The sequence below is a fragment of the Diadema setosum genome, chromosome 2 (genome assembly GCF_964275005.1).
Source record: "Diadema setosum chromosome 2, eeDiaSeto1, whole genome shotgun sequence".
Classification (NCBI taxonomy): domain Eukaryota; kingdom Metazoa; phylum Echinodermata; class Echinoidea; order Diadematoida; family Diadematidae; genus Diadema; species Diadema setosum.
This window is the reverse complement of record NC_092686.1, coordinates 36,819,812-36,930,509: the sequence shown is the minus strand read 5'-3', so window position 1 is coordinate 36,930,509 and position 110,698 is coordinate 36,819,812. Positions and strand designations below refer to the sequence as shown.

Below are 110,698 nucleotides of genomic sequence, written 5' to 3'. Positions count from 1 at the left end.
ATCAATTGATATGAATTTTTGATGATCCTTTCCATGACAACAATAATGTGTATACTATGATTTCTTTCAAAACAGCATAAATTTCTAAGAATAGGAGGTGGCTATCGTCATAGCTATGCTTACATCAAGCAAATCATGGATGCTATCGCCAAGGTAAGATACAAATATATTTTGCAAGTTATCTTATCTTATTGTTGTTTATCTTATTTACTTATCTAATCATGTTTTATATTTAGATTGACAATCGTAATGCAAATTACCTATAAAATGTTTGACATTATTAATATATCTTTACATCATCTATCGTTCAGTCTGATTTTATTCAGAAATGGGTAGTTGAATGCTTTTCAGTTGTAAACATTCGAATTATCTCACCTGAATAATAGTCTTGAGATGAAAGCGGATTAGGATGAGTTATAAACCGAGGTATCAGGAACTAAAATTCAGACTGGAGTAGGGTCTGCAGTTATAAGAGAAAAATGACTCCTTTCTCTGCAATGATTATGTGTAGGCAATGAGATGTGATTTATAAAAATAAACAATACCTAAATTAACTCTTCCCCCCCCCCCCCAGGAACAATACGACATCGCCCGTGTAGAATTCCTGAAGCAGGAGCAAATCAGGATTGAGGAGCAACGGAAGATTGAGCAAGAGAAAAGTAAGCCTATCAATTAATTTTTAGACCTGTCTCACAGCTTCCTTCCCTGTCTTGTGTCTAGTAAAGAGTGCCTGCCCCTAAGTTTTTTTTTCTTGTTTTTTTTAGTTTTTTTTTTTTTTTGGAGGGGGGAGCTTTGCGCCTTAATCATTTTTATGTACGTCGTATCTCGATGGCCTGTGTGGTAACATTGCTCATCTAAAAACAACAGAACACATATCATTAGTTCATAGTTTCTTAAATCGTAATATATTATTTCGTAACCAATGGTAACAGGTGGAGGCAGCCCAACACTCCAACGAAATTTAAAAAAAAAGTTTGTTAAAACAACAACAACAAACTTTTAGATATATATTTCATAGAATCTCTGATATCAGATCATCACTATTTATTCTGTTTGAATTTTAAAAAAAAAAGATAGATAAAGATGAAAGGATGTAAACCATCACGTGAAGTGACACGGACTATTACATACATAGCTGATGCGGGGTCTACAAATTCAATCATGGAATTTCTGGCCAGATGTATGTCCGATTATGTACATGATGACGGATCAATCACATTAAGGTGCCTAACACAGGAAGTGATTGTACTCTAGAGGAGCCCAAGCGACGTTACAATACAAACTTATTTGCAGAGAAGTGAGGAATACTTGAGTTTGAAATAATGCTTGGATTCAGAATCCTTGCCCCTGCATCATTTCCCTCATTTATGTAATTTCAAATATACAAAAAAAAAAAGACCTCGATGTCTTCCATCATTATTTGCAAAAGCAATTCAAGCATGATATATAGTTTCTTTTTTTACGTCAATAACAAGAGGTTGAATACAAAAAAGGTAACTCCACGTCGATAAGGTAGCCTTAAATGCCTCCATCCGTATTTATTTTTTACCCTCTCACCTGGTCCAGACAAGGTGAAGCGTCGGGTTAAGGTCTTCCTTCGCACCAAGAGCGGTAACGTGATCACCCGCTACCAGTTCTTCGACGAGGACGACTACCGGGAGATGAAGAGCGACAAGGCCTTGGCCAGGAAGATGCTCGGTCTCGACGACGCCGATTCGCTGGAAGACTTCGTCGCCTCCAAGGACGACTACATGCTGGACGAACACGGCGAGATGGTCAAAGGTCAGAAACACTGTGGAGGTTTTTATAGCCTTTTAAAATACTGTATACTCAACATAAAGCACTGAAACTATAACGTGATCCTCAGTGACAAGTTTTGGGTTTTTTTGTTTGTTTGTTTTTTTTTAACTCGAAGATTCCTTCGGGAAGAAGTTTTCAAAAAATCAGAACACTCATCATGATATGTGTTCAAGACACTACGAAGAGTTGGTGTATCTTTTTATCGTAATCTTTAAAAATCGTTTTCTTGACTTCCATTTTCGCAATTCATTTTCGGATATTTAAGGCGCTTCTAATTGAGGACATCTAATTGTTCTGATGGTTGATCTGATGGTTCTTATTGCACATTTATCAACATGATACCGAAAATACGTTTGAACAGATATGAAAAGAGAAACATGTCTTTGATCCCTATCTCCTTTTTTAAATGATAAAAAGCCGTCTTGACACAGTTTAATGTCTCGTAAATAGCATTAAACTAATCATACTTAACTTTTCCCCATTACGAGTGACATTCATAGTTCACTGATGATTTTCGAATCCATCTTGGATGCAGCAAAAAAGAAAAAGCGGAAGAAGAAGGGAAGACACAAAAGTCGGGATCGAGATGAAGAAACCGAAGAGGAGTCTGCAGACGAGGTGTTTGACAGCGATGGTGATCAAGATCGAAGGCGACATCGACGTGAAAAGAAAAGACGATCGAAACGACACAGGAGGTAAATGTCATAGCAAAGTTCTTTTGAATTCGTCTAATCAAAAAACAATCTAAGAAATCTTAAAAAAAGTATAGCATGTTAAAAGTAGCAATTAGTCCCAACGTGAAAACAGTTCAAGGTTGCAAAAACGATGTTGCCTTCAATATATTAATGATTTGTAGAGCTCTTCTATAAGAGTGATTTGTTTTTTGTTTTGTTTTGTTTTGTTTTTTGCCACAGTTTACGCGAGAAATTCATAGTGATGATGAGAAACGTTCCTCAAATTTCTGAGAACGATCTACAATTCGGTGTAATAGGTTGATGAGAAACACGTAAATTTTTGTGATGTTTCATTGTCTGCTTCACCAGGAGTCGAGAACGAAGCAGTGATGGTGTGTCCGAGAGCGGCGTTGGTGCCAGCATCGTCGGTGACGATCGCGATTCTCGCAGTGAGAAGTCTAAGAGACGCCGTCGTCGTCATCATCATGGTTCCGACGAGGGTAATGACGTGGACGATGACGTCGACGGGAGGAGATCCGTTCAGTCTTACATAAGTGAGAATGGAACGCACCACGAGGCGATCAGGCACAGGGAGAAGAAGAGACACAGACGACGAGATGACAGCCGCGAAGGTACAATCACTTGAGAAATTTATCAGTAGTGAAGGAATTACGAAGGATGACTCTGAACGATCGTTGTACACATGATTGAAATACTAAGAGTGGTGTCAGGTGATTTGTCACGTGACAGCTGTAGAGCGAAAAAACTTTCCATCGCAAGTATAAAGGATTACTGTTTTTGTTTAGTGTTCTTGCCCTGCAAAGAATTATATTGTCTATAGTCATGATCATTATATGCGCCTAACCATTACCTCTCAAGAAATTGTTTGATTGAAGGGTCCATCTTTCCCACTTTATTGTCTTCCTGGAAGATCGAAGTCGCCATCATCGAAGAAAACGGAGAGATGATGGCGAGAACGCTGAAGGTGGTGAGAGTCGCCTGTCCGATTCCGCAAGTGACGAAGGGGAGGATGGTCACGGCCACCATAGAGATCGACGTCGACATCGACACCGTAAGTATTTCCCTCTCATATGCATGACTAGGAGTAGCACATCCCAACGGTCAACAAAATAAAGAGTTGGTTTAACCTTCATCGCTATCTTGTAAGGAATTCAAGCTAATGCATAGAGGATCATAATATATGGTCAAATAGACTCCGAGCACGATTAGATTCTTCCTGTTTGATTTGTCTGAAAAATGATATAGAAATAATATAGAAATGATAATTCCACCCATCGTAGATAAGTATCTAGGTATATCTCATGACTTATGCACGCAATAATTGAACGTTACGCGTTTTCAAATGAGCAATTCAATACTTTCTAAATACAATGTACCGTGTAAAACCAGGAAATGACAGACGGCACGGCCGACGTCGAGACGTGAGCGGTGACGACGGGTCCGACGCTCGGGGCTACGATAGCAAAGACGACGCTGACAGCATTGATAGAGGTCATAGGACGAGGAGGGATAGACGGAGACATCGACGTCACGGCAGAAGCGATCACGACGGCGATGAAGACGGCGAACGTCGGAGGCACCGGCGTGGATCGATGAGTAGAAGAAGTCACAGAAATCATCGTGGTCGAGAGCGCAAGGACGATGACGGGTTAGTAATTGAATGTTCGATGTCAACGAACACAATAATATCTTTTGAATTGGATTGAAAATGATAGGACTGAAATTTCATTGAAAATGAGAGGAAGTGGATACCAAGAAGTTGCAGTGAAATTACTTTAATTTCATGTTGTTGTTGTTTGGGGTTTTTTGCCTTCTGATTGACTTTCAGCCGAAAAAACAACAACAAGATAATTGCGTCACACTTGTCATCAGGTCCAAGCTTATTTCATACCACATTTTTACCATTAGATTTTGTTGAAAACTTGATTTGAGCGTTTCCACGACCTGCAGTGATTTCACGATCTTATTTTTTTTTTAATGAGCTAATGAATTAATGATATCGTCAAGTTGTTAGACATGTAGGTAGCATACTCACGGCTAAATATTTGAACTCCTTGAAATTTCATATAATCTCTTAAAGCAGAAACATTCCAATGCATGGAGAAGACTCTGCATCATGTTTACTTTTCAAAGGAGGCCGTTGTAGTTGCAAATTGTCAACCAAACACTTGTTAGTATAATAAATTATACGTATGGTTTTTCCCTCAGCTCAAAGTTATGCGTGCTAATGTTCATAGGAAATCATACTTTTTTCTCTTGCCAGATCCTCGTCAGACTTCTCTGAAAGTGACGACGGACTTCGGCGAGGCGGTCATCGAGGGGGTCGTCGTCATGGGCATGATCGACGGAAATCCAAGAAGATTCGTAGCAGGGAGCACGGCAAGGGATCGGGTTCAGATGGTAAGAAGAAAAGAGTGCATTAATTTTCTAACGCCTTACAAAACAGTAGCATTAATTTGATATTACAGCAAGTCGGAAGCGTCCAAGATTAACGAAATTAATCCATATAAAATTCTGTTTTTCAAGATCCTGGTGTTGCAAGAGTGCTTATTATTTGCATGTATTCTGCTAGTGGAATAACGACGAAGAATTTTATACTGCTACCACTATACTGTTGCAATGCTGCTACTACTACTACTATTTACTATCACTACTGTTGCTATTAATACTATGACTACTAATGCTGCTACTACTACTACTACTATTACTACTTTTACTACTACTACTACTACTACTACTACTACTACTACTACTACTACCACTACTACTATACTACTACTACTGCTACTACTACCACTACTACTATACTGCTACTGCTGCTGCTGCTACTACTACTACTACTACTACTACTATTACTTCTACTACTACTACTATTGCTACAGCTAATACTACTAACGGGCTCTTAAGTAACTCACTGCTCTTAAAGCAACCAGCAATAGTAGTCAGCACCATTTACACACAGATTCCCTCATTTTAAAAGTCGCTCCGCGCCACCTGTTGACTGTTACGACCAATCCTTCTAATTCTATACTTCTACAGTTGTTACTATAACTACTGCCATTACTACTTCTACTACTACTACTACTACTACTACTACTACTACTACTACTACTCCTACTCTTACTACAACTACTACTACTATTACCGCTACTACAACTACTACTACTACAACAACTACTACTACTTCTACTACTACTACAATTACTACTTCTACTACTACTACTACCGCTATTGCTACATTTGCAACTACTACGAATGATGGATATTGTAGTTATTGATAGGAAAATAATGATAATTATTGCTATTATTTTCATTACTACAACTATTGTTATCTCTATTATCGTGTTACTAATAAAGATGATAATACTTTTTCTTTCCTGTGCTACCATCACTACCATCATTTAAACTCCAGTTACGGTTGCAACTGCATAATATGCTACAACTAACTGTATTTCCGTTTAGAGTAGTTTTTAGTTTAGTGACTCACGAAAAAGCATTATACTCATCAACTAGTTGTCATGCTAACTCGTGTTGTATAGAGATGACTGTTTCAGTTGCCACCAACTCACCAACTCTGTACTTTGCTGTGGCCGTTATTATAGCTTTTACCGTTTCTCAGATAACCAACGTATTTCAAGAAAATGTTACTGTTACTAATGCAATAGTTATTTCGCTTCATGACGCGGAGATAACCATTTAATATTTGTATGTATCGAGTTACAGCAACATTTGTTTCAAAACCAGAGACTTTCACACATTTTGCGATTTATTTTTAATTCAACCAGCACCTTAGTTAGGGAAGGACATGTTTAATGATGAAAGTAATAAAACATAAGGAAGTGAAATTCTATCGCTATCCATGCCGCGAACGTGAAGCTAAATCGAGTCGTAAAATGTGTGGTGGTCTCGGAAACTGTTGCTAACACAGTTGACAAATTTGTGGTAGGTCAATAACGTCATATCATGCCTTAATCACATTTCACAATCATTACTAACCCATTTTCTCACACGCTTTACAACCCATCGAAGTCGACGATGATAGTTCGTTGAGTCCCAAAGCAGGCAGACATCATCGACGGCACCGAGACCGCCATGGCGGTTCAACCAGCGACAGGGATAACAAACACAGTAGACATCGTCGGAGTCAGGAGAGCAGAGATCTTGGTGGAGATACAAAACAGAGAGGATCTCGACAGAAATTCGACATCAAGTTCGACAAACTTGACGACGGTATCGCGACAACTCGCTAATAACAATGATGATAATGATAATAATGTACCCGCAGTCAGTCATTCAAAACACACTTACATTTCCTGACGTGTTATTGATTTTTGATTGTAGAATGGCATGTAGTTAGTTTTGTTTGTGTTTACAATTTACTAATACAGTTATATATCTCTGTTGTGTGGAGCGTAACCTTGTTTGAGACCATTAGTTTAGCTAAGAATTAACCTAGCCCTGGCCTGTCTGACATTTTGAGTAAATTATGTGTCTTCATCAGTCATTGCACTTATGACTTATTTGAAACTTGCACTTGAAAAGAAAAAAGACGCAGTTTTGTAATCCTTCTCATGAAAAAAAAAGATGGTCTTATGTGACGAGAATACAGAAACGCATTAACAACACTGACATAGGAATGGAATATTTGCAGCGGTAATGACAAAAAGCCCCTTTATGCAGTTTCCAGTGTGGAAGCTCCATTCTTGTAGTCAATCTCTAGCTTTTTCGAACCCTAGTTCAAGGATAGTGAAGATCAAAATAATTTGTTCATCAATTCTGTTTTCCTTTGTTAGACAGTATTGTAGTTCTTTCAAAATGCCATGAACGAAACGGTAACGTTATGCAGTATTTTGCTCATGAAATCTGCAATTAATGTCTTAGCGCAAAAAAAAACAAACAAACGCTGTTCTACTTGGTAGAGCAAGACGATTTAAAATGAACTGGTGTATACCATATCAAGCTCTTGCACTCTTGACTTATTGCAACAACTATGACGCTTTTTTCATGTGATCAGATTACGACCTCGACAAAAAATCCAGAGGGCACCACCGAAGACATCGTGCCAGCATCGATGACGACGACGATGACCAGGATGACACATATAGGCGGCATCGGCGGCGATCGGAACGTCGACACGAAAGAAGGCGCGAGAGAGGGGGAGAAGGGCGATCCCGAAGCAGAAAGACGGGGTCACGTGACGGCTCGTCCAGCTACTCATCTGGGGAGGTACGATTTTTTTTTTCAAGAATTTATTATTTTTATATTCATTTCAGTTTAGCGAGTTTGTCAAATCAGCCAAAATGGTATCCAAATTGCCAAATTGCCTATAGATTAAAATGGTAATCTATTCTTAGATACCCCAGCAATATACTGTAGCTCTCATAATGTTTTCACGCATATTGAAAAAGTTGATATTAACATCCTCTCTCAGAGAGATGAAGTTCTTATACAATATTTTAAGCAAAAAAAAAAAAAGTAAGAAAATGAATATTCAGGAAAATGTGAAGGGCCAAATCGTGATATTTGTCACCTCTTGATCCGCGTGTGCACCTGGTGGTGTCTCCATCTCACTTAAGGAAGATTTTTTGCATTTAAACATTTGAAATGCAACAATTTCGTGCAGACCGTGGTGGATTATTTGCAAATATTTCAATCAATAACGTAACAAAATTAGTTAACATGTATTTAGAGACAATGTGAATGACTAGAGCGTATCATCTGTCACCTCTTGATCTGCTTGTGCGTCTTCACTGTGTCTCAGGATTTTGGAGGTGTACCGAACAGTTCGCGCGGAAGGTGCCAATTTGGTTTCAAAAAGTTCCGCGAGACATGAACAAAAAGGTTAAGAAGCCTTGTGACGAAGCCTTTCTTGCGTTGAAGAATTACGAGTTGCAGAATTATGCGAAACATAGGAGGGGACGGGTCTCCCCCCTCCCCCCCCCCCCCCCGGCCTTTCTTACGGTTAAGAGTAACCTTTTGTCAAGGCCCTCTCGCTGTATGGTGAAGAGAGCCGAGTGGGGTCGCGCTGGCGCGCTCGGCTGGGCTCGCTTCGCTCGCCCATTACAGCGAGAGGGTCTTGACAAAATGCTAGGTTAAGAGAGGAGCAACTTTAGCTTTGCTTCCTATGCGTTTAGTGTGTGGGTGAGGCGTGACCCTTGTTTTCTTACAGTTTGCGTCTTTGCCTGTCATGGCTTAATGCGGAGTGAATAGACTCGGGCAGAAAGCCTCGACATTATTAAACCGTTGTATTCTTAAGCAATCATGGCAATCCGTATAGAAATCCAGCGTGCGTTATCCATTGTCTACTATAGTCTTTTTAACGTCGATCCTCAACCACAGGCCTACTAGAAGAATTATGGTATTTGAGATCCTTTTCTTCGACGGGCAAGGTCTAGCAACAAGTGTATTGAAACTGTCGTCAGGTCTGGTCATCACTATTCACAACCTGCTGTATAAAACATCACAGTAACAATGGGATTGTGGTTTCATTATTTTGTAGCTATAACTTGTGGGCACTTGATCCGCACAATGAAGGGTTTGGTCTCACGCGCAGGTCTTTTTCATATCACGCAACATAATGTGGTTATGCTAGTTTGGACGCTGTCCTTTCTAGATTTTCGAGAAAGCGGCTGGCATGAAAAGGCTAGGCTACGCGGGAATCATTCATGCAGAACACCCAGGAGTCAATAAAAGAGATGCAACCCCCGGATGGTCGGGCGGAATTCTCCCTGGTGGCCGTCATGAGTGGACGCGCAGCACACGCCCCTCTCGCAACAGTGGACACAGCCATCACAGACCACACCCAACAACAGCTACCACACACCACCACCGCTATCACAATCCCGATCAAACTCCAACTGCGAAACCGCTGAAGGTTTAAGCGCAAAGAAGCTGCAGCCACCACACCCACACCCAGCAACAGTTACTACACACCACCACCACCACTATCAAAATCTCGATCAAACTCCAAAGAAGCTGCTGCCCCAACAAGTATAGGCAAGCTCAATGAAGCATGACACGATAAGCATGTGTAGCTCCATAAACACGCTGTACAAAGTATGAGCTTATATCCTCGAGGTTAAGGATCACCGTTTGAACGTAACTATAGATAGCAAAATGCATGACTTGGAGAACAATGTTAGAGCACACTTTTCACCATTCATATAGAGAAGTGTCACCACTTATCACGTCCATATTCAAATTCAGCACCCTCCAATAGGGGTAAAACCCATCATTTTCCTTCACCACGTAAAAAGAATCATGAAATACGAATTGTTGGTTCCATAACTCGAATAACTATAGGCAAAGTTAGAGCACACTTTTCACCATTCATAAAGAAAATATAGGCCTAGAGAAAATTAATGTCACCACTTATCACGTCACCACTTATCACGTCCATATTCAAATTCAGCGCCCTCCAATAGGGGTAAAACCCATCATTTTCCTTCACCACGTAAAAAGAATCATGAAGACATTTCAGATATTGACGACATTTCCCCGTCATTTTAATGGCCAGTTCGTCGGCAAACATGAACATCTGTGTATTTTTAAGGATGAAAAGCTGCACCATCCTGATTTGGATTTATTACCCTCGAAATAGTGTAAAAATCAACTTGTTTTGAAATTTCACCGTTTATAGAGTATTGACTTCCACTTCGATTTCATATATCCAGGATCGACAAGAAAGCGACGTTTGTAGCAAACACGATTTATCATGATAGATATGATGAGGTTTGCCAACTCAAAACGTTGTTATGAGGCAAATGTGTGCACTCCAATATCTCATGTTGATTATTTCAACCATTCTCATTCGGAGAGGGTGATTCCTTGTCTTGTATACATGATTGCAGTATCTATGATGATGAAAATAATGGTAAGTTACTCGTCACCCTAAACGATTTAGTGGGAAAAGGTTCAACGATATACATGTATTAGTACAATGTATGTGCCCTAAACTTTTAGACAAAAGGCTCATAATCATCAATGGATGATGATGAAATAGCTTGTATTTGTGATGCATTCGACAAAGTAATGTTTACATCTATGGGATTGTATACTGACAGTATGAAGAATTCTCAACTTTAAAAAAAAAATAAAAAAGATTCTATAATAACTTTTTAATGATGTCATTTCACGACACTCATTTACGAGTCTAGTTGCCGTGCTCTTACTGGAACTCGACTCATGTTTCATTATCTCTCCGCGATCAGTCGTCGTATGATTCGTCTTCAAGATCATCGTCAGGCACTAGGAGTGGTCGAGGACGGTCTCGCCGACGAGGGAGTCGGAGCAAATCGCGAGGTCGCAGTCGACGCTCGAGACGGAATCGTGGAGGCGATGGGTCGGACGACGAGGGGAGTGGGGAGAGCGGCTCATCGTCTGGCAGTAGCAGCTATAGTGGTATGTCAGCATTACTGGACGGGGATTTCGGTCAATGAAATGTGAAAAGGTTGTCTAAAGTAATTTATATGTTGAAGGTCCCATAGTCAAAGATGATTTTAGCCATGTTCCTCGACACACTAACAAAATTCATAATCACTTTATTTTCATCAACATTATGTTTTGGTTGTTCTGCTCTTTTGTGTGTGTATGATTTTTGGAGATCAGCAAAGCAAAACAGAAGGACTTCTTCATGTTACATCTCTGGTTCGTTTCTGACTATCAGGTGCATTGTGGTACCGTCATTACAGCCTAATGTGATAATCACTGAGATATATCATGAATGTCATGTATGTTTTTCGAGTTGTTCCCAATTATTTTGGTGTCATTTACGGACTGTCTGTTCACGTTTTAATGTATTTATTTCAGTAGCATACTACAGTCATGTCAGTGCATCGATTTGCGACATTAATCTTCTTGAAGAGCAAGGAAAAAATAAGATCAGAAAGAAAAAATAATATTTTCATACGTTCCCTTCAAGTAGTTTTATACCGGTGGTCAACATAGCAACAGTTACAATGAAAGCATTTTGGCTCCATTAGATGAAAAGAAAACTGTCACCTTAATCAGGATTGAAAGCCAGAACAGAAAGTGACGGACGACAGGTGAAATTCATTTCGCTTCAACTTTTAATTTCATGTTACTCTGTTCTGTTGTTTGATTGCACTATCATTCCGTCATTTTTGTTTTGCACCTGAAGGTTCTACCAGCTATGACAGCTCATATGACTCTTCAAGGTACGTAAATCAAGACTCGTAATGTGATGTTACTTTAGACTTACAAAGAATAGTTTGAAAATGTTTGTGTTATTGGAGAGTGACTGTGTACGACGCATTTGGGTTTCATTATGCTGCAATAGTTATTCACGCGAAGTTCCACCGTTTTAGTCGGTGAACTTGCTTTGTTTTCTTATCATTTCGATCAGTTAGTTGCAATATTTATTTTCTTGTGTGTGTGTATGTGTGTGTGCGTTTTTCAATGTGTCAAAGGCCTATAGCATACACCAACTTCATAGCAATGTGTTGATTATAATAAATGTAACAATTGCAGAATGATAAGGCGTAATTCGGCGTTACTCAGTCAATTTAATTCAATTTTCAAATCGGTATCATTTATTTTCATCCAACAACAAAGAGTCATCAACAAGGATCACCCAGTAATCTTCTTCATATCTGCTTGATCCTGTGGCTGTCATCTTAATCATATAAAAAGCTGCTCATCCTACTTAGCAATGGTCCTTTTCCTCTTTGGCTGTCGCCTTATCCTCCAGGTCTCACACTAGTTCCGACTCGGATCTATCGAGCTCGAATTCGGGCAGCGAATCCAGTGACGGCAGCCTGACCAGCTCGTCGTCGGAGGTCAGCGAAGTCAGCGACGTGAGCAGCATCGCCAGCGACGAGATATCTGAAGTCGGGAGCGAGCTCCAGGGCGAGGAGCGACTGCAGGCCATCCAGCAGAAGAAAGAGGAGATGAAGGAGGACAGGAAGGCCGAGAAGCAGCTGAAGAAGTTCCAGGACCGCAAGAAAGAGCGGGAAGACGCCCGACAGGAGAAGAGACTGGAGAGGGAGAAGAAGAAGAGGGAGAAGGAACGAATGAAGGAAGAGCGAGCGGAGCGACAGGAGGAGCGGCGAAGAGGGAAACAGCGTGATGGAGGAAGCGCCACCACGCGGCACGGAAAGGGCAGTGCGGGGGAGACCGAGTCGGAATCGGAAAGGAGCGGGAAATCTCGTCGCAATCGTCGGGAGAGGAAAAAAGAGAGGTCAGACAGGTCACGTGTCTTGTAAATTTCTATACAATCAAACTGTTAACCATTGCACTTTGATTTATGATTAAATCGTGTTCATTTTTCCTGCTGATAAGAGAGGTCATATTTTGCTACGTAGCAATTGATGAATTATAATGACATTTACAGCGTTGAAATTGGTGATGATTTCAGCCGAAAACAACTTCAAGAGTTACCCCTCCCCCATTCTCGAATCATCCTGTTGGATATTGTGGCAAACGATTACATGACCACCATATATATGGCATCTATACTACAGGAAAGCACAAGCATGTTTATTTTCATCACACATTCTTATCATTAGTTAATAAAGCAAAACCTACAAACAGCTCAACTGGCAGAAAAATTTGCCCCCACAAATACGAACGATGGTAATAATGTCAACTCTTTCTGTCTATTTCTCGCTTACAAACTTGCATACTCAATTTTGTTATTCTTTTTTTTGAACGGTTAAAGCAAAAGCTTCCCTGTAGTTTTTGCTAACTCACCTAAAAGCCATGGTCACCTAATTTTAATCTTATCATTATTTTGTTTTTATATTTTGCGTTGTCATGTGACAGAGATCGTCTCGTGAGTGCCGTCAGCAGTGTCGGGACCATCATGAGCGGCGAGATATCGCCGGTGGACAGTGCCCTCAGCGACGGAGAGAAGAAACGAGTGAAGGAGGAAAAGAAGGAGAAACTTAAGCAGCATAAACTGGAGGCGAAAAAGCAGGCGAAGGTCGAAGAGCACAAACAGGAGATGAAACTTAAACGGAAGGAGCAAGAGAGGAAGAGGTATTCACTGAGAACAATAATACCGCTTAAAAAATGATGCGGTCTTTTGAACAGCTTTCTGGCACGATCGCGTGTACTTGTATTATGAAATCACCTGAAAGAAACGACTTTTTATGATCAAAATGTGTATGGGAATGCTACAATAATAACTAATTTTTCGGAGTAGAAAAAAAAACCCAGGATGTAATGGACTTAAAAGTAACCCAACAGAAATCTGATTAGTGAGTGCCCACAAGAAAATGTGAAATATTACGAAAGATTTACCGAAGGTTATAATTCGTTGACCCATTGAGCAGCATTAGCAAATGGTTTGTGTGATCAGGAATAGTCCTTTTTGCTGCATAGGAGAGTGTCCACTCCTTGTTGGAATATTGCAAGGAACAGAGGTAGAAAAAAATAATACTAGCAGATAGCCATGCATTAATCACAAATTAAAGTGAACTTGCTTGTTACACAATATTCTTTGCTGTAGACAATCCTTCATGTGCGCATTTGCAATTGCCATAATGACTTGGACCTATATACTTGAGGAAGCCTCTTTATTTTAGGCATTGTTACCCCAGTATTGCCAGGAACCCATAATTTATCATGACTAGTAGTTAAGGAGGGGTAAGTGTGAAAAACATTTCATGCAGAGGTGTACTTCTAGGCATCTTCTGTTGCAAGTCCAGACCCTTGTCAAATCAATACCATAGTGTTCATGCAAAAAGAAGTCTCTGGCACAATTCGTGGAAGCGCTGTGGCATAGTGCATAAGATTCCTGACTTTCAATCGGAGGTCCCGAGTTCGAATCTCGTCAAGTCCCTGCGGTCCTTGGAAGAAGAAGATGTTTTTACCCACCATGTCCCTCTCAACCCAGATGTATAAATAAGTACCTGACAACGCTGTAGTGTAAAAATAATGGCAAGGCTCTTTGGCAGAGCAGTGGTGACACTGAAGAGGCTACCCTGCATGAAGAAAACCACTATTATTAATCATATGGGTAGATTACGCTACCAACAAAGGCAACAAGAAAAAAAAAAACACTTTGTTATACACATTGCAGTTTTTAAAAAGTAATTTCCTAGACACTCTTCTTCTATTCAGACTGAAAAAGGAGATTGCCCGGGAAATGGAGGAGATGAGTTCGGCCAGCAGCGCCAGCAGCGTTCACAGCAGCGACATCTCCGACGACGACGACGTCGAGGGCCTCGACGAGGCCACGAGGCTGAAGAGGAGAGCCAGCAAGAAGAGGAAAATGATGAGAGGGAAGCAGAAGTCGAAGAACATGATGAAAGCGATGGCCAAAGTGATGGAGAAAAGGTAAGTCTTGGTCGGCGTGACGGTTGGTTTATTGCGACTGGATCAGGAAACTATTACTTTATTAGCCCGATAGTCTTATGTGAAAGTGATAGAGGGAATTTGTACGACACAAATGTACTGTATATTCCTCATGTTTTCCTGAAATATTGTCAAAATGGCATGTTTACAAAGTGGACAGTGCATAGCAAAGTTTGCGGACACTTACATGTTCAAACACAAACACAAAGGATCACGTAAAAACCTGAAAAAAGCTCTCTATTCACAGACGTTGTTAAAGTTCTCATGTGTTCTTCATTCCATTCAAGAAAAATCCAAGGTCGCGATGATCCACTCTCATCGGACGATGACGGGAAGGATGGCGGCATGGCTGACCTGTCCGGCAAGAAGGACTTCAAGACCATGGTCAACTATTCCAAGGGCAGCAAGCGCGGGCTGACGGACAAGATTAGCAAGTCGGACAACCGCGGCATGGAGTGGATGACGTAAGTCACGTGACCTGTGACGAACTGATCTAATGAGCCCCAGACTGGTCGTAATGACCCTTCACAATCTCAAGCTCCGTCTCCAAAACTCATAGAGAAACGGCAAGATGATAATTCTGAACATAATATTGGTGACGTTTGCTTAGGTCTTCTTTGATTTATTGCTACTAGACTGCATGTGATTTCTTTGAAAAATCGTGTCTCAGAAGCGGTGAAATTTAAAAAGAGCAAAACCAAGGCACAAGAAGTATATGTGCAAATTTAATTACGTTGTCATGGTCTATTTTGATCCTTCTCGTGCAAGATGTACATTATTTGGCTCAGTGGTCAATATCGAAAGCAAAGCTCAGTATCTATTCTCCTCGTTTGTAGGGAGCTTGAAAGATCTGTTCAGCGTTTCGAAACTTTTTTTTTCTTTGTGTGTGTGTGCAGGGAGTGGAAACTGTTGAAGGAAAAGCAAGCAAGGAAGGAACAGATGAAACTAAAGAAGAAGGAAGAACAACAGAAACAACACGACCCACTAGGTACGTTCACATTGCAAGTGCAAAGTGCATTTGATAACAGTGACTTTCACAAAGAAGAGATAATCTTCACACGCAAGAAATTCAAATTGCATCGATAGGAATTTGTACGAGAGCCACTACGTCACTAATCTCAGTAATCCTCAAAACAATTATTAGAATTGTCTATGAACAGTGCAGATTTGTCTTTCAAAATTACATTGCTGCATGTTTTCAACAATCACAATCTATATTGCTGTTATTTCTTATGAACTTATGATGGCGTAATTCAGACATATTCTTTATCTGCAGCAATTTCCAAATTGGTAGCTCTGTTATTGTACCAATACTACGTCTTTAGGAGGTGTAATTTTCAGGTTATGCGAGCGTGTAAACTAACAGAGTCAATTTGTTGACGTTCCTTCAGTGACCACTGAGTGTTAATAACTGTGTGACTTATCGGTCCCACCAACGGTACTCCTGATTCTTAATGCACTCAAACACCTATCAAACTTATAAATCATGTCTTCTTAGAACTCTGATTACTGGTATATGGAATATGTTTGTAGTGTAATAGGTTAAACAAAATTTAATGATTGACTCAAGAACTCGTCTTTTCACACGAATACATAAACTTCACTTCAAAACGAAAGTGTTTATGGTTAGACATTTTCTGAGGAGGCTTATCCTAGCGTTACTACTTGCCATGTCCTGTGCATGCATTTTATTTGTTTACTTGTTCGTGTCTACCGTTTTTATGACGTCGACAAAAAAAAAATGATATTTTAAAACCATGGTTTACTCCAAAACATCAGCCGAGTTCCGTACCATCATCAAGGCGCAGGGGCCCGATCCTCTGCCGGACAAGGTATCCAAGCTCCGCCTCTTCATCGGCCGAAACATCGACATCATGAAGGGGAGCACGGTGCGCGTCAAAGAGGACGGCACACTCGCCGCCGACGACGACTCCGATGCCGAGACCGTCCACATCGACGAAGACGGAAACCTGCTGAACATTCCCCTGTCGCTGCAGGACGGCGAGGACTCCGACTTGCGCGAGTGGAACACGGACGCCTCGATGACGCGGTTGTCGACGCCCATGGATCTCACCAGCGAGGACGACACTGCAGAAGGTCAGTTTCGCCCTCGCGTTTGACGAGACTTTGTGAAAGTCATATAAAAGTCGTGTTTTAAAGATATCTTTTCAAGTTTCTAGTGGTATAGTATGCACAGTGCATGAAAGCATAACATCCTCCGGGTATTACTCCAATGTAGTGTAATCATTACTGATTATCAAAATCTTGCATTACACCGCAGTTTAAAACCCATTCAAATCAACAGACCAAAAGTTTGGAATGAGGACTAAACTATTCTTTGTTTGCTGTCGGTTTTTTTTTTTATTTCCTCCAGCTCAGCGATTTAATTTGATGTCAATGTTTGCTTACAATTCAGCTGAGTACAGTAGCGCCATCTGTAGCTGGTTTTCAAATTCCTACGATGGCTATAGTCACGTAAGAAAGACTTTGATCCCATTAAATGGTAGGTGCCATGTTTACACCCTTTATACAGGAAAAAGAAGCTTGTACTGTAGTGACAATAGTTGTATGATTATGAAACTAATGCCTTACGCTTGCCACCCATTCTCGACTACGATAAAAAGCTTCAGGAAATCAATTATCATTATTACTATAAGAAAAACAAAACGATGCATTATTTCAAAAGACAGAACAAACGTAACTACGGGAGAACGGGAGAAGCCTGATCTTCCAACATTGAATATGTGAACGTTGTTCGAAGAGTAATTCATACTTTTTGTACCCTTGCCACCTTATACAGCTGTTGGTGTGAGAAAAGTCTTGAAAGAATTCCGACGCCATCCAAAAGAGATGGGCCAACATCTCAAACGCGTCATGGAGACAGCCAACGAACTGCAAACAGAAGACCAAAAGAGGGCGTCTATTCGCGCCAACAGTGCCAGAGCTGTTGACGAAAGAGGCAAGTACATCGTTTGTTGGAGCATTCCACGACTAAGGGCTGGGACAGTACACTTGGAATTCATTGTCAGGTTATGGGAAATAAAAGGACGTTCACTAGTTATCCCTTCTTTATAATGAGCCTTCACTCCCAACTATCCGTCGAATTAAGCATTAAAAGTGTCACCTTTTGGACAAACTGTAGTTTGAATGACCGGATTTATCATAAGCAACTTACAAAATTTACATGTACACAATCAGTTAGAAGTGCAGCCAAAGAATAGAATGAACGTATTGACATTCAATAATGACTCTGGGGTATTTACTCTGATGCGTTGTGAATTCCTGCTTGCTGTAAATGTGTCTTCTTTATACCTCCAGTGCTCAGTTGCATGATTAATGTTTGAAAAAAAAAGCCTCGATCCCTTATGTATTTTAGCAAAACAGTTACACATTCATATTCGTGTTAAAGCAGATACGATTTATTGCAAATATTTCGCATGCTGGGTATTTCCCCGTCTCCTGAGCGATTGAGTTGTAAGGAGACACAGAGTGCGTAATAAATCAATAAACAATCACGTACAGTGCGTAATCTTCAAGCATGAAGCTGCATTTAACGGAAGAAAAGGAGAAGTGCATTTTGACGTTTACAAGAGTTATATGCACGGTTGATATTGACACATCCGGCCACGTTCTCAAGACAATCGTGTCGCTGATTGTCTCCCCGCAGAAACCACGATAAACTACATGAACCATTACCGGCTGGTTGAGAAGACTAAGCTGGAACCTATGGCGCGTGCTTTCGTGGTTGAGGACCGAGAGAGGGCGTGTGTCTTGACACTGCAGGTAAGGATGTTGATATACGTTTGTATCCAGAGAAGAGAAGAGACGTTGAATGCAATGACTTAAACATTACTAATACTCTTCCTATACCTTAACACCAATAGTCGATCTGTTATCTTTGTTGTTGCTGTCTTAGTAATGGGACGAAGACGACGACAGGGCTTATATAACAACATCAATCTAGTGATAATAATTATGATGATGATGATGATGATGATAATGGCAAGAGTAACGGTAATTGACCAGATAGTTACCAAAATCGCTATCAGCATCACAATAAACAGCGGCAGTGACAATAGCAGAAGGTGACGATGGTGAAAATTATTGCCATTTCCTTCTTATTTCATTTGCAACTCATTTCTGCTCTATTTTTCCTCCCCCAGCTGTATTCACCGTGATTGTTTTCTATTTTATATTGTCAAGTTCAAATTCAAGTTCAAGTTCAACTTTATTTTCATTTCCATTAAATAAACAGGAGAAATTATATTCAATGCATAAACAAAACAAATTTGTAGTAATTTCGATGAACGTACATCAACAAGATACATGTGATGATGAGTAACGACATAATTGCATTTATAAGGTATATACATATATACATATGCATATTACACGGATGGGAATGGAAATGGAGGGTCCCACTAAAAAGCCAAGCTTGTACGATATGGGACCCTCAGAAATACATAAAAAGCAAATAATGGCTTCATGAAACTACAAACAGATATATGAAACAAAATCAAAGAAACCAATGTCAACTGACATGAAATGAAATAACAGGAAAGAACAAAAAAAGAGAAAAGGGAAACAAACGGTCCCCATAACGGTCTTCTTGGTGTTCTCTCCTTCTCTTCTCTCATTCTTTTCTCTTTGTTTTTTTTTTTGTGTAACTGATGGTGTTGTTGTTGTTTTATAGAAAGAAAGAAGAGAGAGAAAAAATGGGGCCCTATACAAATAATTTGCCCCAGACAGCACTTAACATAAAACAAATATTATAAATCTTAGAGAGATATAAACAAGATTATTAAACATGTATATGTATATATACCAAGTCTCCACGAGGGAGCTCATATCGTCTCCACGAGAGAGCTCATATTGTCTCCACAAAGGAGCTCATTAAGTCTCCACGAGGGAGCTCATAGGATATTGATGAAAAACTCATATTCTTCAAGCAAACTCAAACTGATGGTGTTAGACCTTTTTTTTTTTTTTTTCTGGGGACCTACCCCACAAGCATCTGCTTCTACGTTGGTTCCCCCGCACATGATATTGATCATCCAATAATGAATGTAACGTACTCAAGACTGATTTAAATTCATTTGTGCCATGTACTATTATTACAGTCTTTATTATACTGAATCTGAAAAATATGTATTTCTTTTCATTGTCATGGATTTATGCTACAAATACAACACTGTGTAATTTGTGTGGGAAACTAATAAATGAAATGTATTGAAATGAAATGAAAGTTCAAAATGGCTTGGAAAATGGAAGTTCCGCTACTCAAGTATTAGTTAATGCTCATCTCTGGCCACTTGCCATTGTTACTGCAAATAAACTATACCTGATATTTTATTTTCCTCATCGTGTTCATCCTTTCTTCCCAGTAATAAAAAGACATTATGATATCCCTTTTTATCTTGAATGATCAAAAATCACAAAATACTCGCGTGTTTAATCGCTGTAATGGCTATAATTTTTTTAACTAAATAATTATGTCATAATAGCACGGCTAGTAATAGTATGTCTATACTCATTATGATTAGAACACAGGGGACAGACAGTCGTATAATACATTAGGTGGCTAGTTGACAACTTGCAAAGACTCATACAGAGACCCCCCAAAAAAGAAAAAAAGATACAACACTTGAGTATGAGTAATTAAAGAGAGAGAGAGAGGGAGAGAGAGCAGAGAAGAGAGGGAGTTCATTTTCCTCAAGTAAACTTGGTAGTAAAGATCTAAAAGTCAAATGAAATTTTAGATTACCCTAATCAACGAGCTTATGTGATGAAACTGAGGAGGAATAATAATAATGATAAAAAAGAATAGATAGACAACGGTTGGGTCAAGGCTCACGTTTTGTCTAATGAATATTCCATTCCATGAAATAAGAAGAGTGAAGTTAATATTGTGCCCTTTCTATCGATTGAATCGTTTTTGTCTTTCCTCTCAAGACAGATGTGGGCGTGTGGTGGTCAATTTTGAAGATGGTTGGTCAATCTTTCCTCTTTTTTTTTTTTTTTATTTACAGGCAATGCGAGATGCCCTGAATGGAGTTCCAAGCTTGAGTAAACTGCAAACAAAACAACTCGAATACGTTTTGAAGGTGAGATAGCAGCTATCATTAAAAAGTAATCCAAGCGAAAGAAGTTGCGTGTGTCCTTCTGCATTGATTTTTGCTTGTTTGGAGTTTCTGTGAATAGATTTTAAAATGAGGAGAAAACAGCATAATAGGGCAAGTACGGTCGCTCTGAGTATCAAATAATGTGATGAAATGAATTAACAAAGTAAATCACAATCTTTTGTTGTGACATAACAGAGTTGATGATCAAATTAGATTGACAGTTTTTCCATCTGTCAGTCTCTGTTGTCAACATGTCACAGTGGTATGACATCTATACATTATTTATAGAGAATATCAGCGGTGATACTAGTAATTCTGTTACACATTTTGTCGTAAATATATCCGTGGATGAGCGTGCAATACATCAGAGTTTGAACGCCGGTTTCCTGATTGGACATCGAACGTAAACTTATCGTGAATCGTGCTACGAAGTGCTCTGTTATTGAGAGTTCGTTTCTGAAATCCTTCCAGAAATTATCGTTGAGATTGGACATGCCCTGCACAAATTGTATACCTGTCGACATAACTGTTGCCCGTGCTAGCATAAAAGTTGAAGATTTATCAATGTATAATTTCTGACACACGAAACAAATTGAATTTTCCCCTGATAAATCGTACATATTATACAAGTGTTATGACTGTCATAATTTTAACTTCGTATTAACAAGTGTTCAGTTTTTAGGATGTATGTTGTGTATATAAATGTACACCTGCCTTTATTAGCAATTTGGCTCAAGTCTGCTGCAATCGTAATTATATTACGCGAGATATATATTAGTATACCGCACTAATGTCTACTCCAAATCTCTGCACAACTAAATTACAGTGAGGGCGTGATCACAACAGCATTTGGCAAAATTATCAATAATATTATGTCATTTTGCACATACTTTGCGGTTTCTGTGGATTGAGCATTCTCTTGCAGTTAGTCTTATTCAACATTTCACATGTTCTTTTGGCATTCGCTTCTAGATTCACATGCTACAAACTTCCTTTTTAAAAGAAAGTAGCGATGATTATCAAACTTTGAGTAACCATGAAAAAAAAAACAAAAAAATCTGGTCTGTTCTTTCATTCACTGCCAGCTAATATTTAATACTTTTCCCCCTGTCACATATTATACCTGCTCAAGACACTTTAATGGAAAAAAGAAATCCAGAAATAGATAAATTTTCCTTTTCATGGCTGGCAAATGGCAGGATCGTGTTTTCAGGTCACCTGTACATCAACCTAATTAACTCTTTTGCGTTCCGGTTTCAAGAAATTTCAGGCACGCAACAGCAATATGTAATTGTCATTACTGGCGTCGTGCCCTCTTTACTGCAGAATATTTGTCAATCAGTCGTAGTTCGACTTGATTTTTTTTTTTTTTTTTTTTAGTCCCATAATAACGGGGAAGATAGAAAAATGGAGATTGACATTGAGATGTGCTTGGCTTGTAAACGTCACCGTTTCATCAGTTTGTTTATTTCGGGTTGTTTTTTTTTAAATCTAGGCTATGATTTACAATACCTCAATGGGCACTTTATTTTGATTTGATATTACTGTTGAAATGCAACACAGCCTGTAATTGTTCTTATCATTCGTGGATACTCAATGACCAAGCATGCTTTGATTGTGACTATAGTCTTACTGCAGAATAACAAACCTGAGTTCTTTGTTCTGACAATAATAATCTATGATTCCAATTAATGAAATTCTTGCGTCGAGTTGTTTTTATTGAAACTGAATGACATATTGCCCCAAATCGACGTAAGTAAGCACGGAATTAATAAGTGTTTAAGTAGTAGTCATGATAAAAAGAACAAAAAGACACATGGGCATAATGCATATGCCCATACTTGGACTGGATTCGAACCATTGACTTCCTGATCAATGTTATAAAGTTATAATTACATGCATAATAATAATAAGAAAATAAAAATAAATAATAATAATAATAATACAATTATTATTAGTATTATTAGCAGCAGCATCCTTATCATCATTATCATTATCGTTATCGTTATCATTATCATCATCATTTCAACCAAGGTTCTTGACGTGGATGATCATTCTCGGATTACCTTCAAGATGTTTGCAGTCATTGGCGCCATATGCGAAAGAGTGACAGCCATGGAGTGAGTGTTGAAGTCAATATTATTGCCCTGTGCTCCAACTTGGGTCCTAACTCCATATTCTCTAACACCCGCTTGTTTGTCGAAATCAGAGTACCCTGGTTTACCAAATGCATTCCATTTTATGGATATTTTTCTTTTACTCTGTGAGGAAATAGAGTGACGAAGAAATCCAACCACCGCTCTTTATGAATTAAGCTATATACCTGGTATCCAGTTGTCATCTGTAATATATATAGTTGTCAGCAGGTCGGGAAGAGCCTCCGGCAAGCTTTCCCGTTGTCGGGAACGGCTTATGTTAGAAGGTGCGCATGAGATTTGAATATTTCACTCTGCCGGTCAGTGGTCGCATTTAAACGCGTTCCAATTACGACGACTGGGATTATTGATTTGACCCTTCGGTATTATATACGCCATCTTCTTGGTAAATTACGCGATCAACCTTTTTATAGTTGGTAGTGTGAAAAGGATTCCTCCTCGGTCTAGTAGACAGCGATTTGATCTGACCGTGTCTACAATTCATACTTTGCCTGTTTTATAGCAGAGTAAAAGTAAATCATTGGCGTGTGGAAAGGGAAAATTTTTAAAGAAGAAAGGGCTAGCCCTCCAAGCATCCCCCCCCCAAAAAAAAAAAAAATGCTGCGATAATAAAATGAGAATAATGATTTAGATATGTTTATTCGATGACATACGATTACAAGAGGCAATTGCTGACTATAGGAGACCACGATGGTAAACAGCAAGTGAAGGAAAAATGAACAAAATGTTTAGTGTAAGACCTAGTTGATTATTCTTTTGCGTATAGGCGTCTATTCCTTTCTACTTCTCATATGGAATATTGAGGCTCTTTATATGAATTGACTTTCCATGTAAGAGGTTGCATCATAAATGAAATAATCGTTTATTCAACATAGTCTTTCAAAATCGTGTTTAATTGATCTTTATGACATTATGATGATAATAACTATTGTACTTATCGTCATTTTCCCTGTGTGGTCAGTGCGCTTGGCCAGGAGTTGCTGGACCATAGCGACCTGCTGGACATTCAGCGCAAAATGGACCTGTACAGCGTAAGTTCACGATTGCAGTGTGATACCGCTGCACGAATGTACGGGATAACTTTAGTAAATAGATGGATATTAAACGATCAAAATGATCATACCTTTTCCCGAAACTCAGATGTAAGCTCGGTTTTAATTGATGAAATTTTAACGTGTCATACATGTTTCCACGAAAAGACGAATTTGGTCGCAAACCATTCGTGTACATGAGATATCAAGATGATATCAGCACCTCACAACTTTCCTATTGGCTGCTGCACAAAGATGATGTCTATTGAAAATCATTAATTTGTTTGTTTTTGTTTGTTTCTTTCTTGTTGTTGTTGTTGTTTTGGGTTTTCCCCTCTTTTTTATGTTGATGACATTATCGCCTTGTCTTTACTGCATACTTATGACAGATATCACGGTTTCGTGCACACATTTGACATTTTAAAGCCCTCATAACTTTCATCTCACCGTATGTCCGGTTTTAGTGAAACTTCTACCATGCACCCTGTACCGTTTGAAATGTACTTTGTTTTTATTTCTCGAAGTCTCCTATAAACACGTATTAAAGCATATTTTCACTGAAGAGAAATTGATTCGAGGAAGCCAGCAGTCATGATATTTGCGGTCGCCTTATTCAATCACTTCCTCCTCTCTCAAGCATGGAATATCATACGTCATTTTAGAATAATGTTATGTATGGGCACTTGGACCCAGCTGCCTTCCGGTAAATTCAAACCTTTAGCGTGACATGCACAAATAATGAATCATGACAAATAATGTTCTGATGCATCATTATACTATTTTTATGGATTTGGGGAGATGGGCTATTCAATGCAGCCACCTGTTTGGGGGTCATACGCTCCTATTCATGTGGCATAAACAATTTACGAGGGGAATTCGTTGGAAAATGAAGGTTAGAAATATTCGGAACATCGATTTTGTGTATCCTACCACCCCCTCCCCCCTCCCACACACACTCACACTCACACACACACGCGACCTTCCCTCATAGGCAACACGCGATAATCCCCACTCACCCATAACCCACGCCCTCGCACTCTCGAAAGAACCACTTTTTTTTTTCCGAGTTAAGATATCGTTTTTTGTCTAGAGGAGTGCTGCTATCATTGTGAGACTGTCAATGACTTCAGGAGAAACTAAACATGCTCATTCGGACTACCTTTCTTTGAGGATGAACATGTTGCAGCTGTAGGAACTTATGTAATACACTGTCAGATTGTGTATTTTGTTATGAACATTATTGTGAGCGCCTTGAACACCTGTGAGTGGATAGTTATAAATGTCTATATTATTATTATTATTATTATTATTATTATTATCATCATCATTATTATCATTATTATCATTATTGTCATTATCAGTCTTATGAAGAGTTAAAGTTGATTTTAAAGTTGATTTCAACTGCAAGTCTATGGCAGCCTGTGTGGTAAGGAAATTTAAAATCGATTTTATCTTTTGATAAAACGGGGCCCAGGTGACGGCTCTGCTACAGATCTAAATATAATAGCGTCCTCTCTTGCCGATGCCGCATATTATTTCCTTCACATAATTCAGATGATAATTGTTTCAGAAGAGAATCATATGATCAATGTGATGATGTTGCGTCCAGACGTGAAACAATGTTTTTATGCCTTCCTTTCTTTGCACATCTTAGCCAAAATTTCAATGCTATGACACGTTTAAGCTATATGTGCCATCGCGACATATAATAAACAAACTTATGTGGAGGGTCCTTAAACTGCTTCTTTTTTGTGTGTGTTGTTGTTGTTGTTGCTGTTTCCCCTCTTCTTCCTTTATTCTTCTTCTTCTCTGTCACTCCTGGCCTCATGGATCTCTTGCCCCCACACCTCTGAGAAGATCTAGAAAACCTCTTTTGTATGGGGCCGGCTAATTCTTCGCTGAGCTGCGAGGGGCCTTAGATAAATTTAGCCCTGGGTAATGATAAATGGAATTCACGCATTATCATTAATGATTCAATCCCTTGGCTATCCTGAAGGCTGCACTCCGTTTAAAATCGCACCCTCGTCTTTTTTTTTTCTTTCTTGGTTGTAAACCGATAAAATGCTGAGCATATGCTGTCTAGAGCTTTGGAAATGGGGGGGGGGGGCAGTGTAGGAATCGCTCGAGAAAGTGGCGCCATGGAGTAATAATAAATGTAGTTCTTCTCCTTATTTGTGTTTTTGATTTCTTAACTTGTTTGTGTTGTTGTTCTCGCAGTCGATGTTCTACTGCAGCGGCACCAACGGTGACCGAAATGACAACTTCATCAACAAAGAGTCTTTGCGAATCGAGCTGAAGGCAGGTGGCCTCAACCGAACTCAAGAGGACTACGTCATCGAGAAGATGAATGCAGACGAGCACAACAAGGTGGTTACCATGGATACCGGGTGAAGGAGATTGATATGATGTCTCGGACTTTTGAAAAAAAAAACAAAACAGAAAAAAAACAACTAGGTTGCCTGATGATGAAATGATAACAAAGCTAGTCGATGTTGACGATTAATCGGCACACTTTAGGCTGTGTCCCCAAAATTGAAGAACAATATTTGGGTTGTATTTCTTATTTTTTCTTTTTCAATATTTCAAGTGCATTTTTTTAATGAAGGGGACTAAAAGCGCCACAGAAAAATGCTGAATCGAATCATTTACTCATTATCGTCCCCAAGAAACATTCTACGATGTGATATCCTGTGCATTATCATTGATCGTCGGATTCTTCTCCCCTGCTCAGATATCCTTCTTAGACTACATGGCGTACATTCCGCTCTTTCTGTCGATGCACGACAACATCATTGACAACCCACTGGACTTCGCAGAGAAGTATAACAAGCCATCTACAGAGATACAACGAGACATGAATCCTATCGGTAATTAAAAAAAAAATGAGATAGGACCTTTTCCTTACCGTGCTGTCTATTGTCCACCCCCTAAAATTTTGCTTCTTGTTGCCTAACTTCGGCCACCCTGGGTCACGTGAACACTTTCTACTCACTAAAGTCTGGAATTAAAGAGCTGAATTTTGCATTATTATACATGTACTTTCCACTAGATTAAATGGTCCATGTTTTTCATCTTTTAGCCTGTCTGTTTCGTCTATCTGTATCTATTTATCTATCTATAAAAATATACATCCATCGATCTATATCTATAGTACATTATGTAAGTGATATACCCAAGGGTGTCTATCTGAATGTACGTAGGTAAGTGGCTACATGTTGGGATTTATGTATGCGTGCATCTATGTATGTGTGTATGTATTTATTAATGCAGGGTTCAACATTAGCGGTCGTCCAGTGGCCTGGAGCCAGTAAAGATTTTGAAAAAAAAAAAAAAGGTTATTTTCCGTGGCCCGATCGGGCAACTAAGACTCAAAATGGGTTGCTACGTGTGCTTTAATTTCGGGCCGCCAAATATTTTTCCCCCGCCACCAAAATTTCAGATTTAAAGATTTTAAAGAAAAGATTTAACGAAAAAAAAGTAGAGCCTGTATGCACGTACACTTGAATGTGTACTTGTACATGTATGTGTGGGTATCCTATTATTTTATCGATATGGTCGGTCTGCCCCTGAGTTCCTGAGTGTATCCAACGTCATTAACATACCTTGTGTAAAGCATCTTACAAGTTAATTGCAACACGGAGAGCTTCTTTTTCCACTTTGCCTCCTTTCAGTGAACAAATGGAGAGAGACATTAATTTTCTCTTCGAATATCAAAGGCAAGTTCCTAGAATTGCCGAAAGGAGTTTTCCTCCGAAGGTCGTTGACAGGGCCTCAGTACGTGACCAATTATGGCGCTTTCAAACATATTAGTCTTCATTCATAAAAAAGAAAGAAGCGTAATAGGGCATTCGCTCTCTCACCGCAAATTCTATCACAAATTTCGCTTTTCCTCAGCACGCGATGCAAACCACGGGGGCTGCCCCACATGGTAACATTCTGTGCAGGCTGATTAACTAAATGAAATTTCAGGACGCGTATTGCTTAACAAATACGCTACACTTATTAAAGCGTCACATCTGCTCGACCGAAATACCGACCCTTTTGTATCGAGTGGAGCAAAATTTCCCCGGGGGTTACATTCTCCACACAGATGAGAGCTACAGGCATGGGCGTAAATCCCGGGGGGGATGGGGGGGGATATATCCCCCCCTGAAATGGAGGAGGGGGGGATGGCCTGTACAATCATCCCCCCCTGAATTTTGAGGGGAAAAAATGGAGGAAGCAGAAATGTGATTGTATCAATTTTGGCATATTGCATGACGTTTGTACGCCGGCCTTTAGACAGGTAACAGAGCTGAACAGTATTCTATCTTGTAGGAAAATGTATAATTTTCTCAAGCGCTCGCTCGCTTCGCTCGCTCGCGAAGAAAGTAACATCGACATACACTGTAAGGTATGGCTCAGGCGTTGACAACGTCAAATAGTATAGGTCTACATGTAAACATGCTATGACGCGAGTAACTGGGGACCATCTGCAAAATATGTACGAAAACATACAAACAAACAATAACAACAACTTTATCGCCATAATTGAATCCCCTCCATTTCCTGAATCATTCCTGAGAAAAGACAGTGACTGATGACTCAGTCAGGATACATCTATGGCCATACCAAGGGAAGATCAGGGACGTCGAATCTATGGGGGGCAAAGGGGCATTTACCCCGCCCCAAAGGAAGTGTTTAGACAGACAAATCATTTATCCCCCAAGCAATTCCCGAGATGAGGACAAATCTCGAACTTTCTTAATGGAAAATTGTCCAAATATCGCCAGAACTATACACCAGATCGTTGTATTGCAATCATGAACATGCAAAAGGTCCGCTACAGTGGCGTAACTACGGGGGGGGGGGGGGGGGGGGCATGGGGGGGGGGGCACGTGCCCCCCCCCCCAATCCGCTGGTTAAAAAAAAAAAAGAAAAAAAGAAGAAAGAAAGAAAAAAAACCTACCAAAATGATAATTCAAGGGTTAGTAAACTGCTTTTGAAATCGACATGAAAGAATGATCAAGAAAAAAGATATTTTTCTAAGATTTCTTTTAACCACAATAATTAAAGAGGTATTATAGTGAAACATTGTTCAAAAAGCCCGGAGACGACAAAATATTGTGATTCAGTGTGATTCCTGGTTGGCATTTTGAATACAAGCAGGATGTGCGCAGTGTACTCAGAACATCGGAATGGCAAAAAGAGTCGCTGCAATGTTGCGCAATGTGATGTTTGATATAGGTTGTACACATTTGCTATCAAAGCTTGATCATTGATTTTGCAGTGTTGCTTTACATACTAGTTAACATTAAAATGCCTTGCATTGCCAATAATAAGACTTGACCTTGGCTATTTCCTAACTTTTCCATTTATATGAAACACACACACTCACAAACACAAACAAATTAGGGGATGCTCTATATAAAGTGCAGATTTTGGACATCCTTCTCCCGCTTGGTCACTTCGACGCCCCCTCGCTGGTCATACCTCCCCCAATCATGAACATAAACCGACACCCTTGACTACCAGTGGCGGACCCAGGGGGCGCACCGGGCGCCCCCTCCCTCCAAAGCGAAAAAATATATATGTAGCTACAAACGACAGTTTTTGGACTGTAAAATGTCAAAATTTTCAAGCTCGCTCGCTTCGCTCGCTCGCCCGCATTTAATCGTTATGCAATTCTCCTGATGCTGCTGTCAGTAATTGCCAGCAGTTGCGCCCGGTGCGTCCCCTCCCCTTAATTTCCAAAGTGAAAAAATATAGCTACAAACGGCAGTTTGGGGACTGTAAAATGTCAAAATTGTCAAGCTCGTTCGCTCGCATTTAATCGTTATGCAATTCTCCTGATGTTGCTGTAAGTAATTGCCAGCATTTGCGCCCGTTGCGCCCCCTCCCCTTAATTTCCAAAGCGAAAAAAATATAGCTACAAACGGCAGTTTTGGAACTGTAAAATGTCAAAATTTTCAAGCTCGTTCGCTCGCATTTAATCGTTATGCAATTCTCCTGATGTTGCTGTAAGTAATTGCCAGCAGTTGTGTCCGGTGCGCCCAGGCCCTCTCCTTAATTTCCAAAGCGAAAAAATATAGCTAAAAACGGCAGTTTTGGGACTGTAAAATGTCAAATTTTTCAAGCTCGCTCGCTTCGCTCGCTCGCATTTAATCGTTATGCAATTCTCCTGATGTTGCTGTCAGTAATTGCCAGCAGTTGCGCCCGGTACGACCCCTCTCCTTAATTTCCAAAGCGAAAAAATATAGCTACAAACGGCAGTTTTGGAACTGTAAAATGTCAAAATTTTCAAGCTCGCTCGCTTCGCTCGCTCGCATTTAATCGCTATGCAATTCTCCTGATGTTGCTGTCAGTAATTGCCAGCAGTTGCGCCCGATGCGCCCCTCCCCTTAATTTCCAAAGCAAAAAAATACAGCCACAAGCGACAGTTTTTGGGACTGGAAAATGTCAAAATTTTCAAGCTCATTCGCTTCGCTCGCTCGCATTTAATCATTATGCCATTCTCCTGATGTTGCTGCCAGTAATTGCCAGCAGTTTTCGCCCGGTGCGCCCCCCCCCCCCCCTTAATTTCCAAAGCGAAAAAATACTAGTACAGCCACAAAGGACATGTGGGACTGTAAAATATCGAAATTTTCAAGCTCACTCGCTTCGCTCGCTCGCATTTAATCGTTATGCCATTCTGATGTTGCTGCCCGATTGCCGGCAGTTGCGCCCGGTGTGCCCCCATAATTTCCAAAGCGAAAAAATACAGCCACAAACGGCAGTCTTTGGACTGTAACATGTCAAAATTTTCAAGCTCGCTCGCCCCGCTCGCTCGCATTTAACTGCTATGCCATTCTCCTCATGTTGCTGCCAATAATTGCCGGCAATTGCGCCTGATGCGGCCCCCCTTAATTTCCAAAGCGAAAAAGTATAGCTACAAACGGCAGTTTCTAGACTGTAAAATGTTAAAATTTTCATGCTCGCTCGCTCCTCTCTCTCGCATTTAATCGCTATGCCATTCTCCTGATGTTGCTGCCAGTGATTGACAGCAGTTGCGCCTGGTGTGCCCCCCTTAATTTCCAAAGCGAAGAATATAGCTACAAACGGCAGTTTTTGGACTGAAAAATGTCAAAATTTTCAACGCAAAGAGATTTCACCGTAGGATGGGGAAACCCCCCTACCATACCCTCCCCCCTCGCTTGATTCGTTCCCTCACATAACCGCTCCTCCTAAGATCAAATCCTGTCTACGCCGATGATAGGCCCCTTTATTTAGTAGGCCTTGACAGTGATGTCGCGCAGCAAGAGCTGAAATACCACGATTTTGTCATTCATTAATATATTGTGAATATTTCATTTTCTTATTGTTTTTTTTAAAGAAAAGAAAACAAAATTTTCACCACAAGTGAGCACCAGATCGCTGAATTTCAGGTCTGAAAATGCAAAATCTTCCTCGTGTGGGAGAGGGATACCCCCCCCCCCCCATACACACCCTTCCCCCGTTCGGTCGTTCCGCTCCCTCTCACAGATATTTCCACCAAAAAAAAAAAAAAAAAAAAATGTTTTCATACTTTTAAGGTCTGATTTTCCGCCGAAAGTCGTCTGACAAGCAAAAGAAAAAAAAAAAGCAACAAGAACAAAAAGTCTTTATGTTGTTGCTGCCACTTTTCTCCCACTTTATATTTCATGCAAAAGAGTGGGGCATCCGATCCCTGTAAAGTGTGTGTGTGTGTGGGGGGGGGGGGGGGAGAGGGGGGCACAAAGCTTCTCCCCCCCCCCCCCTCCAACCCCACCCCCACCCCCCCCCCCCAAAAAAAAAAGGCTGCGCCGGTCCGGTTATGGGCTTGTAATCGTGGTGATGGTGACCATCCCCCCCACTCCTCAGTATGGATTTACGCCGTTGGCTACAGGGGCGTAGAATGCGTAGCCATTTCTGTAGACATGGCGACTCAATACGATTTCACTTCACCTCACCCCGATACTGAATCCATTAGTTGCCGACTGGCAAGCTTAAAGCCAAAAAAACGTGATTTTAGAAAACTGTTCAGGCTGACTATATTGAAAGGTGTATGACCAGCCAGACAGGCGAAATGTCAGAAGTTTCATCGAAACTGCATGAACATTAGAGACTAGAGGTTTTAGAATTTCACATGTTTTCTACGCTAATATCGGTCGCAATCACATATCATTTGATATGTAAATTTTATGAGCTGATAATGTCCTTTCCTCATAAATCTATAAATTTGTTATACAAACGGTTCGAATTTTAATTTGCGAAGTAACAACATATTCATCTCATCTACATGTAATGATAACCATTATCAATAGTTTCCTGAAAACATGTACAACTGCAATATCATCTGACTTCTTTCTTCCGTTTAAGTCCAACTTTTGTAAATGAAACTTTTTAAAATCTCTATTATAGTTTTCTCACTTCGATTCGATTCGATTCAAAGTTTATTTCATTTTCCGACAAAACATAAGTTACACTTCTTTTGACAACAGAGAATAAGGTAAACAGAACATTATGTATTGAAAAGAATGTACAACAATTGAGGACCTTATAGTAATTATACATTGTTGTAAAAAAGAAACAGAAGTGATCGAAATGAAGTACATGTATAACTTTGCTTAAAGTGCGAAAAATGGAGAGACCCACTAAAAAGACAGAGCTTGTAGAATGTGGGCCCCTCTGGGCCCCTTTACTCTTTCATCGGAGTCAACTTGAAAGTTGATCGCCATTCCACTTTAACACTTCGTCGCCAATTACTTGACTTTATTCCCCCTCAATTACTGAATCCAGCAATTTCTCAAAATTTGGCCCGTTAACTCGTTTGCCTGTGTCACCCTAATCAATAGGTTTACCGCTGAAGCGGACGTACCACGCGCTCCATCAGAACCTGATGTGTGCAAGACGCAACAACTCCGGCACCAGTAGGAATAACGCTATCAAACAGACGGCGAAGGAGTTATCGAGTACCAAGTAAGTTATCGTCAGTATATAGTTTCAGCTGGTGTGCTGGGAGTATTTTGGAATGAAAGCTCAAAAAGAAGGAAACGGACGCAGCAAATCAACAAGTTTTCGCAAGACTGATCACCAATATCTGCAACCGATTCGTGCATGCATAGCGCTATTAAATAATTTGTAGCGCATCACCGAATCATACTCGTTGCCTTATATGATTCCCTTAAGGGGTGGCGCGGGACTCAAGCTTATATAGAGCGCAACTTATGTTGTGTAGACATGTTGACGTGACACAAAATTTGATGTTTCTGATTTTTCTTCTTTTGACCGACTGTTTTCCATGTAACTAGATATCATGCACAAAAAGAGACACGGCGACAATGCACGCTTCAAGGATTGCTCTCATTCGTCCATAAACCAGTCTCCGATGGCGATATTAAATCGTTATCCTTTTAGTTCTTTCCAGCTGAAAATTTCATTCCATACGAATTCAGACGCACGATCGAAATACATGCACTCTCCTCAGACGATTAACGACGTTCGTTCCGCGCCGTCTCGATCGATACGTTAAAACTGAGGAGATGTGGCAACATTGTGGACATGTTCGAACATAAAGATTGCAACTTATTTAATGTTTTATTTATTCGGGGAGGTAGCCGATTTGGCGAGTTACAACTTAAATGAATGATGAGTCTTTCCATGATAAGTCAGTCTCCCCTTTTCTCTTCCTTGCTTCTTTTTTTTTTTATATCTTCCTTCCTTTATTTCTAATTCTGCATTTCTGCATTTCTTTCTTTCTTCATTATAATCCTTCTGTTCTTCTGATTCATTAATTTATATCTTATTTTTACCTGTCTCTTTTCGCTTTTTCTTCATTTATTTCTCTATGTTGCATTCTCTGGGTTGTGATTATCTCACTTTTTGTTGTCTTCCTTCTCTTCAAGGCTGCCAAACATCATGAATCGAATGACAGGATTGAAGATTCACCAGGCTGCACCGGGGAACGCTACAAAGAGACCGAAACCCTGAGAGAGAGAGACAAGAATGATTAGGCCACTCGAATGTACATTGTCATCATTTTCACATCACTCCAAGTCGCGGCGAACCGTCGAGGGATGGTAATTTACATCGATTTCATGGTGGCTTTTCTTTAAAAGATCAAAGTGCCGTAACTATGTAAAGCCAATAAAGAAAACTGTCAGGTTCACAAAATTGTCGTCTATTCATCAAGCGTTCCCACGCACTAGCCCACCACCGAGATTTTTAGTTGGAATTTGACTTAGGTGTAAATTGGCATGATGCGGACAACTAATTCAACTGTCGTAGTACATTTCCATGCTAAGTGGTCATTTTGCGTGAACCGCTCTCTCTGTCGCCGACCCCTTCTGATCCATCTGCAACCCCCGATAATGTAACATGGGTCATTTTCATCATGTTCATAATATAGGACAGTTTATGTCCTACATAAGCTCTTCTCAATAGGTTTTTAATGCAACGAAGCGCTGTAACGCATATGATTTTCATGGGAAAAAAGGCGAAAAGCATTCATTCCTGGTGAAGAGAGCCATGTTGTCGTTTTGATTTATTACAGAGGAACTGCATTAGATTGTAGTGACCTGTATCATGGAAATGGGGATGAACAGATTTTAGCGTAGTTTCATTTCTAGATATTCTGAACAAAACTGGCGGGAAATACGGTTGGTTGGACAATTGTATTAATATTTTTAAGTCACTCTGATACTTTGATATCGTTATTAATTTTGTCACAAAATTTAATGGCAAAGGCGTTTGAATGAAGCTCGCGTGAATTACGATGGATGGGACTATCATACCAATACTCCAAAGTCCTTTTTGTCATTTTTGTGACAAAATGTGTCTATCTTGAATTGGTTTAGAGCCGTAACATTTGAAAAGCCGCCAGTGCACACAACATCCACGTACATACAACTAGCGTTAATGCTCACTAATTGATTGATTGATCGATCGAGTTTTTTGTGACACTTTCATGAAAACACTTAACAAAATCAAACAGCATTATTACAAGTAATAAGACCTATATAAAAGCATGGGAATTACATTGATGGGGGCACACACCATGTTTGTCGCCGATTTGAGATCGGTTGTTACGTTAAATGTTACTTTTTTGTGCATGTATGTGTTTTCTTGATTTTTAAATGCGTGCGAATCAATGAATGAAAGTCCTCTCGACAATCAATACTGCATTTTCTTTCTGTGAACTCTTAAAGACTGTGTACGTTTGTTTAACAAGGCATTATGATAAACATTAACGTTAAAACAAAACATATCATGGCTTTATAGATACGATCTGAATTTGGTTGTCAAGTCGTTGACAATAGGGAGCTGTAGATTTTCGCGACGCGGACGTTCAGAGGAAAAAGAAAAATGTTCTGCGCATAGCAAATTGCTCATCAAAGTCGATCTCGCGTCGTCTGAGTTTTCACAGTCGGTTCTGGGCCATTCTTGCGTCCGCTCAAATTCACGACGCACATAGCTACTTGATGCACTGATCTTATGGGGCGCCATTCATTTTTACCTTTTGTAGGTTGCGTCTTCTCGTAATGTAACGCTGCTTTGCAACACGACGCAGGGAGAGAGGAGAACGACCAACGCTATCGTTGTCTCAACGTTCGCGTCGCAAATCTAAAGCTCCCTAATATTTTACACGATTGGATGATTTCATTAGCCTGAGAAGGAGAAAACAAATGCTAGAGGATGATATTTAGAATGATTTTGTATTGTCGTCGTGCTGTTTGTGCAAATGACGTGTGCTGATGGCATCTTGTGATCTTGTGAGCAGTGTGTGCAGAAAACAAATTTATTGTCCGTAGTATAATGTACTGAAATCAAATTTTTGTTTGTTTTGCTTTGACACCTAGTGTCAATTTGTGTGATGTAGAATAAGTGGGGAATAATGGCACAAGTATCAGTGTTTTCCTGTCTGTGGTGTGGACGATTGCTTTTAAAGCGGACCAACTATAATTGCAAGCCTGTTCTAAATATTTTGTGAAGATTCATTGGAGAATTTAGATGATCATGTAATGGTTTTATGGCAGATAAATTGCCTTTCGTTTGTGCAATGCCCGTAGAAGAAAAGTAATTCGGCGAAATAAATCTTTAATTATTTATTGGAAACCTTGACATTTAATGCATGACAATTCTCTATTCTACGCAATGAGATCATAATATATTTCTTTCAATACAATGTATCAGCAAAAACTTCGTTACCATTCCATGTATGTTTATGTAGCTCTAAAGTGTACACCTTTTATATATTTCTCAATGCTGTAGTCACTTTACAAACATTCAAATTACTTTCGAATTGGAAAGGTATTATTACAATTCACTGTAGCAGGTATTTCTATATGATAAGTGATAATGGATGAACAAAAAAAAGGATCTACAACCATCATTAATTATTATGATCCTATACATACTGAGAAACACTGTACAGCTACAGCCTAAGTGCGGATGGTGGTACGTGGCCCAACCAATGTACACCGATGTCCTTTACTTGAAATTCTCAGGACAGCCGTTCTATACACAAATAATAAAAGGGGGTACTTTGTCTTGTATTGTCTTGTAGAATCGTGGATTTGGTTTCTTTGAGAACCCAACCATATAAAACACATATTCCTATGGGCTACTTACATTACAGTTCCTTGAATTCCATGAGCAGCATCGGCCATCGTTTGGTTCGGTACACTTCTTTCCAGCATTGCCTGGTACAGGTTGTCAGGAACAATCTTTGTTGATATTTAAGGTGGTGTGAAGAATGTCACTTTATCTGTCTAGGCCCTATTTCACAAGTGTTAGATAATTGTGATGTACATTTTTGATGCAGTTATATTCAAAGACACACTAAAAGACTCACACACACACACACACACACACACACACAAATACAAACAAATAAAATAAAACGTTAGAAATGTGCATAATATGAAAATAACGCCGAAAGTCAGCTGAACGCAACTGAATTTTTAGAACTGTAACGGGGAAAAGCTGTAGAGGAAATTATGTAGGATAAGTACATGATTATTTTCACTACTTTGACAGTGTGAAATCATAACTTATTATCCCGCTCAGAATTAAAAGTAGTTTAAAATCCAGTATGTATGAGCAATTCCGCGTTTTCCGTTTGCCAACTTGCTGATTTGATGTAAGAATTGCAGATCAATGCCAATGATTAAAAAAAACAACAATAAAATGAAACGTAACCAGCCTGTTTGTATCGAAGTCTGATTTAAGATGTGAGGAATTCTCTTATTTTTCTCTTTTCTTTCCCTGTTCATTCTATCCTCTTTTTGTTCATTCTTCTTTCTCTTTTTAGGTGTATCTTTTAGATGTGCGAAGCAAACTAAAACCAGCGTTTTGACGATCTTGCTGTGGCGCTAAGTGTTTTATTATTGCCGTGTCCTGTGTTGACCTGTGCCAATGACCGGTCACAAGTTCATAGGTAAACGACTAAGATATTTGTCAGGTTTAATAAAATTAAGATTAGAGTAAATAGGAAGTTATGATAACAATTTCTTGATGACGGCTAAAGAGTTCACACTGTGTGCTCACATAATTTTACGTTTAAACGCTGGTGTGTATGATGGTTTTCACGCGCTCGGTACTACAAGATCATTATTTTCGTTCGTTTAAAAACTAGTGACTTTCAACAACAACAACAAAAAATTCTCCGTACACTCAGTTTATCTATCACGTGTTCACGCGGAAAGCCCGCCCGCAATGAATGTTTTATACTTTGTTGCTTAGATTTGATATGGAGTTTGACTGGAAGTGTTCGAGTCAGCAATAAACGTCTGTATCTTGCCCAATGATGTTTGTCAATAATGATTGTCTCATTGTGGTGTCCTTTTGGTTTCTGGTATCAGACCTTAACTACAGTATATAATAAATGCAGAATTTTATCGACATATATCTTACACGATGAAAATCGCTAAAATATGAAGACTATAAGTTGACAGGTGACACCTTGATGATAACTGTTTTGTTCTTGTTGTTGTTGTTGTTTTGTTTTTGTTTTGTTTTTGCATGCAAGTTAGCCATCTACGGACGCGGCTTCTTACACGTGCTGTTATGACGAACCCTGACGAAGAGTATATGACGGGGGTATAATTCCAAATTTTGATGAACATTCATCTGTGCAGCAACACACCAAACAAAATATAGCTAGAAAACCCGCTAGAAATAACCTGATTCAACCACTAAACATGCTAAACTTGCTTACACTTTGTTACATGGTTATTTGTCTCGACACCAATCATAATTAGAACGGTGGATATACTTGTGGCATCTTCATTGTCAACTTTATCTCTACCAGTATGATCACCATCACCATCATCATCGTCATCATCATCGTCATCGTCATCGTAATCGTTATCGTCATCTTCATCACCATGACCACCACCACCAGGAATATCATCAGACCCATAGTAACCACATACTGTCGTGACATCGTCATTTCCCCCATGATTCCCCATCTCATCCTCACCACCTTCATCAATCATCATAATACACTACCACCACCGTCTTATAAACTTTAATGCCCAGTCGTCATATTGTTACGGGACGATGCATTCCAGTTGTCAGGATATCATGCACGCCAGTGCTAAATTCTCTGTCTCCTCCCAACCCCCCCCCCCCCCAGCAATAAATTAGATAACACATTGAGATGACTGGTCCACACTATTGAAATAAGCATACACACATTACCACGGCACATGGAAGTAATTATGAACACTCAATATATTCGTCGGGACACTCGCATTAGATGTCATTCCTGCGAGTCCTATGCCCATGTGGTCGATACCCCTTATTTCTGCCTTTCCCGCTCATTTTGTTTTGCTGTCGTCAGGTCGTTGTGTCCGTCATTAAATTTTGTGCATTGCCAGTTTACTGTTCTGGTCGTTCGGCGAAAACATTGTAACAGTAGTTATGAGAATGATCATAATGATACTTCTACTACTACTACTACTACTAATGATGATGATAATGTGATGATGATGATGATGATGATGATGATGATGATTACGATGGTATTGTAAATAATAATAATGATAATAATAACAATAATAATAATGGTAATAATAATGATAATAATAATAATAATAGTAATAATTACTATAAAAACACATAGTTATTATTATTATTATTATTATTATTATTATTATTATTATTATTATTATTATTATTATTATTATTATTATTATCATTATTATAAGATACTACTGCTGCTTCTGATAGATATAATGATAGTTGTATTAGTAAAATTATGAAAATAGAAATATTAATGAGAACTATACAACATTAACTGTATTATACGAAATGTCAACAGTGGGTCTTGCTATATTATATTATCTGGTCGACGCTCTCCATACTTGGAGGTAACCCATCTGCATCGGTGGAAACAGAGAATCAAGACGTAATACTGAGACGAATTTATGTTCAATCAAGGATGTCAATTGTGATATCAGAATATCAGACAAAGAAAGTGACAAGTGAAGATAACCTCATAAAAACACGAAAAACAAAGTTCTATTTGCATTATAGAATGACAACCAGTATAACATAGAGTCGTTCACTTCTCATAGCATATACTATTTTATTTTCGTTGTTCGTGCGTAGCGTGTGTGCAAAGTGTACAAAAGACAAGGACACACAGAACTCTGTACATCTTTCTCCACAATTTTAACACTTCCAGACAAACAGACATACATGGATTTCACCCTGGTATCACGCTGGTACACAAGGAACATACATTTGTTTTGGTAGATGATAGACTCTGATCGTATGTACAGCACTTCAGATATCCGTCGAATAGAAATGTCAAATAAAGCAAAAAATCAAATGCAGCTTTGGTAAGCTGCTTTGCAAATGGGTAAGGCGAGGATTCAGTTATCGTATAGTATAGCACTAAACAGTTTACATGATTTACAAACATTAATTGATTTTACAACATTATATATACAATTGTAATGTACATTCACACAGATGAGCGCCGTTTTAAGGAATTACGCATGTAACATAACAGTAGAGATTCAGTACTGGTCTTCAGCGCTCTTGTAGTTTGAAATCTGGTTCTTTTTTTTTATTCAGTATTTCTCAAATAACTATACATCAACATAACAGATATAATGCATCTGCACACTCTTCCGAGAACGGATACCAAGGGACACAATGGTCAATGAATGATATTAAAGGACCAAAAGAAACAAGAAATACGTTCAGTCCTACAAACGAACGAACAAACAAACAAATAACTAGCTTCAAATTTGCCGATTATAAAATTCGAACTTTTTCTTTCACCATATCTTCCGCCTCCGCGTTTTTTGACGTTCAAAGCTGCTCGGATATCGGACAATCTGGCCGTTCTCTGCCATCAAACCATCCAACCATAATGTATGAATCATGCACTCACGAGCGGGGGAGCGTCAGACCGTCTGCGCAAACGAACATAAATACTACAGCATTTAATCTTTGCTTATACCGGAATCTTCTCATGAGAGTATTAATATCTCGATCTTTTCCTTTGCAGACTTTGTTGAACACCGCGGTAATTTGAAGAAGAGAGAATTACCCTAAGAAGATTCGTTGTTGTTATTGTTGGTGGTTTTGGTGTTAGTGTTGTTTTGTTTTGTTTTTCTGTGTTTTGTTTTGTTTTGTTGTTGGCGGTGGTTTCCTGTTTTGTTTTGATTTGTTTTGATTTGTTTTTGTTTTTGCTCTGCATTTTTTGTTTGTTTGTTTGTTTGTTTGTTTGTTTGTTTGTTTGTTTGTTTCTCAATGAAATCCATGACCGCCGAATGTTGCATCCTGGCAAGGTTACCTGGTATGTCTATCCCAAATTTCGACTTTGAAACGAATATTACATCATCCCTATAAAGTGTCAGCTGCTCGTTTCATTCAAGTTCTCCGGATGTCACGCACACATAATAAAAGAACTTTTATACCTCCGCAAAAGTGTAAGAGCTCGATTGGCATGTTTACAGTTTTTATGTGATAATTATGTAGAGTTCATTAAAATTCTATACACGTCTTCAGCGATAGTCATCCAAATGCATGAAGTGATGAGCTTGTTGCGAAAATTAAGGAAAAAGTACATCAAGAATATTTTCATTATATCGCCACTGTTGAAAATATCACACTGAATATACATGTATACAGTATTACAGCCAAAAGAAATGAAAAATAATGATATACATATTGTCATGACAAAGAGAAGAACAGTTTGTATGATAGACGGCAAAAGTACATCTCACAAACAAGCGTTGTCGACTTCGCAGGGGTTTATGTTTCGTGAAGGTGTAAACTTGTTATCACTAGTAAAAGGAGAATAAGTGTGAGAACTACTCTCACGGCAAAGGGACTGATGATGAGGGACTACGGGAAAAGCCTCCTTTTTCTTTCTTTCTATATATTATTTTTGTTTTCATATTGTTTTAGATATATTCATAGTCATTTATCTGTGGTTATCAACACTGTAATCGTCACAATGGAATGTTGGCTGTGTCAAGGTACATTATAATTATCTGGACAGTATTTCTATATATCAGATTTCCCACATAGTAATGGCATACGAACAAAATAGTGAGGTGTCATGATTTGTTTCCCTTTCTTGAGCCTCTTTGACAACAAAATGGTAGAATAAGTATTACGTCACCAAAGTTCACGATCACATGTACACTACTTCTAGATTATTGGAACAATCCTACTTGGCCTATGTACGAAAGAGTCAGAATTATTTCCTTTGAAAAGATAACGCTCTTCTAAAATTGTCCTTTTTCAATTCTCCTTCCAAAAGTTCTGATCTAAGGGCCATGTTAAGACATTCATACATAATCATGTTATGAATGAAAATAGAGACTTCAATTCGCTATAAACTTTGGTATATGGGCCTCTTATCACCGGATGATGTCTTTTTACTTTTCTTGATGTTGGTTTGACAAGCTAAACGTGAAAGCATTTCACCTTTAATACGAGATGACAACACTGAGGTCAAAAGCGCAGGTAGAATCGAGTCCGCAAAGTTTTCTGTTCTTTTCAGAGGATCACCTTCATCGCATGTCTATAGTGCACTCGAGATGGTCTTAGCAAGTCCGCATTTCTTGCGTTGATCCCTTAATCCTGACGTTAAGAAGGCGCACGTCCGTCACAGATCGTCGTTTGTTGTTGTTGTTGCAGTTGTTGCTGTTGGGAACTTGTCCGTCCTTGAGGAAATGAATTGAAGTACCATCAGACGTCTTCCTCGTGACACTCTCCGTAGAGTTCCTCTTCGAGCTCGACGTCGACCTCGTATCACCGGTAATGAGTCGTTCTGCGTCCTTGCGCTCTTTGCTCGCGTTCGTGACAGTGTTCTTCTGTCCCGCCGCCTGCGAGGAGCTGCGCCGCTGCTTCTCAATGTTGGTGGTGTGGTTCTTGCAGCAGATGGTCCACGACCGCAGCGCCTCTGGGTAGAGGGCGCAACGAAAGAGAAAGATGAAGAAACCCTGCATGGGGTTGATGATACAGACGAGATAAGTGAAGACCAGCGTGGTGCCCTCAACGGCGAAGAAGCCCAGGACCCACGTGATTCCCAGCAGGAATGTGACGCTGAGCGCGCAGCCGATGTGCGTTCTGCGCACGCCCTTTGATGTGCCGTGCAGGTCCTTCTTGGTACTGCACACAGTACGGAGGACCATCGAAAAGACGACGAAGTTGGCGAGGAGAAGCAGACAGCACGGACCCAAGTAGCCCGCGTAGTAGACATAGGGGTTGGTTCTCGATAACATACATCTGCACATAAAGATATACCAGAAATGATACGATGATAAAAATATATAAAAGTGGTGCCACAAATGCTTTCGTTAGTACGTATACATGTATGTAGTATTTCTGCTACTTCTACACCTACATTTCCTGCCATTACTACTCCTACTACCACTTACTACTACTACTATTACTGCACTTACTACTGCTACTACTGCACTTATTACTACTAATATCACCACTACTGCTACTACTTTTATTACTACTGTCTACAGACAATAATACCACTTCTCCTACTTCTACTCTTGCTACATAATCCACTATATTTCTACTTGCGCTACCACCTTTTGTTCTAATGCCATTGCTTCTGAATTACGATACCTATATTACTGCCACGGGCCTCCTCCTACTTCTGATATTGCTACTACATCGACTACTAGAATTTCTACTTCTACTAATGCTATCACTATTAGGACTAACACTCTTACTTTTATTTCCACTGCTTCTACAACTCGTAATATTACTATCACTTCTAATACCCCTCCTGTGACTGTTATTATACTCCTCCTTTTTCTACTACAAGTATAATTTTCTTCTCACATGTCGTGGGTCGGGAGATTCCTGTACATGTTGATATCCAAACCGCCAATAATGATCACTGGTAAAGCTGGCAGGCCTGCCGAAGAAAAAGGAAGAAATAGAAAAAAGACAGACATAAAAATCAACTTCTGTTTTGTCATGCAAACTGCATGTCATCGGCATATCTTTCAAAGTGTTAAAGGGAATTCTTAATGATATGATAGAGCAAATGTATACCTTTACTTTAAAGACACAAGTTGCTCTATTATAAAAAATTATGTATAATGTATAAAGGACAATGATATTTTATGTGTAATTGTCATCGGTTGGGACACATCTTTGAACTCTCGTCATTGCTTTGAAAACAAAACAAAAAAAACTTGTCGGTATTTTTACTGGAATTTCTTTCAGGCTTACATGCATATCAGGTTCTTGTCAATCTTATCAAGCAAGATTTGAAGAATCACGCTTTAGTGTGACACAGAAATGGATCAGTATACTTAATTACTTACAGGTGGCTTGAATAGGTCGCTTGATTGTTGGGAGGGAGATATTGATACATTTTTATACATTACCAAACCTGTCTTGTAAAAGACAAAATGTGTTTGGCCCATGCCAACTATAGAGTTACAATGAAAAGAAGAAACATAGCAAATGTCGAAAACGCGTGTTTCGAAATGATACACATAAGTGACAAGAGCAAAGCTGCCAAAATATCGTTCTCTTACCCCAGGCAATGATGGCGCCCTTTAGCACAAAGTGGGTGGCGGTGTTCTTGTGAAACACCTGCACCAGGGTCCGATACATGTTCACCGCCTCCATGCCCATCCAGAGGAACGTGCTGAGCACCAGGTAATGGAGCACCATGGCGACCGCCTTGCACGCCATGCCATTCTGGTTCACCGGGGGTAAGGTGTCCACGACGAAGGCGACGTTGAGCCCGAGGAGCGAGAAGCTGAGATTCAGAAGGATCTTGCCCGAGGCAGTGCGGCGTAGGATTCTGGACAGAGTACGTGTGAGTGGAAAGGATAATCAACCCAGATATTGGCCTGCATGTGCCCTACTTCCCCGTATAGGTTTCCTACTACAGACGCTCATGTGCTGACGACCAAACACACACGGACATACATCCTTGCATACGTACATACATACATGAATAGGCCTAGGGGCCTACATAGGACCTTCGCACGTACACATGAACAAGACGCATACATGCATACATACATACATAGTACACTAAGTATCCCCCCCATATTATTTTAATATTCATACATACATTATATCATAATACACATACCTATCTTACCAGCAGTACATATTTTAAATATTTTTGCCTATTTCTGCCCTTACTGTCTTTCTTCTCCTCCTACTCATCCTCCACCAGCTTATCTCTCCTTTTTTTCTCTCCTTTTTATATCAAACAAACCGTTACCAAATGCTTACTGCAAAGACTGGTGTGATGCCATTGATTTCATCCGCTAGAGCGTCCTCATTTAACTTCATTGGTCTTTCAGTAATGTCTTTCATGTTTCATAGGTCTCCACTGAATTACTTTCACTGAAGGATGAGCTAATAATGTGAATTTGTTGACTATACTGTTTCACGTTGTTTCATTACCTTGCATATTGTTCCCTACGAAAAAAAGAATCACCATCCTGATGTTTTGCGGTTTATCTTTTGTGATGTTTTGATATGGACGATGTCTTGCATTACCGTATTATCATCATTTTAATGCGAAATTTAAATCAGAGCAACATGAAGGAAAAACGTTTGAAAAGATTTTGCAACCAGATGACAGACACTCCACCATAATACGTATGCCTGCAGTATTTAAGGACAATTTGCGAAAGTAAACAATAACCCTCAAAAATAATTTGCTCAGAACAAGTGGATTGAAATAACAGAAGGCAACGTCCAAACAAATGCCATCAAGCCGAAAATTACAAATTTCCCCGGTGTCCCCCACTCCTCCGCAAATGGCAAAGGCTATATGCAGGAGAAAGATGCGGATTCCACTTACTTGAACACGGAGTAGGTGAGAATGGTGGCCGAGAGTCCGATGATGGAACAGGCTGTACCGAGGTGAGAGATGATCTTGAGTGGCAGATGGTGCTTTTCGGGAACGGGATTGGAGTATCCGGTATCCTGGTAATGACACGTTAAAAGAAATCAAGAGTATTTGCAAACAGACAATCTATGCTCCTGGCGTTCTATTCACCTGCGCTCGTTTCTGTTCTTGTTTTTGTTTTTTGTGGTTGTCTTTTTCATATCATACTGGTATATTCTGACTTAGGAGATATCTTTTTGTTCTGACTAAATGGATGCTGTGAATTTTTATGAATATACAAACACATCTAAATGTTAATGGTCCCTAACACGGTGCAGACAATGGCAAAGACGATCTGTAGACGTGTTTCCTCTTCTTGTTTTTTTTCCCCAGTGAATTATCATTTACAGAGAAAACTTGCACGGAAATCAATTAAATGAACCAGTCATAAAATAGAAGTTCACGTTCATATACATGTGAATTGAGAGATTGCAGCAATGTTAATAGAACACATCAGTGAAAGTTTGAGGAAAATTGGACAATCCATGCATTCAAAAGTTCTGAATTTGGGAAGCTTTAGTGTCGCCATCGCTTGATGAGAAGCTTGTGGTGTCACGTGCGTAGAACGATATAAGGAAAGTATAAAGAAAATTCGACATAGATTATTTTCACTTTTATCGCATAATAGAAGAACACTTGACTTGCTTCTTTCAGAAAGCAGGTGGAATAATATTACCCTTAACATACGTCAGTGACAAGTCAAGGGAATTTGTACTTAATTCAAAAAATGACATTATGTGAAATTTTCTTTATATTTTCCTTATAAATATATAGTTCTACCCATGTGACATCATAGTCGTCTCATCCAGCAGTGATTGCGCAGAAACTTTGAAAATTCATAACTTTTGAACAGATCGTCTGATTCTCCTCAGACTTCACTGATGTGTTCTACGCGCGTACTACATTTACTCTAATAAACATGTATATGAAGGTGAACTTGTCCCTTTAAGATAGCTCTTAAAAGTTGTAAGTGGCGGCGACACAGTACAGATGTTTGAGTAACATGGGATGAACAGGTGCACTATATGTTCGGAGCAAACAAGTGCAGACGGCAACATGTAAAATATAACGACGACATTAATTGCATTTCTTTCACAGCTGCCACCCCCCCTCCCCCACTTCCTCTCCACCTCAATGTCGTCAGAAATTCAATACAAGATGCATGTCTTGGTCTAAGAAATCCCACAGTCTAAACGAATGTAGGAAAAGATTCCTTTTCAAAAACAATATATTCAGGTAAAATGGGTCAGTATGTTTTCCATGCAATACCCTTACAGGCACAATGTGAGTAGTTAAAAAAAAAAAAAGAATTCGTGCGTTGTCAACAACCTGATTATGTTAATACGTAATCAAGTGCTTCTCGATTTCAGTTTTAATGTATTTATTTTTGATACTAAATAATAATCACATGTGTGAGACAGAAACTGTCTATGAAAAAATGTGAACACATGAATACTACAGCTAAAGAGCTCTCTGCCTTCTCCAATCTTTTATTATTATTCTTTGCGGAATACCTCTCCTCTTTGTATTGGCGAGCTTTAGATCTGCGACGCGAACGCTAAGACGACGCAGCCTCCCGGGTTGGACAATTATTATGAAACAGCTGTCTCGCGGTTGTGCAGAACAACATTCTTTGCCTATAATCAACGTCGTGATGTTAGCGATCGCGTCGAAGATCTAGAGCTCGGTATCATTCATTGATGTAGCTATTTCCAGCAGCAGCGTTTTAGGTTATTTACTTCAGGAATCTGGGTGGTTTCACGCGGAGCAATAAAAAAGAGAAACTGAAATCGTGACGCACTTCTAAATATCAAAGCTTCTTTTAAAACTTTTTATCCCAACGGCGGGTGCAATGGCAGCACGTCGAGAAGAAAATATGCAACGAGAATACAGCGGTCACCATAAGATCTACGAAAACGGATATGGCGAGCGACGGATGGGCATTGTCCATTGTTTTTTATCGCTCTTATTTACTGGCACCATCTCGGTGCTTGTCATGAGCCCGCATTTCAATATTGTTTTCACTCCGATCGCTCCTCTCTCTACAAACACACATGAATAATCATGAAGTACATCGTTAAGATGGCGTCGGGAAACGCAGGTTCCCCATGTTTGACACGTCATATGTGCGGAAAAAGAGGCGTGTAATTGCATCGCAAGTGGAGAACCTACATACGGGCCAAGCCTTTTCATCATTTCGGCTTGGATTTTGTTCTCTCTCTTTCTGTCTTGGGCCTCTATCAAGGCCGTATGAAGGGGGTCTTGTCGACTCGGGCAATATATCTGTGTCGAAGCAATATCCGAGGGAATACTTATTATCACCCTCGCTCTGGAAGGAGTGGATGTACAAATAACTGTAATGCGTTAGCTGAATTTACGTGATACACCCTAGACCCGTGGGAAGTTGGATGTCATGATAAATGAGACCAAACATCTTACTGGCTCGATATTTACTGCGGACTCTAGCCACTATCGGGCGTGATATTTACAGCGGACCGGAGCTCTCCCATTTCTCCGTGGAGCTTAACCTTTACAGGTATCCGTTCTCATGAAACCTAAAAGCCCGGGTCAAAATGTTCCTGTCTATACAGGAAGAGAAGATCATGAGGAGGAGAAAGAGAAGAGGGAATTATAAGACGAAGGGTGGCTTGGCAAAGACAGATAGATAACAAAAGGTAGAGTGACAACCAACAAAAAAAGAGGGTACAAAGACGACACGAAAAAGACAAACGAAGAAGAGCGACAAACAAAAACGCAATAGATATGATCTCATAGAGTGACATGATAAGAAGATTGAAACTCGTAGGTACAGCAGAAAAGAAAATTTTATTGTGTCACGACTAATACAACTCACAAGTTTGCAAATCCGCCCATGACAAGCTATAGTCCCCCAATGAGCCGGGCATATCTCGAGTGGCAGAGATGGACGAGCCGCCGTTTCCTGCGGCGATAATATGTTCGCCCTGACGAATCGACGGTCTCGGTATACGAATTGATTAGGCGAGTGAGTCGTGGATGGGAATGAGGCGTATAGTAGAAGCAGCAGAACGAATTGATTTTGCGCTTCATTTTCAGACTGGGCCTCGCGTAATCGCTTCTATATAATCGAGTTGATCATGACACGTAATTCACCGTCGTTGTAGAGTCAAAAAGTAGGGAGAGAGACAGACAGACAGATAGACAGACAGATAGACAGACAGACAGACAGAGAGCAATGACTCTTTACTGATGTTTGCTAAAGACAGTAGCTCGATACTTTGATTTACCCGTAATGTATGTCTGCTTCGTCTGTAGGGAAGTGTACAACAGGCTCAACTACACGCGAGATTTTCCGGTCCAAATTTTTCGCTCTCTTCATCTTCCGGAAACGAAACATTGATTAGCATTTCAGAAATTTCAAGAACGAATCCCTTGGAATGATTTTCAAAAGGGAGACAGGACCTTTGACTCTACAAAAACTGGTAGAATCATACCACACATAATCTATTCAATCACGCCATCTTGTTCTTCATAATTATAAAATGTACAACGATTGAGACATTTTTGTATAGTATAGTTACGGTATATTTTTTTTTTTACACTTTTAATTGACATCTGACGAAAGTTAAATCATTCGATGACAGTTCTCTTGCCTGTACCTTTTCGCACTTCAGTACCGCTATGATTTATGTATAACTTTCTATTTTCCTCACGCTGTCAAAACGTGTCCCGAATGCTACGTATACACACACACGCTCCGCTGGAGATCGAAACGAGATATGCATTATGCATACTTAAAAATTGCGCTAAATAATGTTGCATGAAAGCATTACCGGAGCATTTTCTGAAGGCATGACTGAAGATCAATGAATACCTCTATCACCTGGGTTACTCATCAACGAAAAGTGAAAAAAAAAAATGCAATGAATGAAGGTGCTATCTTACCAAAATGACAGCAAAATAGGTTAGATGATCCGAGGAGCACTTGGTTTTATTGGAGTCAGACGAAATCACCGAAAGACCATCACGATCCCACCGCTTTTCTGTTGAAATTGAAAGAGAGAGAGAGGAATTCTTTTCAGCATAACTTCACATTGACTTTGTGGAGATTTGCTTCCTTTTTATTTTTCCTTTAATGAGGGTAAAGGGAAAGAATCCATCTCATTCACTTTGACTGTTGTGCCATCAATTCTCCAAATGAAATATATTAGAATAATGGAGCTAGTGCCGTAGCTAACGACAGAAACAGCGAACTTCTCAAACTGCATGGGCCCAGCGCAGTTATCGAGAAAGCAACCGAATTAACAACCATTCAAATTCATTTTGTTCAATCACTGCTGAAGCATTCCTTGACTTTACAGAATGAAGTTTATGCAAGATCATTCATTCTGCAGTCCTGCTGTCGGTGAAACTAAATAAAGAACGCAGAACAACAACTCAAAGCGAAAATTTCTTGTCTGCCAAATGATTTTATCATACAGGAAAAACTAAAATGAAAAAGTGACCTCTCACCACACATGCACATAATTCATCCATATTAGGCGTTAATAGCGTCCATTTCATTCATGCCGAATCGTAGAAGTAGTATGATATAATATATCAACAGTGTTGGATGTCAGGTTGTAAAGGGGTGCAAGACGGGGCAATGATTGTTTCTTTTAGACTGTGGGGGCAAATATGGAGATTAAAACAACTTTCTCTTCTCTTACGAAGAAAGAATGAAAAAGAATATTGTGTTTATTCAAGTCATGGCGTCAACTCGAAAATCAGAAGATAAGACTGAAAGCACTTATACCCTTTATATACTTTTTAAAATCCCTGCAAGCAAGGAAGAGTGCCCGTGTTTGCTCTTTAAATTTGTTATCTAAATCAGAAGGAAAATATGTAAGAAAGCGTCTAGACAACAGGCCTCAACATATTACATGTTGTCTGTATGCCATCGTTATCTTCCTTGTCAGAAATAGGAGATGTTTGCATTCAATTTTTCATTCATACATTGTCCGAGATCCTCCCGGCGTTTTCTTTATTCGGCGTGGCTATATCGCCAATCTTCACGACTCCAGCACACATGGGCGCCTCATGAGTCAACTGTGCTGTTATGTTCTGCCATGTTCTTTTATCGTTTGCTCTTGTTTTCCAATCAGTGCAGCTTTTCTGCTGTCTAAACATCGAACGTTCTGCTTTTATTTGGATGATGTCATAAAAAAAAAATCAGTAAAAAAGCAAACAAACATATTTTGAGCAAATCTAGTATCACCAATTTCGTCTTCCACATCATAGCTAAATTGGCGTAAATGTAATACAGAAAACAGAAAACACAAACGATTGATTCACGAGAATCGAATGTGCAATAATGAAAGATCTATCAAAATCGGACATAAAATGAAAAAGAACTGACTTTCTGAGCCTTACATGATTTTACGCAACATTAATTGGTGGTCGCAGAAGAGGCGACGTCTCTCGTACTTGTTTGCAGTTAAAAAAAAAATGTTATAAAAATCACTCAGCATCTAAATAAAACCATCCCATCTGAATTCAAAAATTTGATTTTTATGCGTGAGCTGTGCTTGTGTATTGGCGTGTATTTCCTATATATGTAAGACAAATTCGAAATCTGCGAACGTAGGAAATGTACTCACCGGTTTCATTCCAGTAGACGCAAGTATAATTCTTGCCATCCTGTAAGCGAGAAATGAAACACAAGTCAGACTTTAGTTACAAAGCAAATAATTCACACCTACAGATCAAACGCATCGATTAAACACAGCACGTTGTCGACCGCTGTAAGGTCACCTGGAATAATGACTATTTTAAAGTGATTATCCACAAACACTATAATACCACTAGATTCTCAAAACTCGCGGACACAGTAACAGTTTTATTTCTCTCACAAAGGCTTACGTCATGAAGTAGTTTCCGAGATTTGTGCTGCTATCGTAAGCCTAAGGATTGAAAATAAGAGACATGAAGCGAAGCATTTTCCCTTTATTTTGCTTCTGCTCTAGTTCCCTGGTTTTTTAGTCCGTGTTATTTATATTTTTTTTCTTGGTCATGGCTCGTTAAAGAGGTGACCGTTATTCATGAGTTCGATCTAAGAGTGTCATTCTCCAGGGTTCTATCCAGGCTCGTTATAAAGATGACTATAATTCATGAAGTTTAGACTTGGAAGTGTTGCTGTCCAGGGCACCCTCTTAGGCGTCAGCACTGCTGATCCGGAAGATTCTGCCACCATCATCACCACAAGCGTGCAGTGCTATAGGTACCTATTTCTATCCTACACCATGTCCTGAGTGAAAGGGGTCATCGTGAGTGCAATGTATTGTCTCTGGGTGAAAGCATTATGACGAATTTGAATCCAGGATCTTCTGTTCGAAAGCACAATGCCTTACAACCACTATACCACACGTAGCGCAAGCTACATGTATATACCTTTGCGTTATACACCTCATTCACAACATGCAAAGCACATAATCACCGCTCTTTTGAATAAGTTTCATGGACAGATAGTAAACACACGACGTAAGTCATCCATGCATCACAGAACATGTAAACACCACACACACACACACACACACACACACACACACACACAAACAAACAAGTGAGTAATCATTTAAAACAAATCATTCATTTTAATTCTCGAACATGTTGAAAGTACAAGCTATAAAAACGATATTATACTTTTAACGACAAACAATTTTGTCACTTCCGAACATTTCACGGAAAAACCCCCAAAAAACTAAACATATCAAGCCATTACATGCATCACAGAAATAAGAAAAACATATCCATATTCCAATAAAAAAACAAACAACCCAGAATGGATTGGTGAAACATACAAACATCAACCACGATGCTACCTTAAATTCACTTTCCTTGACCGGAGAAAGTACCCCTTTTCTGTATGTTTTTATATTTCCCCGGAACTCCTGATTGCGTCCCCCCATTCCGTGAGTTAATAGAATAATATTTCTGCAATAAATGCGATAGGATACGCCTCGCTTGATTCCAGTGGGTAATCGCGTAAATCCAGGGGCTTTTGGAGGATGCTTAATGGAAGCGATATGACGTCACTGTGGATCATGGATACAATAAATTCCCCTTCCTTCGGTTTACACTCATAGAAGTCGTAAAAAAAAAAAAAATCAAGTACTCTTGAATGCCAAGTGGCATGGTTCTACGTCATTAAATTTAAAAGTGTTTTTTAATTGCAAAACCTTTAGGACGATTCCCAGATATTGTCGTGTAATGAATAGAATAGACACATACTCGGGAGACTTTCAATGAACTTGTAGTTAAATGAAACTGACAGAGCTCGGCTGGCAGTTATGATGAATCCGATGTCATCGAAAGAATGTGGGAGTTATGAATCGAGAGTCATGACATGACTGCTGTTAATACCATCAGACAAATTAGATATCATGGATCTGACTATATACAAGAATGCAATGAAACGTCTTCGCACAGAACGGGGCATAAAGTCCATCATGCTTGTTGTTGATGATATGGGAAGAACTGATCGCGTGAGTTGAAGAGCTAGTGCTGTGAACGCACTGCTTTGTGGATGTATATTAACATGCTCCTCATCTACCCAGTGTACTGCAATCAACATCCTGCCCATAAAATATTTGAATTGCAAGCAGTCGGACAATCTCAGACAATGTTCATCTTTGACCCTTATTTTCCCGTTTTCTAAAACAGTAGAGATAAAATACATCACTATATTCATTTTGTATTATGGTATATATGCATATATAGGCATAAAATATGATATATCTATATATATATATATATTCGCAATTAACTTATAAGTACATCATTATGAATATATACATGCATGGCTGTATTTGTATGTATATGTACCGTGTTAAAAAAAATATATATATGCATACATACATACATACATACATACATACATCTGTGTGTGTGTGTGTGAGTCTTCATCTGTCTTCCGTCTGTCTGTCTTTCTACTTCTCGGTTTCTCTACTGTGAAAATAATCGTATTAAATGTCTTAACCACTAGTGTGTATACGTGATGAAGTGTTGCAATTTTCTATCTATCCCGACAGAAAAAAGTTGGCGTCTTTATCAATGTACTTGATCATCTCCCGATTTACAGAAATCAATGCCATTTTCAATGGCAAATTAATGGAACGGTATGATTGCTTCCAACACATATTTGTGCTTCCTTTTCAATCATGTTTAAAGGTTGTACGTTTCCTAAATTTGTGTTTTTGCCAGAAGCGTTCATATAAGATCAACTAAACCGTTCCTTTTTATTTGTTTTTCTCCCACATTGTTATATTTTTTCCCACCGGAACAGTACGCAATCACAATTAATGCGGGTAATCCATACAAAGCAGAACAGAATAAACACAATTTCCTCCCGCCAACAAAGCTGGTTACTTGATTCAGGTGGTACGAGTCGTCTAGTATTTGCTGTATATTCCGGGAAATTTTCTGCGAGAATTTTAGAAGATGTTGAGAAGGTCGTGATCAAAAACAACAGAAGTGAAAATGAAATTGACTCTTGCATCTCTAGGGGGAGAACGGACGGTGACATTTTACTCGTGTCTTTGCTTGCTACCCCTGTATACAGGCGACCTGGATATTATCATGGATTGGTCGGATGGCACTCCACATGTGTTTGCATTTCAATACAAAGTTATATGCTGAGAAAAAACTCCCAAGTGTGACCATCGACTATTATTAGTACCAATAAGGGCAACAAAGTCACTTTCTCGCTGTATTGTAACAAAAAAAAAAAGGTCAGACTATCCTCGTTAAATAATAATATTATTCAATTCAGATTGGCACCGAAAAAATGGGTAAATTCAATTACGTTCTGTTGGCTTTATAGACTCTTGATGCTGTTTCAGGTTTGCCGCCTCACGTATTCTTTTGAAGATTGTAGGTAATAATCACTGAAAGCATGCCAAGCAGGGTGAAGTTTAGAAGTTATTTCTCGTCTTGAAGAGTACATGATTACCATATTGTATCTTTATTCATCAAAAAAAAAAAAAAAAAAAATGTCCCGGTGTTTTACCTTTCTGTACATCTTGATTTTTTTTTTCTTCTCTGAATTTGTTGAATTCTGAATAATATTTGCCAGTTCCTTTTAATCACAGGTAATAGGAGTAATTCAAGGTGGGTCTTGATAGTTCCTATATAAAATATAGTTTGAATATATATATATGTATATAAACCTAATTTTTTCTGTTCATTTTATACTGTGACACCAAATATAAATGCTTCATCCCTCCACGGAAAAAAAAATGTTAACAAAGAAAACATAAAATGAAAACGACAGAAAGGATTTCTTAACAAAAGTTGAACTTTGATGAACAGAGTGAAGCAAATATAACATTATTACAATTTCAGCAAAATTATACCTTATTTGAGAAAGTTATTATCTATTGTACTCTTGAAATATTTCAGCACAGTGATAGTGATCAAAATCATGTAATATGCAAATTAGCTGATGTGATCATAACATCGCCCAGTAAGTCTCCCATAGATCCATACGTTCATATCTTCATTAGATAGCTATCGTTAAAACAAACTCTTAAAAGAAAAATCCAAAGGTCCTGCACATCAACATGATTTTACGAATACTTCAGCAATGATGTCTTTTAAAGGGAGAAGCATATGCTTCCTATATCGACGAAAAACTTGATCAAGATGAGTTTGTGGGCAGCAGATGACTTCGCTGCCTTATCTGAGAACAAAGAAGATTGCAACCTTCTGAATTTTCGTAGATCGAGTCTCAATTGTTTTGTTGTTCATGCCCCACGATTACGAAACTGCAGCCGTTGTGTTTGCTTAATTTTGCTTGATCACAACTTGAACACGATTTGAAATTTCTCTTCAAGCAGGAGAGCACTGTTCCTTTTTTTATCTTTATGAGGATTAAATGCAGAAAAATAAAGTAGACTCGGAGTTAAGTCTACAGGACTAAGCATTATAGTCCCTTTCAATGATGTCTTACGTCATAATTTACAAAAGGTATCTTTACACAAAGGAATTCCTGTTTGGATGTAAATGAAAGAGAGGAAAAAACGAGGAGGTTTAGATATAAAGAAAGAGAGAGAGAGCGAGGGCGAATGTACAAAGAGAAAAGGCGATATGATACAAGGAGAAATCGATAAAAAAAGAACTACGAAGTATTGAAACATGCAATTGCACGAATACATTTATACACTAACCCATTTTCGTGAGGGAATTCAGATGTTTCCCACTCTGTAAATTCATTTGCACACTGACATGAGACAACTTTGCTCGTAGTTCCATTTCAGATCAATGCACACACATTAAAGCGGGTTGACACACCATGCATAAACAGACTTTTTTTTTCATACCCATGCAGGCCCCCTGAGGAACACGGACGTTTCTTAACGCCCATTAGCGCGCAAAACATATATTTGAAGCAAACAATTCACATGAACATGAATTTTTTCCGAATGGTCCATAGGAGGTTACAAGCTTTTAAATCCTAAAACATCACCATTCAGAGGTTTGAATAGTTTTCATGTATGCATACATACATGAAATATTGATGCACCGTCATGTAACGTGACAGTAGGTCCTACTGACACGTCTAGACACGCAATAGTTTTGATGAATTCAGCGGGGTTATATATATATATATATATATATATATATATATATATATATATATTTTTTTTTTTTTTTATCAAACACACTTCTTGCGGTGTTGCTAACATACAATAATACTAACCCCTCTCGTTTTAGATGAAATATGACAAAAATACCCAGTACCAAGTGCAACTTTTATGATAGCATGACACATTTCTTCCATCTTTCTTCCATTTACACTGTGTTTTTGCATATTCTTCGCAATTTCTTCAGCATTAAAAAATTACGAAGTTGCGTTGAAGTGAAAGGTGAGGTGATAATCTGTTCATGCGCGCGCATTTGCGTTCCGTGGCATCGTCAGTGGATGGTTATTAAATCATCAACAGCAACGAAACAAGAATATTGGAAATCTACATTAGATGTTAACACACTTTACGACTAGCGAACTGCTGCCTTTGGGAGTACTTTGACGAATCTTTGCATTATACATGGGAGGAAGGCATTTGGCACTGTTATAGTCATTGAAGGCTCACGAAAATGCAAATGCACACGCGTTTACTAGTAACCACATAAGAATACAAACGCGCACTATCTATAATAGCCACCAAAATGTGACCACATTTTCCACTAGATACACTACAAAACAACATGAGAAAAAAAAAAAAACCCAGACTGATGGTACCAATACGGTTAAATGCGGGGCTCTACTAGATCTAGTGGACAATATTGTTTTGTCTAAAGGTAAATGCTATAAAGCTATAACAAAACAATTTCGAGAAACTCATTCTCGATTGCTTACAACACAAACACACACGGCATATATGCAGGAAATAAAGACACACTCATACTGCACCATAATAGAATATGTTGGCCTACATAGGTCCTACTCAAGAAAGTATTACCTTAATGAGGGTGATGATTTGTTGCACATTTCAGAATTGACTGTCTGGCAGTAAAATTTTTCTTAAATCAAATTTACACAGATATGAGGCATATTTTGGCAAGGATCCTGTATCGAATAACTTGGAACATAAACCAGTTCTGCTTTGTGGTGAGGACTACAGAATGCACATTGGTTTCTATTTTCCACTGATTGCAAAAATGAAGCATATTTCGGTCACTGGAAACAGAAAGCATCTTTCCTGAGATGACGTTCTCTCAATGGACAAATTGTTGGAATTTCATATTCAGTGTTGTCCAGAAAATTACGCTATAAAATGTGTTTGCATCAAATTACATAAATTTTACATTTTTTCCACAGAAAATTGTCTCCATTTGTATCTCTAAAAACTAAATGTAGATCATCTCATAGTGAATATCTTTTCATCTTATCTATCGTTCATTGTTGTACTTTTGTAGTTCAGTAAATAGGACTAGGCTTTGAGGAGTCACCTGCCGGTAGCAGTTGTGTCTCTAGGCACAGCAGTTTGTATCTATATCCTTCGGGGGGAACAAACAGCCTTTGGTCTTGTGGTTACCTTCCTATAAAGCATTCATGTTTGCTTGGCGACTGCGTGTAAAAGAAAACAATCACAGTTCAATTCAATTCATTACTTTAGCAGACATCAAGATAATAGATATTAATACTTAGAAACGTCGTTTGCGCATTCCGACATAGGGTTCATTCTAAAGTTATACCGAATGATTGAGATTTCTGCTTACCAGTGGATTTGGCACCTCGTATTCTATCGGTACAGACAGTCCTTTGACCTTGTGTCCGATCACCTCCGCCGATACGATATACTGATCGTCTGGATCGATAGCGGTTTCTTTCTCACTCTTTCGGGGAACGAATAGTTTGCTGTTCTTCAGTGCAGTGAATCGCATTCGTACGTCTTTGTGAGCGGCAACATTCCTTGTTAACAGCTCCGGAGGGAGTGAGATAGTCACGCCCTGGAAGGAGGTGGGGGGGGGGGCAGAAAACAGGTATGTAATTGATTGTGGTATGGGTTTAATCAATGTCATCACCCCTTCGTTATTTTCATCCTCTCTAGTATTATGTTTGGTGATTGGTGAGGAGAAGCAGTGTCATAAAACTTTTGGAGGACTTAAGAAATAGAGACGTACCAACCGCGGAGGCAGACTATAACATAATAATAATATGCAGGTCGGGAAATCACGATAAACATTTTGAACAGGTGAATGTACAAAAGTGCTATGACACCACTCGTCACAGGCGCACCGATCCGTTCACTCCTGACTGAATTAGTCTTGACATAATGCTCCTACTTTTAGCTATGACGTGCAGCCAAGAATTTTCCGCTGCTGTCGAGAACAAAGGGGATCAAGTGCCGCCCATCGAAAAGTTCGCCATAAGGCGTGCTCTGCACAGAACCCTCCTGTGCTAACAAAAGATACTGTATCCTATTCGTAATGTATCAGGTATAGGAGCGGTATGTAGCCTGAAACGGACGACAAAGACACCAACAAAAACAAAACCCATCATAAGGTTAGTAAAATGGGAAACCCAATATCATAAGAAATGGGCATGGATAATGTCAGAGGTGTTTTCCTGTAGCAGGAACGTTCTTTTTTTACTGAAAAAGAAGGAGAAAAATGCACAGTCAATGCACAATCTACATCTACTACATACTCGAATGATCACTTAAGAGAGGAAGTTTTCCCTATACCAATCTTGTAGACAAAACGAATGCAGAAATATTCTAAGGGTTAAAATCTTTAGACAGTGTTAGATCTCTAGATTTTCAGTTATATGAACATTGCTTATTACTTGAAATGTTTCTCGATGATTATTATGTTTAGCGATATGATATTATCCATGTCTTATGGAGTAACTAGCTCAATTGCTCTTCAGAAAAACCCGTAAAGTTCACGTTAAATTTTCTTTGTAATCTTTTGCCGTGACATTATGAATAATTCATGATGTCACGGCAGAAGACTACAACAATTACTACTAATTTTACAACAAATAGACTACTATTCTACAATTGTTTTGTAGAATTCTCATCTATACTAGAAAGGACGGGACATGAAATTCATCAGAACTTTAAAATTTACATATACTTTCATCGATTTGTCCAGTTTCCTGCAACTTTCAGAGTGTTTTACTAATCTTTCTACATTTGCTGAATCTATATCCATATCATATACATATATATATATGTATATATGTATATATATATATATATATATATATATATATATATATATACATACATACATGTGTGTGTGTGTGTGTGTGTGAATGTGTGTGTGTTTGTGTGTATTGATGTTTAAGACAGCATGTTTGAGACAGATACATTACTCGGGTTGAGGGCAGCATTCTTTGCAAAGTATTTCTGTGCACCTCTACTTGCTCGTTTTCTCGCTTTTTTTCACATGGATATTTACTGTGTCTCATGGCACGGAGAACACTTCATTTACAGTGATCCATGTGTTCGTCATCCAGGCAAAAATCTTTCAGTAATTCTCACCTCAATCCATTGACCTCATTATATGAAAAAAAAAAACAAAACAAATGCAATACCCTCTGTCCAAGACAAATGGGGCTAGTGACGTCATGTTCTGTAATCGGAAATGCAGCCTCATTAAAGCACTCGGTAAAGAGGTTATTGCTCGGAGCAATGTGGCGCAATCAAGCGTCAACTAACAGATAGTGCCATTAATCCAAATTGCAGTTGGGTCCTTTAAGGTTGGGATGCGTCGTTGAGACGCGAGATATTAACAGGCAGTCAGCTGCCTTAAGGGATCGCTACTTGAGTGGAAGGAATGAGAATGGAGATCGTATAGGATCGTCAATTTTTCTATATGGGAGCAGGGGCGTCACCAGCATTTTTTTAAGGGGGGTGCGTTTTGACACTGAATGTAACGAGATTTTTTTGACAGACATTTGGAACATAGGAAGCTCTCAATCCCTAGACTTTTACGTTTTATTTTGAGGGAAGCCAAGGAGGGAAAGGGCACCGGCGTATCTAGGATTTCATCTTGGGGGGGGGGGGGGTGTTAGTATGCGAGGGAGCGAGCAAGGGGGGGGGGAGGGAGGATGTGGAAGTGCATGTTGTCCCCCCCCCCCCCCTCCTCCCACGGTGAGAACTTTTTGCATTTTGATGTTGTAAATGGTGCAATTTGATGCAGGCTTTTTGCGTGTTTTCATCGACTTGAAACAGTCCCACTTGTTTAAGGTAGCAGTACATTTTGATGAAAATTGTTGTTGAACGATGTGCCTATAAACTGTATCATTTCAATTACCTTCTTGCATTGATTCTTACACTGATGTCATGAACGCGACCGAGCCCAAGCAAGCGGAGCGAGCGAGGGGAGGGTGTGGGAGGGGGCCAGCCCCTCCCACGGTTAGAACTGAAATTGCATTTTGATGTTGTAAATGGTGCAATTTGATGCATGTTTTGCTTGTTTTATCGACTTGAAACAGTCCCACTTGTTTGAGATAGCACTATATTTTGATGAAGATTATCATTGAACAATTTGTCTCTAAAATAGTATCATCCAAATAAACTTCCTGTTTTAATACTTACACTGAATATCATGAACGCGGCCAAGTAAGAGCGAGAGGAGTGAGCGAGGGTGAGGATGTGGGAGGGAGTGTCCCCCTCCCACGGTGAGCACTTTTTGCATTTTGATGTTGTAAATAGGGCAATTTGATGCAAATTTTTTGCGTGTTTTATCGACTTGAAACAGTCCCACTTGTTTAAGGTATCAGTACATTTTGAAGTAAATTGTTTTTGAAGAATTTGCCTATAAATGGTATAATCTAAATAAACTTCTAGTAATAATTCTTACACTGATGTCATGAACGCGACCGAGCCCGAGCATGCGGAACTAGCAAGGGGGGAGGTTGTGGGAGGGAGTTGTCCCCCTATAAATGGATTATGGAATGACGGTGAGAAACGACAAATTACTGGTAGCAATATCAGGAGAATGGCATAATGACTACCATGCGAGCGAGCGGAGCGAGCGAGCTTGAATATTTTGACATTTTACAGTCCAAAAACTGCCGTTTGTAGCCATATTTTTTTTGATTGGGGGGGGGGCGCACCGGGCACAACTGCTGGCAATTACAGGCAGCAACATCAGGTGAATGGCATAACAATTAAATGCGAGCGAGCGAAGAGAGCGAGCTCGAAAATTGTGACATTTTACAGTCCCCAAACTGCCATTTGGAGCCATATTTTGCGCAACTGCCGGCAATTACTGGCAGCAACATCAGGAGAATTGCATAACAATTAAATGCGAGCGAGCGGAGCGAGCGAGCTTGAAAATTTTGACATTTTACAGTAAAAAAAAAACTGCCGTTTGTAGCTATACTTTCGCTTTGGAATTTAAGGGGGGGGGGGCACATCGGGCGCAACTGCTGGCAATTACTGGCAGCAATATCAGGAGAGCATAACGATTACATGCGAGCGAGCGAAACGAGCGAGCTCGAAAATTTTACATTTTACAGTCAAAAAACTGCCGTTCTTAGCCATATTTTTTCGTTTTGGAAATTAAGGGGGGGGGGGGGGCACCGGGCGGAACTGCTGGCAATTGCTGGCAGCAACATCAGGTGAATTGCATAACGATTAAATGCGAGCGAGCGAAGAGAGCGAGCTTGAAAATTGTACATTTTACAGTCAAAAAACTGCCGTTCTTAGCCATATTTTTTCGCTTTGGAAATAAAGGGGGGGGGGGGCACCGGAAGGAACTGCTGGCAATTACTGGCAGCAACATCAGGTGGATTGCATAACGATTAAATGCGAGCGAGCGAACGAGAGCGAGCTTGAAAATTGTACATTTTACAGTCCAAAAACTGCCGTTCTCAGCCATATTTTTTCGCTTTGGAAATCAAGGGGGGCGCACCGGGCGGAACTGCTGGCAATTACTGGCAGCAACATCAGGTGAACTGCATATCGATTAAATGCGAGCGAGCGAAGAGAGCGAGCTTGAAAATTTTACATTTTACAGTCCAAAAACTGCCGTTCTTAGCCATATTTTTTCGCTTTGGAAATCAAGGGGGGCGCACCGGGCGCAACTGCTGGCAATTACTGGCAGCAACATCAGGTGAACTGCATAACGATTGAATGCGAGCGAGCTTGAAAATTTTGACATTTTACAGTCCCAAAAGTGCCGTTTGAAGCTATATCTGTTTTTTACTTTAGAAGTTAAGGGGGACGCACCGGGCGCAACTGTTGGCAATTACTGGCAGCAATATCAAGAGAACTTAAATGCGAGCGAGCGGAGCGAGCGAGCTTGAAAATTGTGACATTTTGCAGTCCCCAAACTGCCGTTTGTAGGTACATTTTTCGCTTTGGAAATTAAGGGGGGGGGGGGGGGCGCACCGGGCGCAACACTGCCGGCAATTACTGACAGCAACTTCAGGAGAATGGCATTACGACTAAATGCGAGCGAGCGGAGCGAGCGAGCTTGAAAATTTTGACATTTTACTGTCCAAAAACTGCCGTTTGAAGCTATATTTTTTCGCTTTGGAAATTAAGAGGAGGGGGGGGGGGCAGTGCCGATACGGCACTGGGGGGGGGGGGGACGCCCGATGCGCCCCTCCCCTTGGATCCGCCACTGGTAGTCAAGGGTGTCGGTTTATGTCCATGACTGGGGGAGGTATGACCAGCGAGGTGGCGTCGAAGTGACCAAGCGGGGGAAGGATGTCCAAAATCTGCACTTTAGAGCATCCCCTGCTCCGTATCGTACGGATGTACAGTACGGTCGATAAAATATATTATTACCTAAACGAGGTAGTTTTGCGAGGCAATTACAGTTGTTATTTTGCAGGGTCGGGAGTTCAGCGGGCGATATTAGAGCATATTACGAGCATCCGGGGTTTTACATATACAGTGGGCTCCCGTTATAACGAAATCCTCGGGACCGGCAGTTATTCTTTCGTCATATCGGAATTTTGTTATAACCGAACAAAAAAAAAAAAACCGATAGAAATACATAGAGTGTATGACATTGCAGCCCAAATTTTTACTTTGTTATAACCAGATTTTTGTTATAACCGCGTGTTCGTTATAACGGGAGTGCACTGTAAAACAGGGAGATGGGAAGAGAGATTCCACTCCTTCTCTTCCCACCTCATGTAAACATTCCGATCGACCGCGAAGAGAAAACATTCAAGGAATTCGCTGCGTGTCGATTACACGCACCGCAGAAGAACGCCGATAAATCAACTCATACAAGGTCGACCACTTCCACTAGTTCCAGCAGCACGACGCGTCAAACAATGACAAACTGCACAGTGACCATCAGTTATTACAACTCTCCAAATTGAAACAGAAGCAAAAATAAAGTGTAAAAGCGTTCAGATGTTTGAAGTTCGCCTGTTACAACTACAATGTATCTTTGAAGTTGGAGTTGAATGATATACATTGATGAACAATTTTTCAATTATTCGACATTATTCGAATTATTCGATCTACAGGTAGTCAAATGTGGCTTGATCTATATCATAGTGTATAGCTGTATTCACATATTTTCTTAATTTACCTAGGGGATAGGTAATAATTATGATATTGACTGGCCTTGAGGGAGATACCAGATAAATATTGCCCGCACTGAAAGAATATTGCCCTCGTCTTCGACTCGGGCAATATTCTTTCAGTTTGGGCAATATTTCTGGTATCTCCCTCGAGGCCAGTCAATATTATATAAATACTAGTAGATAATTATGTATAAAATCATTGCTGCCAGAACCAGGGGTGCGAATTGTTTTTGCCCACGAATTTTTTTATTTCTTTTTTTTGGGGGGGTCCCTGGTGCAAAATATAAAAAAAAAATAGAAAAGAATAATCATTTAGCGTCCGGCGTTGAGGTCGCTCGCAGACTGATTTTTTTTTTTTTTTTTTTTTTTTTTTTTTAAGGATCTGAAGGGGGGTGCGTTCGCACCCAACGCACCCCCCCCCCCCCCCTGGTGACGCCCATGGGGAGCAATTACAAGTATAGCATTCTATAACCGCGTTGTTGTTGCTTCTGCAAAACCTATTAAAGGAATTATGCGATACAAATGCATGCATGTTGACTTGTATATTGATTCATAAAAGCTTGATTCCCACTCTTGTGACCAAAAGACTATCTAAACAGATGCCATAATATTTTCATCATAATTTTTCCACTATTTTTCTTCAGCTTACTTGGATACGAGAACACCAAAATCCTTCCAAACAACTATTCTGTCAGGGACATCATCTGTCAATTACTGGTGAAATATGTATTTGATTAACAAAAGACATTGGAATCAATTTACCTTCCCCTTAGACAGTCATGTAAGATAGACTAAGCGTAACTTGCGTGTTTTCCTGTATAGGGCTTATCAGTGTCTTTTGTTGGCCAAGTTGATGATATTAGTCACATGGAAACATGCTACTTTTGCTTGGTCTAAAGGGAAGGTGCACTCCAATGTCTTTTGCTTATCACATTACTACTTTAGCAATGATTGACAAATGATGTTATTGACAGAATCTAATTAGTTTGGAAGGTTTTGCGGGTGTATTCAAGAAATTTGAAGAAATAATTATAGCAGAAAAATCATTATAAGATAAATGACAAGTATTAAGATATTCATTTGACTACATTGGTGGTGTTGCGGGTATCATGAATAAACACAAGTCAACATGCATTTGCATTGCATAGGTCCTTTAATGATTAGAGCAAGTAACGCTTGAACTCCCCTTTCCCACGTTTGTGATGTCTCTGTGTTTAACTGTATTAGCCTCCAAAGGATCTTCAAATAAACAACGTCTGAACGTATGATAACGTCCCATGTGTGTATAAGTTTTGGTAAATTACATGTCGTCATTGATTGGATGTTAAAACCTTATACCTTATAAGTCGTCCTAATAAGCATAACAAGTAGATTTTAATGTCCATCATTGCTCATCATACTGGAACAAAGCTTTCAAAGTTGATAGCTGCTTATTAAAAACTGAAGTGACACAATAAGTAGGTAAATTACATTAACAAGACGATTTCCCCTGGCATTAGCTGTAATTTAATACAATTCAAGAAATAGAATATACTTTTTTCGCTTCTCCGTAAAACAAATCCGCAACATCAATAAGAAAAAAAAAAGAAGATAGATGGACCGAACTAAAGTCCTGTATCTAGCGTCTAAGTTTTTAAACGAGTTTGCCGATGACATATCCAAGAATCAAACGTGAGGCGACAACCGCTCGTTAAGGAACTTGTAAAAAAGGCGGTTGGTCAACTACTGGCTGTTATCATTTCAATTTGTAAGAGATGATCATTCAAGGACTGTCTGGGAGAGAAAATAGAAATATAAAGGCATTCAATAAATTCCAATTTTTACGTCGTTCTCGACGAGTTCACGTGGCCCGATGACCGAGTTTTCCCCCCCCCCCCCATAACAGGTTTCGCTTCGATAGGCTCAAGCAGAATGAAAGATAGTACCGCACATCAGCGACCGACAACTATCCAGCGATCAATAATTGGTGTCGTATATCTAGTGCTGTGTCAGCTTCATTCACACAGCAACATAGCCGTGTTCTGCGCCGGGAACATGACCTGCAGCAGACCTTGTTTTCAACACTCTGATAAGAAGTACCTCGGAGGCCCACAACTCCTTATTTGGGATGATAGATCACGCAGTCATTTTGTACGGGAAATAGTTGTGTACCGTCTGTCACGTGACATTCATCCGGGAACTTTGATGTAATATTTACTCCAGAAATCTGCGCTAAGTTTATAATAGGATGCTACCGGAAGACGTTCTAAAGGTGAAAGCTGTAAAACGAAAGATCAAAGAGATTTCAAACTTTTACTGACATTTCTTACTAGTATTTGGAATGCCCTGTTTAGGGAATTTATGGAGGTTGGAAGGCTTGATTAGGGACGCATGTTGTTACAACAAACACACCATAAAACGGATTTGTTCGATATGATTACACGTGGCGAATGCGGTTAAAAACGTGACATGGAATAGGAATTTTATGACTGTTAAAATCGTCAGTGAATTACCGCTTCCTGTCTACTGCCTGTGAAGCTGATGGTTGTACAAATAACTTTCCGTTTAAGTTTGAGTTCTAAGAAATGTCATTGCTGTTTTATGCTGGTTGCACGTATATTCATCGACTTCAACATGAAAAGCATGTGGAATGTTTTATAAAATTGGGCTATAGAATTTTTGCATTCTGATAAGTCAATTATCATGCATTTACTTTTACTGATCTACACTGAGCCATGCGTAAAGATAAATAACCCGAATGCATGGCTAGACCTATAGTATTGTATATACAGGTGTGCCGCACACAATAAAGATGGGAAAAAGACTTAATTTCATGAATTCACGGCCCATTTTATAAAACGAATAATGCACAAGCCTATTTTGTGGATCACTCAGAATTGGATGCTCTCGTTTCACTTTGGAAACAGTATAAAACGCACTCGCTATACGCTCGTGGGTTTAAACAGTGTCCAAAACTGGCGCACCCAATTTTCACCGATCCATGCACTCTGTCCTGTGCATCATTATTGTATGATAATCGAACCTCTCGAATGATTGATCTAAAGTAATACAGCGGACTCAAAACCTCGTGGTCCCTTCTTGCTCAAGTCCTCTGCCTCTATTTTAGTCCTGACTTTTATCTCCTATTCTATCCTCAATGCAAGTCCTTCGGAAGGGACTTAAAGGAAAATTTACTCCAAATATGAATAAGGATTCAGTGCACAATACTTACAGCCATTTTAGGAGAACACATCAGGAGAAGTATAAGGGGAAATCGAACAATAACTTCAATAGTTATGATGATCTCTAATTTTTTTAAGGTTTATTTGAAGGTCCATGCAATAATGATAATGATATTGCAATAATAGAATTGTTTTGTTAAATGGTGAGTGGTAGATTCGGACAAGCGTGAAGCGAAAAAGGACAGAGATACCATGACCTTTACGACCAATAAAGCGTTAAAATGTCAGAGAATCCAAAAACCCGCCATCCGTAAATGGGTGGCTGAAAATAGATTAGAGAGCTTTTGCTTCGAATACACCTAACACATCAATTTTAACTTTCACTGACTGTATCTGTCTGGTGGCCCATTATCTTATAAACACTCTAGAATAAATTGGAACCTTACCTCCGAGGATTCGTTGCCGAACTGCACACTGAAGTCGGTGCCGTGGTCGCCTGACGACGAACTCTGGTCCATCACCTGGACTTTGTACCGGATGTTGGCAGTGGCAAAGGTCACGTCATCCTCCTCGTCGTCGATCACGACATTCGAGCCATATTTCTTCAGTAAGCTGAGCAATCTACAAAATACAGAGTAAATAAATGAATATATGTTAAAGGTCTCTGATAATTTTTATGATACATTAAAAAGATTAAAATTCCTGGCAAAAAGAATAAAGGGAGTATAATGCCTGAAGTGTACATCAGTATTTATTACATAAATGAAAAATGAGCATAGAAATAAAATTACACCGGGATTCAAATCCGAAACGTCCGGATTGCTAGACCAGTGCTCTCACGGACTGAGCTGTGGAAAGCCCTAGTACGGTGTCCTTCCCAGAAACCGCTTAATTCTCAACGCTCGTGTGGTCAGAAGCTTACATACACTTGACATAAACCCGAAGGATAGGTTCAATGTGGGGTGAATGGGAGGGATCACCGAAGTAAGTGATGCATCTTTTTAGATTTTTTATTAAATGCAAGTAAAGGGAAACTGACGAGAATATATATATACATGTATATATATGAAAATGAGCACGGAAAATGCAACAATAACAAGCAATTGTGGGAGCTATCTTACGTCATCCATTACGTCAGCCATCTTATGTAGCTCTGATGCTGAAGTGAAAATACGGCAAACTATGAACTACAGCATGTAACATAATAGTCATTACAAAATCAACTGAAATCGAAAGATTACTATACCTTAAAATTTGCCTAATGTGAAAAGTTGAATATTTCATGTCTTATCCTGCTCTCTCAATAAGCTTGACAATCCCAAATTTTATCAATAACCTACCTAACCACCTGTCAAGTATCATTCAGAGTTGCAGTTGCCAAACTTGACAAGGATTATTCTGGCAACCTGAATAAAATTTTCAACGCACAAAAGTACAAGCAAAAAAAGAACTAGAGATTGTAATTTGTCATCACTGACAAATTAAGGTGATCCGATTTTTTTTTTATCAATGATTCGAGTCCTGATCGCAATACGCATGACCATACAGGTTTCATCTGTATTCAGAGAGATTGGCCGTGTGATGTTTGGATTCTCATTTAGAAAAGGGAGTCATATCTGCCATCCTTGGTACTAAATTCTGTATACACTAGATAACGAAGATACAGCAACAAATACATATGACCTTTGACCCACCTTTACACTCCCAAGATGGCATCTGAGCAAAAAGTGGTTATTTTGTGAAATGATTCTTGCGACATCGTCTATACGTGTGCAAAATATGGGAAAGATAGGACAGGTATTTACCAAGAAACAGGATGAAACAGTTATGACCTTTGACCCTAATTTACATACCCAAGATGTTGTCCGATCAAGTCGTTGTAATTCTATGAAATAATGGACGTGACATGAACTAAACATCTTCTAAGTATGAGGGTGATATGGGCTGTTTTTCTTGAGTTATTGCAAAGAAAGTTGCAGAAGGAAAGAAATATCTCAATACATCGAAGAAAAGTTTTAATTTCAACCTAGCTTTTTAACATGATCCCGACATTGTATGAAGAAACGAAGGCACACATTCGATAGCGCACAGTCTCACCTACAACATATTAAAACCTGGGAGAAATTCACTAAAGGGTGAGCTAGTGCTCGATAAAGACAATCATGTCAATTTTCACATATAAAAGAATTCCCTCCCATAGAGATAAAACGTCATAACGAAGATACAGAAAGAAGTACATATGACCTTTGACCCCACTTTGCACAGACATGATGGCATCTGAGCAAAAAGTAGTTATTTTGTGAAATGATTCTTGTAATATGGTCTTTGCGTGTGCAAAATATGGGAGAGATAGGACATGTGTTCACTAAGATACAGGATGAAACATTTATGACCTTTGACCCAAGATGGTGTTTGATCAAGTAGTTGTTATTTTATGAAATAATGTACGTGACATGAACTAAACATGTGCAAAATATGGGGATGATAGAAGCTGCTTTTCTTGAGTTATTGCAAAGAAAGTTGCAGAAAGAAAGAAATATCTCAATACATCGAAGATAAGTTTGATTTCAACCAAGTTTTTGGACGTGATCTCGGCCTGGTATGAAAAAATGGAGAGAATATTGGCAATAGCCCAAAGTCTCAGCTACAACATATTAAAATCTGGGAGAAATTCACCGAAGAATAAGTGAGCTAGTACTCGATAAAGACCGTCATGTCAATTTTCATTTCCAGAAAAATTCCCTCCCATAGAGATAACGCGTAAACTGGTTAAATTTGACAAGGTTACATTATATCCATTTTCACGAGGTGAAGACATCATCCGATTAAAACTTTGATTGAACAAATCTTTAAGAGTATTAAATTGGCTACAACATACTAAAATCTGGAAGAAATTCACCCAAGGGTAAGTGAGCTAGTCGTCGATAAAGACAATCATGTCAATTTTCACATCTAGAAAAATTCCCCCATAGAGATAACACGTCATAACGAAGATACAGGAGGAAGTACATATGACCTTTGACCCCACTTTGCACAGACAAGACGGCCTCTGAGCCAAAAATGGTTATTTTGTGAAATGATCCTTGTAACATGGTCTTTACGTGTGCAAAATATGGGAAAGATAGGACATGTATTCACCAAGATACAGGATGAAACATTTATGACCTTTGACCCTAATTTACATACCCAAGATGGTGTCTGATCAAGTAGTTGTTATTTTGTGAAATAATGTACGTGACATGAACTAAACATGTGCAAAATATGGTGGTGATAGGGGCTGTTTTTCTTGAGTTATTGCAAAGAAAGTTGCAGAAAGAAAGAAATATTTCAATACATCGAAGATAAGCTTTAATTTCAACCAAGTTTTTGGACGTGATGCCGACTCCTTATGAAAAAACGAAGGGCACACTTACGATAGCCCAAAGTCTCAGCTACAACATACTAAAATATGGGAGAAATTCACCGAAGCATAAGTGAGCTAGTGCTCGATAAAAATAGTCATGTCAGTTTTCATTTCCAGAAAAACTGCACTCCCATAGAGATAACACGTAAACTGGTCAAATTTGACAAGATTACTTTCAATCCCTTTTTACGAGATGATGCTGTCATCTAATCAAAATGTTGTTATTATATGACTGAAAGACCATTTAATAAGCTACAACATATTGAAATTTGGACGAAAATCAATTGAAGAATAAGTGAGATACGCTTGAGTGAACTTGAAATTTGATGACGTCATTTTGAAAATTTACTTTTTTTACTTTATTAAGAAATTTTATATCTTTTAATCATTTTTTCAGCATCGCCAACCCATGAAATGACATGTACAACTCATCAGCTTTTAGAATATGTAAAGAAAATGGGGGGTCACCGTCCATCCTGACGAGTAAAATCGGATTTAAAATTGGCGATTTTTTGGCATAGTTGCACTGTATATCGCCATTGACGCGCGCGCGGAATTTCAACTTTGACGGGCCCGTATGACGTCATATTGAGTCGGATCGACTTGAAACTTGGTAGAAATATTCCTTGACATTTCAGACATTCGATCCGTGCGATAAAATGGGAAATTTCTATTGCATATGAGCTGTGCGTGCGTATGTGCACGCGCGCGTACGCGTCCGTCGATTTTTTTTGAAATGCTGTAAATGACCTGAAACGTGTGCAAAACAATTTTGAGGTTGATTAGAGCATGTTAAAATTTCAACGCGCGCGTACGCGCTCGTTTACTATGAACGTGACCAAATTTTATGAATTATATAAATAGACCTTGACTTGAACTATATGATATCTTAATTTCATTCGAAAATTCCGTTCCATTAATGAGATATTGATGCAAACGTGATTTTAGATAATGACGTCATAATGACGTCACGGTTAACTGATCACATTGATACACTAGATCTGTCGTCCTTAGGACATGATACATATATGGTATAAGTTTGAAAGTGATAGGTAGGGGACTTTTTGAGTTAACCTCTGCACAAGATTTGAGGAGAAAGAAATAAAGAAGAAGAAAGAATCCGTACAGATACAATAGGTGATCCGAGAGGATACTCGGATCACCTAAAAACGCTGAAAAAAGAAAAACCACCCGCGGAAAACCACGAAAGGCCTCGAAAAATCTTGAATAGCGGAGAAGAAGAATATGAACTAGACCACCGAAATTCAGCTTTTGTCCTCTCATCGGCCTCTCTGCATCTTCAGCTTGAATTTGGCTACAGTTCCGACGGCTTACTCTTCGTGGTCGTGGTTTCGAGCTCATGACGTATAATCAATCCCCGCCCTGAATTTTCAAACTCACAGTCTTCTTATAATGTACTGGCTTCTACTTGTTACAAATTGATTTTCTATCTGTCATATTTTACCTGGTTCTTTGAAGCTCATGTTTACTAGCAGGGCTTTCAGACGATTTGATACAGTTAATGAAGCTTTCATGAATTAGGATAGGACTTAAACTCAGGATACATGGGCCATGTAATGCTTTCACGATACTCAACTTCAGGCATGCTCTACTTTCTACCGGTAGAACGGTAATCGATGCAGAACGTCCAGGGAATCTCACCCCTTGGGGATTTTTTTTTCTCGCATCTTCAAAAAACTTTTCCCCAGACCAGCTATCAAGCGGTTTCAAGACCCTCAATAACAACAGCAGCAGCAGCAGCAACAAAGGAAACAAAATGCCACTACTCCGTAAACTGCAATTTCTTGGTTGAACAGTAGGACGTGCTTCCACTGACAGTGAGGTAATTTGCTTCGTCAACGCTCCAAACACTGAAGAGTACAGGGTTTTTTGCAACTCTCGATTGTATGACCTTGAGCTTGAGTGTCGTTCCCTCCGAGCACTCGTGTTGATGGAACCTCCAGGGGCTCCATCCGGATTGCTTTACGTCACACCAATGAAGAATTAAACTAAACTCTTCCAGCACAACAATAACCATTGTGCTGCGTGATGTCTCATACAGAATCGCAAGTTCGCTTCTGGTGTCGTCCCTGGCGGGATGGGCCAACGAAATACCGAACTTTAAAGGAATTTGTTATCTTCGTCCTTCCTGTCTATCTCATCGCACGAATTAAGCAATTTTCTGTTTGCACGGCCTTATGGCATGATGAGAAATAAAGGAGCTGTAAGAAATCATGTTTGCGAAACCTTGACACTCGCTTTGTTCCTATTGCCGACTGTTGATCTAGCCAATTAGCCCGACTTCTGCCCGTTCCTCTACACATGATATCCATTTCACGACCCAGAACCTCTAACAGCGACCGAACGAAGTCACAAGGTCTGCAAGCCAATATTTGTGTAACAACGACCCTGATTAAATCGTTCAATCTACTTCAAGTCGCTATACAACTAAAAAAAAAAAACATCTATATTGGCTGTAAACAGCCGAAAGGTATATGACGAACAGGAACCCGGCCGTTTGCCTATTAAGTTTAAAGAAAGAGAAAGACTTAAAGGGCATGGATAGTAGTGGGAAAGGTGGCACTTTTAATATTCAACAGTTTTGTCAGAAGGAATGAAAATTACTACAATACTACTATGATTTTTTGATTTTTTTTTTTTAAGGGCAGGCGTGTTTGAAAAAGATGAAATGACCCACTGATATCGATACGTAGTGCTCCAGCGTAATGCTGCTCTCAGTAAAATTTTCATCTTATTTCTCATTAAGTATGATGATGATTATGCTACATAAAAAAAAATGATAATGACCTTATCAATTTAAGGTATAGCCACTTCAGTGTGCAAAATTTCTTCCCGGAGGGATTGCCATTATCATCATCGTTACACTGACAGCTACATTTTAGAGTACACTGAAGTGAAAATGTCACAGTTTTTTTGTTAAAGAGTCTAGTTCCGGTTCCAAGCCAGACGTCCTTGCACAAGGCTGCATAGTGGGTTGGACACTAGCACGGTTAGCAGTCGTTGTGCTCACAAGTATTCGGGCTCCGCGTATTAAAAGTTGCAAAGAACCAGTTTTCATAGCAATAAATGGCTATGAAGTCGCACTTCGATACTCAAGTCTATATTCTAATTCTACATTGGTCGAGAGGGAAAAAGTGGATATATTACTGTACGCGCTTCGACCTATAGAGTCTCTTAAGCCCTACTTACTACTGAATTTTCTTTTTTTTTTCTTTTTTTGGTTTTATTTATGCTATGCTCATACACTAATTGAAAGCATAAAAGCAATACAATTTTGGCTTTAAAATCTTCTCTTTGGTCTGGTTGTTTCGTAATGACCTACATAATATCAGTGTCAGAACCATTTTTATTTTTTCTTTTGGTAACAATGTTCAAACTAGCGTTTACCATATTTTGTTTCAACCGTAAAAATTTTGGGAAAATTAATCGGCTTAAAGCCACCACCAACAAAACAAGACAATAAATGCCTTACAGTATACTTGTCTTTGAAATATATCCTATAGTCTTGGAATAAAAATGAAGAAATGAGCTCTCAACATCGACATAAGCGTGTTTGATAATTAATAATGATAATAATAATGATAATAATAATGATAATAATGATAATATCAATAATAATGATAACAACAACAACAACAACAATAAATGATAATGATGATGATGATGATGATGATGATGATGATAATAATAATAATAATAATAATAATAATGATAATAATAATAATAATAATGAATTAATAATAATGTCTTATTTACCTAGGGTAGCCTCTTCAGTGTTTCCACTGCTCTACCAGAGGGCCCTGCTATCATTATTACCTTAGCGTTGCCAGGCACCCATTCATACACCTGGGTCGAGAGGGACATAGTGGGTAAAAATATCTTGTCCAAGGACGTAAGCGCTGGGAGGGATTCGAATCCGAGTCCTCCGATCGGGAGTCCGGAGTCTTATCCACTATGCCACAGCTCCCCCACTCTAAAACCGCTCATTTTAATTAACAAAGTTTCGAGGCCTTTAATTGACCTCCAAACTAAAAGACAGCCTAACCAATTGAAACAAAAAACAACAACAATCAACAACGTAACTCCATAACTGTAGGCATGATATTGTTTTAGTGCACAGACAGTGTTTTGTGGCGCCAACACTCGCCACTTAATGAGAGAGGCGCCACCGAGCATCTATTAATGATGTGCGGAGATGTAGAGCGATGACAGATGCCGAACTTTTGTCACGAATTTCCACCACACGACCCTAATGAGAACGGTCCCAAATGCAAAAGATTCGGTATAATAGTATGACAATAAAAAGAATATTGCTACTAACTTCAGTAAAACATCATTAAACCTTATGATTTTCATCACATGTGACTGTTTGTCTTAAACAGAATCAACACACATAACCACACACTTAAAGCATATATATATATATATATATGTATATATATATATATATATATATATATATATAGTGCGTGTGTACAAATGTATATGAATAGTGTGAAAAGACTACGTATTCAAAAGCATGAATTTTTCAGGGGAGAAAAAAAAACACCTCTCTTTGTTTTTGTAAAATTTTCGGAAACATTAACGTTGACTTCAAATAATTGTTAAACATATAGCCTCGGGTTAAATAACGTTTATACCGTAGCTAAACTCATTTTCATATTAAAATTGAGTTAAGAGGTGTTTGAATTTTCGTCAAATCAGATACGAGGTCTCGTCACTAAAGAGACGATATAAATATTCACCAACAAGTAAAACGTGCATGAATATATCAAGTGATATAATGTGCTATCGAAAGCAATAGAGCAGAAAATTGCGAATATTTACTGAGAACATTTTTTTTTTTCAAGAGAGAGAGAGAGAGAATTTTAAGAGGGGGGGGGGGTGGGGTACCTTGCTTGTCGATTCATGCCTGATAGAATGTATCCGGCCTCGATTAGAGAACCCACGAGCCATTTGTGACTGTCAAACTCGACAACTTGCGTGTTGATGGATTGTATATATTCACCTATGAGTATAGATTAATATACCGCTTAATGACACGTGAACTCCACATTATGAGAGAGAGAGAGAGAGAGAGAGAGAGAGCGAGAGAGCGAGTGTGTGTGTGTGTGTGTGTGTGTGTGTGTGCGTGCGTGCATGCAATTGTATTCGAAAAAAAGAGACTGCACAGGTACAAGGATATTGGTATAATTGGGCAACAAACAATTCATTAGCGTTTTTATTGCAGACGAGACAAGGTAAATGTATACATGTCACCGCATTTCACGTATCGTACGTGTGGGAGCTTACGAAACTGGTACATTGGGCTTTTTATTTTTAAAGTATATTCTTCGAACGTTTTCTCTGGGAAAAGCCATCAGTGTGTGGGGTCTGTTACGAAACTGGTATTTTGGTGGGTTTTTTTTTTTTTTTACTGATTATATTCTTTCAACATTTTCTCGGGGAGAAGCCATCAGTGTGTGGGATCTGTTACGAAACTGGTATACTGGTTTTTTTTTTCCTGATTATATTCTTCCAACATTTTCTCTGGGAAAAGCCATCAGTGTGTGACCGGTGCTTATGATGTAAGTCAGACCACACTATTCAACTTCAATTCACGACACCCTTTCATTGTCAAGAGATTTACTAGCATGTGCTTTTACATGTGCATGTGCTTTTGCAAGGTGTTTAACCCGGTGAAGTGGTCCCACCTCACATCCAACTGGACCCCATGGAAGACCAGCTTAACGTAGCTGAATATGGGCTATCCAGCCATCCTCTCAGATGGAAATGAACAAACAAACACCAGTAAGAGTAAATATCGTCTATACGAAAATCAATCACCATAATGTGCATCGGTCCCCGGGTCATGGTTTAACATAACACAAATTGACATTTATTTCTGCTTTCACTGATAAACGTGACACACAATAAACACAATGAAGTTTGGAACATAAATGGTAATTACTTAAATAAGACAGTTACTAGCAGAGATTAATAGTTTTGAAGTAAGCATATTTAATGTAACCTAAGAATGCAACCTGAAGGTAACTAAATAACTAAAGAAACGAAACAGAAATGAAAGAGTCTGATGTGCAATTAACTAAATCTTTACTCATTTTAGTGGGAGAAGCCTATTGAAAAGCTAGTAAGCTTGTATAAAGTAGGGTTAAAATAGAAATAAACTCTTCGTATGAGAAACACGAAAGTATACATAAAAAAGCACAAACGCACGTAGGCCTAAATGGGAATACGTGCATAAGCGGAATAAAGGCGTAGACAGTACAGTAAATATATATTTTTTTTTTTAAATAAAATGCATCACTCCCAGCTGAATTTCGATCTACTGTATGCAAGGAGACTTTCAAACACACACACACACACACACACACACACGCACACAGACTCAAACGCATGGGTGCATACACTCAAGAAATCGCAAGATACCATCACTATTCAGTTCAACCACACCCCTTATTGTATTCAAATGACAAATATAACGTTCATTTACACGTTTCTGTGTGTGACACTTGAATGAAACGTGAGTTATCTGCACAGACAGGCAGACATTTCCATTTTGTCTGAGACGTTTCCGGTTTGAGACTCGTCGAAGCCGATTACCGCAGATCACCACTGGCTGGGCCAAAACCGAAAGCGAAATCAGGGTCCCGTTGCATAAAACTTTTTTTGCAACCTTAGAAAATTCTGGTTGGGATTTGCCCAACCTGAATTTTTTAAGGTTGCTAATCTAAGAATGTAAAATCCGTTGCATAAAAACTCTGGTTGGGAGCTTCCAACCGGAATTTTGTGATTTCAACCGGAAAAAAATCCGGTTGGAGTTTTATGCAACGGGCCCCAGGAGGAACAATGGACGGATCACACAATGGGAGAAGAATGATAGGAAGACGGATGTCCGAGCGTTTGTGTCCGTTTCACCTCTGAATAGTCGTAGATCAGGTACATGTCTCAGGGGTCGGTTCTTGTTATGAAATGGATCTGATCTGGCGTTATGCAGTGGCACTTTTTTTTTCCTTCTTTTTTTTTTTTGGGTGGGGGAGGGATGTTGGAATAGAACTCGAACCTAAGAATTCTTCAAGTTGTTAGTTTGACAGATTACATGAATCCTAATACCGCTACAGGGCAAATACTTCTTCTGTCGAAAACAGGGAATTCACTAAGTCGGCTGACAAAAATACCACAGGGACATCATCGACTTGGACCAAAAGTCAAAGTAAAAGTCGTGAAATTATTATTTCTTTTTCTTAAAGTTTAGTATGAAACCGTAGTTGTATAGTGACTGTTTTATGCCTGTTTGTGCAAATTATCGTAATACCGAGATGAGTTTGTATTAGATTTGCTTAATGGGAATGCCTTATCACTTTATCGCTTTTGCAGACTTTTCCGAACTCCCCATCTCGGTAAACTCCCACTGCTGTGTAGTACTGATAATGTAGATCTCATGGATTGGAAGGCTGTTATGTCTCTTTCTGTATTAAATATGCCCATCAATGTTCCGAGCCTTATTCAAAGCTTTGTCACTCTATTGCTTTTGCAGACTTTTCAAAACTTTTCATCTCGGTAAACCCTCACTGCTGTGTAGTGTTGATGATGTAGATCGTTTTCATGGATGGGGAGGCCTCAGTGCTTCTTTCTATATTAAATATTCAGCATCAGCGTTCCAAGCCTGTGCTGAAGACGCATTACAAAGAAACGATTTCCCGTGAAAGTATATGGTTTTGTAATAGTGTCACTTTCAGAGTTCATACAATAATAATCACGCACACCTTCACACAATAATACTCGCCCCTATGTTTACATTCATGTGAAACGACATACGCTCACGAATACTAAGTAGTCTACATCAACCACGCACAACGGTGGCCCTTGCTTGACACTTGGTTACCCTGAAATCTCAATTTCCATATACAGCCTTGTCCAAGAGTCTTTAACACCCATTGCTAGTACCTGATTTCGTGAATTATTGCGTGCAATATTTAGCGTCTGCTGCCGTCCACTACCACAGGAGCAGGCAGCTGTCAACACAAGCCCCTCTAGTGGTCATTATTTTGCCTTCAACATCTTTGACTAACACAAGTGGCGTTTATAGGCAAGTCCATTGGAGGAGTTCCAATCCGTCATTGGCCTCTCATCTCGATGTCAAATCGACATCCCAGTCGTGTGTTTTTCCGGGTTGACGACGGGGATTCCGAGAGAAATTACTTTTGCGTTTGCATGAGGAGGAATCGCGAGGGGAGCTGATTAGACCGTCACAGGATCTTAATTCGTCGAAATGTGTGGAGACGTGGGGGTCCTGTAGCTACTAGGGTTTCTTGGGAGAGCTGAACGTAAATCTTTGCTTGCTTAAGTACTGTAAGCCAGCGATGACTTGTATAGGAGGAGGAGGAGAAAGTTAGACAAAACTAGCAGAAGAGAAAGAAGAGGAAGAAGACAAAGTAGAGTGGCAGCAGAATGGGAGAAGTGTTTTCTGCCTGTATATAGTTGTTCGTATAGTGTAGGTGTATATAGGGAGGCTAAAACGACAACAGATATCACCTTGAAATATTTGGTTATATAAGTACACTTGTCGCGTGCTTGTAATAGATGCAGCTGTCCATTCGAGTCTTCTTCGGATTTTCGTTTTTTTTTTCCCTCTTGCTTATTTCATGACTTCTCGACTACTAATATACAACATTTATAACAACAACAACAACAATATTCCTATCTCTATCATGCTACTTATACTATTACGACTACTATCTACTACTACTGTTTTTATTCTTTTTTCCACCAATCGTAGCTAAATCTATCAGGTGGTGTTTTATTTCTGCAATATCACACTTTTTTCCTTATAACTTGGTTATTGCTTCCAATCAATATGATAAACATTCACACCCTAGTAAATCAGTACATTTACGAAGTACAAGTCTATTCCAAAAAGGGACGAGATTTAGACAAAAGTGATAAGGCTAATAATATTGAAATGACTTTTATTGGCCCTTTTGCTTTCATTCCGTTCTAGAATGCAATTATGTCGCAGGTAGCTGGATAACTCAAGCAGATGTTACAATGCAACGCATGAGAACATTATAATTATACAACAGTTCATATCGTCGCATGGTGCTGATAGAATTGTTGTAATGTAACAGGCAAAACAGATAATAAACCGACAACTTCAGGTTTTAAATGAAAGATTATTCCTTCAGCGCGATCAGTCTGAATGTAAATTTATGTTTGATACCATGCATCATAACCAATTCTTGACCTCTTTTTAACTAACTTGTAAAAGAAAACTATTAAACGTAAGGATTTAATTCATGTATTATATGATTGAGAATAATGACTAAACCTCCTTCTCAATTTTTCCCAGGGTATTGCATCTCATTGATTGAATATTCAATGTGTTACAAGTTCCAGTTGGATTCTTAGAGCATAAAAAGTCATTTAAGAAAACACAAATCCCCAAAATAACCAGCCATCCTGCTTGGAGCCATTAACGGACAACAGAGACTCTTTTGTTGCCCTTTCCTTTTGTTCTGTTTATTATAAATGTCTGTCCTTACTCTACTTTCTATGGAAAATTATGTGCATGCCTGCGACCCCCAGAGAGCTGGATTATGTAAACAAACTGTTGTTGCATTTCTCGATACACTCTATCTTCAGGGTAGATTTATCTGACCTGATCGAGTTTGACCAAAGAGAAAGGAAAATAAAATGCGTCTCAACTATTCCGCTTTTGCGTCAAGGCCTCGTTCCCCTTCTCTCTCTTCCCACCCCCTCTCTCTACATCACCTTGATGTACTGTCAAATAAGGTTTTGTTGCTTTGAGCATTTCAAACGAGGATTTTTATTCAAGAATTACCGGGGATATAAAAGGTGTGAACCTCTCTTACGGAAGACGTGCAGATCTACTTCCCATTAAATTTGAACGGAGTGAGAAAAATTATGAATTTAGAATAATCACTGATAAGCACAAGCGCCTGACGTTGTAGACACGTACTATATAAAAGTGCGCTGAATACAGAGAAACAGTTACACAACAAGCACAATCTTAGCGAAGGCAAGGATTGTAGATATGTTTTGATTTGATTTGATTTATTGGTTCCTGCATTATGATAAGGTTCTTTATTGCCTTTACAATATACAGCGATGCAATTTCTTCATTGCCTTTACAATGTACACGAAAACATATCAGCGATGCAATGAATAATACAGAAGGGCTACAGCTTAAGCATTGCTTGATTTGCATGAGCCCTCGTACATAATACATAACATATAGGAAAATGTTGTCAGTCAGTACATCGGTAATGAACTACGCTGCTCCTTTTTCTTCTTCTGATCTAGTAATGTTTATGCCCTTCAGATATAACAATAACAGCAATAATAATTATTACAATTATCATCATAATTGTAATTATTATCATAAGATTAGTTGCTGCTTTTTTGTTCAGGTCCACCTTATGACATTCATGATGGCGCTTAGATTCGTGATATCGGAGAAAGAAAACAGGACAATTACTCAAACCACTCTGAACAAATGGGAGAACAAGAAAAAAATATTTGTATTTTATGGCACATCAAAATTAATACGCATGTCTCAAGGGAAGATTTAAATGACAAAGGTGATGATATTTGACGTTGATGGGTGGGAGTATTGTTTCGATGGCAATGGTAAAGAAAGTGCGATCCCCCCCCCCCCCCACGCACACACACACGCTCACACGAGTTCTCCACTGATTTTTTTTTTTCCTGGTGAGCGGAGCTGTCGTGTCGACTTGTAAATGGTTATATTTACCAGTGTCTTGCAAAGTAAAGTAGGGCAGGTGAGCAGAAGATGTGACGTCACCAGAAGTATCGGTTGTGAAAGACACTGAAAGAATTACAGTACGTTTATGTACAGGAAGACAATGGAGTGCTCTATATATAATTACAAGGTCTTGTCAGATTTCATCGAGTAATGGTGATTGTGTTGATCTTTCTGGGAAAGATAACCGAACAAAGTATTTGAGAAATCTAAACAGGAAAATTATTAGGGCATGAATCAATAATTCAGCGGCAGAGTTTGGCAAATAATTCCTCATAAAGCTTGAATTTCGCAAAATGAAATTTTGATTGTGCAAGATGCGATACCTGACTCTTGAAAGTGCGTTGTTTATCAAATCAAAATATGAAATATCAGTTACAATCAAACAAAACGCTTTGCCTTTAAAAAGGTTTACTAGAGACCTAACATCGTTTGAGATTGTAGCGAGCAAGTCTTTGGTTGATATCGTGCCCTGAGTCACTTGAAGGGCAATTGATTTTGTTTAGGGTGTTTGTTTTGTCAGAAAAGACACTATTACTAACCTTGTATAAAACTAAGGGCTTTTTTACGTTCAAATTTCAAACATTCTTCGTTGAAAGTAGAGTGGATTGTGCCAACACGAATAACAGTTCATGTTTTGTTTTGCTTTTAGCCGAAAATATGACCTTTTTGTTTCTTTTTCTCCCTCTTTTCCTTTTATTTCCGTGTACTCTACATGCCTTGTTTTCATCTGTGATATGTTGCAAACATTTTCTTCCACAATGCCACCCTCTTTCTATTCATCTCTTCAAGGACATTGTCCCTGAAATAGTTTGTCCTTCTGCACATGACTCCTGCGATCATGAATGGGACTAAGGGGAAGACCAATCACTTCGAAAAGAATTCACTATTCATATGTGTCAATTGAAGCGATGAATTCGTTTCATTGACCACAAAAATAATGCAATTTCGTTGATTGGTGCTTCAGCTGTGTCCAACATGTGACGTCGATTAACATTCCGACGCAGGACCGTCACCCTATAGTCCGAAACCTGTCTGTATAATGATTCTATTCCAATCCATTAGCAATTCACAACCGCTGCTCGTGCGAGCTGCGGTGAGCGGCAGAGTGATTTTACACATCACGAGGGACCTCCCGTGTGTGTGCTTTTCTGGCGATGAGGCGCGCAGGCGGTCCCGCCGGGAATTGTCGAGAAGGGTACCGAAGTGCTCTCGAAAGCGTGTCGAGATGCCAAAATCAACGACTTGCCACGAGCGTACGCAGGTCCCCGTGAAATGTGCGTGGGAGGACCTCACGATTGTAATAAGAGAGTATGTGATTTAAGGGAACGAAAATAGGCAAAAAAAAAAAAAAAAAAAAGAGAGGAAAGAATCATTCCACACCGGCTATCGTTCACTATAGGTGATTAGCTGCAACTATATTAACGACAATTGACCCTTTGTAATCACAAGGCTTCCTGAACCTATTTGACATAATAACGTGACGCACATGCAGGAGTTAAAGGAAAATTCCAAAATACATGTTGCTTGTTGTTCATATTGTTGCTGCACAGGCTTTAAAAGACCCCCCAAATAAAACAACAACAAACAAACAAACAAAAACAAACAAACAAACAAACAAAACAAAACAGAATATATATATATATATTTGCTGCCATATATGCTGCCATATATATATATATATATATATATATATATATATATATATATATATATATGTATATATATATATATATATATAGGCCTATATGTATATATTATGTATCTGTATCTATATACATATACTGTATACATGAAGAGCTTGCTTCCAAAACGCGCTAAATCCATTGAAAAATTATGGATTTAGCGCCTTTTGAAAGCAAGCTCTACATATATATATATACAATATATATATATATATATATATATATATATATATATATATATATATATATACATATACACATTTCCCTTTTCCTCCTATATTTTTCCTGCCAGTGAGTCCTGTTTCCCTGTCGCTAGCTGAGTTGCAGATTTCAACAGTTATCATGATTCCTATAATAGATGGCAGCTGTTCTCGTGGATATTCTTTCCCCGGTACATCACCGTCAAAATCTCTCTTTTCTCTTGGATTCTGTCTGACAGTTGTTTATGAGACATGTCATAATTGTATTGTCCCCATTCTTCCTTTATAGATGTTTTTCAGTGCTCACAAAGGAGCCCTTCCGGAAGTTCGAGAAGGTATGACAAAATAGATGGCAAAACAGGTCTTCTTCGAACAAGTAGTCGAATGTTGAAATAGTGAAGTATCATTTACTTCTGTTTATAGAACTAGGAACACCGAGCGTGATTACTGATTGCCAGCATTGATTACAGTGCAGCTGTTTTGGCTGAAATTCCCATGACATCTATAAATTGGGGATTCATAACTTCAAATTCGGACTAGAGAATCACACGACACAAGTGTTTGATGCATGCACATCTTTCGTTTTGTGGAGAGATAGATTTAGAAGTTTTGCTTTGTTTGTTATGAGCTGTTTTGTAAAACTGCATCGACCTTCCTTAAGTTGTTGACATTCACGAGTTAAAACGGCAGTAGGGGGGGGGGGAATGGGTGAGCTATTATAAGTAGTGATTACCCATACAAAGCACAAAATTAAAGATAAAGGACGTTTTGTGTTATTGGAATTAGGTGAAGGGATGCGAGTACGGTTCTTTGAGTTGAATAGGCAAATCACAATTGCGCTGTAATTAAACAGAGGATGTGGCTATTTTGCGTCATTCATTATCAGAGAAAGGAAATGAAAACATCTTCGTTTTGCCGATGGAGCGCTGTCCTTAAATGCAGTCTATTTAATCACATCCATCTTAAATGATTCAGTTGACCAGAGAACCTTTTCTTTCACTGTTATTCTTAAACGTATAGTCTAAAGGAAAAGGCCTTGTTCGTCAACATGGTCAAAGCCTAGTCAAAGTATTCACAGTTCATTCAATACAATGACACAGTTTGCTTTAAAAACATCAGTACAATGCCTTGACCAACAACCTAGATTCAGTAAAGCTCGAGTAGAAGAATTGAATAGTAACTCGAGTAGATTACCCATAATTTCCTGTAACCCTGTGGGGAAAATGTCACGAAGATGTTTACACTAGCACTGTGTTTACAACAAAACAGTTATACGAGAAGTCCCGAAAGATATAGCAGGAATCACAGACTAAACTATTTGCTAAAGATAATAGCGATACGGCAACTAAAAAAGACACGGGATAAATGAAATATCATCCTTCTGTGAAATAGAACAAAAGTAACTGGTTATCATATGAGTTAAGTAGCTTCATTTCTACATTTTTTTTTTTTTGCAAAAGACTCCAAAATATCTTTAGCATTTAGAGAACATGCCCTCTGAGTGGTATGCCCATTCTGCATTTTTCTTTGTTGGATGTCTCTGTAACAATTTTTGATTTCCCCATAGAAGCTTTTGTCGATAGGAATACTCGGCATTCTCACCAAACATCCTTTTTTTCTTAAAGTTAATCACTTTGTTTCTTTCTCGTTTTCCTCGTATTAAGTGCGAACACAAAAAATAAGCATCTTATTGCATCTGAATGGGGGGGGGGGGGCGGGGGGAGAGACTAATACATAAGATACCGGTGTTTGTGTGTATTTCATACGCAATTGACTGTTATCAACGCGATCCGCCATGTGCACGTCTATTCGGTTGCATATTATTATCATTTCCCTTATTCGGTCAAGACACTTATCCTTACATATATAAGATCTATAGGGCAAAGGCACCACACTTGTAGGCCTATTTTTTGTACGCTTGAAAAAAAAAAAAGTTTTTGGATTTTTTTCTATTCAATTTTAGTGTTGGATGTGCGTGTCATGAGTAATGCATGTAAATATTGCTGATTTTAATCAGTACCCTAACTTCCACAAATTCGGCGAATTTTATTAGAAATTATTAAACTGTCTCTTCAGATTTAATTGTACTGAAACCCTCTCAATTCCAAAATCGCCTGTTCGCTTCCGAGTAATGAAGGCAGAATCACGCTCGAGTCTAATGTCCGACACGGACCGACCATCGGTCAGTACAGGGTTGGATGTGGACTGACGTACGGGGGAAAAAACACGACACCGTCAGGAAATTCCCACTTCAAATTCCTAAGCACGTTCCCCGGGCCGGCTTTCGCAGTTGACACACAGCCGAATCGATTGGTTACCAACACTCGGAAAATTGAATCAGGTACGACAGGGCAGGCTCGCCGTTTAGAGGAATGTTGCGCTTTTTGCGCGCCCTGGGAATGGATGAAAACTGGTCAGGCAGCTATTTGCCGCTGGAAAATCGAAGAGACTCGCTACACTGGCAGCGTTCCTCACACTATAAAATAAAAATGTCGGGTATCTTTCCTCATTGCATTCTTCCTCCGGACATGTGATCGAGTGCATTGTTAACACGGGCCTAGTCGCTTCGTCTTGGGTCTGCGTGGATCGAGCTCTCGAAGAGGTAAACAGAGTGAAGCAAGTGTGAAATACAGCGGGAGAGCTTTCACGGAAAGCTAATGACATGGTGCGTGACGAAAATAACAGGAGAGACTCGTATCCCATCAGAGTTAGCATCGTCAGCTATCCCACACCTGACCTGTTTCCGTTGTGCGGATTCAGCTTCAGTTTCACCGAAAAGCTAACAAAAGAGTACTTTTTGTTATTGATCGCTTAAGTGCAGTGATAATGATCCGAATGCTGGTATGTAAATACTGATAATAATAATAATAATAATAATAATAATAATAATAATAATAATAATAATAATAATAACAATAATAATAATAATAATAATAACAATAATAATAACAATAATAATAATAATAATAATAATAATAATAATAGTAATGATAATACTGATAATAATGATAATAATAATAATAATTACAATCATAATAATGATCATAATAATGATGAAAATGATAATAATGATAATTATTGCGTTGATGTGGCGCTTTATACGGGTGTTTCTGAGCACACTGATGCTATTTATACAAGAAAACTATAAACACAATAGCGTAAGCACAATGCAAAACCGAAATAACAGTAAACGAAAAAAAAAATCAATACATAGATGATACAATAACCTGTTAACCTGGTCTGGTCTAATATTGAGACCTTTATGGCTTTGATTTTGGTGTACAATAAAAACACGCAGAATCAATATGCAATGGACATCAAACATGCAATGGACGTGTCACACGAAATGATAAAGTGCATGATGTCTCCCAAACAAAGGTGGATGTTTTAAACGTGGTGTCATGAGTAAGCGGCTTTGGGGCTAGACCTGCTACTGCAAGTGGTAATAAGGATCACAACTCAAAGAGTGTCGTTCCTTACACTAGGCCTAATGCAATTGTGTCTTCAAATGCAAATTGTATTCCTATCCCGTATTTGCGAAACACACGAAAATATTATTCTGGTTTGTTGATGCATGCAGTCATTAATGTTTGATGCTAGACAACAATATATGATATAAATGTCGTATTAAAAAAAAACAAACAAACGGGGGAATACGTTGGAGGTCAACGTTTTTTTAATCGAAAGAAAGAGACTGAGGTGAAAAAAGGAAAATAAAAAGGAAGGCATCTAGACGACGAGTGTTCATATCCGCATACATAAACTGTATATACATTGACAGTGAAAAGCAATCCTGTTTGATGTTACGCCTGACTTTCTTCATATCTACCTAAGATCGTCTTCCTTTCCTGACACAATGCCTCCCCATGTCTCCTCATTTATCTATCTCCTGGCTGATTTTGTGCCACGAAACTGACCAATGAATTGAATCAGTGGATTAGTTTTTAAGATTCATAAAAACGAGGGGGGATGGTCCAGTTTTGGTTATATAACAGAAAACATTAACATTGACTATTAAAAATGCGGGGAAAAAAGTATGTCATTCCGGATGTTGCGCTCTACGATACTCGGAGTATAAGGATTTATAGGGCGATGATTTTTTTTTTCTAATGTGGCCATGATGATGGCCATGAATGCCACCACCCCCGTCACACACACATACATGCAAACATACACACACATACATACACACACACACACACACACACACACACACATATATATATATTATATACATATACATTATAAAAAGAAATCAATGCCCTTGATATCTATGTGCAAGTAATTGCGTATTACGTACAACTGCCCCATCCCCGGCACACACACACACACACACACACACCCACACACATATACATATATACATACATATATATACCGATATACAATACAAAAAAAATCACTGCCCTTAGATAACTATAGCATGCAAGTTACTGCTTATTATGTACGACTGTGTTCGAAGAGAGATAGAACATACTCTCTCTCTCCTATATATAAATCTCTCTCTCCTCATTGCACCGGGACAAAATGATTTCCAAATTGCACACAAGCTACCTATTTGATTAGAAACAGATCTTCATTTTCAACATCCTTTTCTTTTTCTCCTCCTCTTTTTATCTCCTTATCGGTAGTAACAGGTTGGACAATTGCAGCACGAGTGCATTCTGTAACATGAGAACGACCTTCAAAGCCTACGGGCTCATTGAAGCGAAAGCAATTAGGCCTACACCCCTAAATGGTTCACGCTGACATCCAGGGTTGAGAGACGGCCAACAGCGGTCGGTCTTTGACTGTCCGAGCAGCGGTTGGGAAGGGCATACATCCCTCGCTGCTGGAGACTTGCTGAAAAGGAGCCGGATTAATCTCACTGAGGCGATTAGCAAAGGGCAACTCGTGAACCCTTCTTCTACACCATTACTCTTAAGTATCGTTGGATTCAAGAGCTCCATTTGCGAATGGTAATGTCTGGGTTAAACCCATTCTGCATGATGAGGTGTCATGTTGTTCATTTTGGAAAACTAACAAGTGTATAACATACAATAGGGAATTCGGTTAACATGCTTCATGATTGAGTTCGGCTTCATTGAATGTTAGCACATATTTATATAGTACATAAAATCCTCCTCCTCGAGAAAAAAGCCGTCGAAAATGTAAGCGTGGAGCACTTAGTCTGCGAAAATTTGGTTCTATGCTGTGTAATGGGCGCCGTTGGAGCCAGATTTTACGAGTAGCTATATTACGTAAATGTGATGAGAAGCACCGACTTTCAATGGAGAGTGCGCACACCATAAAGATCTATTCCTATCTTGTTATACGCTTTATCAGCGCAGCTACACCCTATTTCTGAGACAATAAGTATCAGCAAACACTAACCCTATATCGGCAATTTCATCACATGCTAACTAAAAAAGCAACCAACAGAAGAACCGTAACCTGAACTTGAACTTCCACAACAAACAAAGTTACTACATTAATGAAAAAAAAATAGCGCTCATATATACAAATACTATCTTTCGAGCTCGGAATAACGAAGAGAGTTTGCTAAATCAATTAGGGATAATGTTTATGACATTTAAATTCTTTAGTACTAAATTACGTTACACATAATATAGGTTTGAAAATACGATGTCAACGGAAGCGGCAGTTCCGAAATGGACCCCCTTATGAGACAGGAAATCCAGCTGTGTTGCAAAACACACACACACACACACACACACACGCGCGCGCGCAAACACACACACACCAAAATGAAGCAAAACAACTCTTCCTTTCTAACACTACAGAGTGGATTGCAATGTTGTTACGTGTTTATGTTTATGTTCTGTTGAGAATAGGCTGTCTATGACTGGCAAGAACTTATTTTCGCTTTCTAACTTGTGATGGTTTCTGACAAACAAACAAACAATTGACAAACAAACAGACAAAGTGGAAACTTGCTCGCCGCGTTCCTTCTTCTCCAGCATTAGTAGCTCTCTTCATCAGTAAACAAATAAAATATTAAAATGGGCAAAACCTAGTTCCAGACTGTCATAATGATCTTTTGATTTATTGACACGATTTCACGAACACGAAGCCTCTATGACGCGTAATGATTGTTGTTTACTCATGCATACGTCACAAAAGAGGAATTATGTCGCGTCGGAAATAATTATGTCCTTATATCTCTCCTCCTCCAAGGCATACTAGAGCTGGGATTGCAGAAGATGATGTTGTTACCTTGCTCCTTCAATGCTATCGGAATGTCGTGGTAAGTGCAGCGAACCCCGCGATACATAGACTAAATAATGCATAAAGGCCTACCTGCATGTCCCTCAAGATCACCTGTATGAAATATTATATACATCTGTAGGTCTGGGTGACATGATCTCATGCCCAACTCTCTTTATATACATTTCTCCTGTTTGTTTTTGTTTTTTTTAACCGACAAAATACAACATGATTGAATTCAAGTACTATTTTCTACAGAAAAAATATCATTTCCACTCTCGCTCACACAGTCATGTCCGTGTCATTTGTTAAGAAAAAATAAATAATGTTCTCTTAGATTTTTTTCAGGTCAGTAGAAGACATCATTTCATTTTATTTCACTTTTTCTTTCTTTCTTGCCTAGACGTTTGCAAGCAAAACCAGGCATCAGTGAACAAAAGGAGTCTATACTTGTCAACACTCGATCAGAAAACTTCGTATGATTCTTGAAAATCTTTCTGTCTTCATCTGTTTTTCTCTACGGATCTTCTTCTTTTTTTGGAACCATACACTGCTATCATTAAAGGCAAACATTATTAAATGTCACGGACTGCATCGATCCTCCTTCTGGAGAATGGGGCCAGAGAACGGCCGGACGTACCAACGACGATCGGACCACACCCTCCACACGACGTTCCACCTATAGCAATGATTTGAACATCACTGAATGACGCAGGAGTTAGCTGGGATGAGAAAAGCCTTTTCTTCATTTAGAACTAACTAACGACTCACTTGCAAAGGTTATGGGTTGTGTGTCCATGTGTATGTATCTATTGAATATCGTCATCACAAATCATGGACAAAACAGGTTTTTTTTTTCCAAACTTTGAAATACACCCAAATGAAACTCCGACTGTGTCTTTTCCCTGAAAGGTTGATTACCCCTTTCAAAGCACCTTTAAGGCAGGAGGGAACCTGTGCATGTCACCACCGAAAGATGACGAATCATCTTCCTCAAGTATCTTTGAAACACACCCAACTGAATCTCCAACTGTGTTTATTTTTTTTTTTACCATTCTCAAGGCACTTCTTTGTATACCCTTTCTAAGGCACTGGTAACTCCCCTGTGTTATTCCTAAGCCTCCTACCCTTTTTACGTTGGTAATTTCTTTAAATCATGTAAGTATCATTTGTAAGGTAAGATTCCAACAAAATTGGTCTAAAAAGCTCTCCAAGCTTTAGCAACAGCAACTACAACAAAATATTTAATGATTAATGATTTGCGTCATTGCATACCGCTTTGGCGAAAACATCTTAAGTAATAATTTGTTTGTAACGTTTTCTCTCTGTCTTTCCCTTTGTTTCTTTCTTTTTTTCCCCGATGCCAATCTCTTGCCCCCATCATGATTACAATGCCGTAAGATGTTATATTGCTATGGGAACATATTTGTTTGATTTAGTCTGAACTGGAATGATCACAGCACTCTCTCGTAAGTCGTGTACTGTAAAACAATATCAACGCTTTGTTTTCGACCTGCTTTGATGCATTGGTCGGCTGGACCGAATATTGATAATTAGGAATGCTTTTTGACCCCTTATTCCCTGAAATGCTGCCTCTTGCCCATGAATGATGAAATGAGTCACGCTTTGAAATAATCATGTGAAATCGCCAATTGGTTTGCCTAAATAAGTTCCTAAATATGGTGAAAACAACCCGACATAATTTTCCCTGATACAGCAGGAGCATTGTTGCATTTTCATCAATTAATCATCGTCCACCAACTCTGTGGTGTATAGATTTACTCAATATTGCTACGATACTCCGCTAAAACATTGGTATGTTCACTTGACGTGACAGATTGTTCATCGCCAAAATTGATATCATCATTAATTTCTCTTAACAAAATGTTTCATCATTTCAACAAGTTTCTCATTTATGGCAAAGCTGGTAAGGTCACCGTTCTTTTGTACATCATATTGATGTATACTGTGTTGGTGAAGTGTATTCTGTTTATCTTATTTATCTATTCAACTAAATTTTAGGCAAGTCTGTAATCATCATAATACTTTATACATGAAAATGAGTCTCTCTGTTTTTTTTTTTTTTTTTTTTTTTTTTGGGGGGGGGGTCCATTGGTTTGATCCTTAGATGACCAACAGCAGCGTCTACAGACCTATTTTGTGGCGAGCGGGGGAATGTACTGTTCTATTCTTTCTGTTTTCAGACGACGACCTGTCATAATATTTTGATTGTATCCCCGTGACGCAATCCTATTGCAGGTTATTTGGATGACGCGCATTCAAGACATGTTTTGAAACAGCGGTGGTCGATGTGAGAGCGCGCGGGAGAAGGAGGAAGGCTTAACAGGGCGCGGACGCAACACCGTCGTCCACCCGCTGTGCTTTTACGATGACTCCATCAACACTGACAAATTACCTGCAGTCTCAGGTGTACCTGTTTTCTGGAATTTGATGGGGGAGGGGGCTCTGACTCATGTGGAAGTGTGAAGACGAACAGGATAAGACGTCAAAGGAAATTCTAATGGGAATGAGAGGTTACGCCAATGACGAAGTCATTCGGGACAATTCCAACCTTCATCGATAAACGGTACCTTCTGACGTTGAGGTATTCAGTTTTTTTTTTCCTAAGTAATTGGCATATTTGACAGTCTTTCATTCTCTTATTATTAACGTGCTCAAGCAGTATAATGAAAACACTTTAACGTTATTGGTAACATTATGTCTATCTATTCACTTTGGACATCATTACCTTCCATAGTGTTGCAACGAGCTGTCTGGAACATGACACCACTTACGTTTTCAGCAGATTGGAACTTGGAAACATTTACTTTGAAAAGATGAAAAAATTAATGGCGTTTGATGGGTGCGCGCGCGTGTGTGCGTTTGGGATTAGGTCATTCAAGCACTTCAATTTTTAAGAGCGAGCTACCGCGGGACCGACGCGTTGCGACGGCTTTAAGACCCTCCAGAAAGAGGACGAGGCAAATATGATTAAGAACCTTCACGGGCTTAACCATCGCTGCCAACAGATTCGAACCAATGACCTTATGATTGAGAGTCCACGGTATTATCCACTGGCCCACAGTGGCTCCTCTGACACCAAAAAGATGATTGCAAGAGATAATGGTCTCTTTTCCCCAAACTTTGAGTGCGGGTCAACATCCAAGTGCCTCGTCGTCATGTATTGTGTCAAGATCTGAATGATAATTATGTCCAAATTTTGATAAATGTGTTTCATATTCCTCGTCTTTATTTAATGAGCTACCTGGGGTCTTTGTATGCATGGGTTTCAATATTAACCGTCTCGATCTATACATCGCCGGAAAAGGCATTTAATCGGAATCGGTGATCTTCTGCTTTGTGATAACGCGATGATACAGGTGAAATTCCGTTAAGATCAAGATTTCCTGCCTTAACAGTCTGATTGTATCGCTAAAACCATCACAAAGTGAAAAAAAAAACCAAAACAAAACAAAACCCAAACCAAACCAAACCAAAACGAAACAAAACAAAACAAAATGATTCAGTCTCCTTAACATTCCGAAACGTGCTTGTCCTGAGGTGTTGACAAAAACCATATTGTCAATATTAATGATCAACAGAGTCGCGGTTTTCTAGCAAGGCGATTCTGTTGACATTACCGATGCAAAACGTGATATTTTCGATTCATAAAATATTCAAGAGACATCTATAAGGTACATTTCTACTCATACAAAATTCAAAACTCATCTATGAAGTGTTTGTGAGTCTGAGAGGACTGAGGACAAAAAAAGAAAAGAATAATGCATGTTGGTAATAAAACACATTCAAATTCATCGACTCTTTTCTCGGCATACTACATTCAATGACATTAATCCTGAGACTCTTTCCACATCGTCTATCAAACATCACACGCTATCTACATTCTAACGATGTCATTGACTATCACCCATTCTTATTGTCATATCTTTCCATACCCCAGCGGTAACGGAACACATAGAAATCTCAGCGTAATTTTTCCAAAGTAGATCAGCATTTAGGCGGGGAGGTAGGTTCCATTTTTGTCATACTTGTTCCAAGCTAACAGATAGCTCCATGAAGCAAGTGGATCATGTTCTTGCTTTAAGGGGGCTAAAATAATAATGGCAACGGATTTATCGAAGGTAATGTCTTCTATTAAGACGTATTGTAGGATACATTTATGTATGCATTTACACTGATTTATGAACATCATTATCACCAGTTTCCTTAAGACTAGAGGGTTTAACATCGGGGTTCTAAGCGTATTATTCCAGCACAATCGTTTATTCCTTCAGGAACTTTGCTTCAAATCGTGAGCTTGGAGACCTTTCGGTGCATGATTGCACTTGAACGTTGCTACATATGCCGTACTCGATCGAAACCGCGATGATGGAATGTTTTAGCGCACCCACATTGGATTATTAAAGTAAAAGTGTAGGGCTGGCCTGAAGCGGTCCATCAGAGGCGTACATTAACGGACCGCAGAGCGCCTATCCATCCTTCGGGTACACACAGCCACAGCCACACAGGTCAACAGCGTAGTGTAATAATGTGAACGAAAATTATATGAAAGGGATCATTCATAGCGTTCAACATTTTTGACGGCAAAGCAGATGCCACTATCACTATGCGGACAAAAACATGATAGGAGCATAACACCAGTCGAAAGTCTGGCAAAGTCTAAAGTGGGTTCATGGCTTTCTTGTAAGTCAGGTTTAAATCGAGCAACGCTGAAAGGCTTCTTCTGTCTAATAAATAAGGAAGATTTCACTCTTCCATCATCACACAGTACCAGACGTTGTATCAATCCAGGTGTTAAAATCTAATTGCTGTTAAAAGACACTATGGTTTGACAAATACACAAACACACACACTGACACACTTGCATGAGTAAATATATATATATTTTCTAATTCTGAACCCTGCCATAAAAATCCTAGTTACGGGCCTGGTATAATATGTAAATTCATACATAGCTATATCTCAATGACCAACTTGAGGCAGACCTTACCTTTCATCTGTCCTCGCCTGCTTGGAGCTAGATTCTAGTACTTCGTCCTTGACATCCAGAAGGTTACTGACACATTCCATCATATTCTCCGCCATCTGTGTTACACATGAAGAGAATAGGATAGAATCACATTGTGGGGGATACAATGAATTGTATATATTAAGCATAAAGTATTCATAATGGAAAATAAGAATGTGTCTTTATAGCGATGCTCTATTCTGATATGGCATTACCGATTACGGGATGCAGGTGCACCTGGGACCTGTAAAAAGGGGGATGCGGATGTGATATTGAGGATCAGCGAGTAGCGCAGGAAGCGAGGTAAATTCTTGATGAATGCGTCCTTTTTAAAATGGACCATGGTCCATGCTCGATTGTCCTCGTACCGAAACGCATCAGTCTCCCTCATTCGCTCTTTTGTCTGTTTGTCTGTCTGTCTGTCTGTCTCTCCTCTTTCTCTTATCTCCGTCCTGCTTTCTGTCGTTATATACATATACATACATATATATATATATATATATATATATATATATATATATATGTAATTTACATATATATGTATACATATATAACACAATCATATGTGTGCGTGTGTGTGAGTATACATGTGTCTCGTCTGTCTGTCTGTTAACCTGTCTGTTGGTCTGCCTGTCTCTCTTCTCTCTCTCGCTCTTCTTGCAACTATACTATAAGGAAGCCAGCGCAGTATAGGGCCTACAGTGCAACGCTCATTATTATTGGCCTGCAAACAAGTTTGAGCCGCCTAGCCTATCCGGTTCAACCCAAATCAAAGAGGATGCAGCGGTTGATTGACAAGCAAACAAATTGTCCCTTACGTTTGGCGAGACAATTCCATGAACAAGAAAGGGGACAGACATAAAGAGTCGTGTGAATTAAAGGGTCGCATCCAGTTGCCTTTACATGATAATCAACATTCAAATCTGAATTGTTTGTCTCACATTTCTTAAGACCCATAGTATAGAAACAAGTGCACCCACATCCTTACACGGTTATGTTCCCGAAGTAAGTGACAATGCTGGGCTACCGGCGTAGTCCGTTTCAAATATTCCGTCAAACCTCTTCAGAACGCTTTCCAGTTTTTTTAAACAACTTTTATTTGAGAACAGTAAGGAGAAATTTGCACAGAATGCGGAGACACTCTGGCTTAGTGGATAAGACTCTTGATATTAAATCTGAGGTCCTCAGTTCGAATCCCGTCAAGTGCCTATTTATAATGTCCTTGGACAAGCTGTTTTTATCCCATCATGTCCCTGTCGACCCAGGTGTATTAATGGGTACCTGGCAAAACTATAAGGGTAATGATAATGACAGGGCCTTCTGGTAGAACAGGAACAACACCGATATCTTGCACGAAGAAGACAATAATCATAGTGATCTCAAAATCACCATCTTACTGTCTAATCTAGCTGTGGGAAATGGAACGAATTAATGTATAAAAAATACTGTTACTTTCACTGAATGTTGAAGCATCCTACAGTTAGTTTGGGTCAGATATAAAAAAAACAACAAACTTTTCTCCTTGAAGATTCACTGCAAATTCGAATTTGATATTGATCTCCTGTATAATGTTTTCATCTTTAAGGCATCATGTAGGAGAAAATGTTTTTTTCCAATATAGTAATATTGTCAAAACAAAACATTTAATAGTAATGATGATAATGATGACGGTGATAATGTATCATTTCAGATCTTCGGAAGGACCATCCGCTGATTTAATTTTGCAGTCCAGTGTTGCCAAATCTCCAGTCATACACATGAGTGAAGAGTGCATACCTCGTTCGTATGAGGACGTGAACAACGAACTTTGTTCGAACCCATGCACGAATTCCTGTTTGAAAGTCTATAGAACCCTACCCACTATGACCCCGTTTACAGTGCGAGGCTCGGCCGCGGCCGAGCCGCGGCCGAGCCCAGCCCCGCTTCAGTGTAAACGCGCAAAAGGCCAAATGCGAGGCCAAAATTGGCCTCGCATTTGGCCTCGCTCTGGAGGTGGTCTCGGCCGCGGCCGAGCCCGGCCTCTTCTTGGTGTAAACGCAAACTGGGCCAAATGCGAGGCCAATTGCGCGGCCAAGTTTAGTCTGGCTTCCAAACTCTCTGCCTGTATCTTTCGCTATTCAGGATATTAACCCCCTCAACGTGGAAAATTAGTATAGTTTAAGGTGGTTTTGTCCTGCAAAGGATTTTTTCCGTCGGCAAAGGCCTTTGCCCGAACGGCGACTTCGTCGCCACGGAATTCATTTGGCAAAGGGTCTGAAAACCAGACAATACCAAATTGCGTTTGTTTACAAGCAGAGCGCCACTACGACAAAATATTGAAAGGTTTGAATCAAATCTCCCGTAAACGGACAAAATTGCGAGGCTCGGCCGCGCAATTGAGGCCGGACTCGGCCGCGCAATTGAGGCCGGACTCGAGCCGCGGCCGAGTCCGGCCTCAATTGCGCGGCCGAGCCTCGCAATTTTGTCCGTTTACACTGCTGGGCTCGGCCGCGCTTTTGATTCAAACCTTTCAATATTTTGTCGTAGTGGCGCTCTGCTTGTAAACAAACGCAATTTGGTATTGTCTGGTTTTCAGACCCTTTGCCAAATGAATTCCGTGGCGACGAAGTCGCCGTTCGGGCAAAGGCCTTTGCCGAAGGAAAAAAATCCTTTGCAGGACAAAACCACCTTAAACGATACTAGTTTTCGACGTTGAGGGGGTTAATATCCTGAATAGCGAAAGATACAGGCAGAGGGTTTGGAAGCCAGACTAAAATTGGCCGCGCAATTGGCCGCGCATTTGGCCCAGTTTGCGTTTACACAAAGAAGAGGCAGGGCTCGGCCGCGGCTCGGCCGCGGCCGAGACCACCTCCAGAGCGAGGCCAAATGCGAGGCCAATTTTGGCCTCGCATTTGGCCTTTTGCGCGTTTACACTGAAGCGGGGCTGGGCTCGACAAAGACCCCGTTTACAGTGCGAGGCTCGGCCGCGGCCGAGCCGCGGCCGAGCCTCGCACTGTAAACGGGGTCTTTGTCGCCGTGACTGTATGATTTTGCATTTGAACCGGTGTAGCCAAAGCAACAGAAATTCAATGGCGCACGTAACCATGTTTGTTTCAAGCATTCTTTTCACTGTTTATATTCTTTTGTTGGATTTCCCTTCGACGTAGTTGATTTTTAAAGATTGCTAAAGGATTTTGGCTTGTGGGTTTGCTCCCATGCTGCGTGCACAAAAAGAAAAATAAGAGAAAGAAAAAAAAACCCACACTAGACTTTGATGTGTTTGACCAAAAGAAAAGTTTGTTTTTCTTCTAGCGAAGTGTGACTTGCCTATAAATATACACCACACATAAAAAGACAATGTACCACATTTTAAGGGAGTGTTTAACATTCTACAGGTGCGTGAGATAATGTGTGCACCTGGAAATTAGTGTAGATTTTGCCAATCAATATCCTCACTCTGCCCATATCAAGCAAATCGATAAATTTGCTTTGATGTCAATCACGATGTCTTTACAAAGTACAAAGTCTGTGTGTCCCCAGTCCCCTGACATAATATGTCTGATTCCCCCTTCAAATCACTGTTTGCATCAAATCCATGTCAAGGAAACAGTAAGCGTAATCATTTTTCACTCGGCGCAGGGAACAGTCATTTCCAATATACTCTCCTACAGTGCCTCAAGAACGGCATATTATGAACAGCTGCATCAGTCATTGTAAAGAATGCGTTCATTTTCAAAGTACTGTTAAAAATACTGAGGAATGACATGTTGTGTATTGCAATGAGGTGACGAATTCCAGAGAGTCTGAGCTGATGCCTGGGAGAATAGATAGTCGAATATGTCCAATGTGTCTCATCAACAGGATGAGGAGTAAGTTGAGATGATGATGAAAGGGTCCATGCAGAGGTATGTTGGTGTAAAGTCTCTGACATGTAAGATGGTGATGGGGTGTTTTAAGCATACAGCGAAAATTTTTCAGTTCTCGCTGTATGCATTCATACATTCATAAGAAGGAGAACACTCACATGGAATGAATTCAGAGTGTTGACGAAACTCTCAGGTCTCGACAAGATGAGAGCAGACACCGAAAATAGATATTATATTTACATAGATAGTGGATGGACAGACAGACAGACAGACAGGCAGGCAGGGGGAGAGAGCCGCTGTGTTTCATACGCAGCCTCCCCACTAAGAGGTCGGCCAATCTAACAACTCCCGCGTCTATCAATCTTCTCTTTCTCTTCTTGCTCGGATGTCCAAAATTGCTTTCGAGGGTTTCAAGTGGTTCTTGAAAGGCATCATTTTCTTCCGATGTGCCATCCTCTTGAAAGGTCCGAATATGAAGGATGCGAGTAAGGTTTTCTTACGGGTTTTTCTTCCTTTCTTTTTCTTTTTTTTTTCCTTTTTTTTTTCTTTTGCATCTGTGTATCGCGAAGAAAAAGGAGTACCGGTACACGTTAATGGAGAATTTGTGAAGGAATGTGACGAATAGGGAATGAAAACGACAGTAATGATAACAATAAAACCTCTTGATTATCTTAACTGAGAGTCTTATTTTGATGATTGTCGTGAAATGTGAATCACCTCAATATTGACAGCAGCAGAATGCCAATTAGGCCATTCGGTAGAAACCCTGATTTGATATCGAAGATCACAAGACCTACACACCTCTGACAAGTCTGAAGCTATACACGCTGGGAAACAGAAACACTGCTTTTCATCAAGCCTATGATACATAATTCAGTGATGTGTCCAAAAATTAGTTTCTGATCTCTTGCATTAAAGTGAAACAATTAAAGCGTTTTACAATGTCCCATGTATAAATGGCATCCAAATTTCAAAGTTCATTTTCGATTCTACTGTATATGGTTGAAGAGAAAAGTTACGTAATTCATTCATTCATTCATTTCATTTATTTCTACTATAGAGGGGTCTAGGGCAATTACCCCCTGGGCAATTACCCCGGACCCTTCCCCTGGCCCTAATCCTAATCATAATCCTGAACCTAATCCTAACCCGAACCCTAACCAAACTCTAAACCCAAAACCTATCCCTAACCCTAATCGTTACTCTAACCTTACCACTTAGCAGTATTTAGCGGGGGGGGGGGTAATTGCCCTGATACGCTTTACAGATATGAATAGTTATTGCAGTATTAAATCATAGTACACCCGCAAATGTTAGTGTGAAAACCCAAACGATTAAAAGACTATTAGCCATGACCATATTCTTTGTGCAGGCTCCATGTTCAAAAAGACTGGTGAATTTTGCATCTTTAGCAGTGTCCCTTTAAGTAGTAAGAGCCTAATGTTGCCAGACGCAATATCACTCGTTGTCATCGCGTTTTCCTCTCTTCGTTTTTTTTTCCCTTCTCGGACAGCTACGATGAAAGGAGAATTTGCGGCAAAGAGCATTATTCGGATAGACTTTGTAGACTTTGTAAAATAAAAACAGCAGGGAAGCTGAATGCTTGCGCGAGGCGGCAGGGGCAATAACAAAACTATTAAGTAAGATTTGGGAGTCTCAAAATTGTGGACACTTCAAAAAGTAAACCGTATTGTTCATGTGACTATGACGTCATTTTCGAGGAACTCTTCATGAGCTCAGTGACGTGAAAGGGGATATTGGTGTCTCCTGCTTTACATGGAAATGATGACGTTTCTTTCAGTACTCGTGCCAAGAGATGTAGGTGCTACTGACGCTACAGTGAAACTACCAACGATGCCAGCCGAGTTTTGAAACGCGTAATATTCGACACCCGTTCGACCCTATTAAAGGTGGTTTGGTGGCATTTATGTTTTCAAAAGCGTCTTTCTGTTTAGTCTGGTCTGGTTTTCAGTTCAGATATCATTATTATTATTAGTTTCTTTATTCTTATTAGTATCATTATTATTGTCATTATTATCATCATCAGCATCATCATTATCATTATCATTACTGTCATTATTATCATCATCAGCATCAGCATCATCATTATCATTATCATTACTGTCATTATTATCATCATCAGCATCAGCATCATCATTATCATTATCATTACTGTCATTATTATCATCATCAGCATCATCATTATCATTATCATTATTGTCATTCTTATCATCATCAGCATGAGCATCATCAGCTTCATAATTGTGATCATCATGTTGGATTGTTCTTTATCTGCGATGTTTGAATACAATATGAACACATCATTGGAGTGAATTCTCCTTACGTGTATTCTCGCATTCTGTCAAGATAAAAACAAAAATCATTGTTTCTTAATTGTCTTCGAAGAAAACGTATGTTAGGCCTGTTATGATATACGAAGATGAGATGGATTTCGATTCGTATAACCCCGATTACTTGAATTAAACTGATTTTAACGTCAGGGGAAATCGAAACAAGAGAGCAAATTTATCACCTGATAATATGATGTTGTGTCTCTTTCTGTACACTGTCCTCCTCTCTTCTATCCTGACAATAAATATCTGCATCACATTCATTTAAGTATATGATCCCGCGTGTTTCTCTATGTTTGACTACTGTGTCCCCTTTACCCCCCCCCCCCCCGACAACAACAACAACAACTGACCTTAGTTTAAAACTTCGCGATCTCATTCCCTAACGGCAAAATCATTATGATGTCGTGGTAGAGTCAATTTGTTCGTGAAAGATCCATCAACTCTAAGCAGTGTTTCTGAATCAAGCCGCCGGTGCTTTGAAAAACACGATAAAAGATTTAGGTTTTTATACGAGAGCCACACCTGCGCTTCTCACCCGTCAAGAGCTCATGGACGCAAAATATGACATGTGGATCGAATGGACCGCAACCCGGAGGCGAGAATTGGGGCTAAAATTTTGATTCCATAAGGCTGAGTTAACAAAAAAAAAATATGATAGTGGAGCATCTTATGATTGTAGTGACACTGTCACATCACAGACTACGTCACAAATATCCCGTTCTCGCTCCAATAAGTTGTCTTGACGGACACAATAGAGGTAGGATACTCACCGTCCTCTGCTCGTAGGAGAAATCGACGACAGCATCAAGAAGCTCTGACGCAGACGAAACTTCGGAATCTTCCATTTCTGAAGGATTGCTTCCGGTTGATTCGCGAAGAAATGACGTCATTGTGGCTGCCAGCTCGTTGGTCAAATTCGCCTGGACAGGACGAGAGGAACAAAGGGTGTTGGTGGCTTTCGGCATGATTTCGTCTTGAAGGTATTTGATTCAACCCTCTCCAAATAAGTGAAATGATATTATATCATGCGGGCGACCTTTAAAGACCCCAGCAAACTTGCAATATCGTATCCTATTATCTTTCGTAGCGACTTTTCCAACGCGCTATACAACGAATCCTGTTTACGTTAAAATCTAATTTCACTGTTGATGGCCGTGATTTCACGAGGCCCGTGGGAGGGGGAAGGGAAAAGCGGGGACGGGAGGGGAGGAGAATTTGATAGCTGGAGCCTTGCAGGAGAAGGGAAGGTTAGTCTTAACTGATTTGATATAATTCGAGCATTTATCATTACTCTTTGGACTAAGAAATTATCGTCTCGCATGGGAATGCAGCAATTTGATGCGTGTACGTTCTTGCTCTACGCCATAATGCACATAGCATATGACACTTAACTGTGCGGATATCATTCACAGGCAGCGTAATCGGTTACCCATACCTAAAACATGCTTTCTCGAATATAACAATATTATTTGAAAGTTCTTCTTTTTCATTTTTTTATTTATTTTTTTAACCGGCACAAAGAAACTTTCGTTTTCGGTAAGTTACGTTTGAAAGATGAATTCATGTATTTTTCACAAACTTACTCTCTTGCATTCTGTCGTGTTAGGAAAAGTCCATCTGGTCGCCATCTTTTCGTCGTCATAGTAACATGTCCGAGTGATGTTACTCCCGCCGCCAAACGGACAGGTCGTCGACGCCTCTGTACCGACATCTCTGTCCGACCATTCTATAATCCCTTTGATGTCCACCGTCACATCGCCTGCGCATTGCACTGTCGGAGGAGCAGGTTGGGGAAAAGTTATCGGCATTTTATGTCCAAAAGACATATCATACATGCATATGTATATATATAATTATATATATATATATATATATATATATAGATAGAGAGAGAGAGAGAGAGAGAGAGAGGGAGATGGAGAGAGAGAGAGAGAGAGAGGGAGATGGAGAGAGAGAGAGAGAGAGGGAGGGAGAGAGAGATAGACAGACAGATACCAAGATATAAGAAGAAAATTTGTGTCGCTATAGCGTGCACATTGAATTTTGTGACGCAACTTCAAAAGAAGATATATACATATCATCGGACAGGCAAATCTAGTAAATTTTACAGTCCATGTGAACGCAGAAATCTCCCATTTTCCCTAGCCTCCTCATACTCGTTCTAAAGCTGTTGGTAAAGCAAAAATAAAAACAAAAACAAAACAATACAACGTATTATGGTACCCAGTAAGTTTTAGGTATGCATTTGTGTATTATCATATGGACTTGTCACATATGCACATATGAAGTAGAAACCATCTCTCCAGTCTGCATGATACCAATCTAAAATTAAATGAAAATCAAGTGATGGTCTTACTTCATACAGTACGGTCATTTCCACCAGGCCACGGGAAAATGAATTCACGTTTCATACAGATTGTTTTAGAGTAATATGCGGTGAATGACTATCTGCAAGTTACACGAATTGATCTCAATGGTATGCCAGAACGCGATGTCATAGGCATTCATCAATTAACGAAAGAATGTTGTAGTGTCACTACACACAATAAATTTTCTTTGTATATGAGCGTATGTTCTTTGAAAATGCAATGTGAGAGACCCTGTAGAGCTCGCGTCACATTAAAGATGAGAAGATTAAAATACACTGTCTCGCAGATTGATACATGATTTCGATGGACTTGAAAGCGTGCAATGACTAAATCTTAGCTCTGTTTTACTAGCAAAAAAAAAAAGACAGATACTTATTGTCACTTTTTCATGCAGCTAGAACCTGAACTGGTGACAATTTCTTCACTGAAGCATGCGTGATTGGAGGAGCACGTCAGGTTGTGCGGTAGGACTCTAGGCGCCAAGAGGGGAAACGTGCCGTAGGACTCTAGGCGCCAGGAGGGGAAGGTCACGTAAATACATTCCGAGTAATAATCCTCGGGCACTCGGGGCATCCCAGAAATGATATCTAAGTTCAATAGTCTGGAACTTAAAACAAAAACAGCGTTCACGCACGCTCAATCTCCAACTTGTTTGTCTTATTTGCTCCACCCCCCCCCCTCTCTCTCTCTGTTCACCTTGACAGAATTTTGCCGTCCTTAAGACGCTCACGTAGGAATGCGGTCACCTGGGACATGGTTTGGTCCCTTTTGGTTTTTCTTCCACGATTGGTTGTTATTCCACTAAAGAAATAATTTGAATCTCGGGCGGTTGATCCAAGACTCGAAAGAGAGGAGCATTTTGTTAAACCCGTACTCAAGGCAGACGGGCTGACTGTGTTTGAGTCGCATTCAAACTCGACGAGTTAACCAGGGCTCTCAACACACCACAATCATGTGTCACGTTGCGTCACGTACACGACACGACCGTCACGCGTGCGTTCAGAAAATATATTTCCAGGTTTTTCTGTTTTTTCAGTGTTGTTTGAACATCTCCATGCTCTATGTCGACTTTCGAAATACCAGACATGTAAAAGATAAATTAATCATCTCCGGGATTTAATTGATCAAACAGACCTCACCGTTAATTTCGAATCTGTGAATCAACACTTTCTGAACTGAATGCGCACGACATGTATGTCCGTAAACATCTACATGAATCGTGATTGAAATAATTATGCAATGCAAGTGGATGTTAACCTCACATCACTTATGTAGCCAAATTATCATCTAAACACGTTTCATATATTCTTTGATTTTTTTATCAATATTTTAGTCAGATTACTTGGATACAAAGATTTGTTGATGAAATCAAATTTTGTCAATCACTGTTGATCAATTCATGTTACTAATTATGATTAACAAACGATACTGCAAGGAACTGTGCAAGTTATGCTCAAACTAGGGGAAGGTATATTCCAATGTGCTTTGTTAATCGCGTACTTTACCACTGATTGACAGATGATGTCACTGACTGAATATTGTTTTGGTAGGTTTCGTGTGGGCGTATTCAAATGACCTGAAGAAATGAAGTAGAAAATTATTATGAGATATAGAGCACCTATTCAGATATTCTCTTGGTCATATAATGTGACAAGCGATCAGCACCATGTCTTTGCATTGCACGTAACAGTCCTAAAAAAAAACCAATCAAACACGAGTACCTTAAATTTATATTCAAATTATGACCCGTTTTCCACCTGGTGATAGAGGACTGAGGTTTTCAGTCCCTTCTTCCAAATAAATACACTACTAATGCTAGTATAATAGACTTGTTTACATGCATCAGCCATGACTATATGAAAGCTCTTCGTTTGCCCTAAAGGCCAATTCCTATAAAGATCTTCATTAGATATGAATATGTTAGTGACCTAGTCTATTCCCTCAAGACCATTCAAGATTAAAGTAAATTACATCTGGTAGTGGTACCGCTTGAGTTGTCCAGTCTTTCCACTGTATAATGCAAACAACAAAAACACGACAAATACCACACATATGTTTATATGACTTTAAATGCCTACATAACATTGAGAGATGTAGTAATATGTGTGGGCATGCTTCACCATGAATGTACATAAAGTCCCTTCTCAGCACTAGTAATTTTCACAAGTTGTTTTTCTTTCTGCAAATCGTTTTGATCATTTTCTCTTCCCGATATGAATCAAGCCTGCATTTGTCTACGGAGGGAAATTAAGAGATCTCACACGACTTGAATATACAGACATCTCACTAAAATGCAGTGCACCCTGAACCTCACCCAGTACGAATAAGTCCTCAAGATCCCCCGAAAGGGATGGCTGCTGATAAAGAAGACGTGAAGAATGAAAGGGGTAAATTGATCTTTCCTGCGATAGGACTTACATATATTTTCACAGCGGGGTCCATAACGAATGGGCGGGCAAACACAGGTGAAGTCCGTTCCGTTATCCTTCGACAGACACGTTCCATTATTCAAACACGGGGCTGTTCTACACACGTCATAGTTGGAGCAAAAGTTCCCGTAGTACCCCGGATGGCAATCACAAGCGTAGCCTCCTGTCGAGTCGTTCCGACACGTCCCTCCGTCCACATCGCACGGTTGGGACAAACACGGGTCGTAGTCTTGGCACTGGGACCCGTGATATCCGGTGATGACGCCATCAGGATTACAGTCGCATGAGTAGGTCTTGTTGGCTTCATGAATGCATTTACCTCCGTTCAGGCACGGCGAGCTCGAACAAGAGTTGTAATTATCGCAGGAGGTCCCGTAGTAACCTTGACTTGGGCAGAGACAACGGTATGACGACGGGTAAATATTCTGGCACGTGCGGTCAGGTGGGCATGGATTGGACGCACAAGAGTCACGGTTCAAGCATTTGTAACCGGTAAATCCCGGGAGGCACTCGCACATCCACTGCGACCCACGAACATTACTGCAGTTACCGCGGTCCTCGCAGAAATCGTACAGTATGCACGGGTTTAAGTACTCGCAAGTCGATCCGTAGTACTCTACCAGACACTGACACGTCGGAAAGCCATCTGGAAGGAGGATGCACGATCCGCCATTTTGACATGGTAGGGATGCACAATCTGAAAGATACAAACAGAAGAGAACGTCTATGACAAGCATTGTGCAAAACACACGCACTTGCACTTAAAATATTAAAAAGATGAAGAAAAAACTTTTAAAAACGCTTAAAAAAATATTAAGATCAATACTCTTAGGGAAGGCGTCCTTTAACATGCGACGCCAACTTTGCCCTAGTTTCTTTCTGATGAGCATTAGTCGAATTTGTTTTGCTTGATAGATTTATGCCAGCATGTGGGCATTGATGCCTTCTCTCGGAAAATTGATCATACAACGTGAATGCACAGTATTTTCATTTCTAAGTAAGGCACTGACAAAGATTCACCACCGTATATCTCCAACTGCCTGGAAGTCAGAGACACACGGTGACCTTGGAAAGTCAGACGCTGGACATCGATTTCATTTGTCTTATCGCTTTCCATGCAGAAGGCCAGGGACACGGGACTGCCGTCGATGCGTCTTCGTCAGGTTCCCGCGATACCCCCGGCCGGCCAGCTTCGGCATTACAGCGGCATCGATTTCTCGTATTTTCTTCTCAGTTACACGATTGATGTGCGTCTCTAATATCCGAGAAAGAGCCGCAATAGACTGCATCCAAGCAGCTCAGGTTTTGATCATGAGCAAGCGTTACATGCATGCGGCTGTAATTCCACCCCTGTTTCCAATGCAAGTCAGATTTGTCGACTAGGGTAAGAATTTTAGAACAAGACTCAAGTTCTGGAACAAGAATGAATGTTATCACTTTAAGAGAAGTGAATGTTCACTCGTGGTTATATTGTTGGCGTTTTTTTTTCTTTTCTCTCCTTGGAGAATACATACATCGTGCTGACATTTTCGGTTTGTTGGAATAAATCGCTATCTCCATGTTTGTGAACATTCATGTGATCAAACTAAACAAGCATAATAACCAAGTGATAACAACAAGCCGAATACACACTATGGACCTACATATATTCTAGTTTAGAGCCATTCATGTTTAAGTGCTTCTATGTTACCGAAACTTTTTTTTGCTCTCCCCCCCCCTCCCTTGCCAAGAGAGGGAGAGTCTGCTTTCAATTAAAGGAATATTTTCTCATTATCATCCATTTTTTTTTATCCATGTTTGTCCCCCTTTAAGAGGGGGGGGGGGGGAGGTAATCCCTCGAGCCCGACACCCACCAGTCATACCGCCCACTAGCTCGACAGTGAAAAAGGTCCATGAGTCATACAGCCCACGAGTCATAGAGCCAATGAGCGCGACACTTGTTATATACAAATATGGCCCCTGAGGCCGACACTTGGCAAAAAGGCCCATAAATCCCACACTAGGAAAACAAGGAGCACGAGTCCGAAAATAGGTTAAAAAATCACTACGAGACCGACGCTCCGTATACATGAGTGAGAATAGGACTCATGGGCCTTGTTTGCCCAGTGTCGGACTCATGGGCTACATGACTCGTCGGTGTTGGCCTCGTGACGTGCATCCAGTGGGGGTGACCTCACAGCTCTCACAGCAACCTCTCACACACCTTCTCGTCATCTCGCCCGATTTGGAGCGTACTCCTTCCTTTCTTCAACCTTGCGTCCTCCTCCACCTGTCACTTCCACGTCTTCTGTGCTTATCCTCGCTTTCGCACGGATCATTCACTTTACTTCATGTTTTTATACAATAAATCATGACCAAAAAGAAGCCCCTAGAACTTAGATAACGTTACCACAAAGACAAAGGTTTGGCCAGTAAAGGCCCAACTTTAGGGCACTTTAAAAGAACATATGCCACATAAGGAATGCATTGCTCAACAAAATTACATAATCGCAGGAAACCTTGACTGTATAACCAAATTTTCGTTTCATTTAGCGATTTTTTCCCTCTACAGGACTGAGAATCAACAGAATTTCTTTGTCCGGTCAAATTAGGTACCTTATAGCTTTTACCTTATAGATTTTATTTTTGCCACAAATATGTATTTGATTCTCAAATACATCACTGGGCATTCTCTTGCTTTAAATACTTAATTGTTGCATACATTGCTTAAAAGAGTAACAAATAATGGCTCTTTCCTGTGTTTGATACGGTTATACAGTTCGTTATTTCGAAGATTCGTTAATCCTGAAAAGAAAGGAAATAAGGTTTGCAATTCCCAACGATCCTTAGCATTCACCTTCTTTTCATTTTCAGATTTTACAACGAACCTTCGAAACAACGAACCTTTTTCATGATCGGATAAACGAACCTTTTAATTGGATAACGAACCTCCCTAGTTACGTCAACAAATTTTCGGATTAACTAACCCTATATAATTTTCTGATTAACGAGCATCTGATGGGCATAGGGGATATATGTTTGTTTGTTTGTTTGTTTGTTTTTTGTTTGTTTTTTTTAAACGAACCTTCGAGATGAAGAATATCACCCGTTTAACACTTGCATAGACGTTATCACTCCATGTCAAGAAAAAAAAACAACAACAGAAATCCTTGTGAGTCTCTGGCTTTAAATCAACTCAATACCTATCAAATGGAGTACAGTACATAAAAAACAACACCATTAAACCTCTTGTGAACTGACAAATCACACGCGATAATCAGTCCTAGTCTTCCCCCTCCCCTCCCCCATACAAAACACCTAAAAAATGACATCTGCTCCTGCCTCTTCTACTTCCGTTTCCTAAATACCTCAACACCTACTACATTCCAAGTAAAACATTCCTATTCAGTATGAAGGGCCATATAAATGCAATTATTATTATTATTATTATTATTATTATTATTATTATTATTATTATTGTTTTGCCACATTTTTTCGCAATCCTTACACAAACCCCCTCTCTATCTATCTATCTATCTATCTATCTATCTATCTACCTACCTACCTATCTGTCCCTATCTATCTATCTATTCAACTATCTATCTATTTAACTATCTATATCTCTATCTATCTATTTTACGATATCCATCTATCTATCTATCTCGATTGTGGTTTTCTATCAACGTCTCAGTAGGAACCATTATCCTAAATTAAGAAAGAATCCATAACGCTAAGTTCAGATCGTACACCCGATATGTTGTTGTTGTCTCAAAGATTCGTGCAACCTCCGGGATGAGTCGTATTTTCCAAAATGTCGGCATTTTTCATTCGTGTGACTTACATCCTGTGCGTGCTCTCAACTATACGCGAGTCAGTTTGACAACACCCATATAATTTCACATTCTGTTAGATAATCACGCATACACACACATTTAACACTCACATGTGAATTCGTAGACGGGTACTCACACGAATTCCTTCTACATTTTCTTTGTGAGCAAGATGTCGATTACGATGACATATTTGTCACAGATTCATTGTCAGTCAAAAAGGGTACTCGAAGATTGAATAGGGGCTGATATCAGTTTACGTGCGCAGCAACCCGAAAAAAAGAACATTCACAAAGTTGAGACATTAATAATGATCTTTGTGATTGTGTTGTTCATCCCATAAAAATGATACTTGTGCAATATTGAATTTAAAGACGTTAAAAATCCAACAGACAAAGTTACAAACTTTTATAGTCGTGGACAATGCAAACTTTGTCGCGCACTGTGAGTTGTAGTTTTCTTTCCATCATTAATTGCATAAAAAGAAAAAAATGAATAAAACCTATACATAAAGCAATATCTATAGCATTTCTTTGATAAACACTGGATTATAGACGAAGTGTTATTGTTTATTTTTAGAGTATCGTCCTCTCCTTCTTAAGTTTCTTTCCGTGTCTGTGATGCCTAAATTTGACATTTTCCATTTAAACCTGAACAAAGAGCCTTCAACTCTTTTTTTCTCTCCCTTTTCTCTTAATTCTTCTTTATACTCGTCCGACGTATAGTTCGACTTGGATTTGGTGGGAGAAAGAAGTAACAAATGGGCTGTGTCATTTCCACTAAACCAATGTGATGAATATAGATGGCAAATAAAGGCAAGTTACTATAGGTCACCAGTAATGTCCCATTTCTCGCGCCTTTTTCTTTTACTAAAAGCTTTCTTAAGCAAATATTGACAGCGGTACCATTACCAAAATCATCACTTAAGTGATGTAGGCATATTTTACCGTGAGCCGAAGGAATGTGATGATTTAAAAAAGAAATGAATATAGATTAGTTCATGTCACGTTGGTACTTGCTAAGTACCAATTACAACTACTAGTATATGTGGGGGGAAATTAATGCCTCCTGTCTACCATAGACATTTCCTCTTACAGTATCCCCCCCCCCCTCCATTTCAATCCTCTGTCAGACAGAGCATCGGCATTGGTTTTGTTTCGTTTGATTTGGTTTTAGTTTGACTTGTTTTTCGTTTTTATTATTCTTCTCCAAGTAAAGTGACAGGTAAATGAAATTGATACAAAATATATATGCAAACATAATACATATAACCATGTCAATTATTTCGTATCAACGCTCTCCCTCATATAATTCTTTAAAAAAAATAGCACCATTATAGTGCATCAATCGTATGTGAACAAGAGAGAAATCAGTACAGGGGACTGTTATCACGAGCAGAGCTTGACATGTGCGAGGCCCTATCACAGCGTTTAATTATTAATGATGCGAGCAGATCATGATCTCCTTTATCTTCTTTTAGATCCATGTGTTTCGAGCTATATGCTTTGGTTGGAATTCACAAAGATATAGTTTAAACTTAGTCCCAAGAGATTATGTAAAGCTGAACTGGGTGATATAGTTTAAACTTCGTTCTTAAAGATTATGTAAATTTCAACTGGTTTAAATGCATGTTCTTCGAATGAGAGCACGCCAGAAATTGACCACAGGGATAAAACGGGAAATTGGTGTGAAAACCGTCCCCGGTAGGTGAGAGATCGACGTTCTATTTGTGTTTGATATACAGTGTTTCCATAGCAACTTCGCCTGTGCAGAGTCTGGAGCACCTGCTCACTCGATATAGATTTGTCTTCTTTTAAATGGAATTAGCTTATTTCACCACAAGTAATTTCCTTCACTGATTT

General features: G+C 39.4%; 2 protein-coding genes across 2 annotated transcripts; one reads left to right on the top strand and one right to left on the bottom strand.

The window, feature by feature from the left end:
- Positions 1-18,484: 18,484 nt before the first annotated feature.
- Positions 18,485-34,088, top strand: LOC140244661 (uncharacterized). Its single transcript, XM_072324283.1, has 8 exons — positions 18,485-18,596; positions 20,843-20,917; positions 22,970-23,055; positions 24,053-24,122; positions 26,340-26,489; positions 26,854-26,989; positions 32,954-33,077; positions 34,004-34,088. Exons 1-8 carry the CDS (start codon positions 18,498-18,500, stop codon positions 34,086-34,088), a joined length of 825 nt encoding a protein of 274 aa, XP_072180384.1. The 5' UTR covers positions 18,485-18,497.
- Positions 34,089-42,172: 8,084 nt separating this feature from the next.
- On the bottom strand, positions 42,173-105,764 carry LOC140244650 (adhesion G-protein coupled receptor G6-like). Its single transcript, XM_072324273.1, has 13 exons — positions 105,017-105,764; positions 101,813-102,000; positions 101,000-101,149; positions 94,013-94,107; positions 67,149-67,323; positions 66,592-66,597; positions 57,754-57,984; positions 51,135-51,174; positions 49,441-49,538; positions 45,430-45,554; positions 44,138-44,409; positions 43,431-43,506; positions 42,173-42,857 (listed from the first exon to the last, which is right to left on the bottom strand). Exons 1-13 carry the CDS (start codon positions 105,762-105,764, stop codon positions 42,173-42,175), a joined length of 2,889 nt encoding a protein of 962 aa, XP_072180374.1.
- Between the last annotated feature and the right edge of the window lie 4,934 nt (positions 105,765-110,698).

Bases quoted from the DNA above. Each gene is read 5' to 3' on its own strand.
- LOC140244661 (XM_072324283.1), top strand. From the start codon at position 18,498: ATGAACCATTACCGGCTGGTTGAGAAGACTAAGCTGGAACCTATGGCG. The intron at 20,918-22,969 runs GTGAGATAGCAG...ATTTCAACCAAG, and splicing joins AACTCGAATACGTTTTGAAG to GTTCTTGACGTGGATGATCA. The intron at 23,056-24,052 runs GTGAGTGTTGAA...CTGTGTGGTCAG, and splicing joins GAAAGAGTGACAGCCATGGA to TGCGCTTGGCCAGGAGTTGC.
- LOC140244650 (XM_072324273.1), bottom strand. From the start codon at position 105,764: ATGCTTGTCATAGACGTTCTCTTCTGTTTGTATCTTTCAGATTGTGCA. The intron at 101,150-101,812 runs GTAAGTTTGTGA...CGTCCTGTCCAG, and splicing joins ACACGACAGAATGCAAGAGA to GCGAATTTGACCAACGAGCT. The intron at 67,324-94,012 runs GTAAGGTCTGCC...TGTATTTTGTAG, and splicing joins CAGGCGAGGACAGATGAAAG to ATTGCTCAGCTTACTGAAGA.